Source organism: Anastrepha obliqua, chromosome 1 (genome assembly GCF_027943255.1).
Source record: "Anastrepha obliqua isolate idAnaObli1 chromosome 1, idAnaObli1_1.0, whole genome shotgun sequence".
Lineage (NCBI taxonomy): Eukaryota > Metazoa > Arthropoda > Insecta > Diptera > Tephritidae > Anastrepha > Anastrepha obliqua.
In genome coordinates this window covers 98647691-98791869 of record NC_072892.1, presented here as the reverse complement: position 1 = coordinate 98791869, position 144179 = coordinate 98647691, and the positions used below count along the sequence as shown (strand labels likewise).

General features: G+C 35.3%; 7 protein-coding genes across 10 annotated transcripts; 3 read left to right on the top strand and 4 right to left on the bottom strand.

The window, feature by feature from the left end:
- The first annotated feature begins 12625 nt into the window (after positions 1 to 12625).
- On the top strand, positions 12626 to 22520 carry LOC129253158 (retinol-binding protein pinta). Its single transcript, XM_054891427.1, has 5 exons — positions 12626 to 12725; positions 12860 to 13345; positions 19704 to 19896; positions 19957 to 20186; positions 20328 to 22520. Exons 2-5 carry the CDS (start codon positions 13152 to 13154, stop codon positions 20527 to 20529), a joined length of 819 nt encoding a protein of 272 aa, XP_054747402.1. The 5' UTR covers positions 12626 to 12725; positions 12860 to 13151; the 3' UTR covers positions 20530 to 22520.
- Positions 22521 to 29013: 6493 nt separating this feature from the next.
- On the bottom strand, positions 29014 to 40525 carry LOC129253155 (MOB kinase activator-like 1). Its single transcript, XM_054891424.1, has 3 exons — positions 39812 to 40525; positions 30341 to 30507; positions 29014 to 30257 (listed from the first exon to the last, which is right to left on the bottom strand). The coding sequence occupies exons 1-3, from the start codon at positions 39823 to 39825 to the stop codon at positions 29779 to 29781; spliced, it is 660 nt and encodes a 219-aa protein (XP_054747399.1). The 5' UTR covers positions 39826 to 40525; the 3' UTR covers positions 29014 to 29778.
- A 1885-nt stretch (positions 40526 to 42410) lies between these two features.
- LOC129253154 (nucleolar protein 56) lies at positions 42411 to 44334 on the top strand. The gene is made up of 3 exons (XM_054891423.1): positions 42411 to 42546; positions 42609 to 43011; positions 43075 to 44334. The coding sequence occupies exons 1-3, from the start codon at positions 42544 to 42546 to the stop codon at positions 44187 to 44189; spliced, it is 1521 nt and encodes a 506-aa protein (XP_054747398.1). The 5' UTR covers positions 42411 to 42543; the 3' UTR covers positions 44190 to 44334.
- An 11135-nt stretch (positions 44335 to 55469) lies between these two features.
- LOC129253146 (clathrin interactor 1) lies at positions 55470 to 91037 on the bottom strand. 2 transcript variants are annotated; one of them, XM_054891411.1, is made up of 7 exons: positions 90654 to 91037; positions 76302 to 76503; positions 76091 to 76240; positions 75841 to 76027; positions 75671 to 75764; positions 74865 to 75610; positions 55470 to 56614 (listed from the first exon to the last, which is right to left on the bottom strand). In XM_054891411.1, exons 1-7 carry the CDS (start codon positions 90704 to 90706, stop codon positions 55968 to 55970), a joined length of 2079 nt encoding a protein of 692 aa, XP_054747386.1. In that variant the 5' UTR covers positions 90707 to 91037; the 3' UTR covers positions 55470 to 55967. The 2 variants fall into 2 exon arrangements, with proteins under 2 accessions (XP_054747386.1, XP_054747384.1); XM_054891409.1 differs by lacking the exon at positions 55470 to 56614 and adding an exon at positions 71653 to 74531.
- Positions 91038 to 92346: 1309 nt separating this feature from the next.
- Positions 92347 to 95360, top strand: LOC129253145 (FAST kinase domain-containing protein 4). Of its 2 annotated transcripts, XM_054891408.1 has the most exons (8): positions 92347 to 92431; positions 92613 to 92881; positions 92941 to 93138; positions 93355 to 93693; positions 93763 to 94012; positions 94122 to 94396; positions 94460 to 94529; positions 94873 to 95360. In XM_054891408.1, exons 2-8 carry the CDS (start codon positions 92662 to 92664, stop codon positions 95084 to 95086), a joined length of 1566 nt encoding a protein of 521 aa, XP_054747383.1. In that variant the 5' UTR covers positions 92347 to 92431; positions 92613 to 92661; the 3' UTR covers positions 95087 to 95360. The 2 variants fall into 2 exon arrangements, with proteins under 2 accessions (XP_054747383.1, XP_054747382.1); XM_054891407.1 differs by having other exon boundaries at positions 92941 to 93693.
- Positions 95361 to 111339, bottom strand: LOC129253144 (IQ and ubiquitin-like domain-containing protein). The gene is made up of 10 exons (XM_054891406.1): positions 110770 to 111339; positions 110573 to 110703; positions 110384 to 110496; positions 107967 to 108184; positions 107534 to 107880; positions 104624 to 104787; positions 104363 to 104495; positions 96156 to 96268; positions 95851 to 96035; positions 95361 to 95726 (listed from the first exon to the last, which is right to left on the bottom strand). The coding sequence occupies exons 1-10, from the start codon at positions 111222 to 111224 to the stop codon at positions 95414 to 95416; spliced, it is 2172 nt and encodes a 723-aa protein (XP_054747381.1). The 5' UTR covers positions 111225 to 111339; the 3' UTR covers positions 95361 to 95413.
- Positions 111340 to 121439: 10100 nt separating this feature from the next.
- On the bottom strand, positions 121440 to 141582 carry LOC129252988 (uncharacterized). 2 transcript variants are annotated; one of them, XM_054891198.1, is made up of 2 exons: positions 141486 to 141582; positions 121440 to 122268 (listed from the first exon to the last, which is right to left on the bottom strand). In XM_054891198.1, exon 2 carries the CDS (start codon positions 122265 to 122267, stop codon positions 121443 to 121445), a length of 825 nt encoding a protein of 274 aa, XP_054747173.1. In that variant the 5' UTR covers position 122268; positions 141486 to 141582; the 3' UTR covers positions 121440 to 121442. The 2 variants fall into 2 exon arrangements, with proteins under 2 accessions (XP_054747173.1, XP_054747172.1); XM_054891197.1 differs by lacking the exon at positions 141486 to 141582 and adding an exon at positions 134995 to 135288.
- Positions 141583 to 144179: the final 2597 nt, after the last annotated feature.

The window sequence follows — 144179 nt, the reverse complement described above, 5'->3', positions numbered from 1 at the left end:
AAAAAGATTAGGAAGAGTGTGTCAGGGTTCCACAAACAATTTAAGAATTTAAACATCAATCTCCATTTTAGAGCAGACTGCATTGCACTGCTCATTTTTATTTTATATTTAATATGAAGAAAAAAAAAATGGAGCCTATGTACCTCAACCTTAAGGTCTGTTATGCCTTCTACTCTTCATAATACCTCACCTAGAACCAATTCACTTAAGACAGTACTTGGCTGAGCTGAGCGTGTGTGCCTCTAAAATGCTTACTTCTTCTTCGCAATATGGAACGTCGAAGAATCGGCAAGTGTTATTAGACCCTATACCGGTCCTTTGCATATGGCTTTGCAGTCTGCAGTGATCAGTAAACATTTTCGTTTTAATCCATTTGGAATGTATTCGATATCGGAGTAGATTGTAGGCTAGATATTTCATCTGCTTGCAGTTGTTTTCCTAAAACCTGATACCCAATCCCAGCGAAATAAAGGGAAACGCAAATAAAAAAGTTCAGCTGTCTTATCCTCCTATAACAAAACAAAGTCTTCAAACAATAAAAAAATCAGGTTAACAACAGACTTTCTGTGCTTAAGACCACCATTAATTTGGTTGACCTACCGCCCCTATATAAGTAAAATCGAGGCTTATTTTCCTAAGAAACTAGAAATTTATTACATTCAACCCCTAGTTTGAATTAGATTTGGTATCGCCAGTGAGGATTGTACCATTTGGTTTCGGATTAAGCCATACATTCATTTGTCTTCAAAAACACAGTTAAGGCTTCAAAAGCGTATGTAGTTCGTATTCATAATTTTTATTCACTAATTTTTGGGTTGCGCAAATTCGAATACATACTCTACATATCAGTACTTATATGTACAATCTACTTATTAGTATAGTATGTAAGTTCCATTTGCGGAATAACATCAAGACGCACGGCACAAATAGGAAGAGGAGCGCGGCCAAACACCCAAAAAGGGTGTACGCGCCAATTATATATACATACATATATAGTTAGGAAGTTAGAATTTCTGGGAAAATAATTTACACGGAAATATTGATAATAAACCAATGGTCTACAAGCAATAACCGTCTAAGTCGAATATATTGACCTTAATAAATAAAAAGCCATCACCTGCCATCAATCCAAATCAGAAGCCTAAGCGGAAATTCTCCCCCAAAGAGCAGAAAAAGCAAACAATTTAAGGAGCGCAAAATTAGCCAACACTTGCAAAAATCGGTAGAATATTGTTTGTGTTGTCGAAAAAAAACATCACCGGAAATATACTTTTTATACTCACGTCTTTTGTTGTTAATTTTTCCATTATATCGTTTCTAACTATGAACGGCAAAAGCGTAAGTGAACAAAAGACCATTTACTTCACGAAAAATAAATTCATTTGCTTACAAAAAGATCAACCATATGCTTAAAAATCATATGTTTTCGTGATGGATAATTTTTGCTGGCTAAAAATTCTCCAGTGCAAAACGAATGTCTCTCTTGCATCGCACTGTCACTTTGCTCTCTCAAATTTTATGTGATGAGGGAATAAACTATTGGTGATAGGAATAACTATTAAAAATTTGTGTGTCAAAAAAATTGCGTTCGTTGCCAAAGACACTCATTGCACCAGCTTACCAGGTTCTTCGAGAGCATTTCGCAAAAACTTCAACAAATTTCATATGTGTCACACCGTGTAACTTACAGTTAACTTCTAAACTTAGTAGGCCTCTTTGGGGACAGCGTTGTGACACGATTGAGGGGATAAAAACCGCACCGCTACACGATATGTATGTACAAAGCTGTTCAAACTTAAACAACTACTTTGTTGTAATAAGAGGTGGCGGAGTGTTTGAAGGCGATAATTATATTTGCAACTCTTTTGCATTCATACCTATAACAAATTATGCTAATTATTATGTGCAAATATTTGATGTGTAGCGCTTTTCCTCTTAGGACTTGGTTTTCAGTGAACTGAAAACCTGTCCCTTGCCATGATAAAGCTGAAGTGAATATATCATATATTTTTCGCTATGGGTTTTGACGTGATAACGTCTTATAATTCGATTTAACAGGCTGCACGCACGAAAAAATGTGTCGTTACCTTGCTCATTACTGTTCATATGTAGTTACCTTGCTCATTGCCGTTACCTTGCTCATATTAGTGTTACCTTGCTCATTACTGTTCATATGTAGTTACCTTGCTCATATTAGTGTTACCTTGCTCATTGCCGTTACCTTGCTCATATTAGTGTTACCTTGCTCATTGCCGTTACCTTGCTCATTGCATTGAATGAACTGCAAGCGAAAGGGCGGAACGACGACAAAGCAAACGAACGGCAACGTTCGATATCTTGCTCTCTCCTACTTAAGTGAGCGTATATATGTATGTATATATATGCGCAAATGTACATATATAAATTCACGTATTTGTATTTGCATATGCCTTCTTATTGATTATTATTAATTTGATTCACTTGAAGAATCTAAAATAAAACCAAGTTTGTTAATAATACCTGTTGTTTTAATGTTATAATTATTAATTTTTTTATTATATATGAAGGAAAAAATGTATGGTAATATTTACCATATACCTTATAAGATATGTTGTCTATACTAATATATTATTATAAAGAGGAAAACTTTGTTTGTTTGTAATGAATAGGCTCAAAACTACTGGACCGATTTTAAAAATTCTTTCACCATTCGAAAGCTACATCATCCACGAGTAACATGGATTATATTTTATTTTGGAAATAGGGCTCGAGATATAGGTCAAAACGTGGACCCGGGTAACCTTCGGATGTGTATGTACAATATGGGTATCAAACGGAAGCTGTTGGTGAATGCTTTAGTCCAGAGTATGTTTCATACTGCTCCGTGACTAGGGTCTCGAGATAGAGACCAAAACGTGGACCCTAGAATGTGTTTGTACAATATGGATATCAAATTGAAGCTGTTGGTGAATGCTTTAGTACAGAGTATTTTTCATGCCGCTCCGTGACTGGGGTCTCGAGATATAGGTCAAAACGTGGACCCGGGTAACCTTTGGTTGTGTATGTACAATATGGGTATCAAATGAAAGCTGTTGATAAGTGCTTTAATACGGGGTAGTTTTCATACCTATTGATGACTAGGGTCTCGAAATATATGCCAAAACGTGGACCCGCCGTGTCTTTGAACCGAATTAAACCAAACTTACACACATTGTTAAGTAGGTATTGAAGATGATTTCCGTATAGTTTGAATACCTATTGGTAGATAGGGTCTCGAGATATAGGTCAAAACGTGGACCCGGGTAACCTTCGGACGTGTATGTACAATATGGGTATCAAATGAAAGCTGTTGGTGAATGCTTTAGTACAGAGTATTTTTCATGCCGCTCCGTGACTGGGGTCTCGAGATATAGGTCAAAACGTGGACCCGGGTAACCTTTGGTTGTGTATGTACAATATGGGTATCAAATGAAAGCTGTTGATAAGTGCTTTAATACGGGGTAATTTGTTATGTTATGTAATGTAATGTAATGTTATGTTATGGTATGTTATGTTATGTTATGTTATGTTATGTTATGTTATGTTATGTTATGTTATGTTATGTTATGTTATGTTATGTTATGTTATGTTATGTTATGTTATGTTATGTTATGTTATGTTATGTTATGTTATGTTATGTTATGTTATGTTATGTTATGTTATGTTATGTTATGTTATGTTATGTTATGTTATGTTATGTTATGTTATGTTATGTTATGTTATGTTATGTTATGTTATGTTATGTTATGTTATGTTATGTTATGTTATGTTATGTTATGTTATGTTGTGTTGTGTTGTGTTATGTTATGTTATGTTATGTTATGTTAATATATGTTAAAGTATATTATGTTATGTTAATGTTAACTCATTCTCTATATCCATACAAAATATCTATCAAACAAATAAAATTAAAATTTTCTTTTGAAAATGCAACCATTCAATCAGTATTTTCTTATGACGTTATCACGTTAAGCTATCGTCAGTAAACCGACTTTACAGACAACCTCTTTTTAATTAAATATGAGATCAAATTTCATTCACAGGAAATCAATATTCATCGTCGCGTCAAACGAAAATGTTGTATAAACAGGTTATCACTGCGCGAAAATGGATCCCTGGCATCTCGCAAACCTCTTCAGTAACGCGAACTACTTATATCTATGTATGTATTTTCATAATTTTTCTCTTCATCTAACAATAACAATAAAAGTTAAATATCTTCTTCCATTTTCACAAAATAGTCTACATAACTTTGTAAGATAATTCTATAATAAAACAGTTTTTTTATTTGAGAAGAACATTTGGCATCGTGACAATTTATCACAAGAGGAACTTTTTATTTGTGACATAGAATACCGAAATCTTGAAAAACAATCATTACTGATGAATAAACAAGGAATTGAATTTATTAACTACACAGAATAAGAAGATTTAAAAAGAGGAAAACAATTTCAACTTATTTTGATCAGACTAGTACGAACTGTGTATTTTCTATAGAAAACATGGTTTTCGACTTAGGCTGTTATTAAAATGTTTTCAATTAATTATCGAGCACTATCTATCAATTATTGACTACATTAGGGCATCTAATACCGTTATCCTGCATCCCAAATCCCGAGACTTCCGGGCCCTGAGCTCCAGGGATATGACTTCTATAATATTGTATGTAATTTATTTCAAAACTCTATAAACGATTCGTTATTATTATGGTGCACTGTAAATTTATTAAATTTTTAACGTGATTATTAACGTGCTTCAACTAAATGAAAAGAACGTGGAAAGTAAAAAAAATTTGGAAGGTAGAAAAGAAGGTAAACTTTTTTTTTTGAAATATTTGAGAAACAAACTACTGTAGTTATGCGGTACTAGCCTGGAAATATTGCAGGAATCATTTTTGTTATTCAAAAAACTTAACGGTATTATTTCGTACAAGATAGAACTTTCTTCTAGAAGAATATATTCACTTGCTTACAAAATATGAATTTGAATTTAATAATTTAATTTCAAAAAATAAGGAAATAAAAATTAAAATGATTTTTAGAAATCGATGATAAAATTTTTTTCTATTCGTTATGCTATGCAAAATCATATTAAAAGACATTTAACACAATAAGTCCAAGTTCCTCGTTTTTACAGTTATATATACGAGGGTCGTTTGAAAAAGTCAGAAAGATAGCACTACTGGCGCGTATCGAGGTTATGTTTAGTTAATAGCATCTCTTGGTAGAACACACACCAAGTTCCAGCCAGATCGTTATATTTCTTTGTGTTTGGCATTCGTTTGAATGGAGGAAATGGAGTGAATTTCTTTTTCCATTACGACAGCTCACCAGCTCACGCCTCAGTAGTTGTGATCGCAGAATTTATATTATAGAAATAGGGTTCCACCTCGTTTCATATACTCCCTATTCTCCAGATTTGAATCCCTCGGACTACTATTTGTTCCCAATTTAAAGAAATGGCTGGCGAAAAAAGCGGAGGTGACTGCAGAAGCGAACGGCTATTTTTCAGACTTGGACAAATCGTATTATTCGGAATGGATCAACTAGAACAGCCTTGGATGAAGTATATGAGCCCAAAAGGAGACTATGCCGAAAATTAAAAAGGTTTACCCCAAACAATTATACTCGTACTTATACATTCTTAGATAGTTTGATATGAATGTTGAATGCAAAATCCCGTCTTTACACAATAGTTCGGGATTTGGCGGGATTGATGCCATAGATATAAATGCGTGTAAAAAAATTTATATCAACAGAACAAACGTAAAGAGCGTGTAAACAAATATTGCCTATCAATCAATTTTTTTTATTTGATAGCTTGCTCGTACATAGGGTGACCAAACAAGTCGTTGAATTTTTACTATATGTTCCCCACACCTGTAGTCCATATAGCCAGATTGGTTTAATCATAGCTTTGTACACTAATAGCTTGTTCTGTATAGTAAGTCTGGATTTTGTGCTGACTAACCAATGAAGTTGTCGAAGTTTTTCTTTTATTTGTTTGATCGTTTGCTTTATGTGGTGATTCCAATTTAGTTTCGAATCCAAATGTATTCCAAGGTATTTAGTAGTTGGTTTAATTGTAATTGCTTTGCCATTTATTTTAATTGGAACTGCAGTAAATTTTGTTTTGGTAGTAAATATCTTCTGCTCGAATATGAACGAGACGTTATCAATAAAACGGTCCGCGGATGACATATGGCAAAAATAATTTTTTTGTTTTTTGGTAGGACTGTTATAAGCTTACATGGAATGTTTCAGCGTGATATGTCACATAGTTTGTTTTCTGTACTACTGTAAACAAGTCAAGTTCGAGTGTGTTCTTCGAATTTAACGATGGAAATTCAAGTTGAACAAAGAATTTGTTTGAAATTTTGTTATTCCAACAAAATTTCGGCTTCAGACGCCTTAAAAATGTTACAGACAACCTATGGGGACTCTGCTCTATCGCGTGCACGTGTTTTCCAGTGGTACAAATCGTTCAAAGAGGGCCGTACATCGGTTGAAAGCTTGCCTCCAGCAACATCAGTAAACGACGAAAATCGGTTAACGTTGAATATTATTTAGACGTTTTAAAGCGTTTGCGCGAGAACATTCGTCTTAAAAGGAAGGAATTGGGGGACAACAAGTCATGGTTCTTGCATCACGATAATGCACCAGCTCACACATCACGTCTTGTTCGCGATTATTTGAACAAAAATAATGTTAAGATCGTTCCGCAAGCACCGTATTCGCCTGATATGGCTCCATGTGACGTTTTCCTGTTTCCCAAGCTCAAGTTGCCGCTCCGTGGAAAACATTTTGAGACAATTGAAGTCATAAAAGAGAATTCGAAGAACACACTCGAGCTTGACTTGTTTACAGTAGCACAGAAAACAAACTATGTGACATATCACGCTGAAATTTGCCATGTAAGCTTATAACAGTCCTACCAAAAAACAAAAAATTTATTTTTGCCATATGTCATCCGCGGACCGTTTTATTGATAACGTCTCGTTCATATTTGAGCAGAAGTATAACCTGTACGGTTTTGTCTTCATGGCTATAAAAAGTCCTCATTTTGAAATAAAGCAGATCCCATGATGTCATTATAATATAAACGGCATCAAACAGTAATTTTTTTTTTATGTATTAATGCTTGATCGACTTGTGCCAAAAATAGGCCTCGTCCGAAAGGATGCATTTTTGGCCAAAATACAGATATCCGTATTTACAACTGAGCAAATTTAATGAATATTTTCATCGTGGCAAGTATTTAAGAGAAGCATTAAAAACAATACGCTCTAACAATCCAGGGCAATTAATTCTGCCACCAAAAACTAAAATTCCGCGATAAAAACTAAAGAATTCATTATTCGTCTGCATTCAACGGAATGCAAGTCAATTAATAAATAGTATGCTCTATATGAAGGCATGGGGACAGCAAAATTCAAAAACTGTCATTGCTATCCGATCACCCTTTACATGATGTTTGTTTTTGTGTGTGTTTCAAGCATTGTTTTCATGCTAATGCCCAATTTGTGAACAGGTGAATATAAAACATTACAACTACTCTAATTTATGTATTATTACATACAAACTTCATTACGTCACAAGTGCAAATTTATAAGCTTTATAAGTTACGCCCATTTGTACTATATTTGTATATACGTTTGTGCTACTGCATTAAGTATATTTATACTCTGATGGGAAATCGACTGGACGGAAAATGAGCATATACAATTTGGGTAAAACCAGAGTATTTTGCGAGTATCCATATGGGCAGAGTCTTGCCCAATTATTAAAAACTTCATGGAAACTTACTAATTTCTTTAAAACTATTATTATATTGAGTTGACAGAGTTTTTTTTTTTGGCTTATAAAATATATAGGAATGAGGGTCATCGGCTGCTTTATTTTTAAGACGTAGCAGTAAATAATTTTCGATATAAAATTTACTGCGTTTGAAAATACTGAAAAGTTATTGATCTGTTGCCGAAACCGGGCACCAATGTTTCTATAGTAAATTTGAAGTACACCAATCTAGTACACATCACTCAAAACAATTTTTTTTTCTGGAAAAACGTTATTCAAAAACAAAATTTGAAATTTCACGCCACCTTGTGCATATCAACTCGTTGCAGATCTCAGCAACTCTATATGAGCCACACTAGTCAATGAAGAATTCTCTGCTTATTCTGTTTTGAGATTCAATGAGCTCAGTAACTGAAGCCAATAAATACCCGCTTCCACATTGCTTCTCTGTATAAGCTTTGAATCAGCTAAAATATTATGACCAATTAGCCCTGCATCCTATTACTCTAAAATGCTTATTGAAAGTACCTCTAAAAGCTGGAACCTATGCTCTCCTTCACCTTCAAAAGTGCCAGCACTTGTGAAAATTTTGAAAATTCCTTAAATTAATTAAAAACTTGTAAATTTTTCGTTGAAAGCAGTTAAAATGTAAATTTTAATAAGTATTAGAAAAATTTAATATTTTTAACTTTGAAAGTGATTGTATAATAAACGCATGCTAAAAGTCAAAACTTACTTTCGTATACTTTATCCGATAAAAATAAATAATTGGCGCGTTCACTTCTGTTTGGTGTTTGGTCGAACTCCTCCCCCTATTTGTGGCGTGTGTCTTGATGTTCTTCTACAAATAGAGGGGCCTACAGTGTTTTATCATTATTTAATTTTTTTTGTTTTTTTTTGGTGGTCGAACGGCAAATGGTTTTCATGAGGAGCGTTTTCATGGTAGAAATACAGTAGGAGGTTTGCCATTGCCTGCCGAAGGGCGACCGCTTTTAGAAAAAACTTTTTCTATTAACCAACCCCTTCGGCTACGGCAGCCGAATTTAAATATAATGCAGAGTATTGCACGAATCCTGAGTTTTGAGTTTGTGCCTTTAACAACAACGGCATTGCCAATTTGATAACATATGAAACCTTTACGAAGCTAATAACTCATTCGTCGGTAAGAAAGCGGTCACCGTAGCCGAATGGGTTGGTGCATGACTAAGATTCGGGATTCGAAGAGAACGTAGGTTCGAAGCTACGTGCAACACCAAAATGAAGAAGAAGTTTTTTATAATAGCGGTCGCCCCTCGTCAGGCAATGGCAAACCTCCGAGTGTATTTTTGCCATGAAAAAGCTCCCCACAAAAAAAATATCTGCCGTTCGGTGTCGGCTTAAAACTGTAGGTCCCTCGATTTGTGGAGCAACATCAAGACGCACACCACAAATTGGAGAAGGAGCTCAGCTAACCACCCAAAAAGGGTGTACACGCCAATTATATACATATACCTATGTATATAAATATATATATGATACATATATAAGAAACTATAAGTTTCCATTTTTTAGTCCTGTATTAGTGTTTACAACCAAGAGAGGGGTTTTAAAAAGTAAAAGAAAATTTCTTATTTACTTGAGTATAACTTTTTGGTCATATCGTATTTTTCAATTTTTTTCATGCAGTGCAGTATACAAAGTACTCCCTCCCAACGGGCACCTCTCTTAAGTGAACACTTTCTTCAGTACATAACAAAAATCCTTAAGGATTTTTTTTTAATTTTTTCTCTTAAGCGGACACCTCCCATAAGTGGACAAATATTTCAGTCCCTTAGGTGTTCGCTTAAGAGAGAATCCACTTTGTATGGTAGACTTCCTTTCGGAAGTAGACTTGTATATTTCCACCTTATCGTTGCTCGTAAACTTAAATACGTTTTAAAAATATATTATTCAATGTTTGTCGTTTTTTTTTTAATAAATAATATTCCAAACTAATTTTTGTGTAATTTTCAGCAAATTTTATTTAATATCATAATCTGTTGAAATTCTTTTAAGTTTTATATCCATATTTATTTTATTTTATTTTTGAAAAAAATTATGTTTCGGGATCAACAATTACTGTCAATATTAGCATCTGTAGAATCTACAGACCTTAATATGATATATACATATGCATGAACATACATACATATATTAAGACAAGTACATGTAAATACTTACATATGCTAATACATGCATGTTTATGCACAAACATACCCTGCAGTAAAACAAGGAGGAAAGTGTCTTAAAGAGATTTTTATATTTTTTTTTTATATATTTGAATATGATTGCCACCTATCTGAAGGATTGATATGCATTAAATAAGCCATTAAATTGAAATATATAGTGCAATATGGGTATCAGAAGAATGACAATAAATAGAACTGAAGCCATAAATATTTTTTAATGGGGTTGCCACATAAAATTTAATAAACACCAAACGCAACACATTTTTAAATTCTTCATTATGACGCTCTACCACCTCTCCTGAAGCAAACATAAATTAAAATGTTAAATCATGTAATACTTAAAAAGTATTTCAAAATTCTAGCAGCATTGTTATCTATTTTTTATTATTAATATTTCAATTTTCAATTCAGTACCGCAACTAGGAAATTCAATCCTGCACCTTTTCGCCGGGAATGGAATGCAAAGAAAAATGGGTGCAAACGTCATTATTATCATTTTTGCTTGATTGATTTTGTGTAAAAAATCTTTTAATTTTTTAGTTTTCTGATGTTTGGACTCTGGAATGACTAGTTAAAAAACCGCGATTTAATGTAGAAATACGAAGAATAGTAACAAAATGAGATCGAATTTAAAAAGGAAAACCTTATATCATCAAATTCATCAAAGAAATGTTACTTATTAAAAATAGAAAAGTATAATTTTTAAGTCTAGTCGTCTATTTTGTTATATACAGCACCTAATGAACATAATTACTCCGAGAATTCACGGAATTAATGATGGCGGCCGCCGTAGCCGAATGGGTTGGTGCGTGATTACCATTTAGAAAGCACAGAGAGAACATTGGTTCGAATCTCGGCGAAACCAAAATTAATAAAAACATTTTTCTAATAGCGGTCGCCCCTCGGCAGGCAATGGCAAACCTCCGAGTGTATTTCTGCCATGAAAAAGCTCCTCATAAAAATATCTACCGTTCGGAGTCGGCTTGAAACTGTAGGTCCCTCCATTTGTGGAACAACATCATGACGCACACCACAAATAGGAAGAGGAGCTCGGCCAAACACCCAAAAAGGGTGTACGCGCCAATTATATATGTACATATCGCACCCTAAATACCAAAGGGTCACAACTCAAAATTTTGCTAAACTGAGTTTTTTGCATAAATTAATTCAGAGTACATATCTCTAACTGCTGCAAATATTTCGTTCACATAACTATCTTCTTTAACTGGAAAAATACAGTTATGTCTATTTTTATGTCAAGTGTGTTGCTTTTGCACGATCAACTAAAGAGAATTATTTTTATATTAGTTGCGTTAATGGGCTCAAGAACAGCTGATTACTTTTATTACACATAAAGAGTTTTATTTTGAGTTCTGCCTCTATAACTGTAAAAAGTGATAAATTTCGTGGTATATTATTTTGCATTGTGCCTCTTTAGTTGTGAAAAGTGAGTTCAATTAGGTTAGGAAACTTATAAAATTAAAACATTTTATCAGTTAAAAAGGCACAACTTAAGAAAATATCACTAGTTAATTGAAAAAATTTCAGTTAAAGAGTCATAAATCAAAATTTTGTTTTATTTTCGCAAACATAATATAAAATTGAAAAAAATATAGTAGAACCTTCTTCAATGTTGTATATTTTTATGATGGAACAATATTTTCTTTAAATATTACAATAATTTTTACATAAAACGTTTTTCGTCTCTCCTGAAAATCTTAGTATTTTGAGTTGTGACCCTTTTGTATTTAGGGTGCGATATATATATAATGATTTCGGGATTGAATGTTATAGCCACAGTAATCACATATTTATTTTATTGCAATTTATAAATCAATTGAGTGGAGAAAATTTAAATATCGTAAGAGCGGCTTACATACAGAGGCACAACAATGCACATGGAATATTGACAAGGAAAATAGTTTATAAATTATTAAATTTAAGTAGTAATTGTAGAAAAAATATATAAAAGTGATAAGTAAAAGATTACCACGAGCGCTGCCTAGAATTATATAAAATACGCTTTCTTAAATAAAACTACTTTGTAAGTTATTGATATGTAAACATGCTCGTATGTATGTAGACATTTGAATACATTGCAGCGGGAACCAACTCCGTGCGATATTGAGTTAGTTTTGCACTAATTTTCAACTAATTCGATTTACTGCAGGGCGTGTACATGTATGTATATGTATGTATGTAAATGAGTATGTGTGTATATGCTTGTGTCCACCTGCCGTTTTTATTGCACATCGAAATTCAAATCCGCGAATCCACCCAATCTACCCGTTTACTTGTCTGACACCCACACCTACAAAATCAGTTGTACGGGTATGCAGGTACGTTGATCCAGAGCGCAATATACTAGCGTTCATTGTCAAGTTCGATGTCGATAAAAGAAAACGCAGTTTCTAACAAAGCGTCTGCATTGCATTAAGCATACTTACCTCACATAAAAGAATTACAACACAGTCGGTGTATTACCTTTACCTTCAGTATGCGTATGTACATGTATACAAACTTTTATACGCATTTATATTTTACGTTAGCACTGTTGATTGGAATGAATGAAAGCAACATTCAGTATTATAAGCATAGTGCAGCTGCCCTAGTTGTTTGCTTATCGCAAAATGTTCAAAGAAAGCAACCACCACAACAATTCAAATTAACAATAAAACCTAATCAATTTGACTATATTTTCAAGGTACTCGTAAGAAGCGATATAGTGACACAACTACACAGAACCTAGCCTAAGTTGGCGCTATGGCATTTGAACGGCGCACTGCCCTAACACTTGTATTGTAATAATCTGCCGCTAATATAGTGCAATAATTCTAGGAATCGCGACCGCTGCGACAACGGCCAATACTTAAACAAAATCAACACCGCCAAGCGAGCCATACTAAGCAGCGCTTCGTCCAATTGAATTGCAAATCGGTTGGCACAGTTGTGTGCGATCGCTCGTTTCGGTAAGAGTGATTATTCTCAGCGCTTTTTCTCAAACGGTTCGAAGGCAAAAACAAAACCAAAGTCCAATAAACAAAACACGACACTTTGTTTATTTGCAATTACATAGAAAATTTGCATAAAACGGCTGAAAATAAATTTCTGTTGAAATTTATATTTGAAAATGTTATTGCACGGTTCGAGGAAAGTGACCACCTGTGACACGGAGCCCGAGAGGGTTCATGTCCAAGTACAACATATCTCACAATGGCTAAAGGAGAATCCTAATGTAAATGCCAATAGTGAATATGAGAATTTATTTTTCTTTCTAAGAAGCTGCAAGTATGATACCGAGCGAACAAAGAAAAAAATTAAAAAGTAAGTTGGGAGTGAGAAGTGCATGATGTGGGGAGCAGCAGCAGGGAGTGGTATTGCGTGCAAATTGTTAGACACATTCATGCATGCACGGATTAAAGTCTACATACAACAATAATATAACTAATTAGCATTAAGGAAAAAAGTGAAGCAGTTTGCTTCCATGCATATGTGCATATTTACATGAGTTTCATATGTATGTTTATTTATTTACAAAACAAAAAGAAATCTCGTTCTCTAACTTCGTTACAAATATTAAATAAAAGAAAAATTTTATTTACCTGTAAAAAAAATTGATTAAAATTTATTGAAAATTAAAAAAAAACTCTAAATTCTAAAAACTCTAAACTCTAATTTGAGTAGTACATCTAAAAATATTAAAAAATGACTAAATTGTCACTACATAAAAAATTTTGTTGCTTTCCTGGTTTTTCTAGATGCGAAAAACTTATGTTTATTTAGTTTTTGTTTAATTGTTCTGCTAGCTGGTTAAACTAAAAATGTCAACAAGAGAAGAAGTCGCAAAATTTGTAGGCCTTAAGTTAGAACTACATATCTAGCGTTTCCAGGCACCAACTGAACGCCACAATGCCGCAAAAGTTTAGTTGGTCATAAGTTCACTCCATTATAAAAAGAACTACATTAACACTGGTTTCTTTGAAAGCAAAAAGCAATTAGGACGCCAAACAACATTTCTTAAAATAAATGTAATAAAAGACTTGAATCAAAGCCTACACTAGGGCTAGCACAACGCATTGCAACGATTGTCAATAAATGTTGTCAGCTCAGAACTGTGCATAGATGTCTATGTAAAAACGGGTTATTCAGTATAACACCTCAACCCCCTACAACACCTTCGGAAAAAACGCCCGCCAGCGGCCTAATTCTACATACATATATTGATAAAAACATGGATTTGTCAAGGGTTTTGTTCATTGATGAATAAATGTTTGGAAGTGAGAAAGAAAAACGCTTCAATGGAGCAAATTCTAAGCATGGAGTTGGTATGGTTGCGATTTGGGGAACTGTAGCAGCTGTTGGCGTAGGAAAGTTTTCATTCAAGACAATATGGACCGTTTTCACTACGAAAGTATGCGTCTCCACGCTAAAAAGGTCCCACAAAGCATTGATGTACGTTTAATATTCACCCAACTCTGTTTTATACGGTAGATAGATTCCATAGAAGAACTTGTAAAAAAATGCATGCGACTATGGTAAATTTGGGGATAGGTTCCACAACTTAAAAAAATCGTGTAAGATGAAAAGACTCTAAATATAATATTTTCCCAAAAACAGTGCAAAAGAAATAATAATGAATCCAGATTACATAAATTACATACATTTAAACAACAAAAACAATTCATTTTTATTACAAAAAACAATTAAAATTACAAAATACATAAAACATCTAAAAATTCGAATTGAAATTAGGAAAAAAACTATTTATCGATACTTGTTAACAAGCCTGTTCGTTTATTACGGACTGTACCAAAAATGCCAAATTCTTAACGGCTTCTGCTGGTTTTTTGGTTTTAACAAAGTCTGTTATTAGACATTGTTTTTTGCTTTCTTGAGTGGTTTATACAAAGTGGCACAACAATAATCACCCTGTGGGAAAATTTATAATTTTTGTAAATGGCGTCGTACGTCAGTCATATTTAACACTTATGAAGTAGACAGCTGCAGTATACAAACTCAAAATTGTTGTTTTTTTTCATTAAGTAAAAAAGTATGAAAACACAAAATTGGATGCTTAATTTTTTGCCACTTTGTACAGTACCTGTTATCCAGCTACACGCAAATTTTAATGCACAGTTGGACTTATTGCCCTAACACGAAACAATTTTACTTAGGTATCATGTTTTGTTTAGGAAAACAATTTTTGTTTTGAGATTCGAACGCAAAGAAAGAACGCGAATTTCGTGTTGAAAAATTTATTATTAACCGCGTTATTTCAAAATCATGTAAAAAAAAGACCGTGTAAGAAGAGAGTTGGGTGTATAGATAGTTCAAAACTGTAGGCAAGTTATTGAATTCGATTCGTTTTTGTTTCTGTTTGTTTTTTTTTTTTATAATTGAAGAAATACACATACATATGTCTGTAAGCAAACTGTGCTGTGTAAAGCAAAATGTTGTTGCGTATTGTAAAATACACTAGTGCCCATGACTGTATGTATGCGGGCAAGTAGGACAAGGCAATCAAATTTCAAACTCTTATAAATGCTGCAAAATAATACAAACGAAAGCATTATTTTCATCAAACCAACTAGTAAATATAAAATTTTTTGTTAATGTTCATGAAATAAGAATTCATAATACTTCATACAACGTTCTTATATGAATGTACGTCATTCTTATTTGACACTTGTGACTAGATAACTGCAGTATACAAGCAGACAAACAATGAAGTGCATAAAGGTCAAAATATAGATTTCCATCACTCAAAATCATTTTTGTTTTTTAGTTAAAAAAGTTATTCAAAAGCGAAATTGATGATTATTTTTGCGCCACCTTGTATGAGTAAATAAAAGCTAGTAAAAAAACATAAATTCAATTGATGTTCTTTTTGCTGTAAATATCAAAACATTATGCCATATTATCAAAAAAAAACAAGAATGTCCATTATCGCGAAAAAATTTGTATACATATAAAATATGTTCTCTGGAGCAGTATAGCCATGTTGGATATTCTTGGACTAGATTCTCTAAAAGAATTTGTAAACTTTTTCCATATTTCAAAGCCTTTATTTTTCACCAAGAATAAAATTTAATTTTTTGGATAAGCCTTCAACATTTGCCGCTTCAAACTACTTATATTCTAGCCTCACATACAATTTTTAAAGCAACTTTGAATCATAGAACTGACGCTTTCAGTTTTTTTTATGTATTTTGGCATATATAGTATGTAGCTGTAATTTAAATTAAGAAATATAGTTTTTTAAAAAATACCTGTCCCTTTTTTCTTTAAAGCAATGCTAATATCGAGAAGGTTTGCACTTTTGCCGGATTAAAAATTAAAATCATGTCACTTCTTTTTGGATATGCAAAATTGTGCATTTATCGCCGAAATATGCTTTGCCATATGAGGCTTCCTCTCTTCGCATTGAATTAAAACGCCGATGTATGTTAACCACGTGTTGGTAGAATGAAAAGTTAAAAAGGCATGCATATGCATATGAAAGTTAATTAAAACGGATACATAGTTAGAGGAATAAAACGTTATACAGAATTTTAAAGCGGAAAATTTTTCTAGTGGTCAATCACAGTGGAAATCGAGTTTCAACTAAAACAAAATTTTTGGTTATGGAAATGAAACTATTATTCTCTTCTTCTTCTTAATTGGCGCGATAACCGCTTACGCGATTTTGGCCAAGTTTAACAAAGTTGGGTACACCAAGTGAAGCCAAATCCTTCTCTACCTGATCTTTCCAACGCAGAGGAGACCTTCCTGTTCCTCTGCTACCACCAGCTGGTACCACATCGAATACTTTCAGAGCCGAAGCATTTGTATCCATTCAAACGACATGACCCAACCAGCGTACCCGCTGGATCTTCATTAGCTGCGCTATGTTTATGCTATCGTAAAGCTCATACAGTTCATCGTTTCATCGCCTGCGATATTTGCCATTGCCAACGTGCAAAGGTCCAAAAATCTATTATTACCATTCAGTAATTAAAATCATGTACTCGCCAGAAAGGATTTACTATATTTTATCTATACCTTATTTATGATTTAAAATAATTTTGTATCTATAAAATCTCGAAAAAGGACCCGTACTGCTTTCAAAATCAATGAACATGGAAGGAAATTCTCAACATCGAATGCGAGAAAAAATTATCAAAAATCAACGCGATTTTAGAGCAATTTCAAACTTACACTTCGATTTATTCAATTTAATGGACTATGAAACTGCTTATCCAGAAGTTTTATAAAGATTCTGGTTAAGAACGCCAACGCTTTGTCGTCCTATGACGAATGTTTTCAATTGCTTCACCATCTATCGTCAAATTTGGATAAAATAAATAATTATAATCAATTACTTCAAACGAATCTCTAAGAGGTATATGTGTGTAAAAACACAGAGAACTCTAAATAAGAAGAATTGGTTCTTGCCGTCAACCCTAGCGTGCGAAATAAATAGGACGGTATCATCTTTCCAGTGCTAAGAAGCGTAAACCCATGTCTTTCCGCGGAAGTAAAATTTTAGATATGAAGCTGATAAGAAAAACTCGCGTTGATCTGAAGATTAATCAAGCGCTGAAAGTTTTCGGATAGTGTCAGAGAAACTTTAGTAAGGGAGGGGATCTGAGACCGGTTATGGTATTCTAGATATCATAACTTTAGTCAGACCAATCGACACGTATTTATCTATAACTATAGGTGGTGCAGAACCTTGACTAAAACCACAGTTTCTAGATTAAAAATTCTACTAAAACGTCTTTTGCGTTTTTTGTGCATATTTGTAAAAATCTGACATAGTTCAATGTCCACCACAACTTCACGATTTTTTTACACAACATTAACTTGTCGTATATCTATAAAATGTTTTCTTTAGAGAAGAAACGGTTACAGAGTGTAAAGTTGCTTATTGGTTTTACGTTGAACTACGCCCCAAATCCCCCAGGGAATTAATTATGTGAAAATTCTCAGCCATCCAATTTTGTGTCGCCATCGCTTTGTGTGAAAGAGCAGAGTCTTGCTGAAGATGTATGGGCTGCCACCACGTAATATACACTACCAACCTGGCATTTCATTACTGCCTCTGGAACCTCGATATGAAATTCACTCGCAATCCTTGAGTAAAGAAGTGGCATTACATGTCCTTTGTTGCTGTCAATACCTACAACCATAATAGTGGCTGCAAACTTCGGGTACATGACAACAATAACCTCTAGCCAAAAACCATGACATCTCAGGTGCTTCAGAGTGTTTAAATTTCTTTAGAAGGCGTTCTGATCGGATAACTCTCTGTTGTCATGTTTGCTTCGACATAAACTGTCCTCTGCTCATAACGTAGGATTTATACCGGAAATCTTAATAGGCGACTCGACGGATAAAACCCTCAGAAACATTAAGCTCCCTCGCAAGAGCCTTCATAGCAGATCGGGTTCTGCATAGCCGCTTGATGCTTGCACTTCACGGCGAACCTTATGAAAGAGTGAACGGGCGGACTTGAGACATTAGAGATTTATAAATCGGTGTGATTTGCAAATATTGTATATCCACGATAACTGCACCCAGGATGCACTCTGTATATATTGCAATTCTACTTTAAGGTTCTCGAGAACATTTTTACATTGCTTGTCGAATTATTGTATAATATAAGCTCTTAGACTTTTTAAGGTCCTTTAAAAAAATGTAACCAACAATTATTTCACAATGAGGGATTCTTTTGGGTACAGTGGTGCTTCTAGGTATGCAAGTAAAAATACAATTTTTGCATATTCCGCATTTTTGCATTCACAATCAGCCACATGTACATACATATGTGAATAATCGTGTTGCTCTCGGCCGGCAATAAACCTGCCTGGCTCAACAGAAAGATGGAAGATTTGCTTCGAACGAGACCCTGCAAGTAGACAAACATACATATTTGATCTAAATATTTAATAAAGTCTGCAGCATATATGCGCTGAGTAGAAGAGAGAGTTTAAAAATTTAAAATTCTCTTCGCGATCAAACAATCGGCTTTTTTCATTTTTGGTCTCTTTCCACTTTAGAAGTGGAAAATTTGTCTGCTGAGGTATTGGCAATAACACCGGCACCAACAAATGCTAATTCAAGCAACATATTCAACGAAGCAATGAAAATCCTCTAAGAATAGTTGTAGAGTCTTGCACTTTACCCATTGTTGAACATCGCAAGCGATATAAGCATAAGCCGTGGGAGCGTCAACAAATAGCATTTTAGCAGCACCGCCTACTTTGTCAAAGAATTCCAAACGTATTCAACTTTGTTGTGGTTGTAACAACATAAAACAACTTCATAAACTTTTGGGAAATGCTTCTGTGTCCTTCTACAGGGTTGAGCCCGTGTCTTTCCAATAGCATAGAATTGTCGTTTATGGAATGTATTCGTTGTAATATTCGCTAGCCATAGAGGAAAATGAAGGGAAGGAAGAAGGTGGGAAAAACTAAGTGGTGTGAGTAGTTTGCGATAAAAACTACGCTGGGATATCAAAATCTTTGTTTCTACCTAAATACATACATACATGCCAGAAGAGAGTAGAACAGTTTGCATATCATCAGACTTTTAATTATTTGAATTAACGCGTTCGATATTGAGTGCTGCTGCTGGTACTGAGATCTTGTAGAATAATTTTTTCTGAAATTAAAAATTTTTTGTTTAAATCTTTTTACAGTTTCTACCAGATGCGTGCGGAACGTGTCGAATGGTTTGCTAACAGAGATCCGTTTTTACCAGAAATACAAGCGCTACTTGAGCTGGGCGTATTTTTGCCCGTTGGTGGTGTGGATTCAAAGAATCGTAAGGTGGTGATAATACGAGCTGCCGCACATGATCCGAAACTACATTCCCAGAATAATGTTTTTAAGGTGAAACCGTGCTGTAATAGTAATAAAGAGAATGTAAATTATATTTATTAAAAATTTTAGGTTAGCAAAATGGTTTTAGATTTGCTACTCAAATACGAGCCAGACAATTGTGGGCGTGGCATTGTGGCTATTTTCGACATGGCCGGTGTACAGCTGGGACATGCGCTGCAATTAAATGCAAGAATGATAAAACATTCCGTGGAAAGTTGGCAAGCCTATCCATGTCAACCGAAATTGTTGGAGTTTATCAATGCGCCGACACATGTCAATATCTTCTTGAACACCTTCAGGTAGCTAACTACACAAATATGATACTTGCATATATAGTATATTTATAAAAAACATTTCATAAATATTTATTCGTAAATATTGTTTGTTCTCTAGCTAATCGGAATTTTACAATACTTGAATGCTTTCTTCCTTAATTGTAGATTATTTATGTCACCGAAAATGCGTTCTCGTGTTGTTGTACAAAAACGTTTAACTACAGTGGAGTGTGACGAACTACCAAAAGATATAGGCGGCAAAGGACCCAGCTATAAAGAGCTTGCTGTGAAATGGAAGGAACTTGTAGAGGACAACATTGACTTTTATCATGAAAATGACAACTATAAAAGTAAACTGGTAACATGAGGGCCTTGGCAGCCTATTGGGAGGAACACTTATGAAGTTGCGTCCATTTCTTTTATACTAATTGCATACAAGTAGATTATAAAAATATTTCATAAGTTAGGAATTAGTTGAGGAATAAATGTAAAAAAAAGAAGAGTGGGTGGGTTGAAGTGGGTGTGTTGTAAAGGGTCTTTCAAAAGAATATTTTAAAATAAAACATGTACAAATTTAAATTCTTTCAGGTTTCACAATTTTTGTTCAAAATACAGCTCTTAACAATTATATGTGAAAAATTACATAATTTAAATGTCCACCACGAATATGTCTACAGGTAAAATCTGCTAAACAGTTGATTTTAGAATACCTGCCATTGTTGAGAATGTCGAGAGATCGATGTTGAAGATTATTCAGCTACACTTTACGCTACAGCAGCAGCAGCAGTATTCTCAATAGAACGCCCAGTTTTGCCAGTCATTTTTATATCCTCGACAGAACCAGTTTTTGAAAATTTTCATTCATACGATTATTTCCACAAAAAAATCACGAATTTTGCTATAAGTTGCTGTTAAAGAACTATTCATAATAACAAATATCAAAGATGGCACAAAAAAGGTATTGTCTGGGAATTATTCACTACTGACATGTGGCATCACTTTTGAAAGATCCCTAATATTTCAGCTTAATGTTTTGCGTTTTAGGAATTTATATAATATTACATATTATGTGACCTTTAACATAATTTATGGAATATGATATTCGTTAAGTGCCTGACTCTAGCCGTGCCGCGGAGGTGAGCTCTTTTAAACACACTTCTTTCCCAATTTCCAATCCTTCCGGCATAGCACCTACGTACTTGGACATTCAGCGACAATTTTTCATTTTGACTCAATTGACGATCTGCCTTACTATTGCAAATACAGTATATGTACATATATCACCCATTGTATGGAAATTTCAAAATTATTCAATACACCAATAAATGGATTGTCTTTTTCATACGCAACTCACACCAAAAAAGTCAAATAATTTTCTCCGCGTGTTTAACATTAAAAATCAATATATGTATAGTATAATAATTTCGATTTTTCGGCCATTAATTTTTATAAACTTACAGTTTTTGCTTTCATAAAGTTCGAAAGTGACACAGTAGCTTATATTCTCTAAATTCGTAAAAGAAGATAATATATCTCCACTTTCCCCACCCAAATAATTGACTTATCGCATCGTAAGCCGCAGATTTGTACGTGCGCTATATATGTATGTATATTAACGTAATAATACTTATACATCCGCCCTAAATCGTATTTAGTAAATACTTCACAAAAATAGAAATTGTGAATTATTTTCCCTTGGTTGATTAGACTCATATCAGTATCGTTTATTTTAATTGGTCTCATTTACATATGTGTCTACGTATATGTAAATACTAGTTATACATGTACACACATTAGGGTATAAAAATTTATATAATTTATATTTATATTAATATTAATATGTATAAGAGCATTTGCATGTGTATGTATATACAATTTTATGGGTGTAGTTGTATACATTTTGCGCGTGTTATTATATTTTTTACTTTTTATTTCCTGCATGAGTAAAAACTTTTTTTAATTATACACTCTGGAAAGTTGTATATAAATAGAATTACTTATTTCATGTATTTCTCGGGTTTTATTCAACCTGTTAGAATTTAAGAAAATTTCAGCTCAGTCGAATTGTATTACAGATGGCAGAAAAATATGTGGATTATAGTAAAATATTAAATATATAAATAAAATGTTTTGATTTCTCTGTACGAATCGATGGATAAGTTGGGTAATTAAATCAATCTATTTGATACAGTAGCATCACGTTTATATTTTTTTATTGAGTTTAAGTGCCTTCCTGGAACAAGGTCTGTTTTTTTCGGAATTACCTTAGAGTTACCGACATTTGATGGGTACAACCACTTTTTCTATCGTCGAAACTTATAAAACAAGTTTTTAAATCCCAAAGTGATTCAAATTAATGTGGACTAACAGACAAACTCACAATGGCACAATTACGTTATGGATACTGTAGCAGGTTAAACTCTTACTTATCCAGAATCGACCACGACATACTAAACATATGTCCGGCATGTGAAGGCACCCCGCACGACACTAACCACCTTTTCACATTCCCCGCCAAACCCACTCTTCTAACACCCCTCTCCCTCTGGACCCAACCTGTTGAAACAGCAAGTTTCCTGGGCCTACCATTAGATGAGCTAGACGAAAACGACCGGTGATTACACTACACTGACAGGGCAAAGTTACTGCTACAACAACAACTACAAACTCACAAGAATATAAAGATTGTTCATAATGTTTTAGCTATTTCATTTTAAGTAACACAAAGAACTAGGCGAATTTATGTTAACCAGAACTACTTTTCGTAAGCTTTGGAAGCAAACCAATAAAATTATTTTCATGCTCATTTGTTCTTAGGCTTGACAAAATTATTTCTACAGGGTGAGCCAAATAAGACCTACTAATGTTAAGCACAAATAACTTTTTTATTTTTTGACATATTTATTTTTCTCTTTTTGTAGGTTATAATTGAATTGTTAGAAATTTATTATGGAACCCTACAGTACAACACAACGCGTTAAAATTATCGAGTTTTTCTATTATTGTCAACGATCAATTGTTTTAACGCAGCGTAAATATCGGCATACGTCGGATGAAGCGCATTTATATTTAAATGGTTATGTAAACATTTAAATATAAATGCGGCCGCCGTAGCCGAATGGGTTGGTGCGTGATTACCATTCGGAATTCACAGAGAGGTCGTTGGTTCGAATCTCGGTGAAAGCAAAATTAATAAAAACATTTTTCTAATAGCGGTCGCCCCTCGGCAGGCAATGGCAAACCTCCGAGTGTATTTCTGCCATGAAAAAGCTCCTCATAAAAATATCTGCCGTTCGGAGTCGGCTTGAAACTGTAGGTCCCTCCATTTGTGGAACAACATCAAGACGCACACCACAAATAGGAGGAGGAGCTCGGCCAAACACCTAACAGAAGTGTACGCGCCAATTATTTATTTATTTTTTTTAAACAAACAAAACTGTAGATTGTGGGGCTCTGAAAATCCAAGGGCGACACACCAACATCAGTTGCCCCATCTAAATATACTGTTTGGTGCGGTGTTATGGCCACTAGAGTTATCGGTCCATATTTCTTCGAAAATGAGGATGAAACGCCGGAATCGATTTAGGGAGCTTCTTACAGAACATTGATTGAAAACTTTTTGCCACCCTTGTCTACCTCGTTCGCCAGATTTGACTGCGCCCGACTTCTTTTTATGGGGATATTTAAAAGAGAAAGTGTATCTTAATAAACCAGAGACTATTAGACAGCTGAAGCAAAATATTCGAGACCAAATTCTGAGCCTTCAACCAGAAACATTATGTGGTGTAATGGAAAACGTGTTAAAAAAGAGCCAATCTTTGTATCGAGAAAAATGGTGGACATTTGTCCATAAAATACATTCAATGTATAAAGAGGAATAAAAGCCGTTTGTTTTCATTGAATCTAGAAATACGAATTTAGTCAGTTAACTTTGGGTTACAAATAATTAACGATTTCTCACTCAAGACCGCGGCCATTAATTTCCTAAACCAAATTGGTCGCTAAGTCTGAAAATATACATAATTTTTTTCAGGTCATGTCGTTTTCAAGAGTGCGTTCTTTATTTTCAATAAATAGTCAGAAACAGGAAAGCGTTCCTTTACTTGAAAATGAGAGCAGAAATGAGAGAGTAACTGCGGTTCTCTTCTGTCAGAAGTTACAAGATTTATTCAGATGAATTTTTATTGAGAAAATCTAGAAAAGTGTCAAACTCAACTGACAGCTAAAAAGTGAAAATACTCAAAATTTGAAAGTCAACTGAAAAGGTAGCTGGCAAGGCAACGCAGTTGTGAACATTATATCCCCTACAGGTGGTTACATCAAGTGATTCTGATAACGATGGCATTTATGAAATCAATATGGAGCACTCTGATAGCGAAGGTGATGGTTTATTAGAGCCACTATTTCCAGGGAGAATAAGAAGAGCAACATTATTAAGAAGTACTTAGACGAAGTAGTGCCTAATTATACGGAGGTAAAATCCAAAATGCACTTTTGCATATCGAAGGAATTACACCAAAATTCGAAGGAAAGCGAGATCCTTAAAAGTCTACTCGTCGATAAGCTCTTAAAAGAGAAGATAAACATGACTTTTTTATGGTTTGCCGGTCATGAGACATGTTTATCGCATTGTTAATACTCGTAGAGCAACATTGTTCATAAGCAGTGCGAGTTATTATTAACTTTTAATGCAAAATATGATTTATTACCCTACCGCAGTTAATATATCGAAATAAGGGCCTTTTTACACTTCGATCCTTCTTCAATTTTCATTCAAGTTAGAAGTTTTCAAGACATTTGCAAAGTTATAAAAAATACAGTTTTTTTTTTGCAAAAATATGAAAATTTTTGTTTTTATTGTAAGGTATATTATATAAGTATATGAAAACTATTTTCAATTTTTTTTTTTGCTCATTGCTCACACCTAACATACATACCTAGAAAAAATGTAAAAAATAAATGAAAAAACTCAAATAAATATACAGTTAGTAACAGAAGTAAGTATACACCGGACACGTTTTCAATTTTCCCCCAATAGATTCCTTCAAACAACCTAACTTACAGCGTGTTTTATTTACATTAATGAAATACAAAAATTATAATTAATCTAATTAATGATAAAATTTTAAAGAGGAACAAAATTATAGCGTTTTATATTAAACTTTATAAAAATTCATGTCTCAAAAGTAAGTATACAGTTCATCATATTATTAATTTGTGAAATCAAAAACATAACTAAAATCAAATCCTAGTATTTGGTAGGATAACCATTAGACTTTACTCGTACAATCGCTTTAAGTCGTGATGACATTGATTTCACCAAGCTTTCAGTGACAGCTGGTGATATTTTATTCTATTCCTCTTGAAGGACGTTTTTCAGTTGTTCCTTATTTCTAATCGGATGTTTACGTATTTGCCGCTTTAAATGTTCCCATAAATGTTCGATTGTGTTGATATCCGGGGACTGTGACGGTGTTGTCAGTTGTTTTCGCACATTGTATAACAGCCACTCTCGTACAATATTGGATGTGTGCTGGGGTCATTATCCTGCTGGAAGACAAACGTTCCTCCAAGGCCTAATTTCGTAGAGCTTTCTTTTAAATAATTTTTCAAAATATTTAAATCATATTGTTTGGATCCAATTCCTCGTTAACTTTTCTCCAAACTTTTTCACGGCCATCAGATCCACAGATACTGAACTTACACTCATCCGAAAATATGACTTGGTTCCAAAACGTTTGGTCATATTTTTCATGATCTTTTGCGAATGAAATCCGTTTACTCCAATTTTGGTGTTTGTCCTGATTTTCCGTACGACTAAGCTTTTTTTCTCTGGAACTTAAGAGCGGCGGACGCCCACAACGCTCTTTATTAGTGGTGCTTCCCGTACTTTTATATTTATTCACAATCGTTTGAACTGTAGCAAAACTCCTATCTATCGAACGACCGATTTCTCGCAATGATTTATGTTCCTTATGATATTTTATAATAATTTTTCTTAAACCATCAGAAAGCTCTTTTCCTCGCGGTGCCATTACTAAAAATGTCGCAAGAATTCCCTAAATTTTTATACTCACTTTAATTATTTCCTTTTTATAGTTTTAACTTTTTTAATCAATGCGTAAAAATAAATGTTATGCTAACTGACCAATCGTTTGCTGTATACTAACTTTTGTGACATACATTTCGCTTGCATCAAAGACAATGCAAAGCGTGGATAACGGTACCTAAAATTTACAGCTAAATTAAGGCGCATATGAAAGCTTATCCCAGTACACAATTACCATGTGTAAAATATTTTGATTGCATATTAAGAAAAGCGTTAGCGTCAAACAATTCCATAAATCAGGTATATGTACCTGTACTGTATACTTATTTATGTTACTAACTGTATGTAAGTTATTCCCATGAGAATAGAAATACTCATTTTCGCATAGGCCATACTACTTTATAAATATATCGTATATATTGATTTTCAGTGGTCCAAAGGGGTCTAATGCTTAGATAGGTAGTAGGTGAAATTCATTAATTTATTTAAAATTTTGAGTTATCGTAAAAAATATATAAGCAATATCAAGGTGAATCTATTAAAGGTGATGCTGGTAAATAAGCTGAGTGGTTTTTTTTTTCTTTCGCCGTGTCCATGTGGCTATTAGCTCAGAATGAAACAAGGCGAATTCATTATTTGTTTTCTAGTTTCTCAATACTTTGTTTTAACAATCAAACGTACAGAACAGTGTTGTTGGTCTAGAGCCACCACCTTTTAATGAATGCACCTTGAGCAATATATATGAAGAGCAATTTTAGTTACAAATCCAAAATGTTGTTTTGTCACGACTTTTAATCAATGGAAATACAAAAGAAATTTGTATATTGAACTGACCTTTGACCAACATAAAAGTGAAGTAGCAATAAACAAAAATTTTTTTATAGTACATGTATAAATAAAGTCATTCGGTTGTTTTATTCGTTTTGCGCCTCTTAGCACTGCTATAATAGCGAAATTCGGTATTTAATTTTCTAACTAAAATGTATGTGCATTCGTGTTCGAATATTTTTTTATATATTCCGTACAGTTGACGTGCTGGCCCACCTCAATTTATTTCTTTAATTAATTTTCAGAAATTAAAACCCTTTTCCCACGCACGCACACACACACATGATGATTTTTGAACCAAAATTTTTATCTCGCTGGCGAAATAGATGGTTGGTTAAAGTGGTGATTCTTCCGGAATCCAACTAGCGCTTCCGCACGATTTTGTTGCCACATCCGGCGAAATGGAACCTATTCGAAAAATAATTCAAGTCATTAGACTTAGAATAAAATCTAAAATTGCTTTGTTGGCTATAATTTTTGCAACTTAAAACAGCGCACTGAATTTTCAATTTTTTCATATAAATTCACTAATACAAAATAAAGCTTAAAACTAGTCGTAGATGGACCAAGCTGATGTTGTTACCTTGTGTTTTTTTTTTTACCCTTGTATTTTTGTAAAAAATTTCCATATCATAAACGCATAAAAGAGCTATAGCAGCTCTTTGTTGCCAACTTTTAGCCAAATAAAAAAATTATCCATCATATAGTTTTATATAGGCTTCCACAGCATTCTCATGCATTCATAAATATTCACCTTGTTACTCTCCAATATTCGTATTGGCACGAGAAACACGACTTTAACACGAATCCCACCTGCGATACTTTTATGGCTTACGCGCCAGATTAGATCAGTTTGAGGATTGCTATTTAGCTAACCCACGTATCCACATACATATGTGTATATATAATATGTACATATACGTACACATACATATATTTTATGAAATTGCTAAAATTTGTTTTATTGAACCTATGAAAGGTACCAAAATTAACCGATATGAAAAAATACCGTGATAGGCGTACATATTTGCGTATTAGAGGGTTAAATTTTCAAAACTTTTGGATGTTAGTCTTAGATGCAAAAAATGTATAATACAGATACATATATACTTATATGTGCTTGTCGTTAGTCATATTTTATTTTGATTGGTTATATACTTTACACATAGGGCATTTAAATGCACCCAATAAAAAATACAGTGGTACAAAATTCTTTTGATTATATACTAATCTTATCTTTGACAATTATGCAAGTGTTGTTAATTTTCATTCACGAGGTTTACTTTATTGTGTTCTATTCATGTGTTAGAATGTTATTATTAAGAATTGCATACTGACAATTGATATAACATTCACGCCTTCAGTTGGGGATTATCTGCTATAAACCATTTTACTTTAAACCACAATCGCATCAAAACTGCAGATTAAAGGCTTGTCTAAATGCCATGGCCTTGTAAATAAGTGTTTCTTTGTTGCGAAAATTGATTCTTGAACATAATACGTACATGAATTCAAAACTTTTTAAAACAATTTAATTTGCAAAATAATTCCATGTCTTAGCTATTAGTATTAATTAAGTTGTTTAGTGAGCGTCAGGTATAAGCGATAGGAAAGTAAATGCATATTAAATTTATACTTATTTATATGTTATAGAGTACACTCGTACCATTCACAAACACGTAGGGATTTATTTTATGATCATTATTGAAGCATACAAGCTTTATATTGATAATCTTTAAGAGTGCAAATAGTTAAAACTTGGCGAACTTCCCCTCTTAGAATTTACAAATGCGTTTAGCTTCTGATATTACCCTACTCCAATAAAAAAAACGCATAAGTGAAGTTTTATTGTATAGAAGAGTATAATCATGGCAATTTACGTAGGTTTATGCCTTTAAATAAGTGCATCTAGTTTTGTGAATGCCTTGATGTTGACATTTTGAACACACTAAAGAATAAATAAATTGAGAACAATTATCTTTTTTATTTGTAAATTATTCGAAATTGCTTTTTATTGCTATTCAGATTCTCGTTTTTAATTACTATAAATAAAAAAATAGATCGATTTTGAAACGCATTTCACGGCAATAACATATTCGATAAATATGGCGCTGGCGAGTGTTTAGAAGGCGATACATATTTCCAAAATCTTTAATGTCATTCACTTTTACTTTTGTTGTTATTTTAGAGTATATGCGAACGTGTGAGCGTGCCGCTAATATTTTTTAAGTTTCCTTCCTTTTTTGAAATAGAATATTTTTTCGAGCTTACAACTAGTATTCTTTAAATAAATCTTAGAATTGTAAATATATATTAAAGCAGTAACTAATCAAATAGGTGTATTGCATTTTTAGCTGTTCAAGCCATTTTAAAAATAAAAAATGAGATAAATTATTTAACTGTAAATTCTAATTATAATAATGTAAGCATACTATGTAGACGATTAAACGTTCATAATACATACATTTTACAAATTATAAAAATATATATTTATATATTTTTTTATCGCCAATATTTAAGCATCGGCATCGTTCGCAGTTTTCGATAAAGTTACTAATAATAATAATAAAACGGACATACATATAAGAGACCGCCATTGTATATTTTATATTTTGTTTTTACAGGCTTAAACACTGCTTTTGTATCTCATTGCTTCACTATGTCAGGGCTCATAATGTCTCCAATCCGTTTTATCTTTTACACTCAAAATTCCAACTGCATACCGACTTGCATTGAATCCTATATTTGCCGCTCATCTTTTGCTGTTAATTTATCAATGAGTTCCTGCAGTGGTGCCAATTCTCGGCGATCAATCAAATTGAATTCTTGTACAAAGAATATAAAGTGTTTGAAAGATGTGTTCAGGTGTGCCTCTTCACCCAGTGTTACGACCTCGGAGAAATGTTGATGGTATATATGAGCATATACACGAAATAGGCGTTTTAATATAGTTTTCGCTATGCTGAGGAAATTCTTTGGAAACGGTATGCCGATTTTTGACGGAAATAATGTCTCATCATCTAGTTGATCTTGCACCCATGTCATAAGATAATCAATGTACTTCGGTGCACTGCATTTGATTGGTTTCTTAACGGTGAGTCCATCCGCCCAATGATATTCATATTTCGGACCGGCTGACATAATGACACAACTTTCTTCGGTACAAAACTCAGTGATGGTGCCATACAACATATTGATTTGATTGAAAAAGTCGACAGCTGCAAGGGAAGATATTTAATTCGTATAATATTTATTTAAATTTCATATCATATTCGTACTAAGAAAAAACAAATAAGCTTACTATTTACAGCGACCCATTCGTTGAGATCTTCACCATCCGGCAAAGCTACGGCATTACGCAAATTTCCTGAACCTAATGTTGCCGCCGCATGTTTCATTAAATCATATTGGTGAGTACCTTCGGGTATATTCTTCTTAGGTTTAAAGGTTTTGCTTGAACGTGATCCACTAAAAATAAAAAGCAGTCGTGGGATTAATTTTGTAAGCATATAAAAAGGAACTACATATTTACTACTAATATTATTACAATATAGGAACAAATAATATCCCGGAATAACAACAGAACCCGGAATCATCGTTTGAGTAATCCAGAAGTATTCTCTTGAGAGAACATAAGTACTTTCCTTTACTCTCCATACGTCAAGTTGAACAGGATATAACTGGACACTCCATGAGGGTTTGTTGGTTAAATAAATATTATATTATAAGAGGACAAAAATATGACGTCATGAGACTGTTAATACAGGGAAATGTTGCGGAACGCAGAGGCGCAAATAGAAAAAAATCTCCAGAGAAAAACCCTAAGACAATTGATAAAAAAAGCTAAGAACAAAGACAAATTCAATTAATAAATATTTTGATACAAAACATATAGCCGGTGATAAAACGATAGCTCCTCAACAAATTTGACCACTCTTGACTATTCTTTTTAATGTATTTTATAAAAAATATAGCTCATATAGAAAAATTCCAGAAATCGGTCATAATAATTTCACGGTTTTCGTTAGAATTTCTAGAAGTGCATGTCATATTTTATAACCAAAATAAACACAACACTATCAAGAAAAAAAATAATAAAAATTCAACTTTATTACACTAAAATTTAATAAGATTTCAAACTGCATAATAAAATTTTGCGTAGAAATTCTCATTAAAAAACATGGAATTACCAAATTTTTTAAATTTTTGTATATAGTTTTAATACAATGGATACAATACAAATTTATTATTATAGTATTTGGCTGCCAGTTGCGGCCTCAGAGTCAACTCTGACAAAACGGAGTTGATGCTATTCACCAGGAAATACAAGCCTCCACCTTTTAGCTTCCAAGACTAAACAACCAGTGTCTTACACTCGCACCAGTATATTGGTGTAATACTTGACCCCAAGCTCCACTGGAAGCTGCACATAGAAAATCGAGTTAAAAAGGCCAGTATAGCCTTCTCCGCCTGTAAATCTATGTTCGGCAAAAAAATGTGGTCTCAAGCCACGTGTCGTACTTTGGATGTAGAACTTAGTGGTTCTGCCAATTTTTACATATGGTTGCCTAGTTTGGTGGGTAGTTTTTCAGAAGGGTGTTGTAGACCACTAAACTAGAGAGAGTGCAGAGAACTGCATGTGTGGGCATCACTGGTGCTTGTAGAACATGTCCCACTGCTGCGCTCAACGTTATTCTGCACTTACTTCTTGTGGATCTGCAAGTTAAATCCATTGCTGCTCAGAGCGCTACTACGTTGAAGGAGATTGGCCTCTGGAAACAATTTCCTGTAGGACATAGTAGCATCTTGAAGCAGATCTTCCCTTCCTTCCCTGTTCTTCGCACTGATCTCTCCATCCGCAAACTGGGTTTTGAGGGTTGTGCTAGGGCTATCTTTCTGAGCAGGCAAGATTGGAAAGAGGGGAGAGTCGGCACGGATACAGGTACCTCTGTTTTCACTGACGGATCCATGATGGAATCTGGAGTGGGAGCGGGGCTTTTCTCTAATTCAGCCAGCATTTCGGTATCCTTTAAACTGGCGGAAACGAGCAGCGTTTTTCAAGCAGAGGTCTTCGCGATCCTGCAAGCATGCAAAATGCTTCGGGATCGCTGTTGGGAGGGAGACATTAATACTTTTTCTGATAGCTGCGATCAAGGCCCTGTCGTCGCCGTATTGCAGCTCTATTCTGGTGAGCTCCTGTAAGGAGAAACTCAAACGTCTCGAATGTGCAGGAAACATTCCCCTAATCTGGGCACAGGAATATAGAGGGAAATTAAATTGCCGATAGGCTTGCCAGGAAGGGGTCACAGAACCGGTTACAGCTGTCCCCTTCTCAGACATCGGTGTCCCCTTGACCGTTGTTAAAGAGAAACGTTCCCACGACAATCGGTTCTACGTTACCGGAACGACTCGAATTTATATCCGGCCAAGGACTGTCACTTCAGCAGCATTCCTCATATATAAATGGGGAATGTTTATGCTGCTCCAACAACAGAAACTACACAATTTGTTTCTAAAAAAAGCGCAAGACAGATGGAGGTCTGTCTAATCGTGTGCTATTTCGAAAACACTTTGGCCTTAATACGATATAAACAGAACGCTTAAGGTGATGGGAATCCGGAACGTCCGGCTCTGGCGGAGCCTTAGCGTGCCCTTTGGGGATGACTTGAAGAAATTTTCCAGCCTAGATCCCTTTTCTCTCCTCCACTACATCAACAGCACTGGTTGGCTGTAGAAGGTTTTCTCTTCGCAAAATTTTTCTTTTCACAGGTAGTGGTCCACATTATGGTATCAAAACGGCAAGTAAGTGGTACTTGAAGTGCGCCTGGGGTACTCTTGCCATCTTACCTACCCACCTACAATATTATAATACAATTGTGCTCTATTGTTGCTGTTGTTGCTGTTGTAGCTGTACACTTATCCCTGTCAGTGTTACGTAGATCACCGGTCGGCTTCGTCTATCTCATCTAACTGTAGGCCCGAAAACTTGCTGTTTCACTAGGTTGGGTCCAGAGGGAAAGGAGTGTTAGATGAGTGAGTTTGATGGAGCATGTGAAAAGGTGGTTAGTGTTGTGCGGAGCGCCTTCACATGATGTCGCGGCCGATCATGGATAAGTAGGAGTTTAACCTACTACAGTATCCTGAACATAATTGTGCTATGGGTTGTGGTTGGACTCCGATAACGACATTCATAAATTTTAAAAATTTCAGTACCAAAAATTGAGTAACAGGAATTCTCAGAACTTAATTACTAAATACGTTTAGTAATATAATGGGTAATAATGGGTTGGTACGTGATTACCATTCGGGAGTGCGTAAGTTTGAATCTCCGTGCATGGAACAGCAAATTGATAGAACAAGCTTTTTCAAATAGCGGTCGACCTTCGGCAGGCAATGACAAACCTCCGAGTGTATTTCTGTCATGAAAAACCTCATAAAAAATATTTGCGGTTCGGAGTGGGCTTAAAACTGTAAGTCCCTCCATTTGTGGAACAACATCAAGATGCACACCACAAATAGGAGAAGGAGCCAGATCTAACACCTAGCAGAAGTGACCGCGCCAATTATTTATTAATTTTTTTTAATATAACAGGCATTATTAGGATTTTAACGAGCTTAATTTTAATCACTTGGGGAGCATAAGATTGATTTATTGACATGCTCTACACACATTAGATTAGTATTCAGTTTAAATTCAAGATTTTTAACAATTGGTTCAAACTTTATAACTCTACGTCAACTGGGTTTTAGGGGCAATGCGATATGACTGACTTTTTTTTTTATTCTAAAGCACTTTTGGAGGGAGATTGGCGTTGAATTTGCTCTGAAAGTAAGTTCTTTTGCCATCTCCAGTTATTTTAGTAGCCATATTCCACAAAGGTTTATATGTCATCCAATTTTTTTCAGTAAGGTTTTACTCCCAAGAAGAGCAACCCTTATTTCGGGCCGTTATCATCTAACGCATTTCTCTGTTAGACGATGCCTGCGCCAATTATATATACAGTAGATTCTGTTTTTATGCGGTTTTGAAATAGTGCGGTTTTTAAAAAATTAAAAAATGCATGTCGACCTATCGGGAATTGTACATATAAACAAGATTCTAAACCAGCTAAGCAAAAACTCATCACACATTATTTTAAAAATGCTAACCCTACAAGTATGGAACCGCCTGCATCACCATCCAGATCAGACGTGTACATTTCCTCAAGTGACGGAAGTGATTTTACGCCAAATCCCTAACGAAAGCGCAACATGCGGGTATTGTCTGATTCTATTTCTGACGTAAATTAATTTTTCGATTCTGACGTTTCTTAAATAAAGATATAATTTTCAAAAATACCATATTTTGTTTATGCGATTTTATTTAATTATTTCAGATTCATGCGGTCTATGGAACGTATCTATAGTTGTAATATGGGACTAGTACCCTTTTTTATGCGATTTTATTACACTATTTCAGATTTATGCGGTTCTTAGCACTTTTGAAACGTACATATCTATAGTTTTACTATAGAACTGGTAGCTTTTTTTATGCTGGTTTTTTTATGCTGTTTCTTGCGGAACGTATATGCCGCATAAAAACAGAATCTACTGTATATACAATTTTTCTTAGAGAACATAATATTTATCAAAAAGATAACTGACTAACTTGGAAAAATATTCAACCACCTTTTCCCTAACTTAATGTGGTTGTTGTTGTAGCAGCATAAACAATCCCTTATACGGGGAATGCTGCTGGAGTGACAGTCCTTGGCCGGATATAAATCCGAGTCGTTCCGTTAACGCAGAGCCGAAAATAAGCAAACAATAAAGGTTCCATGTGTAGAAGTCCACGCAAGTGGGGAAAGTTACTGATCGCCATTCACTTGGGAGTGGCCAGGACGATTCTTCTACATATGGTTCAAGCAGCTCACAACGTCCGGGATTAGCCCACGTATCCTCTGGTTAGCTTCCGAACAGCCGTTCGGGAGTGAGCTAAAGTGAGAAGGCGAAGCATCCCAGCATAGCTGGTTGTGCGCTGGGTTTGGGACCCGCCACTTAAAAAGCCCCCCCAATGAAAACAGCAACAAAGCCTCGGATGAGAACTCCCAACACTGATGACGACCCCTGCAAACGAAATAAGGAATACGATTTGAGGGCATGCACCTGGAATGTCCGGTCCCTTAATGGGGAAGGTGCCTCTGCCCGGCTGGTTGATGTCCTCGTGAGAGTAAAGGCTGACATCACTGCCATCCAAGAGATGCGATGGACGGGGCAAGGTAAGAAAAACATAGGACCTTGCGACGTCTACTACAGCTGCCATGTAAAGGAGCGCAAATTCGGTGTTGGATTTGTTGTGGGAGAGAGACTTCGTCGCCAAGTACTGTCGTTCACTCCGGTGGACGAGCGTCTCGCAACAATCCGCATCAAATCGCGATTTTTTTAACATCTCGCTAATTTGCGCCCACGCCCCGACGGAAGAGAAGGACGATGCGACCAAGGATTCTTTCTATGAGCGCTTGGAACGTTCCTATGAGCGCTGCCCCCGCCACGACATAAAAATCGTGCTTGGCGACTTCAACGCCAGGGTGGGCAAGGAGGGAATTTTTGGTCCCACAGTCGGAAAATTCAGCCTGCACAACGAAACATCCGGTAACGGACAGAGGCTGATCGACTTCGCCGGGGCCCGAAACATGGTAGTCTGTAGCACCAGATTCCAGCATAAGAAGATTCACCAAGCTACCTGGCTGTCTCCAGATCGAAAAACGCGAAACCAGATCGATCATGTTGTGATAGATGGAAGACACGCTTCTAGTGTATTAGATGTACGTACGATCCGAGGACCCAACATCGACTCGGATCATTACCTTGTTGCAGCCAAACTGCGCACACGCCTCTGTGCAGCAAAAAACGTACATCTACCTACGCAAAGAATGTTCGACATCGAAAAGCTGCAATCACAACAGACAGCCAGAAGATTCGCCACTCGACTCTCACTCCTGCTCTCGGAGAGCACTGCCCAACACACCGGCATGCGCGAGCAATGGAGCAACATTTCTCGTTCCCTACGTACCGCCGCCGAAGAAGAAATCGGATTCCGGCGAGCCCGAAAAAACAATTGGTACGACGAGGAATGTCATGCTGCCGCCGAAAGAAAAGATGCCGCCTATAGAGCCACGCTGCGATCGGGCGCAACGCGAGCCATGTGGGATCGCTACAGAGAGCTAAAAAAGGAAGAGAGACGTACTATCCGACAGAAGAAACGAGAGGCCGAAATACGTGAGTGCGAGGAGCTTGAGATGCTGGCCAATAGGAACAACGCCCGAAAATTTTACCAGAAAGTTCGGCGGCTTACAGAAGGTTTTAAGACCGGGGCGTTGTCCTGTAAGAACAAAGACGGCGATCTGGTGACTGACGTACAGAGCAATCTTAAATTATGGAGGGAACACTTCTCGAACCTGTTAAACGGTGACAGCTGCGCATGTCATAGAGAATGTGAAGATCCCGATACCCCAATCGTTGACGATGGAATTGTCGTTCCGTTACCCGACCATGACGAGGTGAGAATAGCAATATCACGGCTAAAGAACAACAAAGCCGCGGGCGCCGACGGACTGCCGGCTGAGCTATTCAAACATGGCGGCGAGGAGCTGGTAAGGTGCATGCATCAGCTCCTATGCAGAATATGGTCGGATGAAAGCATGCCTGCCGATTGGAATTTAAGTGTGCTCTGCCCAATCCATAAGAAGGGCGATCCTGCTATTTGTGCCAATTACCGCGGGATTAGTCTTCTAAATATCGCCTATAAGGTTCTAGCGAGCGTATTGTGTGAAAGGCTGAAACCCACCGTCAACCAACTGATTGGACCTTATCAGTGTGGCTTCAGACCTGGAAAGTCTACCATCGACCAAATATTCTCAATACGCCAAATCTTGGAAAAGACCCATGAAAGGAGAATCGACACACACCATCTTTTCGTCGACTTCAAAGCTGCATTCGACAGTACGGAAAGGAGTTACCTGTATGCCGCTATGTCTGAATTTGGTATCCCCGCAAAACTAATACGGCTATGTAAGATGACGTTGCTCAACACCAGCAGCGCCGTCAGAATTGGGAAGGACCTCTCCGAGCCGTTTGATACCAAACGAGGTTTCAGACAGGGTGACTCGCTGTCGTGTGACTTCTTTAACCTGATGTTGGAGAGCATCGTACGAGCCGCAGAACTTAATCGCTCAGGCACAATTTTTTATAAGAGCGTACAATTGCTGGCGTATGCCGATGATATTGACATCATTGGCCTTAACAACCGCGCTGTTAGTTCTGCCTTCTCCAAACTGGATAAAGAGGCAAAGCGAATGGGCTTGGTAGTGAACGAGGACAAAACGAAGTACCTCCTGTCTTCAAACAAACAGTCGGCGCATTCGCGTATCGGCACCCACGTCACTGTTGACAGTTATAATTTTGAGGTTGTAAAAGACTTCGTGTATTTAGGAACCAGCATTAACACCGATAACAATGTCAGCCTTGAAATCCAACGTAGAATCTCTCTTGCCAACAAGTGCTACTTTGGACTAAGTAGGCAATTGAGCAGTAAAGTCCTCTCTCGACGAACAAAATTAACACTCTACAAGACTCTCATCATGCCCGTCCTAACGTATGGCGCAGAAGCTTGGACGATGACAACATCCGATGAAGCGACGCTTGGAGTGTTCGAGAGAAAGATTCTGCGTAAGATTTTTGGACCTTTGCACGTTGGCAACGGCGAATATCGCAGACGATGGAACGATGAGCTGTATGAGCTTTACGACGACATAGGCATAGCGCAGCGAATAAAGATCCAGCGGCTTCGTTGGCTGGGTCATGTCGTCCGAATGGATACAAACGCTCCGGCTTTGAAAGTATTCGATGCGGTACCAGCTGGTGGTAGCAGAGGAAGAGGAAGGCCTCCTCTGCGTTGGAAAGATCAGGTGGAGAAGGACTTGGCTTCACTTGGTGTGTCCAATTGGCGCCGGTTAGCACGAGAAAGAAACGACTGGCGCGCTTTGTTAATCTCGGCCAAAATCGCGTAAGCGGTTATCGCGCCAATTAAGAAGAAGAAAGGTAGTTATTTCCAAATACAAAAAAATCAAATAAACCAACAAAAATTCTCTAACCTAATGTTTCATATTGATTCCGTCAAAACAAGGAAAATATATGTAAGCAGTTAGGTAAAATATTTCTCTTAGATTTAAGACATAAAACATAACTCAGAAATATCATGGCCGTTAACAACGCTGGGAGAAAGTTGTTAACCCTTACCGGCCACACGGGGTAAATAGTTACCCCAGTCTCAAGAAAAGTGGAATAACAGGTCTAATAATTTAAAAATTGATACAAGTAACGACATCTGTCAATAATTAACAAGGGTGAGATTTAACTCCTACCTAAGAAGTGGAAAAATGCATAGCGGTTTTATCGACGTGGGGTAACTAGTCACCCCAGTGTGGCCGCAACGGTTGCTCGACATAGATTTACCGATTACCGTTTTGAAAATGCTGATGCACCTTCCCGATGCTACGCCAGAGATTGGAAGGACAATTTCTTCGGAAAGAGCTGCAGATGATCATGAAGAGCATCTTAGAAATTGACACCAACCCAGAAATAGGTGACCTAGAAAAAGTTACCATCGATTCAGCGCGGAGATGCGTGGAGTGTGATCGAACGAAGAACAAAAAAACACATGTTGGATGCTCGGCTTGCAAAAGGCCGGTTTGCTGCATTCATCGGTTGCCTTTGGGCACTACGTGCATTGGTGAATAAAATAGGATTCTGAGTAAATGTTTGTTTTTGTTAAAATATCATAAAAGTAAAATTTTTTAAACTTTTCTGCCCGTAAAAATGTATTTAAAAGCGAATAACACACAAAAAAAGGAAATTTTATGGTATGTAATGTTTTTCATTTTTCCCTTCAGTAATTTTCTAAAATAAATATACTTTTGGAAAGATTGGCGGATACTAATATTTCTTTAGGTTTGTGGCATATGTTGTGCATAAAATTCTAAAAGTTTAGCCCTTAATATTGAAAAATGGCGGAGCATTGAATTTTCTTATAAAAAAATACATTTTTACTAAATTTTCACATCAATCTGCATCAATTCAATCGTAACAAATGTTAAAGGAATATTAAACAAATATAACACAACAGGTTATAAGTCATAAAACATCGAAATATTCTGTAGAACCGAATTTTTCAGCGTGGGGTAATGAGTTACCCCGGTGTGGCCGCTATGTGGCCTGGCTGAGGTGTGGCCGGTGAGGGTTAAAAAAATAAGGACGTATATACCTATGTCTGTAATCGCGAATTGTATATACGGCTTAAGAATAAATGTTATTCAGGTATATGTATAACAATTTTCAAATATAATTTAATTATAATGGTTTTATTTTAACGCATGTATACTTGCAAGAAAAACTGAATACAACAAAGTTTATATTCAAATATTGTAGAGCCATAAAAAAAAGATCCAACAAATGTTTAAGAAATTATTCCCAGTCTTTGGTCGGATACCCACATCTTTTGAGAGTAGTCCCGGCAGAGTACAGAGGCACAGTCTACAGCCTACAGTGGAGTAGTTCTTTATTAAACTAAAGGAGAACTTATCAAATACTGACTCCTTATCATAGAACAATTTTAATTTCGTCCATCAGAAATGAAAAACGTACAAATGACATTTAAAATAATTTCAAATTAGAAAACAAACAAAACACACTTGGGACCAAAAATAAAAGCTTTTTAATAAGAATAGATACTTACAATAGAAACTCCATTACTTTTGCGAGCGCTTCAAAACCTTTTGAAATTAAACCGAGGTTGAAGTTGTCCTCGATTATACGAGACTTCGATTATTGAGATCGATGCAGGCACCAGCAATTTGCAAAATTACCAGATGTCTTTCCCTTCTTAGCCGTCCTGATCTTCACTCAGCGAGTTCGAGTCTATTTTTAGCAGTTGTGACGAATTGCACAAAAATATTATGAAAATTAATCGCTAGCAAATAAAACTTTATGGTTTTTTGTGAGGTGGGAGCCCGTTAATACAGACAGTCGCGGCGTGTGGGGTAAACCGATAGTTTTCTACTTTACCCGAGATGGGTAGGGGCCGACCGGAACAATTCAAACATATGTATGTTTTTATTTATGTGGAGTGAGACCGATTTGGTAGTTGGCTTTTGTTGAATTGTATAGTCGGCTAATCGGTTATGCTGTTCCACTGCAGCTGATATCGTTCGCCGTTTGCTTAAGAAAATCAATAAAGCTATCGGCGGTAGTATTGTAAAATCACTTTCAAGAAATTTAATGATTTGAGTTGGGACAGCTTGGCATATTTGAACGCTTTAAAACTATATATATTTTGGATTGTTTCACTATTTCTTTGCACAATAATCGAAGCACGAAGAAAGAAGCCAGCTCAATTCTATGCTTTTTGACAAACCGAATCCAAAAACCGAGGCAGCAACAAAAGAAAGAAAAACAAGAAAGATATCCAATTCACCTCAAAATCTGTCAAATACAGAAAGAGATAAATATGTTGCTTAATTTGCCTGCAACAGACCCAATTTACACTGGCCAAGAAATGATAGAATAGAAAATTGCAGCTTCAAAGTTCCGGTAAGAATACATTCACTACTGCATACATACTGCATTAGCAATATATCAGCAAAATTAATCTACCCCTTCACGTATGGCAGATTATCTGCAAAATTGACAATCAGCTGTCAGGACTGCTTTTGGAGTTTTTGGTTTGTTTAATTATTATTAATTATTATTATTATGAAGAAAAGACAACGACGTCTACCGAGGTTTAAAAAATTGTGGCAACAATACGCATTCAATATTATAAGTAGACAACAAAAATATATTTCTCACAAGTTTGCACCAACAAACAAGCCCCAAAAAGTAGGCGATGTTATTTCTCATTAGAAATTAGCAACCACTAGGAAAAATTCAGGAAAGTGTATCTAAGATATATATAAGGTATAGCTCTCCCTCTCCTGTTCCTCTACGTTATATCTTTTTTCTCTCTCTCGGAACGAAAATGCCCAAAACCTGGCATGGCCTTGAAATTTTACTCTCCATTCTCGCTCGTTCATCGACGCCTATGAAGTTTCACTTCAAAAACTTGAGGAAAACTTTGGCTGGCACGTCACTTGGGATATATTTAACAAAATTATAGATAAAATATGTGGTTGCACCTTCCGAATTCGCTGGGTCGTAAGAATGCAATAATGATAGCCTTGGTCGCAATTATTATTATGGTATATCAAATTAAATACAGAAAATTAGTGGAATTTAAATGAACTGAAAAGCTCGCAAGAACAGAGAAAAGACTAGGCTAAAAAAGCAGCCCTGTAAAATTACCGTCTACGACTACCACAAATTTGTTTATTTGATATTTGCTTTCACATCTGGTGCTTTTTTGTTTATATGCGGCAATACATTCATTGTGGCACTACGGTACGTTTCCCACGTCACGTCAGTAACGGGCACAAAGGACCCATTAATACAACCCTATACCGAACAGGGACACACTATCAGCTGCCTATCTCTATTGGTTTTCACAACCAAATTCGGTGAAATTTTTGTGACTGCGAGTTACTGAATACCCGAATCATATCAAGTCACAAAAATAGTCTCTAAAATAAAATCTCAAATTTAGCGACTTCTGACTTCAGTAAAGGGTCTTTAAAACGTGAAGCCCAGATGTCAGTAGTAAATAATTAATAGACGCTGCCTTGTTTATGTCATCTTTGCCACTTGTTAAGTAGACAGATGCACAGATTTACACAATCGAACAACGCGTATTGAAACTTGTTAAGAAAATGGTCGATCTTTAAGAACAACATATCGCTAAATTCTTAACTTTGTGGTGGAATTAACAGTTCAATTCAAAGGTTGGCGGAAAAATGGATTCTTTCGAGGACAGAAAAAAGACTGGCAGACCAAAAATTGGACAGTCTGTTGAGAATATTCCTGCTGCTGTTGTAGCGCAAAGTTTTGCTGAACAACCTTCAACATCGATATCTCAAAGTACTCAACAATTAGGCATTAATGAATGGACTTGTGGTGGATTTTTCCTGTAGGCGTGCTCAATGTGGACATTTAAATGAAGGCTGGGAAAGGCTAAAGTTTTACGATTTATCTGAAAACAACATCTAGGCTCTTCTTTTGAAGTACCCTTTATAAGTAATGAATACTACCATTAATACTAGTTACACATAAAATAGTTTCCACCCACGTACCCAAAATAAAATTCGTCGACCACAAAGTATCCCTTGAATATTATTTCCCTCAAAATATCTCAATAAAAAAATCCACCACCGCGCGAGCATATATGACAACCAGCCGACGATCATAGTTGACATGAGGATAGCTGTCAAACCGTATCGAAATTTTGTGCAAAACACGTGGAAAACTTATATCGTGGCTTCCTGGGATAAGATATTTTGTATATATTTTTTCAATTAAGTGACGTATTTTGCTGTAAATATGGTATGTATTAAAGAGATTGTGTAATGAAATCATATTTTAATTTGTCTGTATTAACTTTATAGTCACAGCTTTATGTCCTGTATGAACATGCAGCGGGCTACTCGCTCTTTTCGGTCAAGGAGTTTGAGGAAGTATCGATGTTTCTGCCTCAAGTGGAATCATCTGTAACCGATATAGCTAAATTTAATTCAATCGTAAAATTGGTTGGTTTTTCCCCATTCAAAACAGCCATTGCTGCGCTTGAAAACATCAATGCCATTTCGGAGGGTATTGTGCCACAGGATTTAATGGTATTTTTAGACGATTTCTTCTCTAAGTTGAAGAAGAAGAAATGTACTTTAGGCATAGCTGATGCCAAGTTGGGCGCTGCCATTACTGAATCCATTGGAGTGCAATGCAGTCATTTTGGTGCTGTACCAGAGGTTATTCGTGGTATACGCTTCCACTTCCATAGACTCGTTAAAGGTGAGATTTTCATAGTATATTTTTTATTATTTAATAATAAAAATTAACACATTTTCTTTTTAGGTTTTACCGATAAGTCGGCTGGTATTGCTCAACTCGGTTTGGGTCATAGTTATTCTCGCGCCAAAGTCAAATTCAATGTTCATCGTTCAGACAACATGATTATACAATCTATAGCATTGCTGGATCAATTAGATAAAGATGTAAACACTTTCTCGATGCGTATCCGTGAATGGTACTCTTACCACTTCCCAGAGTTGGTTAAAATCGTTCCTGATAATTACTTATTTGCTAAAACTGCAAAATATATTAAAGATCGTAAAAGTCTTACACAAGAAAATCTTGAAGAATTGGAAGAGATCGTAATGGACTCGGCTAAGGCCCAGGCTATTATAGATGCCGCAAAAATGTCAATGGGAATGGATATTTCTATAGTCGATTTAATGAATATTGAATTATTTGCTGAGCGAGTCGTACGACTGTCTGAATATCGCAAAAAAATGGCAACGTATCTACACAATAAAATGGAAGCTGTTGCACCAAATTTGCAATCACTGATTGGCGATCAAGTGGGTGCCCGATTGATTTCGCACGCCGGTAGCTTGACTAACTTAGCTAAGTATCCAGCATCAACAGTACAAATATTGGGCGCAGAGAAAGCACTTTTCCGTGCATTAAAAACTCGCTCCAATACACCAAAGTATGGTTTGCTCTACCATTCGTCCTTCATTGGACGTGCGGGACTAAAAAATAAAGGACGTATTTCGCGCTTTCTGGCGAACAAGTGTTCGATTGCTTCACGTATTGATTGTTTCTTGGAGAATCCCACTAGTGTATTTGGTGATACACTGAAGCAGCAAGTGGAGGATCGATTGAAATTCTATGAATCCGGTGAAGTTCCTCGCAAAAATATAGAAGTTATGAAGGAGGCCATGGAAGCTGCCGAAAAAGAGGTTAAAAATGATATTGCCGAAACACAAACATTGAAAAAGAAAAACAAAAAGAATAAAAAACGCAAGGCTGGCGAGGCAGAAAATGGTAATGGTGTCCAGACCAATGGCAATGCTGAAGAGGCAAACGAAACTATTATAGAAGAAAACGGTGCCGAAGGAGCTGACGGCGAACCTAAGAAAAAAAAGAAGAAGAAGAAGAACAAGAATAAAAATGCAGAGGCTTAAATTTGTAAAAATAGTCGGTTTGTTTAGCTTATGTGTGTTTACAAAATCATACCTGCGATTTTTTTTTTGCTATGGTAGCCCCACTTTCGCTAAGGTTAAGCTAAGAAAATCTATTTTTGCATTCTTATAAAGTTTGCTTTTCCAATCTGATAGTAGTTTTAAGTCATGATTCAAGTTTAAGTGACAACATTTTTTCAATAAAGTATAGACATAATGTAGGAAGACATTGTTTTACATAGATATGGAGTGATTGAAAAATTAAATATCTAAAGGGTTTTCCAATAACTGGTGTTATTTATCGCTATCGAGAGATGATTAACTATTTTTATGGCGGAAATTGAATGGTATTGATCTGAGCAACGTTTATTTTCAGCAAGACGGCGCTACGTGCCACACAAGCAACGAAACCATTGATCTTTTACGGGAAAAGTTTCAGGACTGTGTTATCTCTCGAAGAGGTGATCACAATTGGCCACCGAGATCTTGCAAGCAACGAAACCATTGATCTTTTACGGGAAAAGTTTCAGGACTGTGTTATCTCTCGAAGAGGTGATCACAATTGGCCACCGAGATCTTGTGATTTAACACCTTGTGACTGTTTTCTTTGGGGCCAAAGAGAAGGTCTACGCCAACAGTCCAGGGTCGATTCAAGACCTCAAAGATGGAATTCATGAGACTATCGAGCACATAAGGCAGCCACTTTGCAATTCGGTTATGGAAAATTTCATGAAAAGGATATTGCCCTTTACGCGTGGTCGTGGTGGTCATTTGCCTGATGTTATTTTCTGCTATGAACGGCATACCTTCTCCTTTATAATGAAATAAACATCCGATCATTTATATTAAAAAAAAAAATTTCTTTGAATATCAAAATAACAACCTACGTTGTAAAAATTGTTTTTGCTTGAGATTGCAACACTCTCTGAGAAAATGGAAAGAGCAAAATGTAAAAATGCTCAAGTGAGAAATAAAGTTTTGCTTTGCCCCCAAGGAATCATTTAAATTTATAAAAATTTTGAAAGTCTTTATCTTCAAATGCAATATCTATTTATTTTCACTGTTTGTTTACATTATGTTGTTTTCAGTTAAAATTTACATATTAGTAATACTAATTCTTATTACATTACTAGAGTACACAGATACGTAGGCCTATATATAATATAACTTTCACTCGTATAAACTTGAGTGTGTTCGTTATGTCCATAAAATGTTGGCAATCTGATACTCTTCACTAGCTAATCGAGCGCAATATAAAAGTTTTTAAATTGGGTATGAAATGGAAGAGGAAAAGTTAGTTTTTATTTCATAAAAACTATTTTGAAGTTTAATAGTGTTTATCTATTATTTTTAAGGGTAAAATTAAGTTCAAATGAAGCGATATTTTTAACACTCCGGAAATTTGTGCAATATGTTGTAAATTTGTAATTGTGATAGTTTCTACTTAATTATAAAAAAGTTATTTACAAAAAAATAAAAAAAAAAAAACTACACACTGTACACGTTTCCACGGCTTTTTCTGCAAACATTTTCCAGATTCTGCTGCAGAGCAAGTGACAATAGTTGTATGCAAGAAAAACCACTTGAGCAATGAACGATCGAACTTCGGCTTCTGTCATGTCCGCCACAAAATTTCAGATCGGTCTATGCTCGGCTTCGGGCAAAATAAAAGCCAAACATTTTTAATTTTTTTTTTTTTTTTTGTTTTTCCTCCATCGAGAGTCGAATGCTTACTGTTCATGCTACAGGTAAAAAGCCATAAACCATAATTTCGTTGCGATCGTCGTATTGTTAATATGTGAAACAAAGAAAAAAAAACAGGTTTGGCTGAAAGAGTGGTTGCAAAATAGGAGCAATCGTTCTCCTATTAAGCTGTTAAGAAATATGGAAATGAGTGCTCCAGAGGTGTATAAAATGTTTTATTAACTCCTGTCATTTTTCCGCTTACTCTTATCTCGACGACGGTCAATAAAGACCGCGCTACAAATCCCAGGTAAATGAAAATATTCAATTACTTGGAATTTGTGCTCGCACTTCGCCATACACGACGGATTTTCTTCCAACTGCAACAAATCGCTGGGAATTGTACCTGTTTTTGGCCAGCTTGATGCATCATCAAAGCTGGTGTTACAGAAATGGTATGTCCGGAGACTAAAAAATTCCCCCTTGTTTGGACCGTTGTTGTTGTTGTTGTTGTTGTATTTGGACCGTCGTCCACCCTGGAATCGCTTTCGCATTACTTCATTGCGAATTGAAATTAATGCGTTGGCAATATATGTATGTACATATGTACCTTTTTTGCCTTTTTTTTAATATAATAAAAATAGCGGATTCTTAAAAAGTTATTGTGTGTTTCTTTGATCTTTAAAAATGTTTGGTTTGATTCCGATTCGAAAAATCGATGTTCAGACGTCTATACACGTACATATGTATGTAAGTAAAAGCTTCTTCTTGAAAAAATGGAAAATATCAAAATTAAATCTATATTGCTCATTTAAAATTATTTAATTTGGAATTTAAAAAATAATCCAAGTATTTTTTTCCGAACGCTCAAAAAAAGTATACAATACATTTTACAAAGGGTCGCAAGGCTTGCACATGAAGATATTCTCTGAGTGGCATTTACACAGGACATGACGTTGAAAATGTTGGTTGATTTTGGTGTAAAAATCCGGGAAATAAAGGTCGCACCTATTTTACGTGCTCCAAGTGCAATATTCACCTATGCTTCGCTCGCCATAAAGTTGTTTCTCGTGCTTCGAAACGATTTCTATAAACGTAGATTTTTTTTAATATTATTTTTAATTAATTTTTAAATAAAACACACAATGAAATAAAATAAATTCAACTTTAATAAATATGCCTGTAATTGTGCATAATTTTTTTCTCCTTTCTGAAAAAATGTAAATATATTGCACAAACTTGAGGAGGCGGTATTTTTTACTGTAAATAACTTTTTAGATTTGATATTAAAAATGAAATTTTTTTATATTCATGAATGACAATATTGACCGATCAGGGTTAAACAATGCGTTCGGAAACAAAACATGCGAAATAACTTCTGTATTTTTTCAATATTGCGACAATTAATCAGCTGAGTACTAGCAACAGGCCACCAAAAAACAAACACGGTCTCAATGTTGTTGTAATTATTGAGAGCGTCGAACACACTCCTTCTACTTATAATTTTTTGTTCGCATTGCTTTTTGTAACGCCAACAACTTAAAAATGACATACAAACTTACATATATGCCAGTTGTAAGATAAATGCACAAAATCTACATGAATAAAAAAAATGTATATAAAAGAAACACGAAATAATCTGAAGCTCAGATATAATTTGACTTTTAGTGTATCCACAACGCTACATAATATACAAGATTATTCAATACACATATTTATGAACAAAATATGATTTATCTTAGGTATATTTTTTGATTTTTTGATTTATGTATGTATGCCTTCTTAAATAGTTCCTTGCAAATTCTGTAAAACTTAAGACTTAAGCAAATTAACGGCTCGTTATTTAAATGTAGAAATTGCTTAAGTAGTTGTTGTTATTGTTTCAACAAAAACTGTTTATGAAATGGTGCTAGAGTGACAATCCTTAGATTTAAGTCTATTCTAACGCTGAAAAGGCAACATTCCTTGGTCAGTTAAAAATCCGTGTCGCTCCGATAACTTAGAACCAAAAGCAATGATTAACTTAAGTATCGGTTGCTGTAATGACTCCATAATCAGAGAAAATTCGTTAAATTAGATTTCAATTTCATGTGTATAAGCTTGGAGAAATAACAAATACGAGTAAAAGCAATAAGTGGAGATATTTTATTCCTCCGTGCAAAACACATTTGGTACTGTTGGCTGTTCGGGTATTTTGCTGTGGTGATGACCATTCGGCCTTGGTAACGTAGAATTGACTACGATTTTAAGACCTTTCTAGCACTGAAGGCGCTAAGAATAAAGCCGGATATGTAGGACGATTAACCAACCGCTTATGTGCACATGCTGATACAACAACAACAACGCGCTCTAAAAGTTTTTTGTACACTTATGCATGCACCTGCATACATCCTATGTTGGTACATATGTACTTACATATGTGTACAGAACAAATATACACTTGCTCATTTACCAAACGCTATTCTTAATTCACATCTTATTATTACACGATTCATTTTATATTGCATTCCATACCTTTTCGTCGTGAAGTTATTAATTATTATAACAGTTTTGACTGATTTAATACACTGCTGGTCTTAGGTTAGACGCACGTTTAGTTGCATACAACTTTGCTTCATATTTATTTATTAAAGGACGATAGAAAAAGAAGTTGATATGTAAAAACATTTCTTATTTAATGATACTTTAAATAAAATATTTAAATGATTATACATATTTAACAAAATTGTGTTTTTCAAACATTTTCTTAAAGCTACTCAAAATAAGGCGATTTTTTCTTGGTCATTAGAATAGACGCACTTTGACTTTTTAATTTTTATAAGAAAAGTATTTGAATTTTAACTTAAATTACTATTTGATTCATTTGAAATAAAAAAAAAAATATTTCAGTAATGAGTACTGCCTCCTTTGTTAGTAATAACTTCATAAATCCGGTCCTTCATAGAATGATACAAGCAATCTATGTAGTTCAAGGAAATCTCGCTCCAAGAACGTTTAATATCTGCAGTTAATGTTTCCTTATCTTCATATTGCTTTCCTCCTTCGTATACCTTCCGTGTTAGGCAGCCCCAAACATTTTCAATTACATTAAGATCTGGAGAATATGGTGGCCAGGTCATGATATTAACGTTTTGACTCGAAATAAAAGATTTTACTACTCGAGAGTTATGAATAGGAGCATTGTCTTGTTGAAAAATCCAAGGAATTGGTCCAAAGAGATATTTTAATTTTGGAAATACGGAATCCAACAATGTTTTGAAGCGATCGCCGTTCATCTTTTGATCGATAAAAACCAAGTCAATTGTTCCATAAAACGTGATAGCCCCCCAAACCATTATTCCCCTTCTCGGCTATGGTGGCGACTTAAATATAGCTCATCTTTCCGCAAATAGTGATAATAATATTGAAATCCATCAGGGCCATCTAAATTAAAACGTTTTTCATCAGTAGTCGAGTGTCAGATTGGACAGTCCACGTCAAGTATACTTTCGCGAATTGAAGCCGGTTTTTTTTGCGTATTGCATTCAAAGGGGGTTTTTTCTTGATTTTTAGACGCTTCAGGTGTTCTGCATTTCTGATCGTACGCTGAACAGTTGATAACTAGGCTTGCTTTTACTCCGGCCAATTCCTTGATCTTAGCAGCAGATTTAGTCGAATTCGAAGCAATTCTAACAATTTGGCGTACTGCTTGTTTTGATAGTGCCTTTTTCCCCTTTGAAGTTATTTCCATATGCCTCTGGATCCTTCAAATATCTGTCAACAGTTCTGGAGCTGCGATTTATTTATTTGGCAATGTTCCGATTGGACAGTCCTTGCGAGTGACGTTCCAATAAGCTCATAACAACAGATTTTCCCATTTTTTTTCTTCAAATGTAGCTCGAAAACACTTTATTTGTTTATTTTTGATATTTTTTCAATACGAAAGTTTACACTTGTCCTCGCAATACGTAGAAATTTAAGCTGCGTCTAATTCAATGACCAACCAAAAACACGTGTGATTGCCACAGAAATTTCTATAATCTCCGAATGTACAGTTATTTTTTCGCAAACCAACCAGCTGTCAGCATTTTTTTTTTAACAAGATTCGGACTTTGATAAGAAAAGCATTTTGGACAATTAGAACAAGCATGATAATAAATAATTGATTTTGTTAAAAAAAAAAACGATGGTGCGTCTAACCTAAGACCAGCAGTGTACATAATTTATATTATTTTGTAGTGGGTATTCTATTTGGAGCCATTCGCATAGTTTTTAGCTGGTAAAATACAAATTTCACTTAAAATTTATACATTTTCACGCATATATTGGTGCGCATGCCGCGTACGCTTTTCGGTTTCTAAATTCAATCAATTTCAATTACATATTTCATTTGCATCGTGAATATTTACATTTTCGTTTGATAACTTTATTTTTTAATTTGCCTTATGATATACCTAAAATATTGGGTAAACCAAGTAGCTTCAAGCAAAATTATATGCATTTGGTTAATTAATATAAAATTATTTTCGCGCTGTTAATATTAGTGTTTTTTTCTTTGTATTTGTACACACTTATATTCGTGTTTTAGCATTGCACGATTTGATTGCTTGCCTGATACATGAATTAACCAACGAACTAAAATAAACCAGCACAAAATTGTAATTAAAAATTTGTGATGCTTAGAAATTTCTAACTTAAATAAATGATTTTTTTAAGCTGAATTGCAAAGAAATACAGATGCATCGCTAATTTGCTAAAAGAGTGTCATAAGAATAAAAACTTTTTTGGATGAATATGCTGATATGACCACAAATTTTCCTACGCTGTGTAAAAAATCCATGGTGGCGCAAAATTAATCCTCCAATGTTGTTTTTGAATACTTTTTTTACTAAACAGAAAAAATGGTTTTAAGTGATGGAAATTTTTATTTTAACAGTATAGCGCTCCATTGTTTGTCTGTTTGTATAATGCAGCTGTCTAATTTACAAGCGTGAAATATTATTGACGTACAACGCCATTTGCAAAAATTATAAATCTTCCGATAGAGTGATTAATTTTGCGCCACCGTGTACTTAACAGTTTTATAAAGCTTAGTTGGGCATCTATAGAACAATAAAATGGTTGTAATTTATTTAACCTACAAATACGGGTTTTTGTTTTTTTTGCGTGATATAAATAAAACTAATAAAAATAAAAATAAAAAATAAAATTGCCCAAGGATGATAGAATACCAGATTGCGCCTTCCGTATTCGCTGTGTCGTCAGAGCCCATGAATAAACAAACAAAAGGAAGGGGAACTAATTGTTTGTGAAGAAAGAAGAGTAGGCGAAAGCTATTTCCATTTCCCAAACCCAAGAAGTTATACGCACACACACATACTTTCTTGCCACGGCGTGTTCCGCCAAAAATTTGCATTTGGAAGGATTGTATTAATTTGTGCTTTCATAATTTAACTTCTAATTTCTTTTTCATTAGTTTGTTTAGTTGAAACCTCCAAACCTCCGTTGGATACCTTTTTTAAAACCTTCTGTTGCGCACCCGAGTATGGCCTTTTTTCGTCCTATTCGATGATCCTTTTTAAAAGATTGTATTGATAAATCGATAGAAAATTAAATTTTAGGCTACTCCAAGTAGCTCAAGTCGTTAGCTATAATAGAAATATGCTAAACTCACGTTCAAAGTCGGAAAAGTCTGGTCAGACCCGGGTGCCCAACGGAGTGTTAAATCTCACAAATAACAAAATCTTGCCAAGCCATTCACTGTATTTTCACAAACATGTAATTTCTCCTCTTTTTGTTTTTACTGGTAAGGACCTGACGTCAAACTTGTCAAAACAAACTGTTTGGCATAAAGTAACTGTTTTGGGAAGACGCCACCTATAGTACTCAATTTGCCTTGAAAATTGGCAATCAATATTTGGGAAATACTGCCAAGTCATAGTTCTTAGCCGGATGAAAATCCGTGTCGTTCCGGTAGCGAAGGACCGACTTTTAGTACATACTTGGCAGCTGAAACAAATAAAAATATGAAAAATTTCACTTTTCAAATCTGACTTTATTTTGGCTGCCATGTCAATGCAATTAAGTTTTGATAGACAAAGAAGTGCTCAAGTACGTGCCACAAACTCAAGCTATCAAATTATATGAAATATGTAAGTTCTATAGATTATGTAAATACGGTTAAATTATTTTGCAAATTATTGATGAAATTTGAGTTCCATTAATAATAGTCAGTTCTAGTTAAATATGGTTTCTTTAGCAAGCTTTGCTTTAAACATTTTTTGTTTTTGTAAAATTAAATTGGTTTAAGGCGAAAATTTTCTTTGAAATTTTGAAATAAGAAATTATGATTTCAAAAATTTATTTATCCATCCAAAAAAGTATTTAACTTTAAGCTAATTAATAAAAAAAAGGGTTTCACCCATTTTGTTGTTGCAGAAAAAAATAAAAATAAAAAAACTACTTATTAGGACCAAATAAGTTTTAAAATTTACAGCTGTATTAAACTTCAATAGCTTACATTTTCCGTAAACTTTTTCTTGCATATTTGCCAGATTTAATATTTTCAACCAAGCAATAACAGTTGTTTGTTAATTATCATTTTTTTAATTCAATCAACCTATCCCAAACGACAATGTGAATATGTATTTAGGTAAACATTTTAATTTAATTGAATAATATTTCTTTTAACTTATTTAGTTTCAAAAGCACAGAAAAAAGAACACAACGTAGCGACATAAATATTAACACTTAAATTTTGTACACAACCTTTGTTTTTATTATATTTGTTTTGTTCTTCATCTTTTGCTGCTGCTTTTGAGTGAAATGACTGCATATGTGGACTAAATTCAAATGGGAATCAGGACGGAGTGGATACTAATATATTTACACTGGTATGTATTAAATACTTTCTTTAATGAAGGTCTGTTTCAAAGCGAATAAAAAACACATTCTAATTAACTTTTAAAAAAATTGAATAGATTTAATAATTGAATCATGACTCAAACTTTGAAAATCAAAGGGTGATTTAAAAATTGAAATTCATATAAATGATTCAATTACACCTTTCCTTAACCGCATGCGTAAGAGTGTTATGTAAAATGTTATCAATAAAAAACTACATCACGTGGATTTTAATTTTACAAAAAGTAGTATACGAAAATTACATTATTTTAGTAAACTTTTTGTAGCATGCTTGTCTTTGCTATGGAATTCATCAATACCAAGACCAATGAAGTACAAAAGATGGCGTTATTTACGAGTTTTAAAATTAAATTTCTTTCTAACGAAAACCTTTTTTTGTTTTTTTGAAAGAAGTAGATATTTTATTCTTTTTATATAAATGCATTAAACAAAATCCAAAATACTCGATTTATTTAAATTTAATTTAATTAAGTTAATTAAAAAAAGTGCTTTGTAAGGCTTTTTGCTAAAAAAATACCGATTTAAACCATTCCGTAGCGTTTGAAAAAAAGATTCAATTAAAAATTTGCACTTGATATTTTTAGTTCATATTTTCGCCCTTCGAACGCATGTGACTTTTTGAAGCAGGCAAGCTCTTTTATATTCATTATGTTCAAAATGAAAAACCGCTGTTCGGAGACGGCACAAAACTATTTATATATATACATATAAATTTCCTACATATCTCTAGTGGCTTGAATACACATAGTGTCTTTGGACTAGACGAACTGCATACTCTTATTTGTTTCCACCATTTTCGCCCCTCTATAGTAGTTGCAAACGACTCGACACTTTACACGTATTTGGACAAGGAGAGGTCATCAATATTATTACAATTTGGTTGTTATTGTAGCAGCTTTTATGTAGATCCATACTTAAAATGGCGCTAACAACAGTCGTAATTGGAGATCTCATATAACGCTGGGCTGAGGACACAAACTGTTTTGACAGGGTAAGACAAAAGAAAGTGTGTTTTTAAGCGGTCATGCTGTTCTTGTAACAGCATATACATTCCCCATACATGTACGGGGCATGCTGCTGGAGTGAACGTCTTTGGCCGGATGTAAAGCCGGGTGAATGTCATTTAAGACCTACCTATATTTGGCCGAGTCTAGTAGTTGTTTTACTTGTTTGGTTCGATGAGAGAGATAAGTTTTGAGACACATTTTTCTACTAAAATTTTATTGTGAAATAGAGTACGTACCTATTTCACAAACACAAACAAAAAATTTCCATAAATACTTTAAACTTTTTTTTAACAAAATCTTAGGCTCGGTCAGGCAGAAAGAGCTAATTCGGTATTATTAGTTTTTTCACAGATATTAATGAAAAGCAACGGTTTTCTGTTTTTTTTTAATCTATGCTTATAGGTATCGGGTGTTTTTTTAAGAGATTGAGAACTTAAAATGATATGCAAAACAGAAATATTGTTGGAATGATTTTTTTTTATTATAATCTGGTAGATAATTTCATGGAATTTACTTTTTCATATCCGGTGTATGTCCGCCGCGGGTTCGAGTTACATGATCCATTCGATCAGTCCAATTTTTGACTACCTTTTCCAATAAATCTGGCTGTATGGCGTCAATGCTAGCTTGAATATTGCAATAAACCGATTGTTAAGCACGCTGTATGGCAAGGTGCGCCATCTTGTTGGAACCAAATGCCGTCGATATTTAGCTGATTAATATTGGGAAACAAAAATTTAGTTAGCATGGCTCGATAGCGCTCGTCATCGACCGTAGCTGGAGCTCCTTCCTCATTTGAAAAAAAAAAAATAAGGACCGACAGCTCAGAGTTTTATGAACATTGCGAACAGGTTCATTTATTTATTTTTTTTTCAAAGTAATTTCCACAATTTGGAAGCATAGCCAAGCCCCACTGAGCGGAAATCTCAACACAGTTTGCCATTCTCAGCTGTCATAGCTATCGTTCTCACGACAGTTGGTTCTACGTTGCCCGAACGACCTGGATTTATATCCAACCAAGGGCTGTCCTTCCAGCAGCAATCCACGTACATGTATGTTTATGCTGCTATTTTTTTTCTTTCTTCACTCCATTCGGCAGCATAGGGCCTCGACAAGACTCAGTCTTGCTTTGGTTTCGTTAATCTATTTTGCATTCTGGCAGAGTAGGAGATTAGTCTGCCGCTACCTGCTATAACAACAACATATCAATAGTTCTCATGCAGCTAAAAAAACGCCCGATACATATAGTACGCACCTATCCTTATGTACATATATGCATATAAAAATAATTAGCCATACAAAACTATCTGTTAAACCTTGCCGTCCTTTACTTACATATCTGTAGACTTTTACCAAAACAACTTTAATTGAATTTCCTCTTTCTCACATCAAATTACTCGGTTTTAAAGGAATATCCAAACTAAGAATCATTCACAGTTGCAGTTTTCGAACTGATCTAAACAAAACGTTAATTAAAATTTTAATATTATTGCGAAATATCAGCTCGAGCGTCTAGATCTAAAATTTAAAAATTGCTAAATTCAATTACGTTGGTTTTTCAATAAAATTACAGATATGTATGTACAAATGTATAACGCATTCGCTTTGAAACATCCGCAAAAAAAAAAAATTAAATACATATAAGTTCAATTTTTTATAAATTTACTTCCTCGTATATTCAATTAATGCATATTATTCATAAAATACAAATTTGTGTTTAATATTATGTAACTTTTCGAATGTTATTACAAATTTTTCATAGAATATTTTGTAGTATTGTATAGAATACTGTCCTATGTATATAACATCCATATTTATTGCAATAATTAACAATTAAAACTCAAAAAGTAGTAGACAACAGCACATTCAGTAAATCCAATATATGTACTTATATATGTATGTAATACACAGGTATGTAATAGACAAACAATTTTAGTACCTAATTGCTTATGTGAATGTTTACATTTTATTTCATTTAATGAATTGCTTACAAATTTCATTAAGAAAATATTAACAGTCAAATACTGCAATACTTCACCTAATACAGACAATCGGCGCACGTAGGTCATCATAATAATCATAATAATTGGAAAAAAACATAAACGAAAAATAAAAATAAAAATAAGACTGCATACAAATATCAAAACTATACAGCAAATAATATGTGATTCCTTTACGCTATTAGATATCATTGGAATATGTCGAAGGCTTGCGTTTGCAATTGATTATTGTTGTTGCCCCCGCTTTTTGATTGTTGTGGCTGTGCCAAATTCATTGCACTAAAATTGGCAAACATTTGCGTTGCTGCAGCTGCAGCTGCCGTTGGTTGTTGTGATTGCGGTGGAATGTTTTGTGGTGTAGCGGAAAAGAAGGCGCCGCCTGGCATGCCCATTGCGGCAGTTGGGAGACCTGCGGATAATTGTGCAGCAGCGGCTGGCGCACCAAAAGTGGGACTAGTCAAAGGCGAAATGCCTCCGACACCAAATGCATTAAAACTGGATGTTTGTACCGCCAATGGCGCATTGTTGTTACTAATGTTGTTACCACTACCAATCTGTTTTGTGGGACTTTGTGTTTTCAACGCATTCATCGATAGTGCTGGCGTGTTGAGCTTGTTTGATTTGCTGTTCAATAAGTTATCTAGATCGATTTTCAGATTACCAGCCTTCAAATTATCGGACCAAGTGGCGCCGACATTTTGTGCGGCCATTGAAGGCGTACTGGTATTTGTAGCAGCGCCCGGTGTTTGTTGTTGCAGCTGCTGATTAATGTTGTTAGCGCTAATGGGTTGTAGTAAATTGTTGTTGTCGCCTGAAATTGGTGGCAGAATATTGTCTGGAAAAAAGAGGGGAAGAAATTGAAATCAGTGATTGAATGAAATTAAATTTCTACTTTTGTGATTTTCGAAAGGATAGTGAAAACAGTTGGAAACAATATCGATGTACAATATGTGGATTATAAATAAGTGTGTAAGTGTTAGTGAAAGTTGTGTTGTGTAGGAACACAAAATATTAAAAAACAAAGAACGTAAACAAGTAACGGAAAGGCAAGTATTTAAAAAATTATATTACTAAATGCATTTTATAAATCATTTGAAACTAGCAAAAAATATAAATTTAATGTTGTTGCGGAATCTTGCGAAAAATGTAAGTGAGCGTAATTATTCTTTATTATTATGCAATGAATAAAAAAAAATTGAAGATTAATTTTTGGGCTATTTCGTCCCCTTAGTATTAAAATTGCCTATACATTTTTTGATGTTTTGAGAAAATTAATTTCAAACTTTTTGTCGACAGTAGCTCTCACTCAAATCTCGTTATGTCTGTAAATATTTATTATTTTTTGACTGACGTTTTGACCCACTTTGTGGAACTAGAATTTGACAAAATTTTGACCACATATAAAATCGACGATGGAGAATACAAAAATTTAATAAAAAAATAATAGCCTATGAGCACATAGGCTATTGTTATACTAAGGGGACGATTTAAGGGCTATTGGCTCCGAGACACTGAGTGCGGAGTTAGCTCGCCAACGTAGTGTTGTTAGCTGGATTTACCGAAAGGTGCCGGCGAACCGAAACACTCAATTAAAAAAAAGGAGCTGATAAACTGGCACCAAATAGTTTAGCCATTCATATTTTAGAAACGGAGCTCTTGCGGCTCTGGAATTTGTGAAAGATTGTACCGCTTTTCCGAAGATAAATGAAAAAATGGTTTCCATTCACTTTCTTTTTTCAGCGCAATCTAGGAATAAACAAATTTCAGCCCAATAAACTGCTTATGTGTAGGCATAGCTGTGAAGGTGGCCAGTGAAATGGTAAGCGCCGATGGTGAAAACAAGTGGCGATGCTATTCTGCTGTTCTCTGCCCAACTGCTCCAAAAACGATTAAAATTTGTGAGTTTATAAAATAACTAGATACGAGTTACGATATTTTTATTATGAAAAACCTAAAATGTGAGTCTTAAATTTGAAGGAGCATAATAAAATTATAAAAATACGGATTAAGAGAATTTTTCTTTCAATAAATAAAATTTGTATGATTCAAAAAATAATAGATAAATAGTAATATTAGCATAAAACCGCGATTAGCAAAATCATCAGCGCCCTGATGACCGTCGGGTGTACGTTACCGGAACGAACCGAATTCTTACACGGTCAAGAACTGTTACAAAAACAACACAATAGCAGAATAATACTGGGATACAGCAAACTCTAGCCCAAGTTTACAGAGAAAGCATCAACAAGATAATAAATGTGGAGCAAAGGATATTTAGACTTGGTCTTGTGACTAGACAGCTGCAGTATGCAAACAGGCAAGCCATGGAGCGTAAAGGTCAAAATAAAGGGCTTGTTCGAGTTTCAATCACAACCGCAGTGTTGCATGATTTGTGCAATGCACGTTCGATGTAAAATTCTGGCAACATTATCAAAAGCATCACGTTCGAAGTGTCAAAAATTCGGCAAATGTTGCGCGCGAATACAAATAATTTGGCATCAAAAATTTTTTGTTTGCCGAACATTAGAAAAGTATCAGTTGAGCAATTGCAACAGTGTTGAAAATTGTCATCAGTGCAGCAGTATTGCCGCTTTTATTACGTGCCTCGAACAAGCCCAAAGTCTTCCATCATGCAAAATAATTTTTTTATTAAGTAAAAAAGTGCTTCAAAAACTAATTTGGATACATAATTTGTGCCGAGTACTACCTAAGAAATGGTAACAAAACAAGACCGGAGCATAATAACCTTAAAGATGTCAACCGATTTTCACTGCGAAAAAAGTAAATTTTGTGTCCTTATTAAACACTGCTTCTTTGAGCGAAAAAAACCATAACGAAAGCCATACACAAACCTGAAAATTAGTAACGGAACTCTTTACCATCAGTTAGAGTTATCAACTACTGATTTACTCAATTTCGGTGCAGTTGTATCAGAGTAACTGACGCCGAAGGTTCTGCTCAAACTTGAGGTCACCGCACCAAATCGATAAAAGTCAAAAATACATTTCGAAATTATTATAAAGGCTCCACATATTGACAAGTTGGACTACTTACTTATTTGCTTTTTAATTTAAATAATCTTTTTTTTATAAAGACAGTTCGTTCTAAAACCATATCACTCCAAGATTCATATTAATGAAAATTTGTCGAGTTTTTTTTTATTTTTAATCAGAATTAAAAAAAAACAAAAATTGGTTAAGCAGTTTTATAACCCATTAAATTTTAGTATAAAAAGTACGAAATTGAAGTCGCTCAAAATGTTCGTTGATTTTTTTATCATTTTGAAGGTGTTGTGCATTTTTTCCATATAATGAATGGATGCAGGACATTTTCTTTGTACATAGTATACAGAGAAATGGAATGGGCCATAAAACTGCGTACCCAAATTTTCTTAAAAAATTCTGATAAAAAATTTGATGAAAATCTATTGCATTTTTATAAATCCTATATAAAGTTTGAAACTTGGATTGTTATGATATTTGTTATAGAATGAACTTCATTAAAAAAAATTGATATTTAGAAATAAATGAGTGGTAAAACTTGTAATTTCGGGGGTGTCTATTATAAAATACTCGATGTTGGACGATTGGCAAATGAAGGTGCGCGAACTTAAGGGGGGACCCTCATTTATCGGGTCAAAAAAATCGATTTTTTGGAAATAATTTTAATCTATTCTACAACTATTTAAGAATATACTTTCAAAATTTCAAGTCGATATCTGTATTTTTGAAGGAGTGACAAAATTTTTAACAGGACGTGACGGGTGGCCTGATCGCCCGTATCCAAAACTTTAAACGCGTTTTTCTCGAAACATCATTTTTCGATTTTGTGTACACAATTGAGAACGCTGTATTGAACCAATCAGGCTTTACAATAGCTCATTTTAAAGATAATTAAATTGTTTTCAATGTGACATTAAGTGTTTTTTTAAAAAAAAAGATTTTCATATTTTTTTGTAATTTTAAAGTCAATTTTTATGCATGAAAAATCACTTTTAACATAAAACTGGGTAAAAAATATCAATTTCGACATTTTTTTTTTAAATCAAAATGTCACATCGAAGGTATTATCCTAAAGTTTTAAAAAAAATTTGGTTTTTTTATTTCAGAAAAAAATTCAGAGCGCTAGAATGTACACAGATAGAATGAGGTGCCATGGACGAGGTGTATATTTCCATACTTAAAATGTTTTTTTTCTTCTCCGAAAATTTTTGTAGACAGTCAAGACATTTATTAAAGTACTTTATGAATTACAAAACGTTTGAAAAAACGTGAGAAAAAAATTCCCAAAAATGATGCATTTTTCGACCGTCTAAATGAGGGTCCCCCCTTAAAGAGACCAGAGCCTTATGACATGGTTCAGTGAATTCAGTTATTTACAAATTTTTGGATAATTAAAGGGCTCTTTCATCGTTTCGACTCTGATTTGAAGCAAACATTACTGCAAGGAAATACAAAATTGTTGTAATGACCACGTTCTAGCTTTCAAATCCGCAGGTGCAAATTTAGCTCACTGTTACTATTTTGGAAATATAAAGAAAAGGCTTTTGAAAAATGATACTATTTAGACGGCAACAAATAATTCGAGACACGTTGAATGAACGGTATCAAGCTAAAATGGTGCAAGGCTACAGCGTCTCGGTGCAAGATAACAACATCTTCGCACTATTTTCACAAAACTCTCACTGTTTCGGTAGCTGAATTTTACAATTCCTTTGTATTGAGCGTCCGCAAAAAAGTCTTTGACTAAACGCTGTGTAATAGAGTGTATACCTTACAAGAAGAAAAAAAGTTGTCAGTACGCCCAAAAGGCAAACATAAAGGTTGGCAAAAAAGTCTTGCGGTATTTCCGCAAGCTTATCTTTGCAAGCGCGTAGTTCTAGTTGTATTCGTCGCATTGGTTCACGCTAGAGCTTTTTGGAAAGCTCTTTTCACGTGCTAACACGTGTTTGATTAATTGTTGTTTGCTTTTAGTCGTTCGTGAGTTATAGCGTCGCAAACATGGAGCAAAATAAAGAGAAAATACGGCATATTTTACAGTACTACTACGATAAAGGCAAAAATGCATCTCATGCTGCCAATAAAATTTGTGCAGTTTATGGACCCGATACAGTTTCCATTTCCACCGCACAACGATGGTTTCAACGTTTTCGTTCTGGTGCAGAGGTGATCGAAGATGCGCCACGGTCCGGAAGGCCTGTCGTCGAAAATTGCGATAAAATCGCTGAATTGATCGAAAGAGACCGGCATAGTAGCAGCCGTAGCATCGGCCAAGAGCTGGGCATGAGTCATCAAACCGTTATAAACCATTTGAAGAAGCTTGGATTCAAAAAGAAGCTCAATGTATGGGTGCCACACGACTTGACGCAAAAAAACATTTTTGCCCGTATGGATGCATGCGAATCGCTTCTGAATCGCAACAAAATCGACCCGTTTTTGAAGCGGATGGTGACTGGCGATGAAAAGTGGGTCACTTACGACAACGTGAAGCGCAAACGGTCGTGGTCGAAGCGGTGAAGCTGCCCAGCACTCATGCAGAAGAGGCCATCTTTGATCAACAGAGGCCGAATTGTCTTCCATCAGGACAACGCCAGGCCACACACATCTTTGGTGACGCCAGAAGATCCGGGAGCTCGGATGGGAGGTTCTTTTGCATCCACCGTATAGTCCGGATCTCGCACCAAGTTATTACCACCTATTTCTGTCCATGGCGAACGAGCTTGGTAGTCGGAAGTTGTCCACAAGAGAGTCCTGTGAAAATTGGCTCTCCGAGTTTTTTGACAATAGGGAAGCGAGCTTCTATAAGAGGGGCGTTATAAAGTTGGCATCTCGTTGGGAACTCGTCATCGAACAAAACGGCGCATATTTGACTTAGATCGCATTATTATAACCAATTTTATGAACAAAGAAAATTCAATAAAAATACCGCAAGACTTTTTTGCCAACCTTTATTTTTGCCTGTCACTTCGAAATTTTTTTTTCGACTAAAACATCGATATAGGTATAATACTTTAAAATCCAATTGTAAGTACCGAAAATATAACAAAAAATGTAAAAAAATGGTCTTAGGTTCGGACAAAAAAAAAGTTTTCTACCCAGAAAATCAGGACTTAATTCAAAATGGACGGTCTTAAGGGGATACCCAATACAAAATTATGTGCGAAAAAAATATGATCGTACCTACAAATGTACTTATAGTACGAGTATATGTGCAGAAAAGTAAACAGTTTTACAAAAGGAAAACTTTTTTTTTTTACTTTTATAGGTAAAAATAAAGTGCAAAGAAATAAAAAAGCAAAGCTTTTAAGTATTCAAAAAAGTAATCAAATAATAGGTAAAAAATTTGTGAACATTGAATGTGTGTGTGTGCAAGCATATTTGTATAAAGGCACGAAGTGTGGAAGACGAAAATAGTTAGAACGAACGATTTAAGCCTAAAAGCTGCGATAGTTGTGAGCGTTTCAGGAAATACAAGCAAGCAAAGCGTTAAACATCCAATTTACTTTTGATTTCTTTGTTTGCTTTACCTAATGCGTCCGCGGTGGTACAATGCCGGGTATGTTGAGAAATGCTTTAATTTGTAAATTTTCATTTTTGTTTTATTAGGTTGCGATTAAATCAAATAATAGTCAATAATTCGCAATGCAAATGCGTCGAACGGAAAAATCCAAAATATTTGTTAAGCGAAATTCACAAAAAAAAAAAGAAAATACAATCAAAATAAATTATTTAATATATGTATAGTATGTATATAATATATAATATGTAGTAGGTATGTAAACAGTTAGTATGTACAGTTATATTGCATAAAGTTATACTTGAGATAATTACAAAAACGATTGAACGCCGTTGTGTGGGTGAAAGTTTTTACATAAATACATTTTAATATTTCCTGATTGAAGTTGTAATTCAATTCTCTAATACAAATAATATATTTGTGTGTGTAACGTGTTATAACTAAAAATATGCACTACTTTGTACTACTGAGCATGCTTTGCTCAATTACGTAGGCAGTGCTTAGCCAAATAATTTAATGCATTATCTTTTTTTCCACGAATCGTACCAACATACCCGTTACAATATTCTCGAAAATGTCTTCAAAGCAGCAACATCTCCGGACCGTATTTTACGCATTTATCAACAGAACTTAGATACAGATAAAAAATTTACATGTACCCATTTTAGTGCGGAAGGTGTGACAAAAATTACTATTTAAACTTTTTTGCGTACTTTAAAAGTAGAAAAGCAACCGAGTTTTGCAAGAAAACCTATTTCTATGACTACAAATAACAAAAAGCCAACTTGATCGAAAAGTTCGCGGAATATATTCAGAAAATTCAAAATGCAAACATATTCCTCAAAAGTTAGCCTTCTTCTATTCGACATTCCCCGGCTCGGTATCTCAATGCTCGCTTAACTTGATGAAAAATTTGCATGCGAAAGCAACAACAAAGGTATCGAGTAAGATTCGCCGCTAGCGAGTATGGCGATAGCTCATTAGGCCGCACCGCCTTACCAGCACATGTAATTTAAGGCAGCTCTCTTCCCGCGTTGCCGGAATATGTTCATTTGCTTCATCTATTCGCCTCTTGCTAAGTCTTGGCGAAAAAAGGGACCTAATATCGCCTTGAAAGTACTCCCCATCAACTGCAACGCACTTATGTCAGCGTTTGATTTAGCTTTCGAAACATATCTGGAACTCTATTTTCGGTATAGCTATCAGAGCTGTCTTTGATTTTCCATTAGGTTAGGTTAGGTTAGCCTGGTTGGCAATAAGCCGCGCATAGACCTTTTGGTCCCTAGCGATACCAGATGGATACCGACCTCTATGAATACCTGAAGTAGACATCATGTAGGATGTCAGCGCTTTTGGCGAATCTATTAATTTTCCATTACTTCCATTCCTTTTTTGACTCGATCAAACAGAAAAAAATAGCAGGGAGCCACATCAGGTGAATTCGATGGTTGTTGAATGTTGGATGGTATTCGTTCCGTTCCGGGTCAAAAATACACAGATGATGGCACTGTGCAACGGTGCATTATCGCAACTTTGCAGCAATTCGGCGCAAACCCAAATAATTAACTATAATGTCCTGAATGGATCCATAAGGTATGTTCAAGTCCTCTGCCAGCTAACTGAGGGGTTAATTTGCTCTGCAAGGGTTAATTGATCAACTTTTCTTTCACTTTATTGATGTTTCATCAGTTTGCGATGTCGGCGGCCTGCCACTAGGGCTGTTTTCTTTAGATTATCATTATCGAAAAAGTTTCCCAATATTTCTAATGTTTTCGCATTATTGAATCCATTTTTAACGCAAAATTTAATATAAAGTGATTGGTGCCAATTCAAATCCATTTTTAAAAACTAAAAAATCGAAAACATGTGAGCATTGAAATAGCTCAATATTAAAATATTAAGGTAGGAACGAAGCAGCGGTCTTCAAAGCAAACAAAGGAGCAAATTCGAGCGGTTCAAACTCAGTGTCGGTGGATGTCCACAACTACAGAGAAAAATCGTTCATTTTGGATGACGAAGAGTTATTTTATACCAAGCGCTCTACAAATACCATGAAGCGATTTATTTTACACAAATGACGTATCTTCATCCTCTTCTGATGTCAGATATAAGCAAAAGGTTATTGCCTTATGTTGCTGTATCTGATAAATGAATTTCGCTGCGCTCCTTCAGTGTGAAATCGCAATCAATCAGACCGTCATCAAAATGATTGCTCTAGACAAAAACTTTAGAAACTGAAGGGTCTTCCAAAATTTGCGCCTAGATGTCAGTAGTGAATAATTCCTAAACGGTACATTTTTAATGCCATCTCTGACATTTTTTCAAATAGACACAATTCTAACCATGGATACTTACACGGTACAACGCGATAATATTTTTAAAACTTAATATGGAAATGGTCGCAGGAATTTCATGAATTAGTTCTTTGGACATGATGCCGATTTTTCAAGCAAAATCCTCTTTAGTGATGAAGCTCATTTCACACTGGATGGTTTTGTCAACAAACAAAATTACCACATCTGGGGGGAAGAAAACCCACGCGTAATTTCAGAAAAATCATTACAACCACTAAAATGTCTTGTTTGGTGTGGTTTTTGTATTGATGGAATAATTATTATAATTGATCCGTTTTTCTTCAAAGATGAAAATGAAAGAGCTGTTACTGTTATTGGACATCGCTATAGACAACTGGTTGTAGATTTTTGTGCTGCCTGAACTTGAAGGAATAGACATAGATGGTCTTTATTTTCAAAATTTTTTGGCGTTTTTTGAAGAGTAAAGTCTATGTGAATAAGCCAACAACGATTCCAAAGCTGAAGCACAACATTCGGATCGAGATTGCTGAACCCAATGCGGTAATGTGTGAGCGGGTCTTGAAATTTTTAGTTCACATATGACAAGTCTGTAGAAGTGGTCATGGTGGACATTTATATGAAGACATTTTTTACATATAATTGTTAAAAGCCGTATTTTGAATAAAACTAGTGAAACCTGAAAGAATCTAAATTTTTATTTTTTTATTTTAAAAATTCTGGTCGAAAATTCCATTATTAAAGTTTAACGGTGAGCCAGCGCATTATCGTGCAACATGCGTAATTTTTATTTTTATAGTATTCTGGTCGAACACAAGATGAATTCGCCACCTTTCTTAACACCTAGACAGAACACAGTATTAATAATTTATCCCAATGTTGGCTACATGGTCGTCAATGATTGCTGTTGCTATTAAAGGAATAGTACATTTGATATAATTTCGAAAACCTAACCTCAAAAATAGAAAACAGGTTTTTAAAGTAAATTTCAATAATTGCAAAACGTTGTTGTTTGCATTTCAAAACAAGTGCCTTCAAATTTCGCGGACTACGTATATTTTGTTTTGTTATATTGGGACACATAACCTCAAAATTTTTTCACGTTTTTACCAATTTTACTTGCTCGATTTATTTCTTACAGATATAAAGACTGGACGTGTTTTGAAGTGCCTGCCGTTATTTTGCATTCGAAAAAAAATTATTAATATCATCTGTATATTAAATAATACATAATCATGCTTCAGCAGCCACAATATTCGCCGGACCTGGCCTTAAGCCCTTCTCCTGATGCTATGAAAAGAGTAAAAGGAAATTTGACGCGATTTAGGAGTTAGAGACCGAATCGCATCGGTAGAGCTGAAGGTCATTACAAAAAGCGCATACCAGAAGTTCTTCGAGCGTTGCAAGAATTATATCTGGATTACTTTGACATGACCCGTTCATGTTGCGAATTCATGAATAAATAACTATTTTTTAAGAAAAATAAATTCTTACAATCGACCAGATGTTCACAACGCGTCAAATCTTGGAAAATCTATATATATAAAAATGAAATGATGTTCGTTTGTACGCATTTTTTTGCGAAGATACGAGGCCAATTTTATTCGTTCTTTTTTCATATTATAGGGATCCACTAGGGGAAGGTTTTTAGCAAACAAAAATTTCTTTTAAATATTTTCTTCATATAAAAAAAAGAAAAAATCAAAATATTGTACAAAACAAAATTTGCTCGATTCTTAGATTAAAGTATGTAAGTTTCGAATCGACATTCATTTTATGTGTACAACTTTTTTTGAATTTTTCGTTATTGTATACAGAAATTTCAAATGATTCGAATGAAATTGTTTTTTTTTTTATTTCTTCCATAAAATATTACACCTGTCGTTAGACAATAAGTAATTTGATTTACAAAAAGATGGAATGAGAGTGATATTGAAGGGCCAATGCCCCCAAGCTCATTTAGAAGAAATGTATACATATTATTTAAAAACAAGTAGTTAACAAACAATGACATATACGATTAGTTGACAATTGATTACAAGGATTTTGCAAGATCTGTTGGTGTTTGACGGTTAAGCCGACTTTGGGTAGATTTTTCTTTATTTGGTAGTCTTCTCATCATAGGATTTATATGCGTTAATAGTCTATTTATGTGTCTTCTGCTAGCGCTTTGTATTGTTTCATCAATAGTATCGATGTCAAGGTCGCGATGAATATCTGCGTTAGGTATGTACCAAGGTGCATTAGTTAAGGTCCTAAGTATTTATGAAAATAATGTTTCAATTCAATTGAGCAATGCTTTCTTTGACCAATTCTATATGGAAATGAATGCGTTTGCAAACGATGTTTTCGGCTATGACCAAATGTTGGAATCGAATGAAAAAGGAAAGAAACGCGAAATGATAAAAAAAATTCTTGGAAAATTTAAAATGAATGGTGCTTCATTGGAAAAATTCAAAGGTAATAAGAACATACACAAGATAAAGTTAGAATTCGAATTTTTAGATTTATTTTGTTTATTTCCCATTTTTTCAGAAGTACACCACACAACAACTCATTCCAACTCTGATTTTGAAATCCTGTTGGAATTGGTGATCGATAATTTTGTCACTATAATGGTCAATGGAAATTTGCGTGTATCAGACCCTGCATATTATTTACCATATCAACTTTTTATGGAACATATGGACCAAATGAACACAAAAAAATAATTTAGTTTTGTTTTGATTTTTTGCAACATTTTGGTTTTCAGTTAATACAATAAAAACAATACTGTTTTTTCGTGAACACAAAATTCTAAATTTATTACGTTGTTTGTTTAGAATTTTTTTAGAAAAAAAGTAAATTTTTTGGTTTTGAGGAAATTTGTTTATTGTTGCTATTTGTGAAAGCGTAGATATTTGTAAGTATTTGACTATAATCCTAAAAGTTAATGGAATGCCACTATGACACATAGAAAACATTTTTTCAAAGGGGTGTTTTTCGAAAATTATAAAAAAAAATTGTTTTCAAAAATTTGAAAAAATAAAGGAAAATAAAAAAATTTCGAAAGCATGAAATTTTTTCAAAACCAAATTTTCCTCAAAAAGATAAAAGAAATTTCTTCGAAGAGGTGTTTTTCTAAAATTACAAAAAAAAAATTTCAAAAATTTTAAACAAATAAAATAAAATAAAACTTTTTCAAGGGTATGAAATTTTTTCAAAACAAAATTTTCTGAAAACCAAACAAAATTAAAAAAAAAAAATGGTGTTTTCAAAGCATTTCATATTCCACTATTAATAGAGAACTCATTTTTTCGAGGGGGTGTTTTTCAAAGCGGAAAAAAATCTTTTTTAACAAATCAATTTAAACTTTTACAAAAGTATGAAATTTTTTCAAGAACAAAATTTTCTCAAAAACGTTAAATTAAAAAAAAAATAGTTTTTTCAAAATATTTAATTAACCAAAAAAAATAAACCTTTTTTCAAAAACAACAGGAATGATAACATTGCCTAACAATTTCTGCACTTTTGCACAGTCTAAAGAGGCATTGATACAGCGTGTATTTCCAAACATAGTTCAACATTACAAAAACCATGATTGGCTCAGCGAAAGAGCAATTTTAGCTGGGAAAAATAAGGACGTCAATGATATAAATGCAGCTATTTTGGATCAAATACCTGGTGACATAGTTGCATATAAGTCAATGGACACTATTACTGATCAAGATGAGGTCGTAAATTATCCAACTGAATTCTTAAACTCACTCGATTTGCCAGGTCTACCACCTCATATTTTACGATTAAAAATTGGAGCACCGATTATTATGCTGCGCAATAGTAATGTGCCCCGACTTTGCAACGGTACCAGACTCGCTGTGAAGAAGCTAATGGGTAAGGTTATCGAAGCAACAATTTTGAAAGGAAAGTACAAAGGAGAGGACGTTTTGATACCCTGAATTCCACTGATTCCGGCGGATTTACCATTCGATTTCAAACGTTTGCAGTTCCCTATTCGCCTTGCCTTCGCTATGACAATTAATAAGGCGCAAGGACAGTCTCTACAAATGTGCGGTATTAATTTAGAATACCCAATTTTTTCTCATGGACAATTGTATGTAGCTTGCTCACGAGTTGGCAAACCATCGTCATTATTCACGCGAAAGATGAAAAAACCAAAAACGTTGTCTACCAAAAAGTGTTACAATAAAGTTCGAATGAAATTGTATCAAAGAATTTGCTTTGTTTCGTATTAATTTTATTCTCTTTCAGCAAATCATTGAATTTATCGTCTAGCGAAGCGGGCGAGGGTACGCTAGTATAAATATAAAAAAAAAAAACAAAAATTGAATAAAAAATAGATTTTAAAGCCATTTGTGACAGCACGAAAATTTATCGACAGATTAGCATGAAAGAGAAACCTAAATCGTTACAAGAAGCGAGAAGAATAATATGATCACAAAGGGAGAACTCCTACTATTTATAAATTGGGTCGCGCTAAGGCCCATGTAAATGTATATATCTCTTACGCCACCTTATACAACTATACCAAATTTGGTACACGCTAATCTTGCAAAGGATAATTTTTAAAATTATTAAATGGCAAAAGCCACACCCATTTCCCATATATTAAGGCGTTAAGACATCTAAAAATTGAAGTACCTCACTCATATTGGGCTTGTTATAGATGGGTGGCTATTTATAAATCCGGGTCCACACATAGCTATATATATATTCCGACAGTCAAGTTTCTCAGTATGAGAAATCGAAACTAGTGTACGTATGTGTTAACAACCTAAACCAACTTAGTATAACAAATAAAATTGTACTTTGCTGGGATCCGAGGCACTCTGGAATAAAAGGTAATGCAATTGCTGGTGAACTCGCTAGGAGGGAACCCGCAGCAGATTTTTCACGATCCAGAATCGTATTGTCAAGTGACACGCCACTATTACTTAAATTACTATCTCTCGAAAATTCACATTGGGAATTAGGCAGAGCGTAGATTCTGCCTGGAAGATGATAAACCACAGAGCATATCTTGTCTAACTCTATATATGTATACTAAGTCCTGCCATAAGTTCAAGTTCAAGTTACAAGTTAAGTTCGTTAAAGATATGAAATTATAATAATTTTTTTAATGAAGTTAGTTATTTAATCATATATAAATATTAATCAAAAAAATTTAAAATTTTCGTTCGAAATGGTCACCATTTGCTTTTGCACAAGCCTTCAAACGATTAGGCCATTCAGCTATTGCAGGACGCACGTTTTCCACGACGTCAATGTTCGAGCCAAAGATTGTTTGAGACTCCCCAAATTTCTGCGAGGTCTTCGATAGGCCATGCTCTCCAATTCTAACCTAAAACTGTAGTCCAATGCATCCAGATCTGGACTTCCAGACGGCCGATTTTCTGCAGCTATGAACCCGGGAATATTGAACCCTTGGAACAAGATTTTTTGCATCTTTAGAAGTTTTACCATAGATTTTGTCGTTTTAATTATTAAAAACTTCTTCAACAGTGAACATTTTCTCATCTGTGAAAAGAATATTTTCATGACCGCTGTCTGTCGAGTCTAATTTTCTTTAAGCTCGTTGTCAAAAGATGACCAGTTGAGTGGCAGAAGGCTGTCATATGGAGATCATCTCTAATTGGTCTTGACATGGATCTGGCCGATACATTTATTTCCCTGGACATGATTGTTTGCTTTCTAAGGGGATTTCTGCGATTTATTTCTCCAATCACGCGAGGACGTTTGAGAAAAACAATTGATCGTGCGATAAACAAACATATTAATATTAACAATATTAATTTTTTTCAGCAATCCGTAAATCTCACTTGCAATCAACCACTGCAATGCGATTTTCCTTAGCTCTCCACTCCATTCCTTAAAAGGGGAAATTTGCCACGAAACTGAGTGTAAAAAAAAGCAAAAGCAAAAATAACGGAAGTTTTTTCTGCGAATTTGTTCTCGCCGTATGCATTGTAAAATTTGTCACAGAATTTATGGCAAGGCTAAGTATATACTATACAGATGCCCAACTTTATTGTCTTAGCAAACACAAATTTCCTGTCGAATGGGGTTTCTGGCCTTCACTCTTCAAATTCTATTAATTAGCACGTTTTCTTGGTTTATCCAGTTCAATATCAATATCAATTATCATTGAAAGGGTTCGGATCATTTCTATGGGATATAAAACTTCTGTTTTGGTAGTAATAATAAATATGTGGATGCATTTTTCACAACATTTGCTGTTTGGAACATGACACCATTGAAGCCAATTAAGTTTTTAAATGAGCAATGGAATTGGTGTTCACACACATACCCAATTAAGCTAACTCAATTAACATTTGATCGCGGGAAATGTTTTCTTTTTGCTTGTGAAAATGAAGAGAAATTTTGCTTCCACTTGCTTCCACTTTTTTGTTTTCATGACGCTTCGTTTTTTTATTGAAAAATATTCACAGAGAGGCAAAGCGCATTTAGTAAAGGTGGTGGCACTAGACCAACAACAATGTTTTGTACGTTTAATTGTCACGGCCAAGTGGAAAAGGAGAAAACAAAAGATTAATTCGCCATGTTTTATTCTGTGCTGACAGCCACATGGACACAGCGAAAGAAAAAAACAAATCATTTACCAACACCACCTCTAATAGATTCGCCTTGCAGGGAGGTTGCATGGGGAACCTGAAACAATTTATGTGGAATTAAGTACTAAATGCATAATTTATTAATTATTATACAAGAATACGACAAATTGAGCTCAATTAAAACCTGAATTACCTAAATTTCATAATTGCGCAATTAGGGTGCGTGTCTGAACACAGTATTAGATGTTTTTTTGTTTAATCATTTGGTCATACTGCCAATGCCGACATGTTTAGTATACACTTTCGGTGCCACTTATTACAAACTGCTAAACGAAAACTATTTTCGACCAAAAAATATGCGTTTTATCATACGGAGTGAAGTTGTTGGGTGAACACCTAGGAATGGAATATTTTAATTACTTAATCCATATTATGGAAAAATGAAAATGTCTTTTATAGTTTTTTACATTTATTCGAATTTTATTCGTCTGATTTACTTTTGCAACTTAACTTATAAGAATAGATTGTTAACAATTGAAACCAAAATCGCTTCATTCTAATTGCTGTGTGGAATAAAGTTTGTAGCAGGTGCCCAGAATTTGATTAGCGATATCACGACACTCTTCTGACGTTTCGCCACCAAATAGGGGTGATTTGATGAAGTCCTCCAGCCATTGTTGTATTTCTGCAACACGCTCACCAAACTGTGTCAACAGCACATGCACGGGCGTAGTCACCAGCGTTGCACCAATTAGTTCGAGCGTGACCTGTCGCACACGAGCTTCGGCGCTGAAGCGCACGAACGCGCACAAGTCAAAAACCTCGTGTGCGATTGCTGGCAGGAGAGGACAATTCTGCGCGCTAAACACGAATACGGTTAGTGTATGTAGGTAGTTCACCAACAGCAATGTATCGATATCATGCGCAATGCGATCTGGCTTCACATACAGCATCTGTTGTGTGCGTGGGCCGCGTACAAGCGAAAAGAAAAATGTGCCTGCGACGGTATGGAAACGATTCGTTTTTGCCAATTTCGAGTCGACCACTTTTTGGCGTCCATGAAATCGTTTAGTTTTCTCCTTAAGACGTTGTCGCACTATACGTTGTGCTGCCAGTAACCTTGAGGAGTGTTCATTTTCAAAATGGAATTTACGCGGATGCTTTGCCGGCATTGGGATAGGCGTTTTTTCGGTGGTACTTTCTGTTTCGGGGGCGATGCCTGAAAGTTCTTTAGCAGCTGCGGCCAATATTTGAAGCATGAGAATGCGCAGATTGGCATTATAACATGAATTGTCAGTATGAAACTCCTGACATAGATATTTGGCCGAGGGTCCGGGCAGAGAAACACAAATAGCTACGCCACATTTGAATTTCGTGCGTTCGAAATCCTCAAAGTAGTACTGCATTTCGAGTGGCACGAAGAGACGCAACAGGTCGACAGCGAGGCGCTCATCCTGGTGTGGTAATTGTGTGCGTATCAGCTGTTCGGCAGTGGACATGGCAGCTTCAAACACTTCGTAATTGTCTGTTTTTGTGCTCAAAGTGTGGAGCAAATCTAGTAGAAACTTCGGACGTTTCTCAGTTGTAATTGACGTGTCGTTAGACATATCGTAAGGTTTGTATTCTTCTTCATCATCATCTGAATCTAGTTCCATTGTGGGCGCTGAGCTTTCAATACTCTGTGCAGGTTGTTTCGATGATACAGAAATGCTCGACGAAACATCTTTGGAGCTTTCAACTGCAGCAGTAGCGCCTTTGTGGGCATCTTCTGTGAAGACTTCTAACAATTTGGTCAATCTATTCATATTAAAATCTGCGTGAAGTGCATCGGACTTCTGCGGCTTCTGGTAGCTGCTAGCTATATTGTCGAGCTCCGTAATTAAACTGCCACGTGGCAACTTTAAAACATCCTCATATTCGAAACGCAAACGATTCTCCTCCTCTGTTTGTGGGTCTTCCATGAAATTGAATATTAACTCCACTACTTTCATGCCAATGTGGCGTTGCACTGTATCTGTACATTCGAGATGGAAGCGCAAAGCTTCATGGAGTTTATGTTTGCACTCATTGCTATCCAACTGAAGCGGATTGCTGCCTTTTCGATCGATGTACAATTCTTTGGCTGTTATAATAAGTAATTTGGAAATGCGCAAATGCTCCTTGTCAGTTAGCTTCTGTAAAGCACTGCGCTTAGACCACACATCGAGTAGTTGGTTGAAAAGTTGCTGCATGAGCTGCTGATTGTTCAGCGCTATATATCGAATTAAGGCACACAATGCTTGATCGGCATCTGGAGCTCGTTGAAGCGTCAATTTCTGGGTGAAACAAATGCGCCAGATGTCGGAATCGGTGACTGCATTGCCAAGTAAACGATACACATCGACATCTGGGGCAGAAACCAACATAGCCAAAGCTGCTTTATGTGCAGCATTCGCATCCAACAAATTGAAAATATTTCGTATAATTTGCCGTGCTGCTGGCAACTTGGCAAACTCATCAATAATTTTTAAGAACTCGTAAAACTTCTTATCAGCCTGATCAGAATTACAAAAATTAGTGATGATTCGGCTTAATAAACAACTACAGAATTCCAAGTTAAAGCACGAAACATCCTCACATTTCAAAACGAAGTTAAAAGCACGAAGAAAATGCAAGAGTAGGATATGCATATAATTTCTTGGCACAAATATATCTGGCAACCCAGATCCCAACTTATTAGCAACGCAATTTGGTAGTGCTATAATAATTTGTAAAAATTCTGCAACGTCAGCGTTGAACTCTTCCAAAGGTTGTACTGGCAATATTTGTACTTCCGATTTGAATTTCTGCATCAGCGCTGCTTTTTCGCGACAAATATGCAAAATTGCTAAGGGCAACAATTGCGTGTCATTCAAGAGCTGAGTTAGAACAGCAACTGTGGTGGTGCACACGTCGCCAGATGTGTTCACTAAATGTTTGTTGAGCGCGTGGAATGTTTCATATATGAAGGCGAAATTGTAGTCATTTTTCAATAGATTCAAAACTTGGACATCACCGTCTGTTGGTTCAACGCTGGGCCATTCGCCGTTGAATAGTTTCGTTAAACTTGCCAAGACTTCTGCAAACTCATACGCGGCGATCTGTGACCAGTCCATGGCATCCTTGTCCAGTCCAACCAGTTTCTCCGCTGTACAATATCCGGGTAATACACCAATATCGTATAAGTGCTCAATTGTTTTTGTAATATTTGCTGCATCTGTTGCGCATGCTACTTTCGGTATGGAGCGCAAAGTGGAAATTGCCTGTTTTAATGCATTTCTAATATTGGCGGGTATCGGTTGAACTGTGTGCGTATCTTCATTGCCGTCCTCGGCTGAAATGGAGAAGAACGTGTGCATCCAATTGGAAATTGTCTCCGCAAAATTGCAAAAGGTATGTACGAGTAGATACAAAACGTATGCGATTTTCTTTTTACTTTACATTTCTACTATTCTCAATATTGTATTTTCAGTTGATCAAGAGTTGAATTACAATACATTACTTTACATTTTCAACTTGAGAATCTAAGATGTTTAGCATATCAATTGTCATGCACGTACAACTTTTTAAAAATATCTTAGAAAAATATTTAAATTTCTCCACTTATTCAGCAATACTTATATGTGCGCTTACACTACATATTACGAAAATGTAAATCGACACTTACCCATTGGCATGCTTTGATGAATGGACAAGTCACCCAGGCCAGCCAAAAGATCGGTGGCTCTAAACAAATCAAACGATTCGTTAGTTGGAGCTGCCGTCGTTAGCAAATTGTTATCTATTCCGCTTAGACTGTTTGAAGTTGCACTTCCTTGGAATGCTGAAAAGTCCGCAAATTCATCGGTGGAGGCTGCCGCAATATTCGCCGAAGGCGGTTCCGGCACGGCACCACTACCAAAGGCCGAGGAGAAATCACCAAACTCCTGTGATTGCTTTGCTTCTATTGCACGCGGATTAAAGTCGTCGAAATCGTCGGCCGCAAGAGCAGCACTAGTCAAAGTTTTATCATTTGGCGCCGCGCACGTTTTGAAGATATCATCAATTAAGGTATTGTTATTATTGTTGCTATTGCTTTGTTGTTGTACACTTGAAAGGTTGTTATTAAGAACTGATGCCCCACTGCCCACGCCACTGCCACCAATCAAATCATCTCCACCACCGATTGGTGTATCCCGATGCGTAGGCGAATGAATACCAGCTGCAGAAGGCGACATCTTACCAAAGTTTGCTGCAGCTCCCATGTCGATTTTTTTGGAACCAACAGGCGGCTTCGCCGCTGTTTGCTTTGTGATGCTAGATGCAGTGCTGCTTGACGCAGATTTGGGACGTATATTCATGCTAATGGAATTCGGCTTAGCGTCAGTGCCGATTTCAGCGGGACTCGATCGATCATTATAGCGATACGCTCTCCTGTAAAATATCAGAAATTATTAATCAAGGCAAGTACACTTTACTCGCTCCACTGCTTACCGCGGACTGGGAGAATCACTATCAGAGTACTCCCGTTCGCCTTCGTACTGTGCATCCTCGTCTTCGTAGCGATCACCACCACGCGCGTCTGAGTCTAAAACGACAAATAGAAAAGTAAGAGTCGCGTATTTAACTGCCTGTCATTTCATTTCTATGAATGATTTACTAACACCAATTGTCGCCGAAATCGCTACGCTGCGCACGCCAATCATTATAACCGCTGCTTTGTGCGCTTATGCTGCGCATACCCATTGCATCGCTGCTCATGCCGATGTACTTATCTTTATTCTTTTTTGCCTTTTTCCGTTCCTCGCGTAGTCGATCGTCGTCCTGTATAAAGTCTATTAATTCTCTAACCTGTAATTGAGTAATGAAGTAAAGACATTTGAGAACAACAAGCAATGACATTTGATACATTACCTTATGTCTAACGTTAATACCCTGATCCTTGCCACCTTCATCGGTGAATGTGTAGTTTTCCAGCGACCGTAGGTCATAAATGTGTTCGCGAGAGGACGTCACTACACGCTCGGAACCATTACGTACCAAATAATTCAATAACAGTAAGCTCTGTTTGGGGCGAAACGTTTGCCAATAAATTAAATTTGAGCGCAAATATGCTACGCCATACCTTATAGGTTCGTCGCCAATTCGATTTATTGTCTTGTAACATGCGCTTCCACAACATCGACATCACTTCGGGAAAGCTCTCATATGAGAAAGTTGAATGCGCTAATTCCTGCATTAAAGGCCCGGTGGGTCCCCACGGATCATCATTTGTTGCTTCTCGTACTTTTCCTTCGATTTCCGTATAATTCATAACGACATTGGTGCTGTGAGAAGAGAGATTTTCGTTTGCAATATGAATGATTTTTATATAATATATTTATACAAGTAGTATGTTATTATGTATATTTACTTCCATAAGAGTGTACACATGATAAATTAAATAACGTAATTTTTTCTCGAATTCAGAGATTAACTGAGCTTCGTAATTTGTTCACTTTGCTAGCAGTTTTGCCACATCGTTAATAGTTAAAAATAAATTATGGCATTTCGAGATCGAAATTTCGCAAAAACATCATTAAATACGTACTAACTTCAAAATTTGAAAATACTATTTTGTAACTCTTAGTGCACTCTATTTAAAAAATATAATTGTTTTTCGTTATAAATAAAAATAGAAGTCAAGTAGTTAGTTTGACCGAAAAGTGAAGTTAGCAGTTTTAACACGGCGGCAATTAAATGCTTTCTTAACATTATTAAATCTTTTTATTTAACAAATTCAACAAACGCATCAAGTTGCCACTTTTTTCTCCTGGCTATTTTTTACATTCGTGATGGCAAAATGTTGAGAACATGAATTGGGCGTTTAAGTAGACTTTCCTTCACCACAATGCAGGACTCTAAGAACTTTTGCCAGATAAAAGGAAATTGGGAAATTTAAAAAACTGTATACCAGCTTCCTTACACAGGTATCTCGTATTTTCTCAGCTTGCAGATGCGAAATTTTTTTCTTTTTATTATTTTTTAGACCAATTGGGTCTTTCTAAAGGCTCAATAGCGCGAGTTAATGAATATCTTTATTCTACTATAATACTCGTATATATCAGTTTGGGCGAAGCTAAATAACTTGAACTTGAATGCATAAACACCGAAGGCATATTAAGTAGCGAGGAAACGTGGGAGATCATCAGTGGTTTCACGGAAAGCATTCTCCGTATAAAAAAGCGGAACCTGGACGCAGGCACATAGGTAATGTGGATGATGGAACACCACTCTGGGCGAACCTCTCATGCGCAAAAATAAAAAAAACAAGAGACTTTTATACATACCTATATCGCCTCATTTAAATATGCAGGAGTGCACAACATCGATCAAATTTGAACCAGTTGTAAACAGTTTCGGTTATGAAATAAACTCATATTTCAGGGTTCAGATCATATTAGCTTCATCTTTGGTAAAATTTATTTTGTACTGAGACAGTTATGGCGCACAGCGGAGAATTGCATTTTATAGATATTTTGCGCCTTTTCAACACTACGTGTGATGAACTGGAATTTGATATTTTATAGAAATGTTTGGTATTTTTTTAGAGTAAGCCTACATATAACGTTTCCACTTACGAACTTCATTTGTGCTTTTCTCAGTAAGTTGAAAAATTCATCTCGCCCAAAAGCTAGAATTAACTCGTAAAAATTTTTGTGCCATGATTTATTACGATTTTCGACGTGGACAACATACTTCGACTATTGGCGTTGAGGCACCACACTGTGAAACGCTGGTACAACGAGTTTCAACGTCACCGGCGAACCAGCGCAGGATTAATTTCGTGGAAGTCGTCCAAAACGGTTTTTCTGTCAGAAACAATCGATGCTGTGCGTCAATGGATAACGTATTGCGAGATAGAGGCTTTCTTGGGCATTAGGGGGAATAACACTATTGAATGTTTGTTGCATTCATATTTGCTCATCAAGAAGACTTGTTCTCGTTGGATATCGCATAACTTGACAATTGCACGAAAAAAGATATTTACCCACGGTGGTTGAAAACACATCTATGACATCGTAACGTTTGACGAATCTTAGACAGTATGGATGTACCTGATTGGAACCTAACGAGGTCAACGATTTCCAACGCTCGAAGTTGAATCCTTTAAACAGCTCGTTTGGAGGTGTCCTCTTTTGAGTGGGAAAAGTGCTTTGAAAATTGGTTCAAGCGATTGCAGAAGTGCATTGACTTCTAAAGAAAATATTTTGAACAACAATAAAGCTTTTTTCATTATTATTTTATTGTGCTCTCATTATTTGACTCAAAATATAAATTGTTACCCTCGTAAAGCCTAAAATATGGGTGCGGTGTTATAAAGCCATAGAAAGTAACGCCATATGGCTTCAGTTCAATTCATATTTAGAAATAATATTTAGGGTATGGTCTTATTTCCAACTATGAAAGGGAAATAAGGCCATTATGGGGTTATTGTAAAGGGTTTTTCAGTAAGAGCGCTTCAACTTTTGAACTTTTTTGAATAAAACACAAACGGTTTGACTTTTTTAACTAATTTTTTTTTTATTATCGAGTTTGAACATATACATTTAAGTATGAAATTTGATTTCTTTTGCATGACCACCGCGTGCACGTTTTACGAAGTCCAATCGTTGAACCCAATTTTCGACCACTCTTTTGCATAAATCGGCCGAAATTCCAGCAATTTCGCGTTCAACATTGGTTCTGAGCTCACAAATCGTCGCCGCCTTGTTACTGTAGGCCAATGACTTCACATAACCCCAAAACGGGACGGCTTGTTAAATGGACCGTAAAATGGCCGTAATGCTCTTAAAGTAGCAGCAACAGAACGATTATTTTCATAAAAAATTTGCACGATTTGCAATCGTTGTTCAAGTGTGTAGCGTTCCATGATGAAATGTATACTAATGAAGTTTACAAATGACAAGCGAAAAATAAAAAATATTGCGTCGTTCGCCCTCCCTATCGGAAAGAAGTTGAAGCGGACTTATTGAATAACCCTATACTTTTTTTAGTAACTCTTGCCGTCTTGTTTTAATTTATAATAATTAATAACTTAAAATGAAACAAAAAGTATTAATTTGACAACAATTTTAACAAACGCAAAGTTTATAAATTTTTAGTTAAGAATATATCAACATCAATTAGGAATATATCAAAATCTTTTGGGCCAAATTGGGCACAATACTTGCATACCTATTCATCTTCTTCGCGTGATTTTTTAGTTGAAATTTTCAATAATTATGAAAATATTATTTTATCGCAAAATGTATATATGTATGTATTAAAAAACAAAGCGGCGCAGGCAAAAATTTGAAGATTTGGAAATCAATCTTTTAAAAACCACAAAAGTTCTATCGAACCTCACTTTTTAACTCAATGAAAAAAATGCAGAATAGTGGTACTTCATTTCTGAAAAAGTAAAAAGTTGGTGTGGTGAACGACCATATCAATCAATCAATATGTATAAGTGCAATAGATATATTCTCTATATTTGTGTGCAATAATTTTTAAATTAGGTCCACGCACATGGACATTATATGCAAACCTTTCGTGGTAGTAATAGAAAGCCATCCCAAAACTTGTATGTGAATGCAAAATTTACGTATGGCGTATTTCTCTTCGGCTATGGAAATAAAGCCATATGGCATTATTTCTCCTATGGCTTTATTGTACTGCGCCTAAAATAATATGTGCTTAAAAGATAATAGTCTTATGCACAGCTATTAACATGAATAGATAAATAAAATAAAATTTAATTTGTCGATAAAATTCTCTCAAAGGCAATTTAAGGCGAATTCATAAAAGGTGACTTTGATAGAGTAACAGCAACATTGCATTTTTTTCGAAGTTTGATTGTTTAAACTTCAATGAGAATGTAAACAAACAAATAAAGCAATAACAAAGAAGCTTTGCAGTTTAACATTCGAACTAGCAAATAGCAAAAAAAAATCAGCAGATATAACGAAGTAATTTCGTATGGATTCACCTGAGTGAATGTGAATGAAGTTGTTGTAGTACCAAAAAAATGGCTAATACGGCTATTAATGTAATTAAGTGGAACTACTTTTCTTTTTTGTATTGTGCATGTACAAGGTGACGTAAAATTAATCACCCTATGCGAAGATTTATAATTTTTGCAAATGTCGCTATATCGTGAACTAGACAGCTGCAGTATACAAACAGACAAGCAATGGAGCCTGTAAAGGTCAAACAAAACAAAATTGTGCATATAATATTAGGTGATAAAATACTTGGCATTTGCTTACTATATCACACATTATAGCTGTTTCCTCTCGAAATCTTGATTTTCAGTTAGTATCCTGACCTGATCTTAAACAATGCAGGGGGGAATATCGTTAAAATTTGTTTCCAAAGTGAATGCTGACACCAAGCCTACTGTACGAAAGTTTGTGTAAAAATTTCGTGGGACCAAAATAAATTACGTACCGATGAAAATGTAGCTGCTGGGATCCCAGACTATGCAATTAAATCCAAGATAAGTCCAGATTAACACTCTCGTACATATGATTAAAACAATAATTAATAGCGAAATTGGTTCACCGATTATGGTACAAAAATTTTAAGAAAACGAATATATCCCGGTAACCAAGCCGATAAAGAATATCGTAATCCAAGCCAACTCCATCATTCATCCATATGTCAAAACCATCGCGTCGTAGCGTAAGTGTTTTCTGGGGACATACAGTTATTTTAAACGTCTTAAAACATTGAAGCAAAACTCCACCAAATAGGCACCTGCGATCATCTTTGGAACGTAAATCCCTAATTATGTGACTGGTCATAAAGAATCAAATGTTACTATGCCAAATTCCACATTCAAGCAGCTTCCAAACTTCAAGAAAGAAGCGACCTTAAAGTAATCGATCAGACTATGGGAGTGTTCCAGCCTCAGTAATTGCGCCAGTCTTACTTTTTATGACATAGCCTCACGTTCTATACGAAAATTCCAGCAACATTGGCAATATCACGCGCACGATCAACAATATACGTTATTACTCACCCCAATATCAAATCATCAGCAAAAAAAATGCAAATCAAACACGTACTGAATTTGGTCTGAATTGAACTTTATATAACGGAGGACATTTTAGTAAAATTTAATTTGCGCTGGTCGTTAATTTTTGAGATCAAACAAACTCATAGACAATGAAAGTTATAGCACATAAAAGTTGGGCGTGGTTCTTACCCGATCTCAATAATTGTTCGATCTAAAAGAATTGCAGAGCAACACGCGCACCACAAGCGAGCTTTAATAAGCCGTTAATATTTATTATACGCAATATATTCAATAAAATGTGTAATCACTAGTCTTACAGTGAGTCAAAAAAGTATTGGTACACTCGAAAGATCAAAGTTCTTACTGCTATAACTTTTCTTCTAATGAAAGTATAAAAAATAGAAAACGGTATTTTCTGAATGTATTTATTTATTACGTATCTGAACAAAAAAAAAATAATTTCGACTTAGGTTTCCAAGCTCAACCTTTAAAGGTAAAATAAGGCACAAATTCACATCAAACAAGCATTGGCACATTCTTTATGTTAGCTTATGCTTTTGGCGTCGTAACGGTAAATTCCCGTTATTTTCACTCTTGCTTTTTACTTATTCGTATGTTTTAGGAATTGCATACGGTCGCAATCACTTTTGATCGCGACTTCAACGGACATATACCAAAATAGGCCGTGGTGCTGAAATTTCCCTAGAACTACGTCAATTATCGATAAAACTGTATTTAGAAAAAAAAAATCCTCTCGCAAAATTGGCAAACTTATCGATAAATCAAAATCCAAAAACTTCGGTTGTCAAATTGTGCGAGACTCTGCAAATAAAGAGCTTCAAGAGAATAACCTGCTTAAAACAGTTAAACACGGTGGAGGAAATGTGATTGTTTGAGGGTGTTTCGCGGCATCTGGTGTCGGAAAGCTCGTGTTCATAGATAAGACAATGGATAAGCATGGATATCGCGACATTCTTAAAGAAAATTTAAATTCAAGTGTCGAAAAATGGTCCTTAATGGGACAATTTGGCAATTTCAACAAGATAATGACCCAAAACATTCGTCTTTTCTTGTACAGGAGTGGTTGATATACCATTGCAAACAGCTTAACACATCACCTCCAATCGCCGGACTTAAATCCTATTGAGCATGTGGGGCATCTTCTGGAACGGATGATACGATCTCACCACATAACGTCAAAGGATTCTCTAAAAGAAATCCTGTAAATAGTATAAAGAGACATTTGCAGGCCGTTATTCAGTTTAAAGGAGGACCCACAAAGTATTAGCGAGTGTGCCAATACTTTTTTGACTCACTGTACATTCATACTTTGTGTTAATTTCTGCGCAAGCTGAGGAGGTAATCGGCTCCAAATTAGCCAATTTGCCTTAATAACTGTTTGGCCGTCCATATTTGTTTTCCTTTGAGTTTTTGCTTAACCAAACATTTTAATAGGGTTGGCTTCAGGCGACTGTGAAGGCCAATCAAACATTTCAATCCCTGTTTCCACTCTACACACTTTCGGCATCGATGCGTGAGATCTTTGTCTTCTTGTAAAATCCAAGGTTCGCTAGTTATTCCAAACATTTTCGCTGCTGATGGTAATAATGCGTTTTGCCACATTTTATTCATCAAAGCTGCATTCAAATTGGTGGTAAGTACAAATAAAAGCCAAATCTTTTTACGGAGAAGCAGCCTAACAGTTTGTTGAAGTTATCGAGCAGTGCACTATGGCCGACGTATGAAACTATTCGTCCAAAAGGATGATAAATGAATCATAATGAAAGCAGCGGTTTTTTAATGTGGTCCGGAATTCGAGGTCTTCTGCACGTAAACGTCTTCGAATCGTGCCCTTGGAAGCATAAACGGTACTTTTCCTTACAACTGCTTCAGCTTTACGCAACCATAAGTTTGGTGATTTTTCTGATCTTGCTTCGGAGGTATTTGGAGTATTTTTTTGGGACTCGTCCGGCGAAACCGTCAATGTTTTTAACTTCGGTATACTGTTGCACCTATTTATTTATGAATGTCTTCAACTTCTTCAAATATTTTGCTGCAGATGCATGTGACATTTTTGAACCTTTAGGAGTTGTACATCAGAACACTGCTTCAAATCGTTTCTCATACGCGGGACTCTTTTTGTAAAAACAGCATACGCTTTCTAAATTTTTTACAAAACTAACAAATTGCGCAACGCGTATTATGAAAAGGATAAGCCTACTTAGCAGCATTTACATTTTTTTTAACGGAACTCTAAGCTTAAATTTTGCCAGTCACGCTTTTATTAGACACACTGTATATTAATTTTTGCTCGAGTTATTGTACAGACAGATGTAGCTAAATAGACTACTCTCTCTATTCCGTTATATTCACAAAATTAAAATACCCCATGCAAACTATAATTCACTGCACAATTTAGAAGTTAGTAAACTTAGTGATATCGTCGAGAACGAAGTCGGGTCTTTGGGGCAAAGTATTTTAAATTATGAAAATTTATGCTCCATATCTTTCCCCTAGAAAGGACTAGCCAATTCCCATAGTCCCATCGGTTCAACATTGCTAGAACGACATTGACTTAGTATATCCGGAGATAGTCTTCTCCAGAATATTTATGGGGAATGTTTTTGCTGTAGCAACAACAACCAAATGAATTTATAAATCTGACAAAAAACATTAATAAAACCAACGAAATTCTATCGGCTCAAAAGATTGAAATAAAAAAAGATTATTCGTTGAAAAGCTCTTTCGAGATAACAAGGCCAAATTATCGTATTAGCAGATAATTTTATTTGCTATTTTTGATAAATGTATATGAGCAATAAAAAATACGAAACGTTCAGAATATTTCTTATCAAGCACCACCCAAGAAAAGAAAACAGTATTTGTTACTCTCTTGCTACTCAATTTCTTTCGTGTCAATACAATAAATATGCAAATACAATACTAAGTTGCTTTTAATGTTTTGGTGAAGGTTTTGGTATTCTGGAGTATTCCTAAATTATTAACCTAATTGAGGAACAAAATTAAAATTTCTAAATATTATTGACTAAAGTGGTCGCATTAAATTCGTCCCACATTCGATGTGGACTACAAACGTGAAACATGAAATGATAAATAAAGTGTTTCTAATGGCATTCGTCTATCAGCGAGTAATGCCATATCTGGAAATGTACTATATTTCTGTTATCAAAAGTCTTCTTATAAACTTTTAATCAATTATTTATTATTATCCAAATATTTACCACAGGTTCAGCGCACTAGACAGGGCTAGTTCACGGTGGCGCCCGAGGTATTCCAGTAGGTAGAACCGTAGAAGGCACGTAGTGGAAGAAGCTGCAAACCTACCAAAATACTGCCAACAGGACAGCCACGGGATACCCTCTAGTGTCATCCTTGCAACATCTTTACATCGAGGCTAATATACTCCCAACTTACCAACTTTTTAAATTCTTATAACGCCATTTGGGTCCCTGGAGTCTAACCACCAGCCATCGCAGATGAAGAGCTTCCGCTTCCTCGTGAGACCCACGCCATTGGGCTATAATTTCGTTCAGGATATTGCAGCAGGTTAAACTCCTATCTATCCAGAATCGACAGCAACACAACAACATATGTTCGGCAAGTGAAGGTACTACGCACGACACTAACCACCTATTCACGTGCCTCATTAAACCCAATCACTTTCTACCTCCCCTCAATGATAAATGTTTAGGATTGTTAGGTTTAAAAATGTTTCTCTGTTTTTACTATACCATTACAAATAACAGTTAGCTATAATTGCACAGGTTACGTAAACACCTTTTATCTCGTTTACTTGAATTTATACCTACATATTTTCATTGTTTTTTCCTTATAAACTCATAACGATTTGTTTGTTTAACACAACTTGTGAAAGCTTTTTGCAATTTATACAAAAAATACAATAGCGTTTTATTCTAGACATATAATTCTGTACTTATATATATATATATATATATATATATATATATTTAGTGTTATGGAATCGCTTATTGGAGTGAATACAAGTAATAAAAATTTAGTTAAACTTAAAAGCAGGTGAAAGCAAAAACTACTATGCACAAATGAAAATCTACTGTAATGACAAACATTCGGTTGTGTTTTACTTGTTTACTTTCAGCTACTAAATACGATCTGTGTTAATTTTATGATCAACTGCAATTCACAATATATGCTAATTAAATGAAACAGCTTGTGAAAAACCAAAGTATGTACCCGAAAATTTACCCAGGCGGTGTACAGTAAGCCGCCAAGGAATTGGATACTTAGAGTAACTGAATGCAAAAATTGTGTTTTGCCGCATTGCGCTGCGCTTAGAGCTCTGTTAGCAAAGACTTAAGGTTAAATTAGAGGTGTCATACCGGTGGTGTCCATAACCATAACCGGTGCCTTAACCATAATAATAATATTTACATATGTAGTAATTCAATCCTTAGATTTCGAAAGTGCAGAAACTAAAGAAAAGATGCTCACATGAGCATTCTATGACAGAGGGAGGAAATTGAAGCGCGGTTCTACGTAACCGGAACGACCCGGATTTATATCCGGCCAAGGACTGTCACTTCAGCAGCATTCCTCGCATATGCACGGGGAATGTTTATGCTGCTACAACAACAACATGACGTGTCCATTCTATTAATAGGGATTGGTTTGTCATACAAACACGGGCAGCTTCACACCAAGTAAAAGCTAAAAAAAGTTCGAAATAAATAAAGACCGTGAACATAAAAAGAAGCTAAAATCGCAAATTAAAACTCACCGAAATAAAGTGAAGAGTACGCGAAAAATAAAATCACAATGAATTCAACTAGTCGACAATCAGCTCTTCATGGCTATGGCGAAAAACAAAAATTCAGTTGACACCTAAGCTTACGTTTATGGTTATGGCATTATGGTATGGAATGACTAATCAAAAGCGGTGTTGCCCATAAAGTTGGTTGTAACATATTTCTACATAACGTAGATCCATCTAACATACCAGCAACACGTATTTCTAGTTGGCCTAAACTCAACTTAATTTAGAAAACAAAGAAAGTTCTAGGTTTTAGATTCCTAAGTTATCTATTTTACGTAAATTGAGAGCCGTTAGAGAATCACGCTGCCATATGATTTTTCTTTACATGAAATGCAAATGTAGAAACGGATATTTTGTACAAAGGTAAAACATATATGTAGAAACGCGTCAAAGTGAAAATAAAATTAAAGCAAATAAACAAGCAAAACAAATATTCTAAACATGGAATATATCGCTGTTGAAATTGTGATGATGTGATGAGTAACAATTTCTAAGTTTCTACGAAAACTAAATTAAATCTAAGTCTTGGGTACCAGAGGTTTTAATAATAAAAGCTCAGTCAGTCTAGACTTAATTCACGTAACTTAACTTAATATTTTGCCAGCCTGTTATATGGAAGGCTGTGCTAGGGGTTAATTGAAAATTAACTTACATTGAGAAACTTAGGAACCTATAGGTTTTTAGATTCTTAAGTTTTGGCCTTACGAAAATCTTCGATTTTATAATTCCTAAAAATAAATGTATGTAGAAATGATATTCGAAAAGAATGTATTTTATGCGACATTGGAGAAGGTGAACTGTCAAACAGATGTAATAGAAGATATAAAAAAAAACTCATTGACGTTTAGGGCCAATTTCGTCGCCAAATTCTTAAGTTAATTTAATTAATAATTAATTTAACTTCTTTGGCAAGTTTTGCTAACAGTATACCGCTTAAATGAATTAAACAAAAAAAGTACTATAAGCTTAAAACTTGTTTAGCATTTCTAATATTTTGACAGGATACTGTCAACGTTTTTATACGTCTTTAAGATAACTTGTGAGTGTTTGTATAGCATATCGGCGTACATTTATCAGAATAGTTGACATGATTTTCAAATTTTCAGAATTGCCCATATGATGTTTCTATACATTTAAAAGCGAAGCTATAGATATTATAATATATTTTAAATAAAAGGCAAAACATTAAAATATTAAAAATGGGAGAGACTGCAGTGAGCTGAAAAGTATCCGAAACAATTGAAAATCACTTAAAAGTGAGGGAAGTAATGATAGAAAGACATTGGTACAACGTTGGAAACTGATATGGCGTGCATTATATAAAATATACCGGCTATGCATATGTAACTGCTCTTGTTATTTCATATTCGATCGTGCAATTCGTTTATTTCCAATCTGGACCTTTTTAGTATTATTATTTCGAATTAGAAAGAAGAATTCCGACATACATAGCATGCAGCTTCAAATTCAAAATTTTTGTAAGAAAAGCAATTTAAATATTTTTACTTTTATAATTTTCTACTGGGTATTTAAATATGATTTTAAATAGTACGAGTAGTAATAGTATCTTATAAAAAATTTATCATGCAGTATTCCCAAAATTTGTGTCAAAAAAGAAGTCAGACATCTGGCATTATTAGGTTTGTTTGGCATTTTAAAACGGGGAATCCCACAATTAATTTTCTCTCGGTAGAGCAGTGCAAAGAAAGAACCAAACGTAATAAATTAAAATAAAATTTCAGTCGTGTTGTATTAAATAATAGCCCAAATTATAAACATGGATAGACAGTGTGGACAAAACGCAATTGAAGTCAGAAATTTAATTATTAGTCATCATGAAAAGTGTAAAATCGTTCAGGGAAATCGCAGAAAAAGTGGATAGACCCCGATCTACCGTATACGACGTGATAAAAAACCGTTTTCGGATGCAGATGATCGGTGGTTAGTACAATGAATTAAGAAAAATCCACATTTGAGCACTCCTAAGCTCGTAACAGAAGTCGCCCAACACCTTAATATTCACTACAACCCCGAGATTATACATATAGTGTTGCGGAAAAATAATTATAATGCAAATGTTGCACGAAAAAAACCTTTCATCAACAAAATTAACCGACTCAAGAGAATAAAATTCGCAAAGCGTCATGGGGATAAGGATTTCGAGTTCTGGAAGCACGTTTTATTTGCTGAAAGCAAGTTTAACATATTTAGGTCAGAAAACTAACTGAAAAGCTTGTTATTAGAAACAAGAAAGACCAAAAAGATGCTATTAAAGAAGAGTGGGGGAAAATTGGTCCTTTAACATGCAGAAGCTGGTCGAATCCATGCCCAGAAGACTGAATGCTGCCGACTAAATATGAATTAGATTGTTTTATCTTAAATATTATTTGCCTAACTCTACTTTATATAAATGTCCGAGTTCTTTTTTGTCATGTATTTTGCTTAGCTTTTGTTGTTTGTATTTTCAATGCATGAATGAGTAGAATTTTTTATGTTGTTTATAGTTTTGAAAAATACGATTATTTAAAACCATATTACCTGGGTGTCCGAGTCCTTTATTAAGCTACTGTATATCAAGATAAATTATGTGATTAAAAAATCGACCGATTACGGCGAACACCATTTCCTTAGTAGTAGTGGCGCCCGGCAATGACATCGATGGCTTCTGTTCCAAAGTGAACGACTTTCTCACAGGACTTTTTTGATTCTTCACTAAAAATGACTTAATTTCGGTCACTAAATCCACGGTGACTCTTTGCACCACGTGCACGAAGGAGACCAAACTGCAACTAAAAGTTAAGGTCGATGACACTTCAATACCGACTGTAAACAGCCCTAAGTTGCTAGGTGTTACCTTTGAAAATTTTCCCTCTTTCTCAGGGAATGAAAAAGTAATTATCGAAAATTACAAAAAGGCCCTCAAATCGTTAGCAGAAGACAGAGATATGTTACTGGTGATATATAAGGCGATTGGCCGGCAGGTTCTGAATATACAACGCCAATCTGGTCGCCAGGTACTAGTGACTCTAATGGATCAAGCTTTACAGACGAGATCTAGGACTTTACACAAAACCAACTGGACCCATTAGTATACGGACAGGTCGTAGCTGGAATGATTAGTATATAGACAGACCTTAGCCGGAATTCATCAGTAGTCTCTTACCAATATTTTAAACACACGCTTTCCCAATACCGCACCGGAGTGCAAACGCAAGTTTATCGCAAAAAAAAGTTAGAGCTACCTCGTAAGACCTTGGCATCTTGACCCAATTTCATTCTGGATATTGCAGCATTTTAAACTTCTACCTGTCCACAATCGAACCTGACATGCTCAGGATATGCTCGACACGTGAAGGTACGCGCATGATATTAACCACCTATTTACGTGCCCCATTAAACCCACTCACCTAACATCCCTAGCCCTTTGGATTTATACACCGACGAAACAGTATGTTCCTTGGGCCTACCGTTATATGAGATTGACAGCGTTGACCGGTGACTTTACCATGCCCGGCAGGGCTTTCTAAACTGCTACAAAAACAGCAGTTGTGGTCAGCTCTATATACTTATCTAAAAAAAGGGACACTATTTTATGATTATTACACCATTGAGCTAATTGTGTGATATATTGAATATGGATAAGTATTATTTTACGGAGAAGTAGGAGTGTAATCACCTACAATATTCACAAAGCCATGATCACAATATTTTTATCTATTAAAGATTTTTAAACTTTATCTTTTAAATGAAAGCAACATTTTAAAATAAAAATATTAAGCAACAATTCATCGAAATTCCTATTATTGTAACAGTATCTATTGTACTCCATCTACAAAACAAATAATACGTTGGAAATAAAGGTGGCATGTTTAAATAAACATTGTCATATTATTGGCATTAGAAATGCACACACGGTTTTATGCGGTAAGAAAGGCAATCATACATGTGCTATGTACGTAGGCACAAATGTACATATACATACATACCATATATCATGTAATTCCACAGAACAGGTGGCGGTTGTGTTTTCGAAGCAAATAATTATACTCCACTCATTAAAACAATGTCAAGAGGATGTACTAGTGCAAGGTACCAAATAGAAATAGGTATGGAAACGTAAAATAGAAACAGAAAGCATTTTACTCAATGGTTCATTACGTGAAAACAAGCAAGAAAGCTTGAGAAAAAATGCCAAATCACATATAATACAAACTAAAAGAAATGAAATTCCAACTTGTAAACGAGTACCCAAAAAGCTTTTAACGTATTAGACACTCCTGAAAACTACCTGGACCTCTGATTGATACTCCTAACCGGATCGAATATACCAACCAAGTACAAATGTACTTGTAATACGTATACATGCGTTGCGGGAAGAGTTGGTCTATATTGCGGGGGAGGGCTGACTAATGTAACGAGAAAGTGACAGTCTTTACCATTTTATGGATAGGTGTGATCTAGATATTTTGGACTAATTTGATTTTACAGCACTTAACGCGTATAGATATGTAAGACATATACATACTTAACCAATTTGAATGTACGAGACAACTTGGCCAACATATTTAATTACATAGTTTATAAATGTGCGAGTGCTTTTTTGATTGATTTTATACACTTACACTTTATCAGCCAATTCGCGCACCTTCCACATGCTTATGAATTTATCAACCATTTTGCTTTACTATTTTCTAGTTGTGCGGACTGGTAGCTTGCAGTTTCGAGATTTCTTCACTATCTTAGCTCGTTACCGACTTCGTCGTCCACTATTGCAAAATTCCTTGATATTGTATGTCCGCACCCGTTCAACTCACTCTTTTCGTAAGCGTTTATCCATATACTTTATTTATTTTGAAATCGACTTTTACGGACCGTCCAATTTTGCACGAGAATTAAACAAAACACTTAAAAATTCAACAAAAAATCGTAGAAGTTTTAGAAAATAATTTGTGGCAAAATTTGTTGAAAAGAACACAAAAAAGTTTTGATGATTTGTCACCAGGGTTTCCGTTTCACACTAAGATAATGAAGGGTTGTGTGATGTAAACATACGCCTTCAAAATGGTATTATTCCCAGGTTTGTATTTGAAAATAACGTAACACTAATAGCAAATAATGCAAATATGGTTCATAATAAAACTTCCCTAATTTGTACAATTAATTTAAATTTGGTTTACAAGTTACTTGTTTGTGAAAAGCTTAGTGAATATTGTGATGTTAAGAGTTGTGACTTTTCGAATCAATTAATCATTCTACCACTCGAAATAACGAAGAAACACTCACGTAATTTAATTGTTTATATCACTTGCAAATAAAATGTGCATATATATATAAACAAACATGAAACATATTAAAATATTTTATTTTTATTATTTATGATAAAGAAATATGTTTACAGCACTAGCTACCAGGTCTATCGGTTAATTAAAATATTTTATTCGTTACATATTTAACTGAAGAGTAATATAACTAGTTTGACTTTATTGTCTTCATTGGTAAGCGAAACCTATTACCGAGAACATACTTTTATAACTGGCACACGCTTTTCATCATTGTGTATCGCCGCGATTCCGCTCCGTACTGCTATTATCTTGACGCATGATGTGTGATGTCACAAATGAGAAGGTGTGCAATTTCATTCCAATGAGAGGCTTTTTTATGTAAAGAAATACACTCGGGGGCTTGCCATTGCTTGCCGAAGGACGACCGCTTAGTAATTTTTCTAGCATTTGATGTTTCATGCCCCGATGTGTTTCGAACTTGAGCAATACTGAATACGGCGACTGCCGTGAATGAAGTATCTCTAAAGCATGTTGGATAATTTTCAGAATTTTTTTCAAAAAACGCAAAATTATCAATTAAAACAGTAATTTAGAAGAGTTGTATTGTTTGCGAACAAAACTAAAGTGATTATGATATGTTTCCTCGTTAAGAAATTATCGACTTCATAAAAAAAAAATAAATAATTGGCGCGTACACTTCTGTTAGGTGTTTGGCCGAGCTCCTCCTCCTATTTGTGGTGTGCGTCTTGATGTTATTCCACAAATGGAGGGACCTACAGTTTCAAGCCGACTCCGAACGGCAGATATTTTTATGAGGAGCTTTTTCATGGCAGAAATACACTCGGAGGTTTGCCATTGCCTGCCGAGGGGCGACCGCTATTAGAAAAATGTTTTTATTAATTTTGCTTTCACCGAGATTCGAACCAACGACCTCTCTGTGAATTCCGAATGGTAATCACGCACCAACCCATTCGGCTACGGCGGCCGCCATTATCGACTTCATCGCTGATAGATAAACAGTTGTTTTGGAATTGCCGTTCTTCCATCTCTAAAGATGTCATCCTGATTTGACGTTTCGCTCGCGGTGTCCGCTGATTTTATTACACATTGTGGAAAATGTAAAATTTGTGAAATAAAAATATAAATACTGCTTGATTTATAGAAAATTATTTACTAACTACATTCTTATCTTTGTGAAAATTAGATACCTTAACAGTTTTCTTCACTTGTTATATCTTTCGAAGTTATTATTTGTCATCAACAATGAGAAGGTTATGTAAAACATTTTGTCTATTACAGCGGGTTCCACTGGATAACATCTCCACGAACAGTAATTACCAGTGTAAAAATGTTAGGATTGCAGCGCATTGCTGGTGGTGTGGCCGCACAACTGCTTCGACATATGCATTACGTAGCATACAGCACAAGCGTGCGAGAAGCCGGAGTCGCTGCGGCCGCGGTGGCAACACCAAAGCATGGTAACATTTCCACACCAACATCTGAGGAAAAGGTGGTGAGTGCATCCGACAATGATACGCCAGATGTTAACACAAATAAAATACAAAAAAGTAAGACAATTTCCCATCACTTGAAGCGAAAACTGAAAATTGTATAAATATTAATGTAGGCTCCTTAGTGGCTGCAGCTTTTGAATCACTCAAAGAGGATACAAGTACCACTGACGCAAGCGCAGGTGGTGCAAGCGCTAATGGAAAACCAAAAGTTTCAGAGTCGAAAGGAAGCAACAACTTGGATAATCGAATCCTCAAAGCAAAGACGGTAAATGGACTGCTGTCGGTTTCCGAGTCGAATGGACCACTTTCACGTAAGCATGCTCTGAAGATTGTTTCCATATTAGCAGAGTGGAGCTCAATGAATCGTGCTAAAATTGCCGAATTTGAAAATGATGCACGTTTTCTGCGAATTTGTCGGGTGTTGGGTCGCACTGTGCCCAAGGGTAGCAGTGGAGGAGGTCCGCCCGTAGGCGAAAATAATGCATCTAAACGCATATCCGGATTTCGTACTGATGATCTTAACACAGTTTTAGGAGTAGCAGGAGATGATGAGGCTGCCAAGTTGATCGCTAGCATAAGTTTGCCACAAATGGTTAAAGTGATGAGTACATTGGCGCAGCGCAAGCGACGAAGCACTCCGCTTCTGCGTTCTCTTGCCTTCAATATTAGCAGTGCAACAGAACAGCTCGATCTGAAGCAGTCTGCAGACATTTTATTTGCTATGGCTAGCTTAAACTTCCAAGATTCTGTGCTAGCGGCGAAAATATGCGCCGATATACAGGCTGTGCTACCAAAGAATACGGAAAAGTCTGCAGTCGTTGGATCCATTTTAACCAGCTTGGGAATAATGAAATATCGCGATTTAGGTGTAGTATTACTCAATGCTATAATTGAGTAATGTAGTTGAAATAATTGAATTTTCATTTATACCGCAGACATAATGGAGGCTTTAACTCAGTGGACTTTGAAAAATTCCGAAATCTGTCGACCTCAGGATATAAGTGCTTTGTTCATCACTTCAGCCATACTGAACTTTAAGAGCGCCAATATAGATGACATTCGCCAAAAATTAGCCACATCTATAGTGAGTGCGGATTTCCAGAAAAGTAATGATTGGCTAAATCACGTCTGGTCGCTAGCAATGTTAGGGCTTCTGAATAACGAGCAGTTGAACACGGTTTTGAGGTAAGGTTACTAGATTGAATTCAAATGATCCTACTTGGGAGAAATGTTGTTAAATATTGATGTTTGGGTTTGATCGTATATACTTACTGCTTTCTTTTACTTGCTGCAGTGCTGAGTTCATCGGAAAGCTTGAAAAGGAGCGAAATGGTCTCTCGCCAACCTCCAAAATGAAACTACTAAATTTGAATGGCTATGCACAACTTTTGACTAGCGACTACAAAGGGTCCCTGCTTCCTGAAGATAGTACAATGTACGATGTACCACTTACACACGCAAAATCCAAACAAATTCTAGTAAACGGCATGTTGGATGCACTAAAAAGCTTATTGCCTGCCAGTAACCATTTGAAAACTTTACATGACAGTAAAATGGGTTTCTTAATTGGTAAGTTTTTCTCTTGAAGTCGTTCTGAAATAAACTTTATGTATTATTGATATTTTTTTCCAGATGCGCTTTGTTTATTTGATAACAAACGAAACCCATTACCTGTTGATAAGGAAAATCCAAATGCAATCAAGTAGGTATTAAAACGAGGTTAAAACTATGAACTAAATTTTGAAATATGTATGAAACACAAATTTGAGCTACTCGGGTCTATTCAGAAACTTGCAAGAAAATATTTCATTTTAATGTTTGCATGAAAATGTATAAATATTTAAAGCCATTTCCGAAAATATAAGTGTTTTGTAATAAGAACACTTATAAAATTAAAAAAAAAAACAAGTTATTTGTTTGAAGCTTTATTTTTGTAGGTTTCATGGAAATAAATGTACATACCTATATGGATATATCTGTGCATAGAGACATATCTATATAATTTTTTGAACAATTTTTATAATTTATAATATTTTTTCTTCAAGGGTCGCGCTGATGGTTGTCGATTTTCATGATATCTGCCATGGTACGCATCGCTCAGCCAGTGGGATTACGAACCTTAGTTTTGAGCTGTTGGAAAAAAGTGGTTACAAAGTCATACCGGTGCCCTATAACGAGTTCAATACCAGCGACAAACTGCTGAAGCGAGTACAATATTTGGAAGCGAAATTCAAAGCGATAATTAGTCAGAAGACTTAAACTGTATGTCTGTATGGCGTAAGACATTAAAAACGCATATTGGTGACTATGCTATATGTCACAAATGGGTCACCTGCTAGAGCTATACGCTTCTTTGTTTATTCTTAAATAATATTAAAAAAAAAAATATCTTTTATGCTGTTTAATATTTGTTATGATCTTTCAAGCACGAAGGCGACAATACGTGGTGCATTGTCGTTGCAAAGGAATTAACACAAACATTTAGTGAATGTGAAATTTATTTTAAAAAATAAAATTTTAATTTACAAAATAAGCATAGTTGTCATGCATTTTTAAAATTGTTCGATTGCGGTAAAAGTGTTTCGCTCATTTTTTCGTTTCTTTGAGAGCCGAGGTAATTGCTTTCGAGCGCTGACGTTCGTTCGGTGATGGAACTGTGCGCGCCTTATTCAATCCGACACGGAACCATTGCCCAGTCTCCACAAATTCGGTAGCGACTTCAGTCATCTTGTGGAATGCAGCGCGCGCCAACATATGCCTATTTCCGACCTCCAGCACCAATTTATGGTCATAGACTTTGGTCGGATCGTCAAGCTTATAATGATCGCGTGTCTCAGACTCAGTAAGGCAAATGCAATTCCACGGTGACCAATCTTCACCTTTCAACCAACGCGGCAAACTGTCCAAAATGGTAAGCAAAAATATGTAAAATTATAAAAAAGGCACAAACTATTATGCAACAATATCATTTTCGTATGTCTGTTGCATAAGTCTTGCGTTCTGATTAAAGCAATCATAATTACCGCAAATTGCTCAATACCGTATTCTTGCTAAGTATTGAATGACTATGCCAAATTTGGTCAATAATGTAACGAATGTCATCCATTTGCAGTACGAATGCGAATGAGGCGTTGCAGCGGCGCTTGCGTTCATCTCGTTGTATCGCGCGCAGTATGGCTGTGTAAGTTTTGTTGTCGGTCGAGGCGAACTAAGAAAGGCAAGTGAGAAGGTAGGAAAGTTATTTCATCTATTTTAATCACTTTTTCTCAGTCGCAGCAACAACAGCAGCACCAGCAGCTTTATGGTGGTCTGAGACATACTTACTGACCTTTATGTAATAGCAACGCTTGCAAGTGTCCACATTGTTTTGACGCGTTCGCAGCGCAAACTGGCTGTACGGCTTAACCTCCTTACACACGTCGCACATACGATTTTCACCATCTGAAAAAGGGAACGATGCACATGTCATAAAATGCTTGAAATGCGTGATGAATGGACGTCTTAAAGTAAAAACCAGTCAAATTCATTTGATTGAACAAAAAAAAAAAAAAAACAAAATGAAGCGAGAACGATATGGAATACGATATGGATACATCTTATGTTTTATTATAGATACGTATATTATTTTATTATTATATTCTTTAATTATGCGCACATACATACATATGTATTCACATATGAAAATTGCATTATCACTCATTTTTTAGTAGTAGTTAAAATAAGGGTTTCAGTACAACTAAGTCTTAAGTTTTTCAGCGTTTTAACTATCCCCTTATTGCATTAATTATTTATTTTTTTTTGTTTTCATTTATGTATTTAGTTTTTTTTTAGTTTTGGTTTGAATTGCGTAAGCTTTGCCAGGTTATCTCTCTCCTCAATGTATTGCTGTCTTGTGTGCGTTGGACTCGCGTGCTGTTGGGATTGCAATTTTTTTTCAATATTTTTTGTAATACAAAATATTAATTAAATATATTTATATATGCATACATATACATACATATACATATATATAAAAATCAAAAAGAAAAAATATATATGTATATATAAAAAAAAAAAATAAAATTGTATATGAAAAAATATTAAAGAATACCTGCTTCAGTTTATCTATTCAATTTATTTTGACGTGATAACGTCTTATAATTCGATTTAACATGCTGCACGCACGAAAAAATGTGTCGTTACCTTGCTCATTAGTGTTACCTTGCTCATTTGTCGTTACCTTGCTCATTTGTCGTTACCTTGCTCATTGCCGTTACCTTGAATGAACTGCAAGCGAAAGCGCGGAACGAACGACAAAGCAAATGAACGGCAACGTTCGACATCTTGCTCTCTCCTACTTAAGTGAGCGTATATATGTATGTATATGCGCATATGTACATATATAAATTCACGTATTTGTATTTGCATATGCCTTCTTATTGATTATTATTCATTTGATTTACTTGAAGAATTTAAAATAAAACCAAGTTTGTTAATAATACCTGTTGTTTTAATGTTATTATTATTTTTTGACGTGATAACGTCTTATAATTCTGTGCAGCCGGCTGCACGCACCAAAAAATGCGTTGTTACCTTGCTCATGCGTCGTTACCTTGCTTGAACAGCATGTTATGTTATGTTATGATATGTTAGGTTATGTTATGTTATGTTATGTTATGTTATGTTATGTTATGTTATGTTATGTTATGTTATGTTATGTTATGTTATGTTATGTTATGTTATGTTATGTTATGTTATGTTATGTTATGTTATGTTATGTTATGTTATGTTATGTTATGTTATGTTATGTTATGTTATGTTATGTTAATTTTACCTCATTCTCTATATCCATACAAAATATCTATCAAACAAATAAAATTAAAATTTTCTTTTGAAAAATGCAACCATTCAATCAGTATTTTCTTATGACGTTATCACGTTAAACTATCGTCAGCAAACCGACTTTACAGACAACCTCTTTTTTTAATTTGTTTTCTTTTTGTGACTTAAATTAGTAAAATTTTTCTCCTTGAATTTATTATTAGAAAAACTGTTTTATTAATCACTGCAGCGTTCATGCATAAAAATTGCATTCCAAGTCTCGTTAATAATGGAGCTTCTTTGATATCACTTCTCAATATTTCTTGTAACAAAAATTCATGTTTAATTACAAGTTGTTGTTGTTGCATTAGCTTACAATTCTCGGCATAGAGTGGCGAAACTATCAGTCGTCATCGTCGTCAACGTTACCTAACAGTAGGCTCTGGAAACTGTGTGTTGCAACGAATGAAAACGAAGGCGGGGGTTATTAGATGAGTAGGTTTTAGGGAGCATGTGAAGAGGCGGTTGGTGTCATGCAGAGTACCATGGCGTATACGGAAATATACGGTTGTTGAGTATGTTGGAGTCTATTCTGTATAAGTAGGAGTTCAACCTGTTGGAACATTCAGAGCCTAATTGCCTCAGAATTAATTACCGGTTATTTCTATCGATTCTCTACGCAAAAGTGTAGTATGTATAAGAGAACTGGGCCATTCTCCAGAAGAATGGAACGTCGTTATCCTATGTATTTCACCTTCGAAGTGTAATAAAGGGTACTTAAAAAGAGACGTCTAGATGTCAATAGGGAATAGTTCCTAGACGGTACCTTTTCTTTATATCAGCTTTAACATTTGTCAAGTAGAGGGGATGCCCCAATTCACACCGTAGAACAACGCGTTAAAATGATTGAAACTTATTATGAAAATAGTCAATCTTTAAGATCAACATATTGCAAAATTCGTGATTTTGTTTTGGTGTAAAAAATCGTGCGAATGAGTCGGCAATTCAAAGTTGCGTGAAAAAATTTCAAGACACTAGTTCTTATGAGTACTGAGTACACTGTTTGCTCAGGACTGGCAGAGCAAAATCTGGACATTCAGTTGAGAATATTACTGCTGCTGCTGTAGCGCAAAGTGTTGATGTACAACTTGCAACATCACTTCAACATCGTTATCCCGACGTTCTCGACAACTAGGCAGTCATGAATCGACTGTTCGGCGGATTTTACCTATAGACGTGTCTATGACGGACATTTGAATGATGCCATTTTTCACATATAATTGCTTTATTTTAAAATAACACCTAGGCGCGTCTTTTGAAAGACTATATGACAATCACTCTCTCATTGTACTATGCGAGTATATTGCGCGTTTGCTGGAAGAGTGTCACATGTGAAAAAAATCAAAATATCGAGAAAACTGTTTTGAAAGATTTCCATTTACTATTATTCACTAAGTAAAGTTAAATATATAAATTTTCTGTTAATGAGATTCTACTAATAAATAAAGCAAATAATTTTTTACATGACATAAATAAAATGTTTTTTCTGGATTATGACTCACTTACTTTAAACGAGGGTTACGCTTTCATGTACATATTTACTATATATTAAAAAAAATGTATATCGATAATCTTTTTAATGCTTGTACGTATTTTTATAATTTTTCTTTTTTTTTTCTTAAACTTTTTTGGTATTCCAGATTCCAATTTGTGATGGCTTACATATTTATCCAAGTGATTTTACGATAAACATATTTTATAAATTGTGCATAAAAAAAAAATGTAAGTTATACTACCATTTTCGATTTGTCTTAATACTAAATACCTTTAATAAAAAATTCTAATACTACCAAAATTCTCTCTTAATTTTTATTTATAAAAGTTCTGCTTCTGGTTGCTTTTTGTGTTTGCATTTTGTTTGCTCATTTATACATTTGTTGGTAGACATCAGGTCTGTCCAAATGATCAAGTTTTGGTGTTCATGTAACAAAAAAACTTGCAAAGTAGGGGAAAGTGAGAGTGAGTAAAATTAAATTTCATTTTGAGGGGATGTTGCATGTTTTTACTGGAGAAATGTACCTATACTTGTAAGAATTTGCAAGTGAGAAAAATAGCTGATCGTGGAGTAAAAATAAACACGAATTAAAATTTGCGAATTGAGTCAAAATTCGCAAATTGAAATGAAAATCGTATTTAAAATGGATAATGTAAATATATTTTAGATACAATTTTATAAAGTTTATTTCAAGTCATATATTAGATGGGAATCGTTCACTATTGCTGCAATTTCCGAAATACAAATCAAAAGCATTGAAAGTATCTTTTGTAATTTATGCTTGTATGGTACTTCTTGGTTTTTAACTAATTTGGCAATCTACATATCAAGCTACAAGAATATAATTGATAATGGAATGATGAAATGGAACAAATTATTATGGACAAAATGTGATGCTAAGCTCGTTATTTTAAATTTTATTTTATTTTTTTTTATCTAATACGAGGTAGTTCAACTGAAATTTTTGTTTAATTTTTGTGATTTTTCCCGAAAATAATTTAATCGGCTGTTTGTAAAACTTGCAAATTGTTACTGGCGTTGTACTTTTTTTTGATATTTTTCTCTTTGAGAGCGATTTCTCGGAAATTAAGTTACTGGATAATTTTTACATGAACATACCAATTTTAAGCATTATCGTATGAAAACTTTTTTTGTATGACATTTTAATTTTGCTCACATACGGTTTTGTTTTTAACGGTTTAACGTTACCCTCTAATTGTCGTTCGAAACTAGAATATATATATATATATATATATATATATAACTGGCGCGTACTCCCTTTTTGGGTGTTTGGCCGAGCTCCTCCTTCTATTTAAGGCGTGCGTCTTGATGATGTTCCACAAATGGAGGGACCTACAGTTTCAAACCGACTCCGAACGGCGGATATTTTGTATGAGGAGCTTTTTCATGGCAGAAATAATACACTCGGAGGTTTCCCATTGCCTGCCGAGAGCAAGAAACTAGAATAAGCCTGTTTTTAGTCGAATTCCGCTCCCCACGGGTTTCCTGCCAAGCATTACTGCGTGGGGAAAAGGTAATTAGTCGCCACCACTACGCCTTAGTCTTTCGATTGCTGTGATCCTTAACGTGTTGGGTTGTTGCCAATCTCCATTTGTTACTACTTTCCAGCATTTTTAGAATGAGTGATTCGTGGGTGTAGTTTTCTCCAAGTACGTAACGAAACTTTCGTCATCTTGTACATTCGAATAACACCTGCTGAACGTCTTCAATATCGTCCCCACGCCATGGCTGCAAGCGCGATCATGTGTTTGAACCGGCATATAGAGGATTTAAAGCATTTGTGCCTTGTTAAGAACTGGGATAAATAGAAATCAACTTCACCATGTATGCACAGTGTTTCAAGTCCGGAATGCAACGTTATATCCAACGGCCATTTGGTCTCATCCTTGTTGCCAGATTTCCATATTGATTTCTCTTGCCGCGAAGCATTCGATTTTACTCTCAAAGAACTTTGTTGCTCTTCTGCGAATATATCGATGGAGTACATTTCTACGAATTAATGCTGCATCGTCCGAGGCTGTTCTGAATGCGCTGCATACGCTAAGCACATATAGTCGATACTTTAAGGGGTTAGTGATAGTTAGAATTAAAAAAAAATTGGATTTTTTTTTACATTTTCTTAAGAATATTGTGTGAAAATTTTAAGTGAATCTGACAAATACTTTTCGAGTTATTCCACAATTAACAAAGAGCGCTCGGGCGCTCCGGAGAGTTCGAAAGCAAGTAGTAAAACATTAAATGCCTTGTTTTTATCAAAACTTTGTTTTTTGAACTGGTGATCACTGTCACTTAAAAACCGCTTGGTAGATTTTAATAAAATTTATACTGCTTTTGAAAAACATAAAAAACTCGTGCCTGATCGGAGGATTTTTTTTTCAAAAATTTCGATTTTTTTTAACACTTAATTGTCGGTTTTTTCTCTAAAATCTGAAAAATATTTTCTGAGGCCGCCTTATTGTTAATTTAATTATCTATTAATAAAACTAATCTCTCTTGTCCCATTGATTTTAGATGAATCTCCAAGGACTTGTGATAATCACCGCAAGGGACTTCTGAAGAAACGGGCTCCACACAAACAGCGATAACTTTTACAATTATTAATATTTTTTTTGAGATTTTGCTAAAGTCAAGTCGAAACATGATGTATTAATGCTATGTTTTTTATTTTTGTAAATTAAAGCAATTGACTAGCAAAAAAAAATTATTGAAAATCAACATTTTTTGGCGCCAGATGGGAAGAGGGGTAAAACCTTTTTTACGTCAAAAAAGTGTCGTTTTATTTAAACTAATTCTGATTTAGGTCATATACTGATTGTCGGGTATTTCACGTTGAAAACGAATTGGCCCACAATACGGAACGATTTGTGAAACTGGATAAATTGAAATCTAACGTCAGTCAAATACTTTCTGAGGGGCAGATTAAAACATTGGAATACCCAACCAAAACATTTCATAGGGCTTGGGGCGATGTGGCACAGTCAATATCCAAAACTCGTACATGGATTAACATACTAAGTCTTCTGAGACTGGGAAAAATGTATTTTTTGGGGGAAACTTATAGTTTTTAAAATTACTATAGGTTGTCAAACCGCCAGGTGGAGAAGAACTTGGCTTCACTTAGTGTGTCCAACTGGCGCCAAAGATCCAGCGGCTAGGTTGGCTGGGTCATGCCGTCCGAATGGATATAAAAGCTCCGGCTCTGAAAGTATTCGATGCGGTACCAGCTGCTGGTAGTAGAAGAAGAGGAAGGCCTCCTCTGCGTTGGAAAGATCAGGTGGAGAAAGACTTGGCTTCACTTGGTGTGTCCAACTGGCGCCGGTTAGCACGAGAAAGAAAGGACTGGTGCGCTTTGTTAAACTCGGCCAAAATGGCGTAAGTGATTATCGCGCAATTAAGAAGAACAAAATAGGTGGTCAAAGCTTTTGTACCGAAAGTACCAGAAATTATAAAAATGCAACAATTAAGTTGAAAACACTGAGTTAAATTGTATGTATTTTATTTCTGTATGGTTTCGGTTATCAAAATTGTTTGCCACGTACGAGCTTTTGTAGGGTATTCATCTTTCTAAAAATGAAAAGAAAGCATGGCAAATTTAGGAAACATTACTAAATTAAAGTATCGTAAACTATGTTTAGTACGTCTCCAACAATACGTCGTGGTCTACATATGTGAGATCTATTCAGATCAGCCAAATATACCTAACCTAACCTAAGCTAAAAATATAAATAATTAAGTACCATTCATAAAATAACATAAAATTATTCTATGGCTTACACCGACCTTTTTCACTTTTTTACCACTGTTTCAGAAAGTGTTCTTTTTCCCCTCCTTCCAAATTGATTGAATGGATTAAGTAGCGTCTGAAAGCAGTTGTCGAGCTTTACACAACTTTTTATTACTTTATGAATCATGATCGAATCGCAGAGCAATCACGTTGACCTGCCATATAAGAAAAGCTTTTCGTCTGCCATACAACGAATAACTCGATAAATATTCAATGAAGCTCTGCACCCATTTTATCTAATCTTATCTACTTGTAAGAACAATCGGTATTTCAAATCTTATAATAATTACACCCACTTTTCAAATAACCGTAATTTTACAAAAAAGTCTTCCAAAAACTAATGAAGAAAATTGCTCAAAATTTAAACAAATTATGATTTTAAAGCAAGTCACATATGGATATTAGTCAAGATACTTCTTTAAAACCTTCCCCCTCGCGGACGGGCGCAGACGCAGTTGTAAAGAACGGTGTTGAATTGGCGTCTTAGGGTCTTTGGTCATGGCCTTAGTTAAGCAATTTTTTAGTCCTAAGTGGAGAAATATTATCCATCAGAGTGAACTTGAACATAAATGATTGGCAATTATTGCGCATTAGCTGCTCAATTGGCCGCTTGTGGGGACTGTGCGGATGGTGCCGAAGTGCTCTGAAAGTTTAGTACGCAGAATATGAATTTTTGAAATAAATGTACTCGATTCATAAACAATATTCGTATGCGTCATCGCATAGTAATTTCTTCGACAGCTCGGACAAGTGGCTTGATAGGCTTGATAGGGATGTCAAAAGTTCTATATGTCTAATTATTCATGTTTTTACATTCATTTCTTTCCAATAAAATTTAAGCAGTGATTTCGGCTTATCGTAAACGAATCCTTCACATAAATTATAGTACGAGTATAATATTAAAGGCCGCCGTAGCCGAATGGGTTGGTGCGTGACTACCATTCGGAATTCACCGATAGAACGTCGGTTCGAATCTCGGTGAAACACCAAAATTAAGAAAAACATTTTTCTAATAGCGGTCGCCCCTCGGCAGGCAATGGCAAACCTCCGAGTGTATTTCTGCCATGAAAAAGCTCCTCATAAAAATATCTGCCGTTCGGAGTCGGCTTGAAACTGTAGGTCCCTCCATTTGTGGAACAACATCAAGACGCACACCACAAATAGGAGGAGAAGCTCGGCCAAACACCCAAAAAGGGTGTACGCGCGAATTATATATATATATAATATTAAAGCAATATGATGGTAAAGAAATTGTAATTTATGTGAATGATATCTTTACAACTTTTCGCGATAAGGCTGATAGGAGTTTTTAATTGTTTTAGTTTTTATGGTTTCTGGTTTTTACTTTAAGCCAACTCTTCTTTATTCTTCATACAATCTTTGGGTTTATCCTTTGAGAACTTTATCAGCTCCATCCATAGAATATTCTGGCGCTTATGTAAGACTTCAACGTCACAGTATTTAGTGTGAAGCAGCAAATTTATTTCACGTTGTATTAAGTCAAAGATCTAAAATTGAGAAATTAATTTTTATGACAAAGCATGTAAATATATGCACATATACAGTTACATAAAGGCAAATATGTATAGAGAAAAATAAAAAATATTATAGTCCGACGATAATCTTGTATACTAACCTCTGCGAAATCCGGAAACTCACGTTCGCCCATCAAAATAGATTTCAATTTTGTTAAAAGCTGCAGGCGTTCCTCTCTACTCACTTTCTTTTGCATGTCCTTGTAAACTTCGGTAAGGAATCGGGCCCGTTGTGTACGCAACAAATCCATATGGATTACGTTATCTTTTGAGCAAATAAATAAGACATGAACATATTTAAGTAATAATATGTAAACATGTAAATTTGCAATGAAAATATGTTGAAACTCTAATCATAACTAATCTCTATGCAGGATACAAAGCCCATTTGAACACATCGTTAGTAGGAAATACGTAGCGAAATCCATATAACGTTAATTAAAAAAAAAATAACAATATGTACGCTCTTATAAAAAATTGTGCCTGAGCGATTAAGTTCTGCGGCTCGTACGATGCTCTCCAACATCAGGTTAAAGAAGTCACACGACAGCGAGTCACCTTGTCTGAAACCTCGTTTGGTATCAAACGGCTCGGAGAGGTCCTTCCCAATTCTGACGGCGCTGCTGGTGTTGAGCAACGTCATCTTACATAGCCGTATTAGTTTTGCGGGGATACCAAATTCAGACATAGCGGCATACAGGTAACTCCTTTCCGTACTGTCGAATGCAGCTTTGAAGTCGACGAAAAGATGGTGTGTGTCGATTCTCCTTTCATGGGTCTTTTCCAAGATTTGGCGTATTGTAAATATTTGGTCGATGGTAGACTTTCCAGGTCTGAAGCCGCACTGATAAGGTCCAATCAGTTGGTTGACGGTGGGCTTCAGCCTTTCACACAATACGCTCGCTAGAACCTTATAGGCGATATTTAGAAGACTAATCCCGCGGTAATTGGCACAAATTGCAGGATCGCTCTTCTTATGGATTGGGCAGAGCACACTTAAATTCCAATCGGCAGGCATGCTTTCATCCGACCATATTTTGCATAGGAGCTGATGCATGCACCTTACCAGCTCCTCGCCGCCATGTTTGAATAGCTCAGCCGGCAGTCCGTCGGCGCCAGCGGCTTTGTTGTTCTTTAGCCGTGATATTGCTATTCTCACCTCGTCATGGTCGGGTAACGGAACGATAATTCCGTCGTCAGCGATTGGGGTATCGGGATCTTCACATTCTCTATGACATGCGCAGCTGTCACTGTTTAACAGGTTCGAGAAGTGTTCCCTCCATAATTTAAGATTGCTCTGTACGTCAGTCACCAGATCGCCGTCTTTGTTCTTACAGGAAAACGCCCCGGTCTTAAAACCTTCTGTAAGCCGCCGAACTTTCTGGTAGAATTTTCGGGCGTTGTTCCTATTGGCCAGCATCTCAAGCTCCTCGCACTCACGTATTTCGGCCTCTCGTTTCTTCTGTCGGATAATACGTCTCTCTTCCTTTTTCAGCTCTCTGTAGCGATCCCACATGGCTCGCGTTGCGCCCGATCGCAGCGTGGCTCTATAGGCGGCATCTTTTCTTTCGACGGCAGCATGACATTCCTCGTCGTACCAATTGTTTTTTCGGGCTCGCCGGAATCCGATTTCTTCTTCGGCGGCGGTACGTAGGGAACGAGAAATGTTGCTCCATTGCTCGCGCATGCCGGTGTGTTGGGCAGTGCTCTCCGAGAGCAGGAGTGAGAGTCGAGTGGCGAATCTTCTGGCTGTCTGTTGTGATTGCAGCTTTTCGATGTCGAACATTCTTTGCGTAGGTAGATGTACGTTTTTTGCTGCACAGAGGCGTGTGCCCAGTTTGGCTGCAACAAGGTAATGATCCGAGTCGATGTTGGCTCCTCGGATCGTACGTACATCTAATACACTAGAAGCGTGTCTTCCATCTATCACAACATGATCGATCTGGTTTCGCGTTTTTCGATCAGGAGACAGCCAGGTAGCTTGGTGTATCTTTTTATGCTGGAATCTGGTGCTGCAGACTACCATGTTTCGGGCCCCGGCGAAGTCGATCAGCCTCTGTCCGTTACCGGATGTTTCGTTGTGTAGGCTGAATTTTCCGACTGTGGGACCAAAAATTCCCTCCTTGCCCACCCTGGCGTTGAAGTCGCCAAGCACGATTTTTATGTCGTGGCGGGGGCAGCGTTCATAAGAATGTTCCAAGCGCTCATAGAAGGAATCTTTGGTCGCATCGTCCTTCTCTTCCGTCGGGGCGTGGGCGCAAATTAGCGAGATGTTAAAAAATCGCGCTTTGATGCGGATTATTGCGAGACGCTCGTCCACCGGAGTGAACGACAGTACTTGGCGACGAAGTCTCTCTCCCACAACAAATCCGACACCGAATTTGCGCTCCTTTACATGGCAGCTGTAGTAGACGTCGCAAGGTCCTATGTTTTTTTTACCTTGCCCCGTTCATCGCATCTCTTGGATGGCAGTGATGTCAGCCTTTACTCTCACGAGGACATCAACCAGCCGGGCAGAGGCACCTTCCCCATTAAGGGACCGGACATTCCAGGTGCATGCCCTCAAATCGTGTTCCTTATTTCGTTTGCAGGGGTCGTCATCAGTGTTGGAAGTTCTCATCCGAGGCTTTGTTGCTGTTTTCATTGGGGGGGCTTTTTAAGTGGCGGGTCCCAAACCCAACGCACAACCAGCTATGCTGGGATGCTTCGCCTTCTCACGTTAGCTCACTCCCGAACGGGTGTTCGGAAGCTAACCAGAGGATACGTGGGCTAGTCCCGGACGTTGTGAGCTGCTTGAACCATATGCCGACTACTTTGTGCAAATTTTAGATCACAGTGCTTCTTTCTTCTACAACGTTCAAAATCTATAAATATTACATTTAAATAATATTCTAGTACATGTACATATAAGTATTTATACACACCGTAGGAGCATTTTGCATATAAAAGTGTATGAGTGTCTATCTTATAATTAAAGAACAAAGTGAACTAAATGATTAGCGCAAGTTCACCTTTGTAGCCGATCCACTTTATTGGCTCTCCCAACTTGGTGAGCATTTTTTCATTGCGAAAATCCTCCATCGCCTTTTTGACGATATAGCGTTGCTTTTCGATGCCGTTGCGCAGTTGTATTTCCTTGTCGAGCAACACATTAACCTCGGCGATGCGAGCTGGCCCTTCGTACAAGCGCGTTATACGCTTCAGTTCGGCTATCTTCCATTTCTGCACCTCACTGTACAACATTTCAAAGTCATCTTTGGTGCGTGGAAATTGTTTAGCCAGTTCAATTCGTTTGATACGCTTTTCAGCTTCCGCCTGCAGACGTTCCTCTTCAGCCTTCCGATTGGCCACTAACCGGCTACGTTGTAAGATATGAAAAAAAAGAGAAATGCAATTATTTCATTTGTTGCGCGCGTCGACATGGTATTGTTGGTATTGGCTTACCGATACTCTTTAGCCGCTTTACACATAAAACGCCACATTATGTAACGACGAAGATTACGTTGAATTAATATGATTTTAGCCAGTTTATTTTCACGGCGGATCTTTTGCGCATAAGTCTGATATTTTCCAGGAGTTATGGTGTAGTCGGTGGCAGCTGAAACATACAATACTTGCTTGCCATCCTGAAAGCACTGAGTGGCTTGTTCGTGAGCAGTATTCTGCAAAAGCAAGGTTATTATTGAAAATGATCCAACAGGCTGCAAATCAGTGGTAAAGAGGCGAATTGAAATCACAGGAGGAGGTTTGAGAATCTATTGGCAAAATTATGAGTCTCCCCATTTAGGTGAGCTCATGTTGTTGTAAAAATTTGACATGCAGGAAGTAGTCAATAAGATAGCAGAATATGGTAGGAAAAGTAAGATGATCAGCAGAAGAGGGCACAACTTCGAATCGCATCTGAATTTTGTTAGACAGCTGGGATTTCCTTAATGGCCTGTGTGGAAAGAACACAGGCTACCAGGACATGTAGGCTATGACGGAAACGAACAGGCGAACTATCTAGCGAAATTAGGCGTTACATCGATATTCCATGGACTGACTGGAATCCATTTTTTGGGCTTACCAAAGAGTCCATAAAGGAAGTTATCAACGTCTGCGACGACACGCAATTCATACGATATCGAATGGCGGGCAAAAAGTGAATCCTTCTTCGGGAAGAGCATCAAGTACAATAAGTTGGTTTGGTTGTCATTTCAGAATACTAGGATTAGTAGAAACAAGCGTCTGCCGTTTTTGCGGCTACAGCTTTCGCAAGACAAATACTGCTGTTGATAAATGAAAAGACGACTATCTCTTTCCATACAAAAAGCTGACATCTTTGGCGCCATTAGCGGCTTCTTTGCAATTAAATTTTCCAAGTAGTGGAGGACTTTCTTTTTACAAATTAGTTTTAATAAATCTTTCAACGCTTTGCTTCTAAGTGCTTTCTTGCTTACCCCGCGGGTTAACATAGAAAATCATGAACGGTGAGCACACCTAAAGACACCGCATGCGGAGAAAGGTTCCTCTCCTGTTTGACGATATTATCTATCATATGGTGAATTTGAGCCGACTACTAAAATCTGAGTAATATCTATCAATATCAGTATTTAGCAAACAAATTTTCCGGAGCATTTTGACCAATATGCAATATTGAGTGGCAAACCTCACTTCCTACTGAACAACTTGAAGAGGCAAAATTTGCCGCCAGGCCCTTTGTCATCCCTGCAAAGTCATACTTTGGTGGAAAGTCATACTTCGGTGTGCTTTGGTGGAGGACTCATTGGTCCAATATTTTCCAAAACGGATATGGTGTAGAGAATACTGAAGGTGGCACCTTCCGAAAACCGATACTTTATTTTACGGGATTTTGACAACCGATGACGTCGTCACTTCATATAAACAAACAAAAGTACGATAATATCATAATAAAGAAAATGTTTGTGAATATTCAGTGAACGGCTTGGTAATACCTAATTTTTAAATTAAAAGATCAATAAAAATGAAGTGCCGTACGTTGAATTCTAAAAGCACGACTTCCAAATGACGTTTTTTGCGTTTTTTTTTCGACGAAACTCTGGCAAGGAAGTGTGTGTGCGTGTAGTCATTTCTTGTATTTGGCACTTTCCATTGTTTTCGCGTGCTCTTCCTCTTCCTTTTGTTTACTTATTGTCACAGCAAATTCGGAAAGCGCAGTTTGGTATTCATTATTGTTGTGTTTAGGGGTTAATTTCGTTAGTGGGTATTGAAAAAATTGTTTTTGGCAAAATTTCAATGCATGTAGGTTTGTTTATTTTTTATTGGAAAAATCAATAATCTACACGAATTCTTACTGACTAAAACGATAATCTGGAATGGAAGATTTTGAGGATAATACTAAAATAATATTGAGTTTAATAGATTACCGCACACATTTTTCTTATTTCTATAGTTTACTTTACGTTTTGAGCTTTGATGTCTTATTATTTATTATGCAAAATATTTTTGAGGTACGTTTTCTGAGCATTGTTTACCTTTGAGGAGACAGAGGTCTAAACTGTTCCATAAAAATATTCTCCGGTGTTTTTTTAAGTAGAAATGCTGAACACAATTATATATACATGTGTATACCTAAAACATAAGAATCACATAGTCTCCTATGCCGATTTGCAATAAGAATGTACAAAAGGATGAAAACTTGAAGCTTTTCGGATACCCCCGTCCCCCTTTTAAAAAAATTAGACGCAAACTTTCAAGTCGACGACGATCCACATATAGTCTTTTAGTCCTTTCTACCAGAATCCTTTGCCGGGACCTTGTTATTATAGAAAAAGTTTGATTTTGTCGTACAGTGTTATTACTCTTGGAAAAAAGGGTTTTAATATTCCTTTATAACTTACAGTATCTTTCCTTTTGTGTTCACGAGTCTGCGTGTCTCTGGAGACATATCGCGCATAGTCCTCCTCATTAAAAATGGGTCCAGTTTGAGTGAATGCATCAAAATATTCCATACCTCAATTAATTTAAAATGAAATTAAACAAAAGATTATTATGTAATGAAAAACACAAGTAATTTTAGTTGCACTTACCCGTACTTGTATCGCGATAACTACACAAAAATGGCTTTGCAATAGCCTTATTCACAATCTCTACTACAATTTTCTTGCGCTCGCCCCATTCGTCTTCTATGCGCACAGTTAAGAAATCGGGTAAATTGCCGCTACGTCAATAAATCAATTAACAATAGTAACGTCTCATTTAGTTTTCCAATTTTTATTTTACTTACCTGTATTTAATCAAATTCAACTTTTGTGGTTCTACATTCTCGCCATTATTCGTTTCTGAAATATCCTTTAATTCTACATCGAAGGAGTATGTACAAAAGTCTTGTGCAAACAATTGTGCCAGTAAACAATTATCTGATAATTCGCGCCCCTTTTGTTTTATTATTAAATGCTTGGGATCCACTTCGAATTTGCTTGCGATATCAGCTTTTATATCGCCCATAGTTAAGCGGTTTGAATAGATTCGCGTTACAATATGTGAGTCATCAACAAAGAATTTAACGGTAACATTTCGCACTGGCACTAGTTCATCAACAAGACCTAATTCAAGCTCATCGAACGTCTTGATATATATCTCTTCGTCGTCGGTTTCTGGTGTCTCAATTTGCTTTTGCTGTGGTGGTGTAGATGGCACATTTTTCTTGTTCGGCGATTCGCTTGACTCTTCACAATTCATTTTGAATATTATTCAAACTTCAATATACTATATGTGAGGTAAACAATAAGTTCTGAGTAAATTTTTAAAATAGAAAATTTTTTGAGTTGAAGTAACTACTCATGTACATATGTACATATATGTTCTATGGTAAGCAGCTCAATTGAATGCCGACTAAGGTTTGCAACAAAATTGGTTCGTACTGGCTTAAGCATACATACATATGTATGTACTTATAAATAAATAAATGTATAATAAATAACAAGCGTTGCCATACAAACACTTTTATCTACACGTGTCAATACTAAATAAAGTATACTAAGTAACAACCGTTGCCATACAAATATCATATTTTTAGGAGGTCAACGAGGTCAATATGAGAAATCAATATTAGGCCTCTTCTTTTCGCCAAGCGTTAGCAAGTGGCGAATAGATGAAGCAACTGGTTTAAATAAGCATATCTTGACAGCGCTGGTATAAAGCTGCCTTAAATTACATGTGCTTGTAGGGCAATGAGTTTATGAGGTATAGGCGGCGAATCTTGCTCGATAACTCTATCGTTGCTTTCGCATGCAAATTTTACGTTGAGTTAGCCAAGCAGAGAGATAGCGAGTAGAAAAGTGGCGAATAGAAGAGGCCTATTAATAGTTCAAGTTTGTCATATTTTGAATGACTTTCCGCCATCTTGGGATTCATTCAGGCATTCACTCATTTTGCTAGCGTTAACTAAAATAATTCAACATTTATATTTTTTCTTTCTTTTTTCGGCCACTGTACCCAAATGGGTTGGTGCATAACTACCATTCGGGAGTGCGTTGGTTCGAGTCTCCGTGCATAAGATACCAAAATGATAACAAAAAGTTTTTTTTAATAGCGGACGCCCCTCGGCAGGCAATGGCACACCTCCGAGTGTATTTCTGCTATGAAAAAAATTTCTCATAGAGAACCATTTGCCGTTCGGAGTCGGCTTAAAACTGTAGGTCCCTCCATTTGTGGAACAACAAGACGCACGCTATAACACCTAGCAGAAGTGTATGTGTCAATTATTTATTTTATTTCTCTTTATTTTAGTCACTTTGAAACTTAATTTTTAACAATAACGGATAGACCTTATGTGTCCTGCTTCTGTTAGTAAAAAGAAGCTCAAAAAAATACTTTGAGGACTAGAGTACTTTGCCCAGTTATTTATTTAATAATTTAAAAAAATGCAGTATTTCTTACAGACTATGAAAAACAGATTAATGGTACACAATTGAATCAAAAATAATTTAAACTTATAATTTACTTAATACATTTTAATGAAAAAATTTTAACATATCTTACAGTTAACAGAGAAATAATATTAAAGAATATTTAGAATCTAGTTAAACAATTCATTTTGAAGTAGTACATACTTCGTGGAGCAAAACTGTGGGCCAATATTTATTAATCAACAAACAAGATTCTTACGGACTATAAAATCGATATATACAAAAAAAGACCTTATGACGAGAGTCTTATAAGTAACTTAGCTTCTAAAAGGAGCATTCATTCCGTAAACAGTTTTAGTAATAACCACAAAAAACAATTGATTAAAACGGAAAATGCGTGGGGGATCATTAAAATGAATTAAGCAGATACGGACAATCTATTGAGCCCGCACACATATCAAAGGCAAAACACGTTGACAACAGAACACGCCTAGACTTTAAGGACGAATCAATGAATTTCATCGAGCGCAAAGCAAAGGGCACAAAAGTTCTCTGAGTAGACTCTAACCTATTAATATAGACTGCGTGAAACAGTCTCCTAACGAATACCGCGTACTCTAACCTGGATCGAAGTAAGGACGAGTACAACTGTTTGAGCATATAGAGATCAGAAAACGAAGAACTATGTCGACTATACACGAACGATTTAGAAAGAATACATATATGTAGGTAATTTATGTGGGTGGTGAGCAGGGCCGCGGAGAGAGTATTCGTGCCCCGGGGGAAACTTGAGATGCGGGCCCCTTCAAATTATGTCTAATTCATATAATTCGAATTACTCTCGAGTCCGGGCCCCTCTGAAAACTCCGGGCCCGGGGGAAAAAGTACCCGGGCTATACACTCAAATAATTTAGAAACTGCAGTTAGCTTGGAAGTCGGCCTAAATTTTTCAATATTATATTAATTTTATTGCCGCATTTAAGGATAGACGCAATAAAAGTCAATTTCCTTCCAGTCACCAAGGAAGATTTCAGGAGAAAGTGACATACTGAAAATGTGCTTTAAAGGCCTAATTCCGACAACCTTTCATTAGAATAACGAATAGGTCATAATCATCGGTATTGTTGAATGGCTTAAGCTGTTTTATACCAGCAATGATCTTCTTGTCACTCAAATTTTATGTACATTGAAAGAAAAAAAATTAGCAAAAAGATTGACTGCATCAGAGATGGAATTAGTTGAGACCCCTTTAAGACGAACCTGCGTCTAGGTGTATTTGAGCAGTTTTTCTTACATTTTATGTAACTCCAAAAGGACTTGGGATTACATTTAATATTGCTCTCTAGATTACGAATATAATTTCGGTACAAAGATTTATTGTTTGTTGTGTTTACCTCTGTAAAACGCTTCAGCATCATTAGAATGATCTTGTTCTTTATAGAACTTATTCTTGAAGCTCCTTAATATTTTGAGTTATTTACAGAACCACTGCCGCTTCGAAGGTTTAGTACTTAATATTGTGATGTGACTCACACAATAACAACATTCAACACAATTACAACGCGAGTAATTAAAGGCAATTGTTGGACTACTACTTTGGAATTCAAAAGCCATTACCATTACAATTACCATTACCATTCCACCAATGGTCCCTGGTATAGACTACGGTTTCAAAAAGTCATACTATATGTCATACATCAACAATTCCAAATTCTCTTAGATACAGTCGGGTGCAATTTAAATAAGATGGATTGATTTGAAGGCCAAGTAGACACCTCTTCATTTATATATTATAGTTAGAACTTGGTCTAGAGTCACTTTTTGAGCTATTGTACTCTGATATAGGAAGTGTACACATTTGGCAAAGAAATTGGAATTTGCCAATAAAATGGAACCGGTTCAGTTGTTCATTGATACGTGCTTATTGTATTTATTCTTCTAACGTACATACAAAAGACCTTTCATAGACCGACTAGAGAACTGCCGTCGAATTCTTCTTCAATACAATAATCGTCTCAAAACTTTTACACGAAGTGATTATTTTAGTCCTGAGAACCGAAAGAATTCACACGGTTCAAGTCAGATGAAAACTGAACTTGTGGAATAGTATGTATTTTTGCAATGTTTAGACTCTTGTAACTCCTAACTCATAGTTTGGTCCGACGGGAGGCATTTGAAGTAGACTACATGACGACATTACAAAAGACACCTTCAAAATTGTAATTTTGGATAGACTTTATCTTAAGTTTTTTTTTTTGGTTTTTGGTCATCTGCGAAGCGTCAATTCGATTATTATTGTAATAGTTCGATTTAATGTCGCACCCCTGTCCCGTCCCCATTAAGGCTATCTTCAATTAGATTTCATTCCAAAAAACCATTTCAATAGCATTTCATTGTAAAAAATTCAGCACTCTCGTGACATATCGCTCTCAACTCTTTTCATATCAAAAACGTTATGCGGAACACTCTGCACTGATCCGCATCAATATCCGTTGCTATTTCACGGATGCTCTGACAACAAGCTTCGAGTAAAATGTTTCAACTTTCTTGATTTCAAACATAGAGGTGTATGGAAGAGGTAATATTCTTGATGTATCGTCCATGCGTCCTTGTACAACCTCTTAAAAATGTATTGATTTGAAATTCATAATTTTTATTTCGTTGGATATTTGCACGCATTATGTGCCGCATTATTTTAATACCTTTTGCAAAAACGGTGAATGAATACTCATTAATTAAATTCGTCTAATCTAAAAACGTACCTTCCAATTAACTGATTAGCTGCAGATAAATATATAACTATCGTTGCAAAAACATTTTTCATTGATTAAGAAATCCAAATCATGATTTATTTTCTTTTTTGTATAATTGTCCTCAGTTGATTCGCCGGCAGCTTTGCCCAATAAAACATACCAATTCAAATGTGTTTTTTTGTTGCACTTAACTTATTTAGTAAATGATTGATTTATCCTAAAAATGAGAAATGATCGCGGAACGTTATTTGCTTTCACTTGATAGCTTGATAGCTTGATGATTTGATTTTGATTTTTTTACAAAGCAATTTCTAGCAAAAGCAATGGCCAAGTTTGATTGTAAAGATTATTACGAGTATTATAAAATTATTGGACAACGCTTAAGTGTGAACAAAGAAAATGCTTAGAAAGTAATTTTGATAATATAAACTCGTTTGCAATAACTACAAGACAAAAAGTAAATCAATTGTTATAGACTTTGATCATTTACTAGGCCAAGAAATGTTATATTCTTGTTATGTTCCCGGTGTAGGTATGTATGGATGTGTATGCTATGCACAAATATGCCATTTGTATTTAAAGTGGAGAATGTTTTATGCCACTTAAGTGGTTTCGACCGGATTTCTTACTTTCACTAGAATTTGCTTTATTATTTTTAATTTTAATTCTCTCTAATGACGGTTCCTATAGAAGAGTGGGGTTGAGCATGACTACTTATCGGTGGGAGCAGGGTTCGAAGCCCAGTGTAAGCATGAAGAACAAAGTGTTAAAAGGTTAATAAATTGCACAATTAATTGTGCAATGTGAGCATTTTCATTTTATCCTTAAAGTGCGTTATGAGTTTTCTAAGTCTATTTTCGCCTGGCGTAGCCCCCTATAATTGAACGAGGACGCAGGCTCTCTTCCCAGAGTATTCACTATTTCGTTCCCGGTTATACCCCTGTTCTGGGACCCAAATAAGTCGGATGGGGCTGTGCATTCCAAACAAATTCAGTTTCTTTATACACTCAACGACACAACGGCCAGTGAGGACTTAACCTCACAGGATGACAGTGCCTTGAATGCTGCCTGACTGTCGCTCAGAATGACAATTCGCTCATTTCGAAGATTCCTGTATAATTTTATCTGCACATAGACAGATGGAAGATACTTGGAAATCTATCAATCGACACAGAACGGGCCTTATATTCCTGCGCCAATGCATTCTGGTGCCTTCAAGCCATTTGAGCACAAGTTCAGGGAACGCTCCTGGAGTTGCCACTGGGCAAGCCGGAGCTGCAGACTCAGCAATTCCATGTTCTTAGATGAATAACTATGTGAAGCGGTGTCCGCTCGAGCAACACCTCCATCACAGCTGTGGAGCAGGTTCCCATCGGCCCCGTCATGTGCACGCATACTAAACGCTGAAGCTTAGTTAGTGCTGCCTGCACTGTGGAGAGAGCAGTTCTCTATACCTAAACAACTGTTCCTTATGTTATTATTGGCCTAATTATCATGATGTACATCCAGCTCAGAATTCTCGGGTTATAGGGAAGGGCCCTTGATGCTTTGAACAAGGATGCATCAGCATGCGTCTTCTAGTTAAGCTTGGCATCCAAGACAAGGCCAACATACTTAACTTCGCTGACCAAACTCACAGCAAACCCATCCATGCTGATCTCCCTCATTCCTGGTAAAACTCTTTTCCTGAGGGAAGGAATGATGCCTGTTCTGGACGAGCGTATATCCAAACCATATATTGGTCAGAATTTGAGCTCTTTGAATTATATCGGAAAGAGTGTTCTCAAACTTCTCCTTGCTATAATTACAACGTTGTTTGTCAGAAAGTGAAGCAGGTCGTCAACAAACAGATGAGCTTGCGTGAGAGGTAAGACTTACGAAATTGGTATTTTTTTGTTTTTGACATGGTTTCCGATATGTTTTCGTACACAATTCTGGGATACAAAAGTGATGAGCTAAGCTCATAAAAATGCTTACTTGGGGGTTTTCAGGGTTGCTAATTATAAATCTAATTTGAATTTTTTCGAAATTCATGAGGGATTTTACCAGCGACTTCAAAATTCTCAGATTGCTCAGTTTGATGACTTTAGCTTATCTTTTTGATTTCGCCTACGCTATATTTAACTTGCTATAATGAATTTCTAATGACACCAGAAGTATAGTTTTTCTGAGCTTAGCTCAATTGCAGTTTAATAATTTGAATTCGATCGTAATAACTGAACCTTAAAGGGTTAACCCTATTTTGTTCAAAACAATTTATTTCTTTTTTGGAACTTGTGACGATTATAGTGAAAACTTTAAGCTTTAATTTGAGTATAGATTGAAGACTCTAGCCCATCAGGTTTTTGAGAAAAGTAGATGTGAAGACACCAAAAAATAAATACGTTTTTATAGGTTTTAACCACCTTCTTCTTCTTAATAGCGATAACTGCTTACACGATTTTGACCGAGTTTAACAAAGAACGGCAGTCGTGAAGCCAAGTCTTACTCCGCCTGATCTTTCCAACGCAGAGGAGGCCTTCCTCTTTCTCTACCACCAGTTGGTACCGCATCGAATACTTTCAGAGCCGAAGCGTTTGCATCGATTCGGACGACATGACCCAGCCTACTTAGACGCTGGATCTTTATTTGCTTAATCTCTGAAATTAGAGAATAATCTACTTACTCAGATTATTTCCGACAATAATAGATATGCTGTAATTAATTTGTATTTTAGCCAAAGATTATTGTTATGTATAATTTTAATTCGCACTGTGCTTTACTAAGATCAGGAACATTTAGCTCAGAACTTCTACCAGCAGTTTATTTTGCTAAGTGAAAATGCATATTGTTTAAATACCCTGATTCCGCTATGGCAAAGAACTTTCTCTTAAGTATTCTTCTTGCGATCAACTCTCCGTGCATTCATGCGTATATTCGTATATACATACATATATAAGTATATACATATACAGTGCATGCAGGTGAACAGCGATGCATGATATACGACCATTTTAATGCTAACTTATGCAATTTAATTTTCTTTGTTTACTTTTAAGCTAATTTGGCGATGTGAAGAAAGTCCGATTATGGCATCGCTGTCCACAATAACGCGGTGCAATGGGAAAGAAATTATCATTATTCGCTTACTCATATACCGTTATTATATACTACTTTTGTCTGAGAAGAACCTTACTGAAATTTTTCGGTAAATATATTATATTTTTGAAGCATTTGAACACTCCATAGACCATAAAAACTTAAAATGTTTCAGTTTTTACAAATAAGTGTCAAAATGACCCATACTGGCATAAAATATTGCGTTAAAATGTTTTACATGCGCTATTAAATTTCTTAATATTCTCTTGAAGATAAATTTGACGGTAAAGGTAAATTTATGCGATTTTTATTTTAATAATTAATTTAGATCAACTTGAGGCCAAATGATAGTATTGCATTACGTCCAAACAATGTTAATGGAATATCTGACACCCATGGGATTAGTAATTTTTTTTGGATTGGTTCAGATAAATAATTTCTCAAATAATCGTCAAATTCTTCACCTTATTTTCGTGATAATACAATTTTTTTTTACTTGAATGCCTAGACCATGTACACCATGTACAACTTATCCTTCATAAAGAATTCTATGAGTTTAATAACTTTTATCCTGGTAATGCTTTTGTTTGTACATTGGGATTCCTTATTTACTGGAGTTGAAGTTGCCAATTGTTATGAGAGTTTTAAGCTTAGGATAAATGATATCTGTAAAAATAATATACCTGTGATAAGAAAGGCTAGTATATAGTAACTTGGCATACTAAGGAGCTGAGAAAATTAACACTAAACCTACCGGTATTTTATGTATTCCTATTCATACCAATGTGGGTCAAATGACCCGTCTTTAACGTATTATATATATTATTAAGATCACATATATTTCTCGGTAAAACAATTAGCAAGAGAAGAGTAAATCTTGAAAAATACATTCGGTGTATTTTTTAATAAAAGTCGTGAAGGCAAATGACGATTTAATAATGTTATTTCTAAGAACTTCTGACAAAAAGTTTAAAATGGGTCATTTGACCCGTCCATGGTAGGTTTAGTGTTAAAATTGTTTTTTTCAGGAATAAATATTTCAGAAAGTTTAAGTTATTACACTCCATCACTCATAAAGATAAATATTTGCAGTTTTCTAGGGAACTTAAATATTTGGATAGGAATTCAAAGTCAAATTATATTCTTAAGATCGAAATGGACATAAAATTAAATCTTAGTTCACTCTGGCGATATATTAAATCCAGGGAATGCTCAAGTATTCTATTATAAGGGGTTGGGGGTAGTCAGAGGCCTGAAAAATGATGATATTCAATAATTTTTTTTGCTAGTCAATTGCTTTATTTTACAAAAATAAAAACGTAGCATTAATACATCATATTTCGACTTGATTTAAGCAAAATTTCAAAAAACAAAATTAATAATTGTAAAAGTTATTGCTGTTTGTGTGGAGCCAGTTTCTCCAGAAGCCCCTGCGGTGATTAAGACCTTGGAGATTTATCTAGATAACATAAATCGGACAAAAGAAATTGGTTTTACTAGTAGATAATCTTGTGCCTGATCGAAGTTTTTTTTGTTTTTCAAAATTAACAATATGGCGGCCTCAGGAAATATTTTTCAGATTTTCGAGAAAAAAACCGACATTCAATTGTTTAAAAAATATCGAAAATAAAAAGAAAAAAATCCTTCGATCAGGCACGAGTTTTTTATGTTTTTCAAAAGCAGTATAAATTTTATTGAAATCTACAAAGCGGTTTTTAAGTTACAGTGATCACTAATTCAAAAAACTTAGTTTTGAGAAAAACGCATTTAAAGTTTTGCTATCGGTTGCCCGCAGCTGCTGCTAGCTACTTGCTCTCGAACGCTCCGGAGCGCCCGAGCGCCCTTAGTTAATTGTTAACTCGAGAAGTATTTGTCGGATTAACTTCAAATTTTCACATAATATTTTTAAGATATTATACTTTAAGAAAATTAAAAAAAAAATCGAATTTCTTGAAAATTCTGACTAGACGCAGTCAATCTTTTTGTCGATTTCTTCCGCTCAAATTTCCAAGTGGACTCGGAATTGTTAATGTGTGTCACTTGACCAACAACTCCTATGTTAGTATTAACCTTAATGGTTTCTGATGCTGATGATGGAGTTCGGCAACTGGAGACTTCAACAAAATCTTATGTAGATGGGCTAATTTCGTGTCTTTTCAAAAACTGTTTTCCAATAGCCTATCCACTTTAATTAATGTTCAACAAATCCCTTCAACGGAGACAGTTCATAGATGCCTGTAAAGTAATGATGAGATGAGTTAAAGGTATACTCGGTGATTGCAAGTACCGAGGACTCTACAAATCTTCAATCTGATTTCGATATCGTCGTTGCTTGGTGTAAAACAAATATGTTTAAATTTAAATAAGAAATAAATTTAGCTTCCTACCATAATGGTTCTACCAATCGAAGTGAAATTATTGATCTTGGTGTGATATTTGACTCTGAATTCTCTTTTCAAAGACTTTTAAGTTACACCATTGCAAAGTCATATTCTGTACTTGCTTTTATTCGAAATTTTAGTTCGGACTTTGTGCTGACGTCACTTAAAATAGTCGATTCTGTCAAATTCGTCAAAAAAGTGGCGCCACCTTTATACATCGAATATTTTTCCGAAAAAAAACAACTCTGACGATAGATAACGAAAGGGAAGGCTTCACGCTAAGCCGCTTGTGCGCACTGGAATTTGGTGCATGCGCACTTCTTCTATGCAAGCGCCAGCCCTTTTAATAAATAGCTACATACATCTCGTATATGTACCAATATGCATCTTTCGGCAGTTACCCAAACTCCATTTATCAAAGTCAAAATCTTTTTTATGCTTATTTTATATTACAAGTGTGACGTGCGTTAGTAACTGGTTTCAATGTTCCGCCGGCGTCTATTAAACAAATTGCCTTTGGAAATATGGTTGTTGCTAAATGGGAAGTAATTTAACTTTAATTATTGAGAAATGCCAAGAGAAATATTCTTTCTTGCATGTAATGCAGCAGCGAACAGAACAATAAGATTTTCAGTTCAAGGTCGAGTGTATTTGTTTAAAAATTACTATTGCCATGCATCTGTAAAAAACTTTAAAACAGAGTAATGGGGTTTGTGCATGCTTGAAATAAAAATAAATTCGAATAACTCTTTCTCACCTTCTAGACCAATTTGTAAAATAAAAATACAAAAGAATTATTATTTTCATTTGTTTTCTTAATTTGTTAGCTTTAATAATTTAATAAATAATTTTCTTATTGAAATAAAGTTTAGATTTAAGATTAAGTGGCGTTAATTGATTCTTTGGTTGCGCATGCGCCACCTGCAGTCTAAATGGCCGCCCATTGAAATAATAATCACCGCGATGCATGCGATAAACTTTACTTTCCCCAGCTACATTCCCTGCTGTCGGTCCACTTGCCGATACATCAATTTCATTTTTACTCGCACTCCCATGGTGAGCGCTCTCTTTACCAACAGGTATGTGATTATTTTCGCTCATCTGATTCAATGATGTGTGGTGATTCGAGCTGATTTTTGATCCACCTGCATTGCCACTACTCACATGAGCTAATTGATTCAAACCAGCCATGCTGTTTGGTGCCATGCTACTTAGTGCTAATGGTACCTCATGCAGTATGGGATTAATTTTCATCGGCTGGTAGTCCAATCCTACACCGGGTATATAACGATATGGCATTGGCGGTATAGGAATATAATAGATTTTGGAGTCCTTCTTCGTTTTCTTCGCTTTCGGACCGTTACCATGTTTGCGTAAATGCAGTGGCTTGGATGAGACAATCATGTCTTTGTAGATGTTTGCCAACGATGGACTGTGAAAGAGAACTTTGGAAGCAAGCGCTGATGTGGGTTTACGTTGCTGATATGGGTGTTGCTGCTGATGTTGTGCTGCATCCATTGAGAGCATATTTGTGGGATTGAACCCATAAGCACTAGCAAGTGTGCTTGGTAGTGTGAAGATCAATGTGTAGATAATAGCAGGAATCATGACGATGGCAGTAAAGTGACTATTCGGTGATAATTGGCTATGTTGGGAAAACATGCTGAAATGTATGAAAAAAAATTTTAATTAGTATGTATGTATCTTTAGAGTTTATTTACAAAGTAGTTATTATATATTTGGCCGAGCTCCTTCTCCTATTTGTGGCGTGCATCTTGATGTTGTTCTACAAATGGAGGGGCCTACAGTTTCAAGCCGACTGCGAATGGCAGATATTTTTTATGAGGAGCTTTTTCATGGCAGAAAGTGGAGGCTTGCCATTGCCTGCCGAGGGGTGACCGCTATTAGAAAAAAACTTTTTCTTCATTTTGGTGTTCCACGGAGATTCTGACCTACGTTCTCTCTGAATTCCGAATGGTAGTCACGCATTAACCCATTCGGCTACAGCGACCGCAAAGTAGTGTATAATAATGGAAAATACACTCCATTTAAAGCAACAGAATTTTTAGAAATCCAAATTACCAGCTCATATCACATTTTGTGACAAATGATCTCTCAATGCAGAGAGGCCTTCTTCTTTCTCTTCTACCTAATTCGTTTATCGTGGTCGTCATCAGAGTAGAGAATTCTCAGCCGTGGCTTTGCCTACTTTTTCATTGGAAAAGAATATTTATGCGGCAGATCCAAACCCAGCGCACAACCAAATATCCTCCTCGGCTGCTTCGCCTTCTCACATTAGCTCGCCCACAAACGCGTCGTCGGAAGTTACACAGAGGATACTTGAATGACGATCAGAGATTTTCCCCACTTGTGTGTACAACGGGAATCATCAATCTTTCCCAAGGACAGTACGGAAAATAACCAAACAAAACGAAGAGGAAGAATAAGCGAAAAAAGTGGAAACTGTTAAAACCAAGAAATAATACACACACACATACGCACAATTATGTATTGTTGACACAGCTCATAGTGGCATTTTTGAATTTTAAATTTTTGTAATATTTCAGTAAGAAAAATCCATTATAACTGTACGAAACGACAATTTTATTCAAGACAAAAGCGACAGAAATCAGAAGAATTTCATTGATTTGATGTTACTGATTGAGATTTGTGTCCACATGAACATAGTTCTTCGCTTATAACTTTTGTTTTTGTTTTTATTATTTTTGTTTTAAGTTCATATGAAAATATTCCATTTGCTAGACAAAACTGATAAGAATCAGTCCAATAAATATAAGCAAACCAATATAATATCTACTTTATAAATGCCAACTTTGTCGCTTTTGATGGGTTAAAACTTTGTTCTGAAATGAAACACCGGAATACTTTAGAACAATTTTCTAAAAAAAAATAGACGTATATTTACAACGAAATGTCCTTTGAAAAATTGTTGAAGATACAAAAAAAAGACATATTTTTAGGATTATGCCAACGTTTATATCTAAATCTTAATTTTTTGTTTATGAATGTGCAGGCATAGGGAGCTTCATATAACATTGCAATATTAAGGTTTTTAAAATGAGTGCATTTTTACGCTCTTACCAAGAATTAAGTCAGGAACTTATAAATTGTGATCAGAATGTGAATTTTTTGACTGAATTTATCGAGTTAAAACCTGGAGCGTTAACTGAGGGAGAATTTACTTAGACGAGACAAAATATTTCGCAGCGATTTTTAAATAACTTTCAATTCGAATATCGAGTGCGGTCGATTTCTCTTTTCTAATTACTGAAATATCTCTTTAATAGTGTTAAAAAAATGTGGTAGTGAAGCAGTAGGCGCTCATTATAGATTTTGCTCATTTTTAACACTGTGATGCTCTCATGTACTGAATTTCGTTAAGAAATTTTATTTTTTAAGCTTAATTTAAAATATGTATTTAAATATTTTTACTATAAATCTAAAGGAGATACACCTAGTTAGTGACTGATTTTAATCATTTTTGGAATTTTTCTTAACTGAAAACAATTGCACTGCATATAAAATTTCGTTAGTCTAGGAACGCTCCTTATTTTTTTCCAAAATGAAGCCGAATCAATGGTAGACCTTGCATTTTAGTTAGTGACATTTGGTAGATGCTATTGTAATTTTTTTTAAATTAAAACTTCATGTATTATTTAAAATATTGTAAAAGGTACGTATGCGTACTGGACAAGATTTTGATAATCGCTGCCCGTAAACTGCTTCTTGTAAAATTACAGAACTCTATCCACATGTCGACAGAACTCTCTTTCCCATGGCTTCATCGGTAGGAAAAGCAAAAAACCCTGCAACACAACCTGTAAAGTGCAATACACAAGTTAATAGTAGCTCTCTGAAACTCCCAAATTTTCCAGAAGATGGCGTATAAGTTCTTTTTATTTATAAAAATCTGGTTTTTTCGAATGAGCGTGCATGTAAAATTTTTAGTTAAATTAAGTTTTCAAATATGTCAAGTGTTAATATCTTGCAAACAAGTATATTTTTCACCACAGTATATTTATAACCACCTCTCACAAATGTATGTATCCCAGGTATTGAGAGATCCTAAAATAACATAAAAAACTAAAGGAAAGACTTCAGTCATAATTAAGACCAAAATATTGTTTAGATTGCTTGCATTTTGACCATTTGAGTGAGAGACTTGCTAATGCCCTAATGAAGTATGCCTTTGTGATAAATATGACGACACTGTTCAGTGACTAATCATATTCTTATAACCATAAGGTTTGAACTGTTTGGATAAGTGGATATCTGTATAATAATGATTGAGCAAAATTCGCCGTGGATTTGTTCTGTGGCAAAAAAAAAAATGGTGACTAAAAAAAGTTAACTATTTTTGTAGTAACCCTGAAAACCACCGAAAATTCGTCGTTAATATCGTTTTTTTTATTTTTGGTATATTTTTTGGACATTTGTGAAGAGAAGTTCTAAGAGAAGATTAAATAATATCGATCTGTAAATATATAAGTACATTTAAGATACATTTTGTTCTATGAAAATTCAATGATAATTTTCAACTCGCTAACCGGTAAATATTATATTAAATTCAAAGCAACAAAAAAAAAAAAAGAAAAAGAAAATTAGTCACCTATTGTATTTATCGAAGCATTGGGTATTATCAAGGAAATACAATTTCTCAGCACTCGAAAAATAAAATTAATGGCTCATCCGCCTTACAGACCTGACTTGGCACTTAAATGCGAGAACAACGTTTTTCAACGCCTGAAGAAAATGTTGAAGCCTTTGAATAGCTTTTGAAAATTCGATCAAGCGAATGCAGAAGTACTTAGTCTTGCCAAAAATTGACTTCCTAGCAGACTATTTTGAAAGACAATAAAGCCATTTTCAATATTATTTTACTGTGTTTTAATTTTAGGGCGTAACATATAAAAGGCAACCCTCGTATTCATATTTCTTCCAATCTCTCCTCCAATCTTACTCTTTGCACGTATTCACCAGATATGCGTACTTTGCTGTGCACTTGCTCAATTGGGTTTTAGCTCAAATAAGATAATTAATGCCGCCATAACCGAATAGGTGGTGCGTGACTACTATTCGGAAGTGTACAGATTCAAAACTCCTCGCATGAAACTTCAAATGATAGAAAAAGTTTTTCTCTAGTAGCGGTCGCCCCTCTTCAGACAATGGCAAACCTCCGATTGTATTTCTGTCATAAAAAATTTCCTCATAAAAAACCAATTGTCGTTCGGAGTCGGTTTAAAACTGTATATACCATAAATAGGAGAAGGAGCCAAACACCCAACAATGTGTGTAAGAGACAATTATGTATACATATACTTATATTTACTTTTATATTAGTTTGGGGAAATAGAAATCCCTTATTTTCTTGGATGATGTGATCTATTGTATATCTTATAAGTATCTATCAAACAATTTAAAATTTATTCTCGTTGTCAAGGTGACATTTCACACTAAAAAAGTTATTTTGCTGTTTTTGTTTGTTCCATTCAGTTGTGACTTACAGGGAGTTAACAATCCAAGACAACAAAAAGAAAATTCGATATATTTAACAGTTTTCACTTGATAATTGCGAAAATGCAAGCCAGGCCGCTGAAATTGTGAAGGGTATTTATAGTGCCGATACTGTAACAGCGAATTACGTGCTATTTTGGTTTCTTCGATTCAGTTCAGTCAGTTCGAAAACGTCGATAAAATCCCAGAAATATCCGAAGTTGGCCAGCATGTTAGTAGTCGTAGCATCGCCCAGGAGCTAAAAATGGTACGCAAAAATAATGTTTTTTTCCCCACAAATTAATATATAAGATAATACATTTGACCACTCTAGCTGGTTTCGATCAATATATATGGTAGTTACATATTTGAGGGAATCTGGTGCTACAGAAAATCATCAGCCGCTAAATTTTAGCAAACTTTGGTCGCATTGCCATATTCTTCTATAAGGGGTTGGGATGCTGGAAAATAGTTTCTCATACATTTTTATTTGCTTTCTTCATACCAAATCGGGATTTTTATTTTTTTGTTGTATGCTTCCTTAATCAACCGCTTACTTCAAGATAAGCTTACAATTGACAGTGCGGCTCAAACCGAACAAACGGTATAGACTTTAGTGGACCATTAAATTTCATGCATCGGATTGTCTCCATCAAAGCTTCCTGACTTATCATCATACAAAAGCACATAGCAGATTAGCTACGAAACTTATTGCTTACGAAACCATACAATTTTTAGTCAGTGGTCTAAAATATATAAAACTGATGTAATTATTATTTTAAGTCCATAACTACAAATGACTACTATTCAATGCAGAAAAGTCATCCAATTTAATGCGCTGCTTGAATATAATTGTATTTCGAATCAACGTAATAGATTTCTTAGGATTGCTGACATTTTTTTCTCCTGCATTTCACCTGTCCGCAAACAATGCCCGAAAATCATATAGGAAACAATTAACCGAATATGGCAACGAAGATGAGGTGTCAACAAAATTGTAGTTCCAGCGTTGGCGTTAAAAATAGCAGCAATGCCGCTGATCTTTCGTCAACTCGATGTGAAACTCGGTCCATGAACGCTCTATTGAAGTAGACAGTAATTTGAGTACACATTAATCAAAAAGGATGATTGATGATTAATAAACAGTCGGAATCGGAGAGTAAGTTATTTACACACAGGCACTTATATGAATACGTAAATTGTATGGAAGAGCATATATTGAAATTTGACATTTCAAAAATAGTAATAAAAAGAACAATTCGCTTTAAGTACTTTGTGTAATTATAATAACTACGTTAAGTGAATTGAAAGTTGATTGGGCGCATATGTGAAAGAAATTAATATTAAAAAAAAAAAAAAAAAAATACACAAAAACAAAAAAAGTATGGACAAACATATATCTTTGAACAATTAGCCACATTCACACAGATGATTACATAATTATATATTTAGAATAATTAACAGAATTTGATTGAGTTTAAATTGCGTAATTAATGTGCGCGTTCAGGCATAGCGACAGTTCGTCACGCAAAAATTGCCATGCATAGCTCCTTCACTCTGCCGCCCTGAGGCTAATCACTTGGCTGACAGTCAACGCTCGTGCAAAAAATCAACAATATCTCGCATCGCATGCTCCCCACCCATTTTGTTGGTTAAACAAGCAGACGCGTTCGTCAATCCATACGCTCGATGATCTATAGACTTCAGTATCGGTATCAGTTCGGCTATCGAATATCATCGCCTTAGGCTAAACTTTATATGATTAATGAACAGCACTTGAACGATTGATTAAAATCTGCTTTAATTGGCGACTAAATTCGTAACTACAAGCACACATGCACACGCACACCAGTATAAGTGTATAACAACTTCTTAAGGCGGACATTGGCTTTACATTTCAATGTTAAATAAGTATTTCTTTGCTGTTTGTGTTTTTTTGTTTCTTTTGTGTTTGCAAAGCAAATATCTTCTGTCGTGTGACCGCTATGGTCATTGGGATTTTGGGCAATGTGCCTTCGTAGACCGTATCCATTCTTGTTCTTTATGCAACTCGGCGGTTTAAAAAAATTTATGCAAATTAATTCATTGATAAATACACGACTAGAGTTGATGCATGGGTGTGCTCCTTTTCTGCTGTGCTACTACCATGTTTTTGTGAAACTTTTTTGTTTTTAACTTTGTGTTTGTATGAAGGTGTACAGTCTTATACACCAGTAAATGTAGGTAAAGTTCTGTTGTAATCTGTTGTATTCTGTGGTACTTCTAATCTTGTGTAAATTTTGCAAATATTGAGTCAAGCGTGTTGGAAAATTTATTTATATTATAAGTAGAATCCATGTTCTACTACTTGTACATAAATGTGAAGATCTTAGATATAGCTGCAATTTACGTATTAATTTTTTCAGTTGCAAACATAGGAATAAATTATGAAAACCCATTTGATTTAGAGTCTAGATAAAAAGTACAACTATAAATTGCGGCATAAGAAAGCGAAATCAACATTTAATAATAATATAAATAATAATAAATTCTGTCGCAAAAGTTCGCGGACTGTTACAAATTAATAAAACTAAAAAAGACTTTTGCAGAGTTGATTCATTTTATTCAAAATTTTGCCATCGCACCAATTTTGTATGTATGCACTTATGTACATATTTTACATCATTTTATATTTTCCAGAATGGGAAATATTTTCCTGCATTAGAAGAAACTGTACTTCCGTTAACAACAATTTCTGGTACTTTGCAGTCTAAATAAATGGTACAAATTTAGATTTACATCAACTAATCTACAAAGCTTGTATCTATAATAATAAAATTTCTCCAAATACAAACAAAACAACAAATTTTATAACCAAATTTTTGTAAAGGTGGCGCCTGTAGTCAAATCGGTTGGTATGGGACTACCAGTCGATAGTACCAGTGTTCGAAACCACGGGTGAGAGACATTAAATTATGGAAAGGGTCTTTTATAATAGCGGTCGCCTCTTGGCAGGGAATGGCAAAGCTGCGAGTGTATTTCTCATAAAAATCCATCTGCTGTTCGGAGTCGGCATAAAATTGTTGCAATATCAAGATGCACACCATCAGGATTGGGCATTCTGCACAGCAACTAAATTGCACTACCACTAACTTTTTAGTGGTAGTTAAAATAAGGGTTTTATTATCACTAAATCTTCAGTGTTTTAACTATCCATTTATTGCATTAACTTTTTAGTGCACTATGCCAAGCCATTTTTTCGGACTGCAACACCACAAACTTCCAAAAATTCATTACAGAGATAATATAAAATTAATGAAGGATTAATAGAATGAGTTGGAGTTAAGGAAAATTATATTGAAAAAAAATAATAATTGCATTTAATTCTGTTTCCAATATTTTTCTACTAACTTATAGATCTACTCAGCATCGAAACAGCAGACTGGGCCATAGAGAACAGTTTTCCGAGCTCTCAAATAAACTTCTACATCGACAGCCAAGTAGCCATCAAAGCAATATCAGCTGTAATGACAAACTCATACTGCATACGACAATACCGGAACAGGTTGGACGAACTAGGAACTGAAAAAAAGCCACCATCTACTGGGTTTTAGGACACAACGGAATTGAAGGAAAGAAGAAAGTGGATAATAGCCAGAGCAGCCGTAAATCTTCCTGTAGCTAGCACGGCCGGTATACAACCAACTCTCTTTAAGAACGACTAGATATAGATGAAGCAGCAGGATCGCGTAAATCAATGTACGCAGGCACAATGTCAGGTCTACAAAGTATATTTCCTCTCTTCCCAGGGAAGACTCTTCCCAGGGAAGAGTGTAAACTTGTAGTGGGGATACTGACCGGACACTGTCTCACTCTATCGTACGCGGCCAAACTGTAGCATGCACAATATGTAACGAAGTCAATGCGAGGGGAACTCTGGAACACCTACTCTGTCACTACCCTGCACTTAGCAAATCACGAATAAACAGCTTACGTTCTGCATCATTTTCAGCATTCGAAATACAACAAAATATAAAGATCTTTAACTCTCCAAACACTTGGTATCACAAGGGATCAATTTCTGGTCTATGTGCGATCTACAGGACCAGCCAAGCCCAACCTAACCTAACCTGTAACCATATGAAAACATGATAGAATTTTGAAATTTTTTAAAATCTTTTCATTTATGTAGTTAAAAATGTGGCTATATTGTAATTGTATCAAATGTAATTAGTTTTTGCTCAAACTTCAAACATTAACTATTTTTATAAAAATAAATAAATAATTGGCGCGTACACTTCTGTTAGGTGTTTGGCCGAGCGCCTCCTCCTATTTGTGGTGTGCGTCTTGATGTTATTCCACAAATGGAGGGACCTACAGTTTCAAGCCGACTCCGAACGGCAGATACTTTTATGAGGAGCAGAAATACACTCGGAGGTTTGCCATTGCCTGCCGAGGGGCGACCGCTATTAGAAAAATGTTTTTATTAATTCGAACCAACGACCTCTCTGTGAATTCCGAATGGTAATCACGCACCAACCCATTCGGCTACGGCGGCCGAACTCAACTTAATTTTAATATGCTTCTGCTGGTGTGAAAATTTTATAAACGTTTAAATACAATAAGCGTTTCTAATGGATTCACTGGGTACAAATAAGTCTATGTAACAGCCGATTCAAAATTCTTTTGTATCCAGCTGATACTGTGAAGCTGCTTCCTCTTAGAAAAAATACATAACCTGCAATAAGCTAGTGTCTATAGGCGAAATAATATGTTTATATGCAAGAGTATACAAATAATGATGCTTGTTCGAACGATAGAGGAAAAGCAGCTCAGAAGTAGTATTTTTACCTGTTAGATGGTGCTGATATCGGGATATTTCATAAAATCGTATTTACGATCGAATTTGTTTCATATTCATAATATATTACTTACAATGAGAAGAAGGACGGCAACGGCAAATCTCCGTTCGGCATCGACACTTAAAACTGTAGGTTTCTCCGTTTGGGGAAAATAATCACGACGCATACCAAAAATACGAGGATGAGGTCGGCCAAATACGCAATAAAGGGGGTAAACGCTGAATATATGTATATATATACTTATACGAGTACATATGACAAGAAATAGTCTTGTAAATATGGGCCCGTTGCTTCGTTTGGCTTTACTATTCACAAAAAGGATCCATGGACAAGAGTGCAGTAAGGGAGTGCAGCCTTTGGAGTATGGTATTTATATTCCAATGTATATGCAATTTTGTAGTCTTGAACTTTAATGAAGAAAAAAAAACTTCGTTTTTTATGGGCTTGATAACTTTCTACTGGAACTCTTGATAGTAAATACTCTTTAAATTTAAAAATATTTTTATAATTTGCATGGCTTCTGCTTACATGAGATATAATAATAATATATGGGCTGAAAAGTCGCGGGCCTAACACATAGAAGGCACTAATTTTTAGTGCATTCACCTTCTTTTCAGTTAGTACTAAGCTTAAAAAGACAGTTGTTAAAACTTCATGATATTCTATTCATTAGTTACTGAGTTATTGTGTTAAGAGTGACGCTACTTTTGTTATTTTCAAAACAATGGATCAAAAAATATCGTTCAAGCGAGGGCTGAGATCCATCAGAAACAAGAATAAAACGATGGTTTGCTGACTTTAAAAGTGGTCGTAGAGACACGTTGATGCACAACGCCAAGGACGTACAAATGAGGCGGTAACACCAGAAAACATCAAAAAATCCACAAAATCGTTTTGAAGGATCGAAAAGTGAAGTTGCATGAGTTAGTTGACATAAAAAAAATGTTCGCCGGTAGGAAATTTCACTCGAATCAAGAGGTTATCTTTGAGACTGAGGCCAATTTTGAGGAACAAGATAAATCGTTCTACAAAAGTGGTATTCAAATGTTAGAGCGGCGCTGAAATGATTGATAAAGCTAATATTGAACAAAAAAAAAACCTTTTTTCAGGTTGTGAAGGGTGAAAATCAGAAAAATTAATTTTTGTAGAAGTTCAGTACAAATTTTTCAATATAATTTTTTTTCAAAGTTTATGTACTTAATATATGTATATATATATATGTATATATATATAATTGGTGCGGTCACCCTGTTTTGAGTGTTTGCCCAGCTCCTCCTCCTATTTTCTGTGGCGTGCGTCTTAATGTTGTTCCACAAATGGAGGGACCTACAGTTTCAAGCCGACTCCGAGCGGCAGATATTTTTTATGAGGAGCTTTTTCATGGCAGAAGTACACTCGGAGGTGTGCCATTGGCTGCCGAGGGGCGACCGCTATTAGAAAAAACTGTTTCTTAATTTTGGCATTTCATCAAGATTTGAATCTACGTTCTCTCTGAATTCCGGATAGTACTCACACACCAACCCAATCGGCTACGGCGGTGTACTAAATATACATATTGTAATGAAATCGTCTGACGAAAGCACTGTGCCTCCAACAAATAGATGTGAAATTATCTTAACTTGTTAAAAATGAGTTTTTATAAATCATAGCATATGTCAGTAGTGAAATTGTACAGAAATAAAAAGAAATATTGACAATTATATGCTGTTTTGTAAGGGCGTAACCCAGAAGTCGAACAAAATCTAATTTACTTCAATAAATGTCGTAACAATGTTTTTAAGGTTTTTTTTTAGTTCTTTTTATGAAATATGTTTATAATTTATATTTAGTATTCTCCAGAAAAATCATTTTCAGGCAGATTACAGCTATTGCTATTGCTATACTTTATAGCCAAAAATCTCTAAATAAATTTGAGCAAGATTTATGGATCTAGCTTAAATACATTTCTATTGGATAGATTTTAGCGATGAATAAAATGAGTCGGTTAATATATGCCAGCTGGTTTTTACATGTCGTTGAAATTTAGATTCTAACATATTTGCCATAGCTAAAAATCTACATCGGCCGCTGTAGAAGGATTGGTTGGTGCCTGACTACCATTCGACGCAGATTCAAAGCCCCAGGAAGGAAAAATGGTTTCTAATAGCGGCTGCTTCGCGGCAGGCAATGGCAAACCTCCGAGTGCATTTCTGCCATGAAAAGCTTCTCTTACAAAACGGTTTACCGTTCAGAGTGAGGATAAGACTGTAGGTCGCCCCATTTGCGGAAAAGATCAAGACACTCACTGCAATTAGGAGGAGGAGCTCATATATAAAATATATATATCCTTATATATCCTTATATATATCCTCCTCCTATTGCAGTTCTTAAAAAAATCCTTAATAATTTATAGGAAAACATGACAAATTCCAATATTAAAAGTATCAAAAAAACAAAAATATGTGTGTATGCCCAAGGTGGCGCAGAATTAATCTTAATCTCAATCTTAAGTTAATACTAAATAAAAAATCATTTTGAGTGATGGAAATCTTTATTTTGACCATTACGCTCTTCATTGCTTGTCTGTTTATATGCTGCAACTGTTTAGTTGACAAGTGCCAAATTTGTTTGACGTACGTCATTTGCGTTTTTTTTAATTCGACAATAATACCGGGAACAAAAGTTTGCTAGCGCAGGTAAGCGAGAAATTTGGACTGTAGTATCTATTGGAATAAGTTAGTAGAAATAAATGGAAAATAATGTTTTTTGCTTTTTGTTTTCCAAATTTTTTTATTCCCTTTTTCTTTATGTATTTCTTTAATATTATAATATGAAATTCAAAAATTAAAAAAAATATTCCCATTAATTTGTGTCGTAGATTTGCTTTAGGAAGTGATTATAAATAATGTAGGCTACGAAATTAAATTATTTTAATAAAAGAATGAAATCACAACGTACTCATTTTCCCAAGGCTCCTTATTAATATGATAACATATTTTTTGTTTTCTCGCAAAATGAAAAGGAGTTGCGGTACAGTTTTTAATCATTCTTTTAGAACAAATTTAGCTATAAATGTAAATAAAATCTAATATTTCTTTTCAACTAAAATTAATTAAATTTTAAATTAATTAATCATTTTTTGAAGATTTTTTAGATAAAAGATCCAAAATCACATTTAAGAAGCATCACCTAGCGCTCGGCAATTTTTAGCGTTTTGGAGTTTTGGAGATTTTTAGAGTTTTAGCAGCAGCGAATGCTACAAAAATGGATGCCGTTAAAGAGGGTTAGAGCCCTTCGGTGTTAACACTGCGTTATTAACAAACTTTTTCCGATTCTCATAAAATGTTTCATAATTTATCTTTCATACGATAGTTAAGGAAAAGCGGGTAGTTAAGGAAAAAGTTTTACATCTTTCACTTCACGTAAATATTAGGTAATTTGTGGCAATTTACAAGCCTCATTTCGATTACTAATTCAATTTAGGCCACTAGGCGGTACTGCTTGTGTAAGTACATAGTAATATCACACGTGCATATTCAACAGTTAACTAAACCAAAGATTTAAGCAACGAACCTGTTTTTGAGAAGTGTGAACTAATATTAACTAGTATACAACTGTAAGTAGAAGTTATAAGGGTCAAATAGAGCTGTAAGGTTCAAATTGATTTTTAAGACAGACAATCTCTTTTATAACTGAGGTTTTATAGATTACGTCATTCACTTAAATTCAAAAATATTAAAATATTGTTTTGTATTTTTCTTAACTCCAACAGCTTTACAACGAAAAAAATTAAAACATTTTTTTTCAAAGCAAGCAGTTGAATGAATATAAGAGATAAGATATTATTGAGACTTTTTTCATACACAATCGCCATATAAAATTTTAATACATTGGTTCAACGTCCCCAATAATTCTGTGTATTTCAATTTGACTAATTTTCGCAACACATCTTTATCACAGCCAAAATTGTTATGTTGTTTTGTTTTATAACTTTTTGATAAACTTATTTAAATCACGTTGTTTTTTTTTTTACGTTTGCCGTAATTAACACTCACTTGAAATAATTTATGACGCAGGTGCTTATTTATATAAAATAAAATAATACGTATTCAATTTGTTTTTATTTTCAATTAACTGAAGTCTCGTTTCTTTTTTTATGTATTGCCTGTCAATTATCGCGACATTAGTACTTTGCGAGTTACTTTTCACTAATTCAATTAATTTTGTAAAATTGTTTACAACGCGAGGATACAATGTAAAATGATTACACCTCGATGGTGCAGAGCGCACTAACTTCGGAACCGTTTCAATTCACAGATAGCTTAAGATTAAATATTTGGTGCGAACGCCTCGAGTTGCGGCAAATAAATGAGATTTGCGTTGTAATTCGTTTTTCTTAAAAGCAGAAATTCATGGTAAGCGCAGCTAGCCATACCAAGCCAAGCAACCAAGTATTTGCCGACAGAATCTTCGCACCACACGCAGATCAGCTGTGTAAGTAGGCTTTGCAATGGTGGCGGGTGATATGAGAGACGGTGAGAGACGCGCTGTTGTGAGCATCGCTACCAGCGAAACAGAGCACGGGAAAAGTCATTTGGAATACTTAGTGGTAGCGTTGGTGTCGGCTATGGTGGCAATCTATATGCACATGCATACATATATACTCATGACCGTGACAATGCTAAGAGCGTTTACAGCAGCACCAGTGTCATGAACAGTAGCAAAAAGTTGACAATTGATGTGCGGCAATAGTAGCCGTTTACTGATATCTACTTAGCTGTTGGACGTTTTTGCAACCTGATGCGTCTAGTTTATGTCTGACTGCTGATCATTTTCGGTGGTCGACGTTTGATATACTCGTAACAGTGTAGCTGATGGTGAGTGTCGATAATGAGTGAGTGGTGAGTGGTGTTAATGTTGGGCATAGCAATGCAAAGCTTGCAATTGAATAATGCACGGCACACGGTGCAACTTCATTGGTAAAAAATAAAAATAAAAACAACGATTGTGGGGAACTCTAAAATATTAGGTGTAATATTAAGGGAAAGTCATAGTTCAGTGGAAGCCATATTCTTTTTTTTCCTGTGTGACTTCTTGGGGATCCAACAGCACTCCAAACTCCAATATTTTTTCACAAATACTTTGACTTGCACTATTTGCCACCCAATCTCCATTCCTAGCCGTGTTAAAACAATTGAAACATTCTTTTAAAGATAAAACTCCAACTATAAAAGTGAAGTTGTGTTCTATTTAAATTATACAACAGTTTCGATATTTCCCACGAAAACTTTGGTATTGTTCAGCATATACTTACATATGACGTTTTCGTTTAAGAAGAAATTTAGTTGTAGATATTTATATCTTGCTTTATTTATGATACGATTGAATTAATATAATTTTAAAATCAGTTTTCAAATACTGTAAATGCTACTTAACAGAAGCAATAAATAATGGAGTCAATAAAAAAAAAAATTTGTTGCGTTCTTTTTTCAGTGAGTTGAAACATCTGTCTCACCCAATGGTTGGAATTAACTCGAGAAAATTTTCGTGCGATGATTTATTATGATTTTCGAAGTGGATTATCGAGATAGGAGTGCATTGATCAACACACTTCGACTTTTGGCGTTGAGGCATCACACTTAGCCATTGTGAGAGGCTAGTAGAACTAGTTCCAACGTGGGTGTCGATCCTAGAAGGATAAATTTCGTGAAGGATATTCAAAATGGGTTGTTGTGCCATAAACAACTCATGATGTGCGTCGATTGCTATAGCAAGCCCGTCGTATCGGGCCCAACATATCGCGAGATCGGGGCATTCTTAGGCATTAGCGGCAAAGAAATTCAGCCGAGGTTATTCAAAGCACGTCTATGACATCGTGACAGGGACGTATCATGGATCTATGCATATAAGTTGGAAATAAAACAACAATCGATAGTATGGGTGTTCCAAGGCGAGCTTAATCCAACAAAATTTGTTCGTGGGAAAAGCAACTCAAAGCAAATGGTCGTTTGTTTTTTCGGGACATCTTGTAATTTCGCAACTGTACCTCTAGAGAAACTTAAGGGGACAGATACCTGTAAAATTTCGAAATTTTTTCATAAAATGTTAATGTAATCCTTTAAGAATATGGAAAAAAAATTTTAGAATGTAAATTAAAGTATTTCTTATATTATAGATCGTCAACCGTGACGAGTCTATTCTTTGCGTTCGAGCGCTGGGAGAGGTATGGTTACGTTACCGACTTTAGCCGCGTTTTTCTTAAAACTATATTTTTCGAATTGGCGTACACGATAACTGACTCCCTGAAATTTTGTATGTACACATCTTTACAAGTTTTCGAAAATTTTTCGGAAAAATAATTTTTTCGCACCAAAAATAGTAGGAAAATTCGCCCCAAAATTAATTTTTTTTAAGCATTTTATTCCGCGAATTTTTTTTTTCTATTTTTTTTTTTAAATTTATATAGAAATTATGACATTAATAAACAAGCAAATTTTTGGTTTTTTGTATTCAGGTCACTGACGCCGATGCTACAATGCCCGCCGATTGAGAAGCCCCTCTGCGACCTTCCTGGAAGAATTGAGTGTACATCCGCCATTTTAAGTTATTAAAATAAAAAAATATAAATTTTTATTACTTATAATGTATAAATAAACTGTATGCCAATAATTTTAATGAAAATCAGGGAAAATATGGCCTTTTAGGTATTTGTCCCTTTAAAACAGTTAATACTGAGTGGTCCACAACCATTTGCTTGCCAGAATTTTTTGGAGAATCAAGGAAAACCATCTGCCGAAAACGGATGCAAGCTCTCACGTATCGGCTCATACAAGAGCACTGCAACACTTCAAAGACCCAATCAATGCATCATTGGCCTTACAACCCTATTTTGGCATCTAATCATTTCTATTCGTTGCCGAATATTAAAAAAAGGCGAGGTTAACGTTGTGCAACACTTAAACTTAATAAGCTGTTGAAGCCCTTAAACAGTTCGTTTTGGAGGTATCCATTTCTGAGCAGCAAAAATCCTTTGAAAATTGGCTGAGCCGGAATGCAAAAGTGTATATATACAGGGTGCGCCATCTTTTATGTCGGTATGAAAACATGGAATAGCTTTGTATGTGAGGTATTTTTATTTGGTTTGGTTATTTACAATTTATTGAAAGTATTTTTTGAATACAATATCAATCAAGGGGCCACCTTTATTAGCAATTACAAACTGCGATCCTTTTTCTGCATTTGTCATCACCTTGTCAAGCATTTCGGGTTTTATATCGTCGATTTCGCGGTGTTTCGGTGTAAAGCGATTCATGGTTGAAATTATACTGAATTGACGTTTCGAAAGCATGTATGTTGAAGTCGATCGGTTAACAAAGTTATTCAGTACTTACATACCGAAATAAAAGATAATAGCCATCAAAAAACTTTTTCCACTTTTTGGTTTTTCACTGAGATTCGGATCTACGTTCTCTCTGAATTTCGAATGATAGTCACGCACCAACTCATTCGGCTACGGCAGCCGCATATAGTATATATAATTAATATGAGTGGAGAAGTTGAGTTTCATGCCAAAGTATATTATTGGGATACAGGTATCCTTAATTACAGTAACATATTTGTGGGAAACTTTTAGAGTTTGCTTTCTAGTAAATGAGTGGAAACATAATAAAAAAAAAATACAAGTACAAGGTGGCACAAAATTAATCATCCAATTTGTGTTTGATTAACTGGAAATCTTGGCCATTATACGCTCCATTCCTTGTCTTTTTGTATACTGCAGCTCTCTAGTTCTCAAGTCTCAAATATGGCTGACATATGACGCCATTTGCAAAAAGTATAAATCTAGGGTGATTAATTTTGCGCCACATTGCATATCGGCTTACAATTGAAATACAAAGAAGTCTTGCAAAGTTAAGATTTGTTTGTTTTAAGTTCATCTGTATAGAAATTCAGAAGTTGAGGAGCATTTAAACAACGGATTCCTGATTTTCGATTATCAGTTTAGTTATTTCTATATATACACAGACCAATTTTCAATGTTGTCAGAATTTAAAATAACATCACCCGTTTTGTGATAGAAACTCACAGTATATACTTGTAATACATGAAAAGAAAAAGCAGCTGTAAACACCAGATGTGAGTATGTAGCTGCAGGTGATGAGATTTGGCTAGTGATAACAATTTATCTTATTGCCCAATTTTGTATGAATATATACATACAATTGCGATCTTTATATTGCTAATTTTTATTTGAAAATTAATTTTTAAATTTTAATTTTCTTCAAAATAGCAAATTTTATGGGAGCTGCCGGTGTGTTTATTCATCCAGCAACTTTGATTAATTAGTTTACATCGCAAGATTTCTTCCACAATTCTGTGTTGAACTGGGTTATGGGTTAACAAGATATTTTATTTTTACAACAAATAAGAGACAATTTAATATGCCTGCTACTGATTTGTGCGTAACACTAGAGCTACCAACAGCTGTTATTATACCTATTTCTACCAAACCGGTCATTTTGACCGGGGCGATATTTAGTTGACAAAATTTAAAGATTGAAAGAAAAGTTTTATTTCCAAAATTTTAATTTTGCAGGCGCATCATTTATACATCTACTTAAGGGGTTACATACGTACAGAATTTTCAAAAAAATTTTCTTATTTAGTTTTAGGCGTATTTCTGTGGAAGTCGATTATAAAAATTCCCCATGGATACAAAGTTATCGTAGACAATGTAGCTGCCCGACGAAAGTTTGATGTGCACAGGTAGCTGTCCTTAAATGTTTAAACTCGTTTTTCTCGAAACTACTTTTCCGGTACGGTCTGCATGATAACTCATGCAGTTTTTAATATTTTTTGATACGGTTGTTTAAAACATTCGAAAATATTTTCTCTATAGCATGTCGAGCCGGATTTTTGATATTTTTATTAAAAAATTTTATAAACATAATTAAAGTGTGACATTATTGACGTAAACCGCATAATTTTTTTAAATGCCATAAATTGCAAAATTTTTCGAAATCAGAAATCCGGGTCGATAGACTATAACTACAATTTTATTTTACAAGAATATGTTTACTTTTTACAAATCCATCAACATTTCAAGGAGAAATGATGACGACGTGGAGGAACTTTGTTTTCATTGTACTTTGGGTCACGTGATTTTTATTTACTAATTTCTGTAAAGAAAAATTAAAATACATTTTTTTATGAAGTTTAAGTACTAATAAACAATGTATTCAATTTGTTATATTTATTTATATTGTTATTTCTTCTAAAAACAGTTTTTCTCTTAGCGCGTTTTTGGCGCTGCTGGACTTATGTAACCCCTTAAAGTATATTACATACAAAGTAGTAATACTATTTTTTTAGATTTAGTTATAATTTGGATCCCCACAATCATCATGTATATAGATTTTCTTTAATATACATTTATCACGTACGTATTTTATACAACCAATACATACATACATAGGCATATTCATGGCTTTATTTTCATTACAAAAACCTATTTGGCAAGTTCTCATATTCTTATAATAAAACTTTCAGGGCCGTTCAAGATGTTACTCAAATTTCCTTGTTTAGATAGATCTTTATACTATGCGGAAAGTTCTTCTGCTCTGGTCCCCACTTTTTGTACCATAAGTAGGACAATTTTAAATTCTTAGTTGCAGATACACCATAAGCATATAAAATTGCAAGAAAATAGTACAAATTTTTTGGGATAGATCCCATTTCCACCAAGTACGTCGTTTTACACTAAATGCATCACAAAATGCAAAATTCTGAAAATTTGGGAAAAACTTTAATTACATTTTGTGCAAATTTTGATTCGCCGCCGCCGTAGTGGTGCTACTTCAAGCCACCATTCTGAGAAGTTTTCATATTATTTTCATATTGAAGACGTTAAAAATATTGGGTATATCATTAGAATAGAAGTGGGATGTCAAAATAATGTACAATATTATTAAATACATGAAATTAGAAAAAGTCATATTATTATAAAATATTAAATGATAGTTAAGGGGACAGATATCTGTAAACGGCCATATTTTCCCTGATTTTCATTAAAATTATGTAAAATAAAGAAGTCAATAAATTTTGGCATACAGTTTATTTATACATTAAAATAATATAAATTTTTATTTTTTTATTTTAATCATTTAAAATGGCGGATGTACACTCAATTCTTCCAGGAAGGTCGCAGCGGGGCTTCGTGCACGCCAATTCGAAAAATATAGTTTTGAGAAAAACGCATCTAAAGTTTGAATACAACGTAACTATACCTCTCCCAGCGCTCGAACGCAAAGAATAGAGTCGTCACGGTTGACTATCTATAATATAAGAAATACTTAAATTTACGTTCTAAAATTTTTTTCACATATTCTTAAAGGATTATATTAACATTTTATGAACAAATTTCGAAATTTTACAGGTATCTGTCTAATTAAAGAGAAAATTTGTCGAACAATTGATTCAACCAGTCGGTAGTTCTAGTGTTAATCATTTAGCATCATTTGGTTGAATTTAAAAAGTTGTTACTTACTTTACTTGATCCTCCTAACGCAGAAGCTGTTAATGCAGACATTCCAAATCCATGATTGCCTCAGTAGATGGCTGTAGTGATTGATATCTCGTAGAATCTGGATAAAACAATTTAAAATTTATGACCGTTGTCAAGGTGATATTTCACACTAAAAACATCATTTTGCGGGTTCCATTCAGTTGTGAGTTACAGGGTATCAACAGTGGAAGTCAACAAAGAGAAAATTCGGTACATTTTACTATTTTTCTTTGATAAAGGCGAAAGTGCATGCCAGGCCGCTGAAATTGGGAATGGTGTGCAATTTTGGTTTCCTCGATTGCGTTTAGGCATTTTTGATGTTAAAGAAAATATTGACAATGCCGCTAAAATCCCAGAAATAATCGAAGTTAACCGGCATGTTAGTAGTCGCAGCATCGCCCAGGAGCTAAAGATCGACTATAAAACAGTTTTAAACCATTTGCGCAAAATTGAATGAATTGAATTTTAAACTAAAAAAGGAATATTATATCTTTAAATGGCTGAGATACTGTATAATTATAAAATAATAGAAATATTAAGATATCTTCTAGATACCACCTAACTAAATACTAAATCCAGGATGGGTTTTAGCTTGCACTGTATGTGTAGGTACCCATATTACATAGACGTGTATGTAGTAATATCTCAATCAATTGTCTTGAGGTGTTTTGTTTTTGCGAAATTCCAGATATAACATTTTTACGGCACATTGAGCTACGTCATCTGCTTTGCCTCTTTCACACAACCATCATTACCGCCAATTCGCCCTGTGTACTTATGCATGGTAAAACGATTTTAGAGGTCTGCTCATGATCAGATCATTGATCGGCTCTCAGCGAATTTGAAAGAATTAGCTGATTGGCTGACGAAACCGGGGTCAAGGAGTTACGAAACAACTGAGATTATGTAAATAAAATAAGAAAAAAATCAACATGGTCTTCGATCATTTTGCTTCGTTGCTGTTTGCACAACGACTGATTGGACGAGTGTGTGAATACGTGTGAAATGAGCGGGCAGAATTCTACAGACGTGTCCCTATTACGTGGTTGTATGCAAGTAAAAACAATCTTCTTATTCCTACTTTTTGACAGGCACCTAAGTGTGTGATGGTGTGAGTGCTGTGTATTTGGCTTGAGCATATTGGCGTGGTTGTCGTGCCAAATTAGAATTTTATGATAAGATTAAAAACAATAAAATTACAATAACAAATATTTTTAATAGACTTCTTAGGTATAATATTGTTTTTTATTGAGAAATATCTATATTTATACGACATTTTTTAGACCTTTTGATACGACTTTCAACGAAATTTGCAAATTTTTCATACAATCATGTTAAAGAAAAGAGCATTTTGGAATCAAGTGATCTCTCTGGACATTTTTTAACGACCAGCTAACAGTATTTTTACTTATGAAGCTGCACAATGGACATAGCAGCCGAATTTACTCTCACAATTTTTTTTTTATCAAAGCAGATGGTCAAGCTTGGGATCATCCTTGGCTTGTACATAATACGAGGCATTCAATTTTCAAAAGTTCTCACAACCACTTCTAGTGGTTGATACATCTATCTATCTGGTAAATTTTTCCGCTGAACCAAAATATGATAGTCTCTTATTGCAAAAGACGAAGAATTTTCAGGATATTTTAAAATTTCGATTTTTTCGAGCTTTAAAAAGGGGTAAGACTGCTAAAACTACGTCCTTCGTGAACCATAGGAAGCTTAGTGAATTTTAGGTTAGCCTCGCCAGAGAAAAACATTATCAGCTGGGAAGTGTCAAAGTTATGGTGGATCAAAATCTAAATTTGATAAAATTTTTTGCTATTTTCTTTCTTATTTTAATTATTTTTAAAGAAATATAAAATAGCCCACGTGTTGCTATATCTGTTTTATAATGAACGTTTCACGTCGTTCCGAATCGTAATTGGATAAAAACTGAAAATGTTATAGGAGGTGTAATTAACTAACCTATATTTACTTTAAATCTTTAACGCAAATAAAAGTACTTAAAATTCAGTTTACTAGGAGCGAAGATATTGATATTTAGTAGCCTTATTTTTTTACAGCTCGAAAAATCGAAATGTCGAAAATCTCGAAAACCATTATATTTCTACAATATGCAACAATCATACGAGTACTCATAAGTACTTAAATGCCGCGGTTATTTTTTTGTCGGGTAGTGTATTTAAAGAATTTACCAACGCACTCGTGTATCTAAAGACAACTTTGTGCATCATCGGAAAGATATTTGTGTTTTATGGCATTTCTCATTCACTTGAGGTAATTTAAAAACACTTTGATACGAGCTTATGCATAAGTTCCTTCGAATGTCAATGATCAAAGTACTTCAGTTGAATTCACTTCTTTCGAAAAAACCCACTAAGACGCTTCTGCCGTAAGGAAGCAACGGCAAAAACTTCCTGCAACTCCTTCGCATACGAAGTGCGTAAGTCTCTGACTACTGCTTTCAGATACTCATGACTCAGTTGGAAAATCCCATCACCGATTTTAATGATCCACCATTGGGCTACTTGCATACGCGTTCATTCATTTGAGCAGCAGTGAAATCTCAATTATTCTTATGTGTCATTCCAAGTGTGCAGCGGAGCACCAACTCATCTCATTTGTGGAGCTGTGAATATGGGGTGTGCGGCATGTCGCTGCCGACTTTGAGAT

Coding starts and splice junctions, on each gene's coding strand:
- LOC129253144 (XM_054891406.1), bottom strand. CDS start 111,224: ATGAATTGTGAAGAGTCAAGCGAATCGCCGAACAAGAAAAATGTGCCA. Junction 110,704..110,769: donor TTGAATTTGATTAAATACAG/GTAAGTAAAATA, acceptor TTATTGACGTAG/CGGCAATTTACCCGATTTCT. Junction 104,496..104,623: donor AGTTTCCGGATTTCGCAGAG/GTTAGTATACAA, acceptor TCTCAATTTTAG/ATCTTTGACTTAATACAACG.
- LOC129252988 (XM_054891198.1), bottom strand. CDS start 122,267: ATGTTTTCCCAACATAGCCAATTATCACCGAATAGTCACTTTACTGCC.
- LOC129253154 (XM_054891423.1), top strand. Junction 43,012..43,074: donor CTTCCATAGACTCGTTAAAG/GTGAGATTTTCA, acceptor TTTTCTTTTTAG/GTTTTACCGATAAGTCGGCT.
- LOC129253146 (XM_054891409.1), bottom strand. CDS start 90,706: ATGGTTGATAAATTCATAAGCATGTGGAAGGTGCGCGAATTGGCTGAT. Junction 76,504..90,653: donor CGCGAATTGGCTGATAAAGT/GTAAGTGTATAA, acceptor CTCTTCTCACAG/CACCAATGTCGTTATGAATT. Junction 76,241..76,301: donor ATTGGCGACGAACCTATAAG/GTATGGCGTAGC, acceptor CGCCCCAAACAG/AGCTTACTGTTATTGAATTA.
- LOC129253158 (XM_054891427.1), top strand. CDS start 13,152: ATGTTATTGCACGGTTCGAGGAAAGTGACCACCTGTGACACGGAGCCC. Junction 13,346..19,703: donor ACAAAGAAAAAAATTAAAAA/GTAAGTTGGGAG, acceptor ATCTTTTTACAG/TTTCTACCAGATGCGTGCGG. Junction 20,187..20,327: donor ATCTTCTTGAACACCTTCAG/GTAGCTAACTAC, acceptor CCTTAATTGTAG/ATTATTTATGTCACCGAAAA.
- LOC129253155 (XM_054891424.1), bottom strand. Junction 30,258..30,340: donor CGAATGGGTCGCTGTAAATA/GTAAGCTTATTT, acceptor CTTCCCTTGCAG/CTGTCGACTTTTTCAATCAA.
- LOC129253145 (XM_054891407.1), top strand. CDS start 92,662: ATGTTAGGATTGCAGCGCATTGCTGGTGGTGTGGCCGCACAACTGCTT. Junction 92,882..92,940: donor CACAAATAAAATACAAAAAA/GTAAGACAATTT, acceptor ATATTAATGTAG/GCTCCTTAGTGGCTGCAGCT. Junction 94,530..94,872: donor GAAAATCCAAATGCAATCAA/GTAGGTATTAAA, acceptor TTTTTCTTCAAG/GGTCGCGCTGATGGTTGTCG.